The 144,179-nt window shown below is 41.6% G+C and overlaps 3 protein-coding genes across 12 annotated transcripts; 2 read left to right on the top strand and 1 right to left on the bottom strand.

Annotated features, from left to right (window-relative positions):
* Window positions 1-2,425: 2,425 nt before the first annotated feature.
* Window positions 2,426-87,465, top strand: TMEM150C (transmembrane protein 150C). 6 transcript variants are annotated; one of them, XM_001493769.7, is made up of 9 exons: window positions 2,426-2,595; window positions 5,327-5,494; window positions 71,358-71,447; window positions 72,308-72,361; window positions 72,487-72,519; window positions 72,967-73,034; window positions 78,635-78,762; window positions 81,405-81,582; window positions 85,229-87,465. In XM_001493769.7, the coding sequence occupies exons 3-9, from the start codon at window positions 71,368-71,370 to the stop codon at window positions 85,435-85,437; spliced, it is 750 nt and encodes a 249-aa protein (XP_001493819.1). In that variant the 5' UTR covers window positions 2,426-2,595; window positions 5,327-5,494; window positions 71,358-71,367; the 3' UTR covers window positions 85,438-87,465. The 6 variants fall into 6 exon arrangements, with proteins under 6 accessions (XP_001493819.1, XP_070119713.1, XP_023493610.1 ...); XM_070263613.1 differs by lacking the exons at window positions 2,426-2,595; window positions 5,327-5,494 and adding exons at window positions 5,646-5,757; window positions 58,367-58,451; XM_070263612.1 differs by lacking the exon at window positions 5,327-5,494 and having other exon boundaries at window positions 2,469-2,595.
* A 13,817-nt stretch (window positions 87,466-101,282) lies between these two features.
* On the bottom strand, window positions 101,283-133,664 carry ENOPH1 (enolase-phosphatase 1). The gene is made up of 6 exons (XM_001493012.7): window positions 133,296-133,664; window positions 114,216-114,317; window positions 112,581-112,783; window positions 110,181-110,313; window positions 108,101-108,224; window positions 101,283-102,408 (listed from the first exon to the last, which is right to left on the bottom strand). Exons 1-6 carry the CDS (start codon window positions 133,377-133,379, stop codon window positions 102,269-102,271), a joined length of 786 nt encoding a protein of 261 aa, XP_001493062.1. The 5' UTR covers window positions 133,380-133,664; the 3' UTR covers window positions 101,283-102,268.
* Window positions 133,665-134,144: 480 nt separating this feature from the next.
* Window positions 134,145-141,211, top strand: HNRNPDL (heterogeneous nuclear ribonucleoprotein D like). Of its 5 annotated transcripts, XR_002806969.2 has the most exons (9): window positions 134,145-134,979; window positions 135,771-135,939; window positions 136,042-136,203; window positions 136,684-136,815; window positions 136,970-137,084; window positions 137,623-137,793; window positions 138,144-138,236; window positions 138,610-138,714; window positions 139,402-141,211. XR_002806969.2 is itself a non-coding variant. In XM_070263610.1 (8 exons), exons 1-7 carry the CDS (start codon window positions 134,537-134,539, stop codon window positions 138,212-138,214), a joined length of 1,263 nt encoding a protein of 420 aa, XP_070119711.1. In that variant the 5' UTR covers window positions 134,145-134,536; the 3' UTR covers window positions 138,215-138,236; window positions 138,610-141,211. The 5 variants fall into 5 exon arrangements, 3 of the variants coding, with proteins under 3 accessions (XP_070119711.1, XP_023493612.1, XP_070119710.1); XR_011437511.1 differs by having other exon boundaries at window positions 138,144-138,714; XM_070263610.1 differs by having other exon boundaries at window positions 138,610-141,211.
* Window positions 141,212-144,179: the final 2,968 nt, after the last annotated feature.

Consider the following 144,179-nt stretch of genomic DNA (forward strand, 5'->3'; position numbering starts at 1 on the left):
GTGCCTGGAGGGTCATTCCTTGTGGACCTACCAGGGAGCATTTCTAACAGAGTGAGTGTGGAATCCAGATTGCTGGGGGCTGAGGGTAAATCAAAGGCTGGACAAAAGAGGAGGTAGTGAGTGAAAACTATGCTTTTGGGAAATTTCTCATCAAAGGGAAAGGAAGTAATGCAACAGGAGCTTGACTGAGAAGGCAGGATCTATGGAAGGCGTTCTTTTAGGATGGAGGCTATATGCCCAGTTTACAGGCTAAGGGGAAGAGCCACATGAGATGGACGGATTAGAAACCCTTCAGAGAGTCTTGGGAGATGACAGAACGAAGAATAACAACTGGTAGAGTTAGGCTTGGAAGTCAGATGAGGACCTTCATCTTCTAAGAGGGCAGACAGACAGAGAATGATAGAAGTGAAAAGGTATTTTTGGCAGACAGAAGTTGAGCCTCTATGCACGGGTGATATTTAAAATATTTAACAACCAGTGCAGAGTGGGCCCCAGCTATCAGACACTGGTTGCACCCCAGGATTCCAGAGGCCCACTACTCTCTTCTGTGTTAACTCTTTTGTTGCTGGTCACGGCAAGGTCTCAGGGTAGAGGCTGGGGTAGCCGAGTGGCAGGCAGCAGAGCAGGGCAACAAAACTATAAGGCTGAAGCAACATCTCGTAGCTGGAACTTTAAAAGACTGAATAAAAATTAACTAAATTCCTCAAAAACAATCATTTGTGACAAAAAGAATATCATACTATAAAACGATTAACCTTTAGCTCTCTGATTTAGGGTTTTTTTTTTTTAATCAAATAAATAATGAATGCCTTTCATAAACTTAGTGCATGTTGGTAAAAGGTCCAAAGAGAGGGGATTGATTGAAATCAAAACTGTTCACACTCTTTTAGCTTATCCGGCTGCAGAAAAAACAACAGTCTGAGAGTCCAAATGGGGAAAATGGGAATACAGTGAATTTCAGAACACGGAATCTGGAGTTAGTTGAAGCTCCCCCTCTGAGCACCAGTCACAGACCCCTTTGCAACTCTGCTCTCCCTCTGGAAGAGGAGAGTGAGAGGACAAAGAGGAGAGTGATATGACAATACCTAGCACTCAAGAGAATACAGGAAAGTGCTTGGGGATTCCCAGATCACAGTTGCCAAGCACGTAATATGGAAACTGTCACCAAGGTAATTGTATCAACCTCAGCCACGTGTCAGCCTCCAAAAGAAGGCACCCCTGTACTTGTCAGTCCGCAGCATGGAAGCATTTCTCCCATGCCCCTCCAAAGCACTGCAGGACACTCAAAGGGTCTGCTGGGCCGAGGGCTGCTGGCCCGGTGGAGCCGACTCTCAAGAATTACTAAGGTCCTTGATCTAAGACATGCTGTATGTGGCTGTAGCCTTTTCAAAACAGAATATTCTGACTGAAAGAGACCTTTTATTTAATCCCAGCCCTTTAGAGATGAGGAAACCACGTTAGCCAGCTATTTAGCAGAAGTTTAAACCAACATTTAGATCCACCTGGATCTTTAATCCAGTATCCTTACTTCTAACTCTCTTGTTGGAAAGTTTAAGCTATAATTTATACACACATGAAGGCGGTTTCTTGATACACATCATTTATTTGTAAATCAGGTAAGATGCCAGAATGACACATCTTCAGAGGTTTTAAGGTATAATATGGAATGCATTATATTTTGAATGTATAGCTGATACATTGACCCAGTGGGACTCATGGTATAATCAGAAAACAACTTTATTCTCTTTTATCATGCCTGTTCCAACCTGCTTTAGGGGGCTAGTTGTTTTCTTGCATAGGAATTAATGCACAAGCCCTATGACTTTTTGGGTCACTTTCAAATAATAAAAAGGCCTCTGGTTACTTTTAGTCAAAAATACAGTCTTTATCGGTCATTAATATGTCTGGTACAGTGAAACAACAAAAACCTCCATACTTCCCTGGCAAAGAGGAGTGATGGCAGACTCCCTCTGTATTTCTCCCAGCCTGGGGCTTCTCCCCTCCCACACTCACTAGGCTGCCCAGCTCCTCCAGGATTAAAGGGAGGAAGAGAGAGAGAAGGAGGCAGAACGGCCTTGGGGGACTCTAGCCGGCGCGTGGCTTACTCTGGCCATGGAGATGACACTTTCTCTCATGGGCACTTTCATGGGTTTGTCAGAACCATCCTCACCACCACCACCCTGGGGAGTCTCTCACCACCCATTTCCTTGTCTCAGGCAAGTTCATTTTGTCTCTGATTGGTTGCTTAGATCCCCTCCTCCCCGCGGTCCCCTCCCCCTTCCCTGGCCCCTGGGCATCTGGAGGCAAATTTCCAGCTTCTTTCTGCTGAGTTCTCTGCCTTTCCAAGCAGCGCTGTTGGGCAAGATCAAAGCCAAGCCCACACTGTCTGTCTCACTCTTAGACTCGTCTTCCGTGGGAGTAAATTACTTCCCCCACCATAGTCCCTACCCTGTGTTCGAGCCGCTTTGGCAACCCTGGCCCTTTAGATTTCTCAGGCATGAGCCAGACACCAGTCCATGGTGTTCACCAAACAGCAGGGGACACATCCTGAGCTCTCTGAGAGGCCTGCCTGAAGTCCCTTTCATCAGACTTCAGGTGAGAGAAAGCCCCCTTGGCCCATCCCCGGGCGGGGGGGTGGGGGGGGTGCATAGGAGGGGCCTCTTAGAACACTTACAACATCTTTTACAGAAACCCTTCTTAGTCCACAGCAGTCTCCATTTCAACCCTGTTATACTTCAAGATAAGTGACAGGTTGAGGGAACACTCCTTTGCGAGTCCTACCTGGTAGTCCTGCGCCCTGTTCAGAATGTGAGAATGGTGGGCAACAATTACCTGGGGCCTCTGTCAAAATGAAAATAAAATAATAGCTCTCATTTAACATCCTGTTTCCAAATGTATTCTCCTCTTTGCAATGATCTCTATAAGGTTTTCTTTAATAGGTAGATGTTGGTAAAGGTCAAGTGCCGTTTCGATGAACTTTGTATGGTTTTGTTGTTTATTGGAGATTATTTGAATTATCGGTGGTTGGATAAGGATTGGCAATAGCTTTGTTATACAGCGATCTTTTTTGTTATAATGAGATTCATTGCAATCTGACCAGCAGCTGGATGCCCAGAATCCCTGGGATCGTTAGTTATGAGTTGCGCTTCTCAAATCTGTTTTTTCAACTGAATCAGGGAAGTGATTTGAATCATAAACAACAACAAATTGGCTGCCCGAATGAAAGGAAATGAGCCAGAATATAAAATTTCTTTGTAATTCTAATTGTTCTGTAGTGGTTTCAGTTAGATAACAAGTTGACTTGTATCAGAAAAACCACCATCCCTACTCAGGTGGATGCACGCCTGTGCTGCCCCCCAGCAGGGTCAGCAGACTCGCTAGGGCAACATGGTGTCAAAATCACTTTGTTTCCTCGTGGTCCTGTGGACCCTGCATATTGGTCTCCATCCTACCCTGCAGTTTGTGGCCGGCATCTACCTCCAGGCCTTAAACGCTGTTTGTTCTGTACTTGGCCCTTTCCTCAAAGCCTGAAGCATTTTGGAACCCTGTCGACAGATCATTTAAGAACACAGGATGAATCTTTATATACATTTTTAAAAAAGACAACCAGCTCTGGGATAGTATCTCGATTTTACACCCATACATGATTTAAAATATCTAAGGTCATATTGAGCACATAGTGGACAAATTCTGACGGGTGGGATATCAAGTCCAATAGAAGAAAGACAAATGCACGGAAAAACTTGTCTTGCTGGTCTTCAGTTCTCTTGAAGCATCACTAGAACCCTCAAGACATTAACAGAATCTGCTTATAGCAGCCAACTCTTCTCCGTGGCCAGCATTTTAACATAATATTTGAGCTGTCAATGTCACTGTCAGGAATGTAATTTATTTCACTCTTTATGTTTATTTGGATGGGCATTTTGGAGATGAAGGTAGCAGTGATTTAGTGCTGCTGACAAATGGCACTCAGCCTGATGTCCTCACCAATCCAGGTTGGTTTCTTAAGCAGAATTGGGCTTGGCTCTAGGTGAAAATTAAAATGTTCAAATAAATTAAACATAGCATAAGGGTTCTCATTCCTCCCATACAGAAAAGCAAAAGTAAGGGCATTTTACAAATTGGGATCCTATTTCCAGGAAAGCCAGTGACTCAGTCAACGGCGAGTCAGAATCACCTGTGACTCTCTGTAAAAATATCATGTCCAGGCCCCATTTCTCCCCTCAGCCCTCACCCTAGGTTCTGACTCAGGGGGTCTGAGGTGGACCCAGGTATTTGCATTTTTTGAAGCCCCCACTGGTGATTCTGATGTACAGAGTTGAGAGGGATCACCAACAGCTTGGGTGGACCCAGAAGTTTTAAAAGAATGGATTGGAAGAAGGTCTAGCTAGAGGGCTCCTTCAGTGACCACGCAGAGCAATGAATGGCATAGAGGGGATGGAGGGGGGTGGGAGTGTCACATCAGAGCGGGGGTTCATGAACCTCCTCAAGCAATTCTTAACTTTGAGGGAGTCACAGATCACTTTGAGAGTCTCGTGAAAGGCACAGCTACGCTCCTCAGAAAAATACACAAGGCTAACCCCCACAAAATTTAGCACATACTTTGAGGGGATTCTAGATTAGAATTAAGTTTTTGGTTTTGTTCTTTTAACCAGCTGGATGACAGTCCCATTCATTCAGGTAAGGAAAATGAGAGAGGCCAGCTTCCTGGCCTCAGAAAGCTCACAGTCTAGTAGCCAGGAGAAAGCAGTAGCAACAAATCAATATGCACAAACGTAGACAATGATCACAAGAGTTGTGGGGGAAGGGAGAGTTCTGGAATGTTGATTTGGAGAATTTGAACCTTGTGCTTTGAGAGGCAACAGATCATAGGAGACAGGTGTGGTATGAGGCCCCCCCAAAAGAATGGAGGTCAGTCTGACTAAGGGAGGTTGATAAAGGAGGACCTACTGTGGGAGTCCCAGGAGGCTACGTTTGGAATAGAAGTTCACAGACAGCGTGTGATAAAAATGGCATTGATCCACGCTGCTGCTGGAGGTCACCGACCTGGTGCCACCGGTGGGTTGGGGTCTAGGGTGGGGTAAGTTGTTAACATGCCGATGAATACGGTTTTATAACAGACTCGGAGGAGACACTGGGAGGAAGAGAGCAAGCTGGTGCTGGGACGGCGGCCTCGGAGCCGCTGTTCATCGCCAGGGTCAGAAGTTGGCCCTGTGTTTGTTCTTGAGGATGAAAGAAAACCGCGGGAGAACGCTGAGCGGCGGAGAACCACATTCAGCCAGTGGGCATGGAAATGAATTTTAGCTGCTATGTGCAAAACCCCTAGGTGTGTGGACCGAAGGAAGCCAGCCAGAAGGTTGCAACGGGTCAGGAATAAATAACCAGCAGGCGGAGGATCCCAGATTCCGTGCTGCCTTTTGTTGGGTGAGGAGCGCCAGGCAAAGCGTCCACAAAGGCTCTGGAAAGCAGCGGTCCACGCTCGGCTCCACCGCGGGTAACTCTTGGGGGCCCCGCGGGGTGGGAGCAGCTGGAGGCCCGGGGCGGTCGGCTCTCCCCCGAGGCCTCGCAGCCGGGACCCCAGAATAAGTCGGGGGCGGGCGCGGCGCGGCGGGAGGGGGCCGGGCGCGCAGATCCCACCCCTTCCTGAAGGAAGCGCCCTCCTCGCCGCCACCACCGCCGCCGCCGCTGCCGCCGCCGCCGCCGCAGCCGCAGGTCACGGCCCCGCGAGGCTGCCGCGGCCCCGCCGCACCGGAGCAGGTAGGCGCGGCGCCCCTCCCCCGCCCGGGCCCGCCGGGCAACCAGGGGGCGTCGGCCCCGCTCCGCGCCCAGCCGGGAGGCGGAGATCCGGGCGGCGGGGTCCTCCCGGCCGCGGGGCCCCGCTCGGCTTCGGCGCCCTCCCGCAGCGCCCCGGGCGAGGCGCGGTGCCCGGCGGCGTCCCGGGCTCCCGGCGGCGCTCCCCGCGCCCGGAGTGGGGAGCCGGCACGACCCGGCTCCGCCGCCGCCGCAGTGCCGTCCCCGAGCCTCCGCGCCGCCCGCCGCCTGGGCTCAGCTCCAGTCCTTTGACAGGTGTCCCCGATCGCCGCCCCGTGCAGATCCCCGGGCCTGTTGTGGTCGGGTGGTCTCTGGTCAAGTTTGGCCTCCCACTCTCACTGCCGTTCGCCGTTCACTTTACCGTGAGCCAAGTCAGGCTGGGTTGAGAAGCGGGGGACCCGGGAAGGAGGCACGAACTTGCCTTGCCCTGTGCACCGCCCCCCGCCCTAAATGCACAGTCTTGCTTTCCTGTCCTGGGTGCACACTTGGGAAGAAATGGGATTTTCGGTTTCTCCGGGAGACGGCGGTGGGTGGGTTACCGAGGCTGTTTGGTCGTCCGTTGCAATAAAAAAGTGATTAGCTTTGGGTTATGGAGAGAGCCCTTGCCTGGTGATTTTTCTCCTCCTGAAATGAATCAAATCGAGAATGAGAGTGGTTTTCCCATTTTAAATCCACAATCCTTTTCTCTCTACTCATCCCTCCCCTGCGTCCACCCCTACCTCCATAGCACTTTCTTATATCCGGAACACTGCACTGGTTTTTTGGTCGGGCTTATTGCAGCCAGACTGTCTTTCATGGCTGAGCCAGGACTGTGACCACGAATGTGAGAACGTAGCCTGGTTGGGGTGGAAGCTCCTCTTCTCCAGGAAACCCGCTCCGACTTCCTGCTTGCCAAGTGCTGTGAGGGAACCAAGGATACCAATAATATGTTTTTTAAAAAAGTTCTTGGATCTATTACAACAGCACAGCCTAAACGGTAATATGAGTTTCTGCTTCATTTCTCTGCTTGAATCAAAGGCAAATTTTTAATAATGCAGGGCTGTAACTCCATCCTGGACTGCACTTCATCAAAGGATAGGCAAATGTGGATGTATAGAGTCTATAATAACAGTTAATAAATTGACCTACTTAAAGTTGTCAAGGAAGAATTGTTAGGTTCACATATGTGATATTTGCAGATCAAAGAATTTTAGTCTCAACTCTCATGTATTAAATTCCAAACTTTTTCTTCTCTTGTGTCCTAGAGACACCATGTTTCCAAGATTAGCTGTAGCTGCCATCTCTTAATGAACTAGAAATGTGAGTTTAATCTTCAAGGCAAAGCATAGGAATTTTAATGGTGTGTCTTTATTTATACATTATTTAATAAATGTTTTGCAAACTCCCTAAATTGGAAGCTCAAAAACCGGACATGGTAAATGAGAGGATAAAGAAGTTTTGCTAACAATAATGACTAGTTGGTAGATGTTATGACTTTGAACAAACATATTAAAGTATTTAGAAAATGCGTGTTTATTATATTCTGCCATTAGCTGAAGGCAATGTGTTTGAATTATTTAAAGCGTCTTTATAGCAGTTGCTTAATTCGTATATTTCTTATCAAATGCCTTTCACAGGTTGCCTTGTGAGGGGAGATAGTTTGCTCTATGGAGTAATTTTTTTTGCATGCACATAATAATGCCTAATGTTTAGGCTTTGTTGTAGAACGGCCACAGACCGCAGTCACGCTCACAACGACCTTGCAGGGTTTTTGTGCTCACGTTACCTGCTTTGTGATCCTCAAGAGGGAGGATACTTTGCTTTGCAGTCTTGTCTGTACCTCTTGTTTCCCCTGTGACCTAGGCACACCTCTGCAGCACAGTGGCCAGATTAGCAAGGCAGCCTGGAGCCACCAAAGAGGAAAAGCTGGCTGGCCCCTGCAATCCTAGCCATTGGGTTTCATTATAATCTGGCCATTTGGGATCAGTTCAGAAACCAATTAAGCAAGACAGACACTGACAAGATAATGTATTACCTCTCACTCTCCCCTTCCCGAGAAGAATCTACAGCACTCAGAATCCACACTCCCGTGGTGATTAGAGTTCCGTGAGGCTCAAATGAGCTATGTGCTAAAGTTCTCAAAATGTGATACAAAGACCAAATGTTACTGAATCCGAGTTTAAGTTCATGAAAAGGCTAGGAACAGTCCCAGGGGTGTAATAAATATTTTCCTTATCTTAAGGCAACAACAGAAGTGCATCCCTACTTGTTTAACTGTGAACTTTTATTCCTGGAGCTGACGAGCCATGCATCTTTGTGTTTTTTCATAAGTTGCTCTAAGGACTTGCAAACTAGCTCGTAAATTAGTAGAAATTTAACAAGCTATTGTTATCGCCAAATTATCATTTCCTGGCATGTTTGGATCTTGAAAGATAACTTGTGTCGATGGAAAGTCTTAATGCAAAGAGATTTTAGACAGGCTGATTGGAATGATACTTTGAGATAATAATGGAATCTTTGGCAATCGCCTTGAGATTCAGCCCCACAAGCCAGCTCTGCTAGATAGTGCTTGGAACTCTTTACCAAATGAGAAATGAACAATTTTCTTTTTAGCATGTGTAAATGGCCTTTTTCTAGATCAGTGCTGTCCAATAAAACTTTCTGCAGTGGTGGAAATGTTCTATAATCTGCACCAAATGGTAGCCGTGAGCCACAGGTGGCAATTGAGCACTTGCAATGTGTCTAGTGTAATTGAGGGAACTGAATTTTAAATTTTATTTAATTTTAATTAATTTAAATAGCCACATGGGGCTAGTGGCTACCATATTGGACAATGCAGTTCTAAATTCTCTCCACTCGTTTCCTGCAGAGATACCACTTGATAGCAATTATCCCTTAATTAGAAGAAAGTGGAACTTGGCATTGATAGAACCAGGAGTTAAGATTTGACTCCGTGATCCTGTTGTTATGAAAAAACACTTGCAACTACTCTGAAGAAGGTGTTTTACGTTGAAGTTCAACTCTACTCTAAAAATAAAGTTTCTTGTTTTAATTTCCAAGTGTTGGCTAGCCACAAAAGTAAGCATCCCCCAGAGTTGTTTAGATGCTTGGCCTCAGGTGTCTGTGTTCTTGAACTTATTTTATTATTTGCTGTTTTGCACAATATAGAATCGTTTCTTCTTAGAGTCAGTTTCTGCACTTTTCAGTTTTTCAAGGGGAGGGGGATTTGGAGGGAGGTAGGAAGCTGATGGTGATGCAGAACTCTTCCCCACGTCCTCTCCTGCAATCACAGAAGCCCTGTGAGAAGTCTGACGAAGGAGTACCAGTGCCTCAAGGAGTGGCTGAACTCTCTGCCTTGGCTGGGCCCTTCTTGTTTGGTCTCTTTCCCTTGGGCTTCAAACCCAGATCCTCTCACTCAGCCCAGCCCCTATGGATAAACAAATCCACTTAAAAAATAACCTACCATTATTTTTAGTAAAACCATTGAAATGGGATTTTATTTAGCATCTACCATGTTGGCTCAGTTTTTAAACTAATTTGCTTTCATTAAAGCCGTTATTTTGACCATTTAGAGGGACACACTTTTAATTAGACTTTTTCACAGGACACTGTCTCTCATATTCCTTGGGTGAGTGACGCTCTGTCCCCCAGCCGTGCGCCTGGGAAATCTCTCCCCAGGCCAGAGCTCAGGGTCCTGGGGCTTCTCCTTCTCTGGGAGACACTCTCCCTCAATCAGGTATTTAGAAATTTCTCAAATGTGTTTGTGCATACTAACTAAAATATAAGTTAACCCCTAAGTTGTCTCTGTCCTTAAGGTGTTAACCCTCTAGGATGACATTTCCCAAATTAGTGTCCACCCCACAAGGGGATGGGCATGCTCGAATAACTTTAGGAAACGTCCCACATGATCTTTTTTTGGAGATTTACAATGCACAATAGCATAGTAAAGCCTCTAAAATGAGATCTATATACTTATTTAACTTTTTTATTGTTAATGTTTGCCAAAAATATTGTCATACAACACTTAGCATAGTATTTTTCAAATCACACATCCTGGTCATGAGATCAATTTAACAAGTTAGGGTCAGCATTTCTTTTAATGAAATGGAACATAGGCTGGGAATTATCATTGCATCCCTCCGAGAGAGGGTTACTAGTGTTTGATGAAACTTTTGGGTCCCAGTGTAGAGCAAGTGCAAGGCCACGAGGCAGTGGAGAGTGGTGGTTAAGAGCGCTACAGAAACAGGCCCCCTGGGTTCCAATCCTGACTCTGCTCTGCCCAGTCCATGTGTAGTAAGCACTATATAAGCATGGTCATTATTTGTATTATTATATAAATGTATGTATGTATGCCGGATCACGATGTAAAATATAAAATACTGCCTTGGAAAGTAGGCTTGGGACCCACTTTGGGAAACATTGATCTAAGACATATGTAATAGCTAACAATAATGAGCAACGTTACTGAGTACTTACCAAGGGCTCCAGGCTGCCTGCTGAACCTGGGCAGCCTGGTGACAGAGCCCACGAGTTCAGCCACCTCGCCTCCCATACTGCAATGCAATGGTGGTAGATAGATGGACGTCTGCAGACCTGTGAAACGCCAGCATTGTCCAGCATTGCACAAGTGCGGAAATGAGCTGATGACAGCTATTTTCTGTGTCAGATGAGGCCAGATGGGTGAGAGGGAAGTCATTGCACATTTAGGCCGGAAGAGACCTCACTGCTCCCAGCCTGTGGCCTCTGAAGGCTAATGCCTTTGGACAGAGAGCCTGGTGCCCAAAGAAACCCGAATGACCCAGAGACTAACTACAAATTGTGTCTCCAGACTTCAGTCTTCCTTCTCACTTCCTAACTTACGCATGCTGGTTTGTAGCAAATAGTCACAAATATTCTGAATAGATATTTCCGTCCCATAAATCACTCACTTTCTTCTACATTCTGAATTATTTGTTTTTCAAAATTACTTCCTGCCCGTAAATGCTTCACGATATATTCTTAATAAATGGAAAACAATGTTGTTTTAATAATTTCATATAAAAGGAGATATCTTTTTGTCATCGTTGTTGTTGTTCTTGTTTTGAGGACGATTAGCCCTGAGCTAACTGCTGCCAATCCTCCTCTTTTTGCTGAGGAAGACTGGCCCTGAGCTAACATGCCCATATTCCTCTACTTTATATGTGGGATGCCTACCACAGCATGGCGTTTGCCAAGCAGTGCCATGTCCGCACCCAGGATCTGAACCTGCGAACCCCGGGCTGCCAAGAAGAGGAACATATGCACTTAACCGCTGCGCCACCGGGCTGGCCCCTCCAGCTTCAATTTTAAGATATCTCCTGTGGCCGGCCCGGTGGCACAGCGGTTAAATTTGCATGTTCCTTTTCTCGGTGGCCCGGGGTTCGCAGGCTCGGATCCCAGCTGCGGACATGCCACCGCTTGGCAAAAGCCATGCTGTAGTAGGCGTCCCACATATAAAGTGGAGGAATATGGGCATGGATGTTAGCTCAGGGCCAGTCTTCCTCAGCAAAAAGAGGAGGATTGGCAGTAGCTAGCTCAGGGCTAATCTCCCTCAAAAAAAAAAAATAATTGAGGCTGGAAATCTTTTTTTTTTCCCAGTGCAATCTAGAAAGTAAAACTCATTTCATTTTAGAAGTAGATTTCAGTTTTCCTCAAAGGTCAAACTACATTGAAGTGATCGCCTCTCTGTAGACTGTGCCAGGTAGGAGAGAAGAGTCAACAGGCTGTCATTGTGGTTACTTTTCTTCTTGAAAAGGTACGGGGAGGCCAGCCCGGTGGCATAGCGGTTAAGTTCTCACCCTCAGCTTTGGCAGCCTGGGGTTTGCTGGTTCCCATCCTGGGCACGGACCTACACACGCTTATCAAGCCATGCTGTGGCAGGCGTCCCACATATAAAATAGAGGAAGATGGGCACAGATGTTAGCTCAGGGCCAATCTTCCTCAGCACAAAGATTTAGGATTGGTGGCAGATGTTAGCTCAGGGCTAATCTTCCTCAAAAAAAAAAAAAAAAAAGTACAGGGCTCTGTCTAACATACTAAAAATCCTTAAGATATTCAGACTTTGTTCAAGGCTGTGGAATCGTCCATCTCCGAGAACAGTGTGCAGACTCTATCTGTAGAATACAAAGGAGTGAGATGAAGTGTCTTTGAAAAAACATAAAAAGTCATGTAACACTTTTAGGCAAGTATAGACAAAGCTTAAGAAATAGTTGTGGTTAACTTCGGCAGTAGAGGAAATTAGCCTGTACTTTACATGGTGTTATTTAAGTCTGAAGCAATTATAGTGAATTATAATGGTTTTCAACTAAATGTAAACATGAATGTCTCCAAAAATAGCATAGCCTTACTATCATCAGACATTTCATTTATTAGCAAAGTAGACTTCTTGTGTTTTTTTACACTTATGATGACTTAGCTGCCAAAGAAATATTTTAGATGGTAATCACTGGAAGTTTGAAAGCATAAATTAAAACTGTACATAACTAAAATGGGTATTATATTTTTTTAACTGGGCTGGTCAATAAAATAGTCTTTCAAATTATTTTTCATTCTGTTGATTCATAAGTGAAAAGGTGTCAATTAACAAATGTTGATACCATTGTAAAGCAATCCAAATAGAAATATTATTTTTCCCTGAACTTGGAGTGTTTGTGAATTATAATTCTGTGGTGGAATTGTCCTGTGATTTCTAATGGAAATACAGCTCCTGGAATTTCAAAATTCTACTTTTCACTAAGACTTAAAGTGTATTTACATAGAAATGTTGGTAACTAAACTGTGCCTACATGCTGTAGCAGGAATATTAACTTGTGGGTGGCAGTTTTTCTTCCTTGTGGTATTATGTTCCCACGTAGCCTAGACTTCAAAAGTATGTCATTTTGAAAAATTATCCAGTGTTGTCAGTGACAGCACAGTGTTCACAAGAACCATATTTATCTCCCTGTAATTTTAGCAGCTAATAGACTTGTTCTTGAGAAAGCTGATTACCTTTTCCATGACATTTTGATTGGTGTTTTTCCATTTTAATTTGAGCTTATATGTGGCATAAAAATTGATTTAAATGAAAAGGAATGGGTTGCCATTTGTATACCAAAATTTTTGTTGTATGTGTATGTGTGTAAAAATAAAGACAAAAATTTTCCATTAACTAATCTAGGGAAAGGATATTATTGTGATCAAATAGTGACACATCGTGGTCTTGTGAGATCAGGCCTCTGAACCAAGTGAATGTTCACTTACGAGCCATAAATCTGGCAATTCAGAAATGGTGTCCTTTATTAGCTATTGGGCAATATTTGTGAAATCGAAAATTTGTGAAATTGGGAAATATTTGTGGTCTCTGGCTCAGAGTAACTTTTGTTTTGCACTGTTACTTCCTCCTTATTCATAACACAGATTTTAACTCATTTTATCACATGGGAAATTAAAGAGGATTGTTCTGGATGATAACTGCTCCCCTACTGAGCATCTAAGAGCTAGAAAAAGCCTTTGAAAGTCACGTAATTTATTTCTTACAGTCTTGGCATGACCACGGTCATCACAGAGAGGTGATGTGTAGACTCCATTCTACTTTTAGACTATGAATATTTTACATTAGTTCTTGACATGCTGTTTATCCAGGCTGACTTACCTGAACTTTGATGTTGAACCAAGGCTCACTTCAGTTTCATGTATCTCCTGGTTTGCTTGCTTGTTGAGTATTTACCTTGTCTTTTCAATTAAATCATTGTTTCTTTGTGTATGAATTGTATTATGTAATTTTTTGGTATCCCGCTGGGTTATCTGAGGACAGAGGTTGGCAGACTATTTTGTAAATAAAGTTTTTTGGAACACAGTCATCCGCATTGGTTACATATTACCTGTGCCTGCTCTGCATCACCACCGCAGAGTTGAGTAACTGAAGCAGAGCCCATCTGACCCATAAAGCTGAACATCTCTACTATCTGGCCCTTTATAGGAAAAGTTAGTCAACCCCTGTTCATCTGATACTCTTCCTATGGGGTCCTTGAAGAAAATGTGAAAAAAATGGCCTATTACAAATTATATATGGCCAATTGCTCGCTTTAGGGACAGATTACACATCTGAATGACCAAATGAATGTTGAATATTTTCTCTCTTCCTGTTCCACTGGCCATTGACTGTGAAAGAAAGTGTCATCAGCTAGTCTTAGGTGTTATATAGACCTGGGTCACTAGCTGTGTAACCTTGAATAAGTTACTTATATCTTTTAAGCCACTGTTTCCTTGTGTACAAAATGAAGATAAGAATGATACCTCCTGGGGCTGGCCCCCTGGCCGAGTGGTTAAGTTTGCGTGCTCCACTGCAGGCGGCCCAGTGTTTCGTCAGTTCGAATCCTGGGCGTGGACATGGCACCACTCATTGAGCCATGCTGAGGCGGCGTCCCACATGCCACAACTAGAAGGACCCACAACTAAGAATATGCGACTATGTGCCAGGGGGCTTTGGGGAGAAAAAGGAAAAAAATTAAATCTTTAAAAAGAAAAAAAAGAATGATACCTCCTGTTGGGAGATAATTCTCCATGCATCCCATGCATTTCGACAGGTCTTACAAAGAGAGGCACTGACTGCCTTCTTCTCAAGGATGTTCGTGTAGTGAACAAACAGTCTTGGATGATAGGGATAGTGTTGCCCTCAGAAGTAAAGTGCAGGCATGCTTTTATCCAGTATAATAGATTTGAGTTCCCCCAGCTCAGAGTTCCTGTCCAGTGATGCTACTCACTGCGAGTGCAGGTGTCATGTGGCCCTCTTTGTGACAACCTGCAGGAGTTGGAGCTGGGGAACTGGTGCAAGAAAATGCTGATTACTCCAGCTACTGCTATTGCTGTGAGTAATAAAGTCTTTTGTCTCTGACCCCGAAGTCTTGTGTCTTCTCCCAGCATCCATGAAACTGGGGCAGGCTAGCTCGTGCAAACAGCATAAACTCTCAGACTTTCACAGTTCTTGGACAACTATTCTATGGATTTTTTATGAGAATTGAATAAGGTAATGAATATAAAACATTTAACACAGTACCTGGCATATAGTAAGTGCCCAATGAATGTTAGCCATTAATTACTATCTAGCTGGCTATTAACCTCCAGTGTGAAGTCGAGTCCCAGTTTTGTGTGGACAACTAATATCTTAAGATGATGTTTTTTCAAACTGTAGGTCACCGAGGCTATGCAGTTAAGTAGGTTTATTTTTTTAATGAAACAGGAAATAGAATATAATTGAGTAATAAAATATCCAAATGTAATATGTAGTAAGGATAACTATTGATTTTTAGGACTTTCAGTTTCAGTTATATATATATATATACATATATATATATATATATATATATCTGTATACAGGATTATGATAAAAAATGTATTTTTTTATTGTTGGTCAGGGTCAAAAAAAGTTGGAAAGCCACTGCTGCCCTAATACATGTATGGAACTGTTCAGGAAAACTTTTGTTCATGAGAGCATCAGATTACTTTCTTAGTTCTCCTTCCTGAAAAGGGCTCTAAAGGGCCATCCTGACACATCTAGATGTCACTGCCGAGAAGAAAAGACCAGAGATTCAGTTTGTTCACCCTCTGCATACTACATGGCTCAGTTTTCCCATGATTGGCAGGAAATGAATATAACCACCCAGGTTGTTTTCTGAAGAAAAGGATTTTTGTATATTAGCACTGTTCAATAGAACTTTCTGTGGTGATGGAAATGTTCTGTTTCTTCACTGTCCAATACAGTAGCCACTAGCTATTGAGCACTATTGAGTGCTTGAATATGCAACTGAGGAACTGAATTTTAATTTAAAAAATTTAAAATTTGGATTAATTTAAATTTAAATAGCCATTTGTGGCTATTGGAACACACAATTTTAGGTTGAACGCAAAAGTGTGGTTTCCTCCAGTACAATTAACAGTATGAGTTGGCTTCTGGTACTATCCTAAGGTGTAGTGACCTTCCACTGAGTTGTTCAAACAGCCATTGACCCTTGCCCATGGCTAGCTTGAGCAGACACTGGGGGAAAGAAGTGCTTGACAAGCTGCTACCTTGGACAGCGCCACAAGCCCGGAAAATGTCGCAAGGACATAGGGGGCAGAGGTTCTCAACCCTGGCTGTGCAATGGAATCATCTGAAGAGCTGAAAAATCAGGCTGCACCCCAGGCCAATTAAGTCAGAGACTTTTTCTTTTTTTTAAGATTGGCCCCTGAGCTAACAACTGTTGCCAATCTTTTTTTTTTTTTTTTGTCTCTGCTTTTTCTCCCCAAATCCCCCCAGTACATAGTTGTATATTTTAGTTGTGGGTCCTCCTAGTTGTGGCATGTGGGATGCCACCTCAACATGGGCTGATGAGCAGTGCCATGTCCGCGCCAGGATCCGAACTCGCAAAGCCCTGCACCGCCGAAGCGGAGAGCGTGAACTTAACCACTCAGCCACAGGGCCAGCCCCTAAATCAGACATTTTTAAAAAACTTCCCCGGGTGTGCTATTGTGCTCTCTCAGCTGGGCAGCATCACAGGTGGGCAAGGCAGCCTGTGTGCTTTGATGCTCCGTCATAGTACCAGAGGCATGCCTGTGGTCAGAGGGTAGGGGAATGGGCACATGAAAGACAGTGGACCCCTATCTTATCTTAAGCAGAAAGACTCCAGCTTATCTTTGGTGTTGGGAGCTGAGTTGTTTTCCTACCCAGTTGCCCTGGCAACAGAGGCTCCCTTGCTCAGTGAGGCCAAAGTGCGAATTTGTGTATGACAGAGTTGAGTTTCAAAGATGGAAAAAGATGGGCTCTTACTGACTGACTCACATGTTCAGTGCCTTCCATTTATATATTCAGTAAATATTTATGGAGTCCCTACTGTGTGTTTGAGATATGCTGTTCTTGCTCCATCTAGTCGGGGAGACCAACATGTAAACAGTTATCATACAGTAGGGTAAGCATTATTATAGAGAGAAGAATCATAGGGGCCTTGAGAGCACCCAAGAGGGGGCACTTATGGGGGGAGAGACATCAGGGGGCTTTCCCAGAGGTGGTGACACCCAGGTTGAGTCTTATAGTATCAGAAAAAGTAGTCACATGAAGAAGGGAAAATGAAAAAAAGAGCATATACAGCCTGGGAGGAGGCCGTGGCCGACATTTTCTGTCCCTCTCAGACTGAACACTGTAAGACAGCTCCCTCCTAGGGGAGACCCTCCCTGCTGTTTTAGTAAACCTCATGGGATATCCTTCTCCTAACCAGCCTTCATTATTTATTCACTCACTCACCTATTCGTTCAACAAGTGTAATTTATTGAGACATTACTATGTGTAGACATGATCTGGGTGCTGGTGATGGAGCAGTGAACAAGCAGACAGTGTTCCTACCTTCAGGGAGTTTTATATTCTGGTGGGGAAGACTGACCAGAAATAAATGAGGAAATAGTATAGTGTATGGCTATGTGCTATGGAGAAAAATAAATTATGGTCAAGAATTTGGAGGTACTGGCCATCCACCTATGTCCACAACCACATCGTCCTACCGCCTGCAGGACCGTAACTTGTGCCAACACGACCTCTCATACCCACCTCCCCTACCCCCATATATCACATCTTGTACTTTCACTACCTCTTAACTTTTTCACTTCTAGTCCTCTGTTGATTTCCCCCTATTTTTTCCTCTTCACCCTGGGAAATCCATGATTAATAAAGTTCTCGACGTTTTTGGCCGATTACTCTCTCACCCTCCTAAATGGGTCACTGCATAAAAAGGCTTGTCATCCCCAACTTTGAGGCTAACTGTGGTAAACCACCTCTCACCCTTCCTCATCCCTACGCTCCATCCAGCTCCTAGTCACTTCTGTTCATTTCTTGAAGAACTGAAGATCTGGCTCTGTGTCTTCCCTTACCTCCCTGACTTTTGTCATAGTCCTTGGTGACGGCACCATCCTGGCTCATCTGACTATGAATGTGTCTCAGAATCCATTGGACCTTAGTGAGTTCACCTCCACTAAACCATCACTACTCTCTTCCAACCCTCCATCCAAATTCTTGTCCAGCAGGTACTTTTTCACCTCACAAATCTTAACCCTGGTATCCCATTCTCTGAACAAAGCTATATCTCCTTCCAATTCTTTCATACCCTACTTCCTCTGCCTCGTTAACTTGAGATGTCCAGTCTCTTGACTTCCTTCGACTGTCAAACTCTTCCTTACACATGCAAATATATTCATATGCATCTTTATCTCCTTTCCTCAGAAGATGTGGTATCCATTTTTCCCCATGTTTAAGGCTGGCCATTACTTGAACCTTGAATGCCATCTCCTCGTGCCTCCTTCGGAACCTTTTCTCTGTTAACATTCCCTTCTCTTCTGTGGTCTTGTATCTCTCTCTACTCTTTACTGACTTCTTCCCGTCAGCCAAGCATTTGCAAGTTTCTTCCATCCTAAAAAATAGTCCTCCTAGGTTAAGTAAATTAAGGTGGATCTCTATAAGAGAATACTATACAGTCATCTGAACTATTGGTGGAAGTGTATATATCTCACGTGGAAAGATGATCACAAAAATAAGTGAAAAAGTATTAAAACAGCTTTATTAGTGATACTCTTTTCCAAATTTTATTTATTTATATTTTTATTTTTAATTATGATAAAATACACGTAATATAAAATTACCATCTTTAGCCATTTTTAAGCATACAGTTCAGTGGTGTTAAGTATATTTACATTGTTGCGTAGCCAATCTCTGAAGCTCTCATCTTGCAAAACTGAAACTCTGTGCCCATTAAACCACAGCTCCCCATTTCCCCTCCTCCCCCAGCCCCTGGCAACCACCATTCCACTTTCTCTATGAATTTGACTACTCTACGTACCGCATGTAAGTGGAATCATACAGTATCTGTCTTTTTCTGAGTGGCTGTTTCACTTAGCATAATATCCTGAAGGTTTATCCATCTTGTTATAGCATGTGTCAGAATTCCTTTCCTTTTTAAGGCTGAATAATATTCTATTGTATGTATAGGGCACATTTTAAGTGATTTCATTTTTGAAGAAAAATAAATTTGTTAGTATATGTAATTATATATAAAATATATACACGCACACGTAAAAGATTGTACATCAAAATGTTAAAAGTGATTTTCTCTAAATTGTGGAATTTTGGATACTTTTCATCTTCTTGTTCCTGATCTGTACCACCTAAAGTATTTACAATGAACGCAGTTCCCTGTTGTAAAGGCCAAAAGAGACAGACCTTCAGTGGCTCCCCGTCAGCTCCAGTCTAGTCAGCCCCATGATCGGCCCCTGCTCTCCTCTCCAGCTCACCTTTCACCACTCCTTGCCTTACCCATGTGCTCAGAGCACCACAGAACTCTGGTTCCTGCACACACGGAGGTGGATGCCTTGGGGCCCCTGCCCAGGCCACCGCAGCTGCATGGGAAGCCTCCACATCCCCGAAGGCTCAGCCGGGGTCACTTCTTCCTTACCTGCCCGCCCCCACTCTCCGTGCTGGGTCGGCTGCCTCCCTTTGGAGCTTCCTACTTCCCGGTACCAGTCTCTGGTGCTGCGCTTGTTTCCTAATTATCTGTGAGCTGCTTGGGGGCGGGGACTGTGCGTTCGTCTTTGTATTCACAGCACTTAGCACAGAGCCTGGCAAATAAAGCTGGGCAGCTTGGGGAGCCGCTGCTTGTTCAGAGGGGCTGGATCGCTGGATGCTCAGAAATGAGGCTGGAAAAGTAGGAGGAAGACTTGCCCCAAGGCCCTTCATTCAACCACATCCTGCTGCCCCTTGCATGAACCCTGTAAAGATTTGGAAATACTTCACATTCCGCTAAAAATAAATTAGATATTAAAATTGTTGAGGAACACTACATTTCTATCTTAATGATACCGGTGAACTCTGGCCCCCGTCCTTGGTCATGTGGCTATGCTGGGCCTCCCATTGTGTTGGGCTCATAACATGCGTTCGGTAAACAGCCGTCAACCTCTTTAATGACCCCATAGTTCCCTGCCATCAACTCTCTCTTCTCTAAATTCAGTGACTTTCACAGGCTGAGACAGGAGTTATTTGGGAGCCCAGAACACCTTTATTGTCACCCTCCAAGTCATAGGATAGTGACTGGCTGCTTACATTACGTGTATGATTGATCCCGGTCAGGACCCTTTTGAGAAATAAAAAAGTCGAAAGACCTACTGCTGGCATAGCTTTGGGTGCTGTGTTTAAGCACCCTGGTGAGTTAAGACTTGACTAGTGAATCCTTGTTGCACTTGATGTTGGACTGAGAGGGGCTTACGCTCGTATTGTGAGTAATAGTGGTTTACACTGGAAAGCTGTAATGGGCCTCTCAAATTTGTAAAACAAATTCCACAGGCTGGTACAGTTTAGTAGTTTGAGATAATTCTCTTACATGTAAAAGGTGGCTTCTAGGCCTTCTTTACAGGGGGATTAAAAGGGCAGAAGGAAAAATGGAAAATAGTTTTAATTTCCGTGGAACTGAATCAGTTGGGGCCATCTTCAGCTTCTCAGCCCACTAGGATTTATCTTGTTTTTCCTTGAGCAAAGTGGCCCACTGTAAGGGATTCACCCAAAGCATCTGAAATAATTTTAGCAAAAATTATTGATGACAGGACATTTAATGTTTGAAATGATCTACTTTTCAACTGTTGCACCAATACGTGGTATATTGGCCTGTGCTGTTCGCATCAGAATCACAGTGGCTTCATTTAGTGTTTCCTTCTTACCAAGATCGGACTCTTTTTGTAGAAGTTTGGCTAGACTACATAGTCCTGGTTATGATGTTGTCTTTTTTCTGTTGTTTTTGCCCAGTAGGCCAGAAAAGGAAGTAGCAACCTCACTTGGAACAAGCATTAGACTTGGAGATAGGATGTCAGCATTTAAGTCCCGGCCTAACCACCCTCTATACTGGCTACGTGCTTGGATAAGTTATTTAATTTATGTGTTAGAGTTTCTGTTGTTCATCAGTGACATGTGGATTTGTTCGTCAGTCTTGCTCACTAAACTGTAAGCTTCTTCAGGGTAGGGGTTGTGGCTCGCCCATCATTGGAAACTCAGTAGGTGGGATGGGGCCTGGCAAGTCAGAACTCGAGAAATACTTGTCGAATAAATCAGATTCATCTTACTTCTTTCATGGATTGTTTGGAAGAGTGGGTCGGATGAGCAGCAGTACAGTGTAGTATCAAGAGCACAGACCTGTGGGGCTGGCCCGCTGGCACAGCGGTTCAGTTCGCACGTTCCACTTCGGTGGCCCAGGGTTCGCTGGTTCGGATCCCGGGTGCGGACAGGGCACCGCTTGGCAAGCCTTGCTGTGGTAGGCATCCCATGTAGAAAGTAGAGGAAGATGGGCACAGATGTTAGCTCAGGGCCAGGCTTCCTCTGCAAAAAAGGAGGATTGGCAGCAGATGTTAGCTCAGAGCTAATCTTCCTCAAAAAAAAAGAAAACAAAAAAGAGCACAGACCCAGAGTTGGGCCCCTGGCTCCCAGTCTTAGGGACATGACATCAGGCAGGTTACTACCCTCTCTGCATCTGGGAAAGTGAATGATTGTACCTGCCTCCTAGGATTCTGAGCATTAGATGTGCCTGCCACAGAGGAAGTGCTGTATACATACCAGTTATTGATATAACATGTGAAAGGCCTTTGCAGATTGCTAGTCACATAAAGGTAATATTTATTCGATGAGGTCTTGCCAAGTATTGGACACAGCGTGAAATACTTACAGCACTGTGTCTTTCTCTAGCTTAACGAATGGTAATTCCCTTCTGTTTCACATTTTCCCAAGGCCAGCTAGGGTGCCTTTCACTTGGACCCTTCTAATGACACCCTTGATGTGAATGTAAGGTTCAAAGAAGGGCTGACCTTGGGCTGCCCAGCCCGGAACTGCTGCTTGCTCTCTTTTTCCACTGTTTGCTGTGTAGAAATAACTCTGGTCAATTCCCAGGCATTACAGATTTTTAAGATTGTGTTAAATAATAATGATTTCATATGGGAAATCAGTGTAGTAGTTTCTACGCTGGTGTCCCTGCCTCCGGCCTCTTGGTCACTTGAGTCTGTCGTGCACAGTGCTGTCTGCCTCATCTTCCCAGCATTTCTCTTTATAAGGTTTCCTTGGCCCAGGAACGCTGGTTCCTGGACCAAACCCAAGCTACTGGTGTTGGCGTTCAAGGCCATGCATAATGTGAACCCATTTTATCTATCCATATTTTTCTTCCATTTCCTAATTGTAGACTTTTACTGCCCTCTCACCTGGATCCAATCTTCTTACTTTCGTTTTCATGGTTCCCACACTGAAATGCCCTTGCTGGCCCATTTTAGTTATTTACATTTGCCCACAGCTTTTCTTTCTTTCTTTTTTTTTTGTGAGGAAGATTAGCCCTGAGCTAACATCTGCTGCCAATCCTCCTCTTTTTGCTGAAGAAGACTGGCCCTGAGCTAACATCCGTGCCCTTCTTCCTCTCCTTTATATGTGGGACGCCTACCACAGCATGGCTTGCCAAGCGGTGCCATGTCTGCACCCAGGATCCGAACCGGTGGACCCTGGGCCGCTGAAGGGGAGCCTGCACACTTAACCGCTGCGCCACGGGGCCAGCCCCTGCCCACAGCTTTAAGGCCCACCTTTTTTTGTAGACCTTACCTCTTCCTAAATACTGATTGGCTTCTTCCTATATTGTTGCATTTGATTATATTTAATTTAGAGCATTATGAGGTGCCCTTTTAAAAATCAGTATCTTCTCATTAAAGATTCAGACCAGTGCAGGGGAAAAAATTGTTTTTAAGAAAGGACTCAGCGGCTGGCCCAGTTGCACAGCGGTTAAGTTCGCACCTTCCTCTTGTTGGCGGCCCGGGGTTCCCCGGTTCAGATCCCGGGTGTGGATGTGGCACTGCTTGGCAAAAAGTCATGCTGTGGTAGGCGTCCCACATATAAAGCAGAGGAAGATGGGCATGGATGTTAGCTCAGGGCCAGTCTTCCTCAGCAAAAAGAGGAGGATTGGCAGTAGTTAGCTCAGGGCTAAACTTCCTCAAAAAAAAAAAAGAAAGGACTCAGACTGTTAACTTGATAATATTCAAATTATTATAAGTTTACCAGCTAGGCATTCAGGAAAACTATACTTGTTTTATAGGCGTAAATAAAAACAAATTAACATTTCCTCTTGGCAGCAGTAATTCCACCCTACTGCACATAAAAAAAGCCCTGGAGTCCAGACCATATGCGGTAAAACAAAATAATATTGTAGAGCAAGACAGGGTTACTGTTGCTGTGAGGGGACTCATAAGTCTCTATATCTGGACTTTTATAATGCATGAGGCTTCAGCTGCTTCAGTATATCAACGTTGCTTCACTATTAGACTATGGATAGCCTATGGAATTAAGAGTCAGAACCCTGAAATCACTCAAGTATGTAGTAGGATTCCATAAATGTTGTCAACAGACTCATCTGTGGTCTGTTTTTTGCTCCTCCCTGATTTAGTCTGATTTGTACATGTCAATTCACCTCTCTGTACGCATTTAGTACATCTTCTAAAATACCAAGATCTTGTTAAACTTAAGCTATAAGGAAGTAAAATCCTATTGTTAGAGTATGAACATATTACCCATATCATGAGAATCAGCATCATCTTCCTTTTCTTTCCCCCTCTTTCTTCTTTTCTTTCACATTATGTGACATAATTATATCCTCATCACAAATATTTGAGGGGCTGGCCCCGTGGCTGAGTGGTTAAGTTCGTGCGCTCTGCTTCGGTGGCCCAGGGTTTCACCGGTTCGGATCCTGGGCACAGACATGGCATCGCTCATCAGGCCATGCTGAGGTGGCGTCCCACATGCCACAACTAGAAGGATCCACAACTAAAAAAAATACACAACTATGTACCGGGGAACTTTGGGGAGAAAAAGGAAAAATAAAATCTTAAAAAAAACACAAACAAATATTTGAGGTAGGTACTTTAATCTACTTTTCAAAAATAAATAAATTCGAATACACTGCAGAAGAGGCATTCAAATCTAGACCACTCTTTTTTTTTTTTTTAACCCAACTTTTTAAAATTTTTTTTATTTTTTCCTTTTTCTCCCCAAAGCCCCCCGGTACATAGTTGTACATAGTTGTATATTCTTCGCTGTGGGTCCTTCTAGTTGTGGCATGTGGGACGCTGCCTCAGCGTGGTTTGATGAACAGTACCATGTCCGCGCCCAGGATTCGAACCAAGGAAACACTGGGCCGCCTGCAGCAGAGCGTGCGAACTTAACCACTCGGCCACGGGGCCAGCCCCTAGACCACTCTTTTATTATACCAACTGGTATTTATTACAGTATAAAAATAAAGTTTAATATGTGAATGAAAAAGATTTCAGTGAGTACTTTTAAATAACCACAGAGCTTTGCAGGGGTTCACGTTTCCCTAGAGGAAATTAGCCAGGATAAAAAGGAATAAAGTACAAAAGAAATAATGCACAGGAAAAAAAAAAACTTTTTAAGAAAACGCCCTTCGATTTTGAAGGCTGCCAAGTAATGAACACTAATCTCTTCTTTATTAATTTAACTACTGAAAGAACAGGTAGAGACATCGATGACTTATTTCATGAATCTCCAAATAAAACTAACGTTCTTCAAGATGATTAAGTAGATTGTAAAGAGGGACTTAGACACAAATTTCTTTATGTAGTTGTGTGTTGTGTGTTTCAACTGTTATTCCAGATGAACGTTAGAAACACTGTCAAATTCCAAATTAATCCCCTTGAGTTTTTTTATTGAGTTCTTTGATCTCTGTAAATTAATTTGGTAACAGCGGCTTTCTTCACAATATTTTAATTAACTTTCCAGGAACATTGATTCCAGTTTTTGTGTCTCTCAAAGTTTTGTGGGGTTTCTTCATGTACATTTCTTATTACAGATAATCCTAGATATTTTATGGTTTTTCTTGCTGTTGTAATTCTATTATGTTTCCACTTTTTTCTGTATATAAAAGCTGTTTGAATTTTCCTCTTTTATCCAGCCCTTTATATGAACTCTCATTAATTCCAATAGTATTTTAATCAATTCTCTGGTCTCATTGTTGCAGATAATAATTCTATTTCTGTATTTCTTATAACTAGACCCCTTATTTCTGTCTCTTGTCTTATTGAATTGGTAAAAAACTGTCAGAACAGTGTTAATAATCATAGTAATAGTATTCATTCATCCTAGTTTTGTTTCATAGGAAAGCTCTTTTTTCACACCAAAAAATGATGTTGGCTGATTGTTTTCAAGAAATACTCATCATAGAATCCTTCTGTTCCTAGTTTTCCTAGATATTTTGTAAGGGATGAGCACTGAACTTTATCAGTCTTTTCAGCATCCTCTTAAGGATTCTCTTATTTGACTTATTAATATATTGCATTATATTCATAATATAATGCTGTATTTCCTAGGATAAACTCTCCTAAGTCATGGTTTATTTTTCTTTTAGCATACTGTTGACTTCAAATGCAGTTTTCTATTTGGGGCTTTTTACTCATATTATTCATCAGGGCAATATGTATGTGTATTATATATAGTTGCGTTTGGGGATCACCTTGTATATACACTTTTTTTTAGGTATAATTGATATACAACATTACATTAGTTTCAGGTTCAACATAATGATTTGATGTTTGCGCATATTATGAAATGATCACCACAATCAGTCCAGTTAACATCTGTCACCATACATAGTTACAGAATTGTGTTTTATGATGAGACCTTTTAAAATTTATTCTCTTAGCAACTTTCAAATGTGCAATACAGTATTATTAACTATGGCTCCCATGCTGTGCATTACATCCCCAGGACTTATTTATTTTATCACTGGAAGTTTGTACCTTTTGACTCCCTTTACCCATTTCGCCCACTCCCCTGCCTCTGGCAACCATGCATCTGTTCTCTGTATCTGTGAGCTTGGTTTTTTTTAGATTCCACATATAATTGAGATCATACGGTATTTTCTTTTCTCTGTCTGACTTATTTCCCTTAGCATAATGCCTTCAAGGTCCATCCATGTTGTTGCAAATGGCAAGATTTCATTCTTTTTTTATAGCTGAATAATATTCATTGTGTGTGTCTGTGTGTATATCTATCTATCTATCTATCACATTTTCTTTATCCAGTTATCCATCAATGGACACTTAGGTTGTTTCCATGTCTTGGCTATTGTAAATAATTGGCTATTGCAATGAACATGGGGGTAATTGTACATACACTTTTATATCCTGAATTTTCTTCTTTCTATAATGTAAACATTTTCCTCTGGCATTAGAAATTCTTCAGAACATATTTTAATGGCTGCACAATATATTATGGATGTATTATAACTTCCTTAACACCTTAAAAATATTTTTCATTGCTTTAAGTTTTTCCTAATTTTTTGCTGTTATAAATAATGCAAAGATGAACATCTTTATATATAAACCTTTGTTCATATCGCTGATTGTTTCCATGGTATATTGGTTTCCAAAGGCCACCAGAACAAATTACCACAAACGAATGGCTTAAAACAGCAGAAATTTATTTTCTCACAGTTCTGGAGGCCAGAAATCCAAAACCAAGGTGTTGACAAGGCCATGCTCTGTTTGAAGGCTCTAGGGGGAGAATCTTTTCTTGCTTTTTCCAGCTTCTTGGGACTCCTGGCCTTCCTTGGCTTGTGGCAGCATAACTCCAATCTCTCCCTCTGTGTTCACATGGCCTTCTTATCTATGTGTGTCTCTCTGTGTCCTCTCCTTTTCTTACAAGGGCGCCAGTCACTGGATTTAGGGCCTACCCTATATCCATGATGATTTCTTCTTAGGATCCTACAGTCATGCTCTGAATGATGATGTTTTGGTCAGTGATGAACCACATGTACAACAGTGGTCCCATAAGATTAGTACCGTGTAGTCTAGGTGTGTAGTAGGCTATACTATCTAGGTTTGTGTAAGTGCACTCGAAGATGTTCACACAATGATGGAATTGCCTAATGACGCATTTCTGAGAACATATCTCCATTGTTAAGTGACTTGTGACTGTAATAGCATCTGCAAAGGTCCTATTTCTAAAAAAGGTCACATTCACAGGTAACGAGAGTGAGGACTTGGATATATCTTTTTTGAGGAGGACACAATTCAACCCACTGTGCTTTCTGTGAGTAGAAATACAAAGCCAAAGGATAAGCCTTCTAAAAATAAGCCTTTTGATACTTACTACCAAATTGTCTTCTAGAATGTGAGAGGGCCCAACTTGTTTATCGTTGATGATATAAAGAGTACCCATTTATCTACATCTTCACCTGCATTAAGTATTACCATTAAAAAAAAATCTCTGACTCTTGGAAAAGATAAAAAGGGAAACTCATTATTTTAAAAATTCTATTTCATTAATTGTTGGTGAAGTTGACAAAATTTTTATGTGTTTATATGGACATTTGAATTCTTCTATTGTAAAATGTTTGTTCACGTCTTTTGCCCATTTTTCTTTCAGTGCATTAGCCATTTTCTTATTGATAGTGTCATTACTTATGAAGAATATTAGCCCTTTGTCATGATGCTTGTAAATATTTTCCGAATTTCTCATTTACCTTTCCATTTTACAAATGTTTAACTTTATGTGGTCAAATATATCAGAATTTCCTTTGTGACTTCTTCCTTTGTTTCCAAACTTCAGAAAATACTTCCTTATTCAGATGTTAGCTAGTTTCCTAACCATGTTATAGTTTCAAGTTTTATATTTTACTCTTTATTTCACCTGAAATTTATTTATGTGTATTATATGAGATAAGGATCTAAGTAGATGAGGTTTTTCCCCTCTTTTTAAAATTTATTTTCCAAGCACATTTGTAAATAATTCCTGTATTCTTCATTGGTTCCTTTAAGGCAGTGTTCTCAACCAGAGGTGATTTTTGTCTCCCAGGGACATTTGACAATGTCGGGAGACCTTTTTGGTTGTCATAACAGGAATGTCAGTGCTCTGGGCATCTAATGGGGAGAGGCAGGAGGATGCTAAATGTCCTGCAATGCATAAGTCAGCCCTCCAGACAAAGAGTTGTCCTGCTGCAAATGTCAAGCATGCCACTGTTGAGAAACCCTATTTTAAAGTTTATCTTAAACTAGTGAGCCTTCCGCATATTAGATATTAGATGTTATTAAATATATAAGCCACTGCTGCTACTCGCTCCAGAACCTATGCCATAGGTGCTCTTGTGAGAAACAGCTTAGTCCCAGGTCAGTGCCTACATTTCCTTGGGCCTCAACCCTCCCCACCCCAAATTGGAGGCCTTTTTACTTATGGAACACACCTCCTGACGGAATTGCATGCCCTCTCCTTGTTCTGGTTTTCGTGGTACCTCTCAGGTGTACTGTATTGTAAATTGGTAAATCTTCATATTTTCCTGATGCCTCAACATCCCCACAGACTGGCTGGGAGCACAACGCCGCGGCCCGGCCCCCCCACCCCCCCCTTATACTACAGGTTAGTGTAATAAGGCTGGTCCCTGCCGTGAGTTCCCCTCTTGCCCTACCCTCACTGTGACCTAGTGACGTTCAAATGCGCCAAGGAAGTCCCCTGGCGCCTTTTGCTTGGGTCCTCCACTCCGTCCTCATTCTGCTCCCCACCTGCTGGGCTGAGCTGCTCCTCCCACGTGTCCCCCCTCTGCTCCCCTTACCCGCTTGCTGGGGCCTGTGTGTATCCTCAGCTCTTTCACTTTCATATGCCTCTCCGCGGGGTTATTCCCTGTCCGCACCAGACTGATCATCAAAAAAGAAAATAACCCCAAACAACATTTTAAGTAACATAATTCTTACAACACGATTGGCGAGGAGGACAGGATGATCTAAGGCACCGACAGAAAACCCCACGGAGATGCCCTTGGACCGCTCCTGGCTGACTGCTGTCTCCGTTCTTTGGGAAGGCTCTTCGTCTTGGCCGCTGTGCGCTGCCGTGTGCTGCCCCAGGCTCCCTGAAAGTATTGATCGTGCCTCAGTGGAGCGCCCCAGGATCCTGTCTGCCAGCCGTGGCTCGGCAAGAGAGGGAAAGTCATCTTGTCGCTCCCCGGGACACAGAGCCACTGGACAGGTGGGCTGTCATTTCGCCTGCAGCCCCCAAGGTTGGACTAATTAGGGAAGAACCCCTGCCGGTGCGGTGGTGCAGGCGCTACGGAGTGGCACCGAGCGCTGTTAGCCGGGAAAACAGGGTCGCTGTGTCCTAGAGTACGGGCTGGTGACCCCGTCCACACCGCTCAGTGGGTCTTTGAGTGACACTGGTGAAAGGAGAGTACTGCCTCCTCGGAGAGTCCGCATGGGGCCCTGGAAGGGTCCTTCCTGCCGGGGTTGGCGACCCCTTCTCTGCTGCACCCCTTGCTGCTGTCCCTCTTCCGTCCCCCAACCCCGTGGGATATCATGGATCCTATCCATGCCGACTGGTGGCTCAGTGTTAAAACGAACAAACAAACAAAAAACAGAGGAAGAGAGGCAGGAGCGTTTTGATCCGGCTCCCCTAAGACGCCTGAGGGGTCTCTCAGCTCTCGGAGATTCCGCAGCGCCTGGTCAGTGTTTCTGGGCACTTGGAAGAGCTGCTAGCTATTGACATGCTAAGAATTTCCTTAAAATTAAATTGTCACAAAGCACAGCATTTAAAAGACAAAGTTGAGGGCACTATTGCCAGCCCCTCTGAGGAAGCACTGGAAAAGATTTTGTTTACCAAAACAGAAAAAAAGAGACGAGGGGGGGCAAAAAAGGACAGATGATCCCGTGGTGGCTAGGGGACAGTCCCAGGGAGAGGCCACTGCCTAGAGACACCAGGTGCCATCCTTCTCCCCCCTTTCCTCTTACCAACGAGAGACAGAAACCAAAGCCCAGGGCTTCAGGTGCCTAAAGCCTAAAACAGAAAAAAAAGGGAGGCGGAGAGGGGAAGGGAACTGCCACGTTTGGTGGCTACAAACCCAAGGGAAAAAATGAAAGAAAAAAAGGAATTTTAAACTTTACATACTGAGCAAACCCCAGATCTAGCAAATATAGTGGTAATCCTGAATTACTTATTAGTTTAAAAAAAACAAGATAACAACCCTAAATACAGGAAAAAATAAAGATGATTAAGTGAATTATGTATACGCATATATGTGTGTGTGTATATATATATAACTAAGTTAAAAGAAGTTTCCATAATTTGATCCAATTGGAGATCCAACGTTTATATTCAATTTGTATATGCTGAGGAATTTCTGTAACAAAAAGATAAAAAGGATGCTGATTGGCTTTTGCGCCCCTGTAACCTAGATTCTACGTTACCTTGAACATTTGCTAAAATGCACCAATTGACAAAACTTCCAGGACTTAGTACTGGGGCTCAAATTATAGTTATACCTGGGCAGCCTGCTATCTTGAAAAGGTAAGTAAATATGAAATAGAGGAAAAATAGGTATGCCTCACTTTAACTGTAACCTTCCTAAATTTCCCATAGTCATAGTATACCCATTGCCCTGAAATATTCCATAGTAGACATAGATGCCCTAATATAATGAATAATAAATTTAATGTAAGTTTTTGGTGCTTACAAATTGGCTTGATAAATGCAGCCCCATGAACCCCAGTTAAAATAGCTAATATATTGGGGCCGGCCCCGTGGCCGAATGGTTAAGTTTGCACGCTCCGCTTGGGTGGCCTGGGGTTTCGCTGGTTCAGATCCTGGGCGCAGACATGGCACCGCTCATCAGGCCATGCTGAGGTGGCGTCCCACATAGCAGAACCAGAGGCACTCACAGCTACGACTATATACCAGCGGGGCTTTGGGGAGAAGAAAAAGAAAAAAAAAAAAGATTGACAACAGATGTTAGCTCAGGTGCCAACCTTTAAAAAAAAAAAAGTTGGGGCTGGCCCGGTGGCGCAGCGGTTAAGTTCGCACATTCTGCTTCAGCAGCCTGGTGTCCGCTGGTCCGGATCCCGAGTACAGACCTACACACTGCTTGGCACGCCATGCTGTGGTAGGTGTCCCACATGTAAAGCAGAGGAAGATGAGCACTGATGTTAGCTCAGGGCCAGTCTTCCTCAGCAAAAAGAGGAGGATTGGCAGCAGATGGTAGCTCAGGGCTAATCTTCCTAAAAAAAAAAAACCTTAATAAGGCCCAAAATAAATTAAGATAGGACCTTCAAAGATTAAAACTTGTGATATAAAACCTAATAAAGAAAGGAATGATTATCCCCACTACTTCTCCATTTAACAGTCCAATTTTGCCTGTTCTTAAATCTGAAAAGTAAATAAATGGCACCTCATGATGGTTTACTACGACCTCGTTGCTATGGTCCCGTCCACCAAGGCTCCCATACCCAATACCCAATATTGTTGAAATTACTGTTTCTATTCAATCAATGACCAGTAACTTTTTTTTTTTTTTTTGAGGAAGATCAGCCCTGAGCTAACTGCTGCCAATCCTCCTCTTTTTGGTGAGGAAGACTGGCCTTGAGCTAACATCCACGCCCGTCTTCCTCTACTTCATATGTGGGATGCCTACCACAGCGTGGCTTGCCAAGCAGTGCCATGTCCGCACCCGGGATCCGAACAGGCGAACCCCGGGCCGCCAAAGCTGAACGTGCAAACTTAACCGCTGCACCACTGGGCCGACCCAACCAGTAAACTTTTGCTCTTACAGAGTTTTGCTCTTATCGATTGGCTAATGTGTTCTATTCAGTCCTATTTCAGCAGTCTCTGAGCTGCAGTTTGCCTCCACCTCCGAAGGGACACAACATACCTTTCCCAGCTCCCCGTTTGGGTACCTTAACAGCTTTGCTATCACACACAATCTCTGCAGACAAGACCTTGGCTACATCCACCTGTCCTCCAAGAGCACAAGTATGACACTACGTTGATAACATCCTCCTCCAAGGAGAGTCATTTGACACACGTGTTAATGACACGTAAGTCCAACATCATTTAGTTTTTGGGGGTTCTAGTGACAGCATACTCCTTGGTTACAAATTTTATTTACAAATTAAAATCAACAGGCCCCCCTCTTAGTTCTTTCAAAAACTCCTTCACCGTTGAGGCTTTGTGGTCTCTTCTCCTGCCTCGTGGAGACTCTGAACCACTTATGATGGCCACTGGTTGCCCCCGGGCTTCTGATACAGGAAACCGTCCCTCTCGGTTCCATGCTGTACATCATTAAAACAACAGATGACTGGCTGCCTCCAGGGTTCTCCTGGAAATAGAGGCTCTCACAAACCGCGAGCCTGTGACCCTCATATCCACTTGCGCTTATTCTTTAAATCATAAAAACAGCACCCACAAGCTCGGCATGGCTACTAGGGCCTCCTTAAGACAGGTTGGAGCTGAACCTTGGCCTTTTGACATATTCTGCCTGCAGGAGGGGGTGGCTTCCCTTGTCCTCAGTCCCTTGCTAGATGCCAGGGTGCTGGAGGAAGTCACCCCTCCCCTGGATGACTGGCCTACCTGGGGAGCCTCTTGGGATTAACTGAGTGCACAGCAATGAGAGTGGCATTGCTAACCCCATATGTGATGGAGCTCAGTGGGATGCTGCTGTGTTCCTTCCTTTAGCCAGAATGTCCCTGATAAAGGATGGGACCCAAGAAACAACATACTTGGCCAAACTTAGGCAGTCATCTTAGCACCTGGATGCCATAGCCAACAAATGGCCCATCTTCACATTGATTGTAAACTGTTGGGTTGCTGCCTAAAAATTATCCCCTTCAGGGTAAAATATTTTATAAATCTCTTGCCAAAATATAAGTCAAAATCATGCAGACCTCTACCTATACTAAGGTCACAGCACAAAGCTTCTCCAGGACACTCCTTATTCCTTCAGAGTTACAGACGTTACTTCTAGTAACCAAGACACACATTTGCACTTTCAAAATACGCAATACTGGATCTTGGAAGAGGCAGTTAATAGAACTGTCGTGTGCCTGATAGGTGCCAGATAGCTAGATTAACTGAGACATATGGTCTTCTCAAACCACTCCTTTTCAAATTCCAGTACAACAAATAAACTCTAATAGTTCTCTATCTTGCCCCAGGCCATAACTTATTTTTATAAATTTTAATTCTCACCACCATCCCATAGGGCTGGAGGTCAGATCAAGGGCATATATTCTCCTAGGACTCATTAGTCAAAGATTGTCCCACAGGCCAGACAGCTGCTCATCTGATATAGGACCCATTTGAACCTAAACTTCCACCAAAAATAAACAAAAAGCCTATCAGATGTGGCTGCACACTGTTCTGTTGACTGTTGGTCTTGTTACTACTGGTTTGGTTGCTTTCATTGGTTTATGATCTGGAAGCCAACAGCACCTCAAGTGGGTACCCTCTTGGAAAGGATACCCCAATCCCACATCCCATACAACATCGCCGTGGCCCAAAATCTCACTGCTGGAGATGACATAGCCCCAGATGACGTTACTCCAACCCAAGACCTTGCCATTGGAGGTGACTTTACCTCTTACACTAACATCTCCACCACAGGGATACCCCATGGATCACCTCTCCTGTGGCACAAAGTGGACACATATTTTCTTTTCTTCTTAAGTTTTCTGTCTGCTTAGCCCATGATTCTGGTATACTCCTTGCTCTCTGCTAAAACATATACCCTACACTTCTGTGCTTAAAGGGAAATCTGCTGGAGGTTACTCAAATTAATGGAACTTATCTTTCCCTGGGAGGCACCTGCCTTGAATCAGTCAACCCCTTGCCTCCCTAGGGAGAGGACCACCCATCCCTGGATGCCTTTTCCTATACACCTCCCCCTCAGCTTTTCTACCACAATCTCTTGCCTCATGTCTCCAACCATGACCACTACAATCACTGTTTCCCCTTGGTTAAACACAATACCACATTCTCAAGGGTACATTGCCCTCTAAATAACGGCACCTCCAGGTACCAATGGGCCCAGACTCATAGGCACAGCACCTTATATATTTTTCTTTGTTGACTCCCCAAAATAGTTTCCCTAATAAAACCATGCCCCAGTGTGCAGTGGGTACACTGGGGATTCCCGTAGTTCTTTATCCACCAGGCCCTTCCTCGTTTCCATCAACCCAAGGATGCCAGGCAAAACAGACAGTATTTCTTCCTTTCATAATAGGACTTGCCATAGCCACAGGAGCAGTCAGTGTTGGCACCAGAATAGTGGCCTCTCAAACAAAATCAAATCATAACTGGCAACCAGCACCTTTCAGCGGCCCTTTCAGATCATTCAAAGGCTGCACAAAACATTGTCCCTTATGCAACAAAGCCCAAATGGTAATGAATAACAGGCTGGCTCTTGATGACTTACTAGCCAGTAACCGCATTGTTAACTCTGGACCAGTATAGGCCAGACTCCTATAGGTATTGGAGGTATAGGAGGAATGGGCCATGAGGGAAAGATCTCTCATAACATAACCAACATCTTCCAACAGATTCCCTCAAAACCAGAGATGCCTGGCCTGTTCTCTTGGCTGTTGCCCACAAAGTGGGGTGCCTCGTTGCACATTTTCTTGTCATATGCCTAGTAGGACTCTTCCTAGCTGTCACCTTTATGAAGGTTGCCTTCCAGTGGCTAAGTCAAGCCTTTAACAGCTTCACAATCCAGGTGGCAAGTGTTATCTGTCCCAATTAGTATTGGTAATGATACTGAGGCATCACAGTGTTGAATGCATTATCAGTTTGAAACACTTCATATTTTCCTGCTGCCTCAACATGCCAGCGAACAGGCTGCGAGTACCCCGCTCAGGCAAACACCAGTGTGATAAGGCTGGTCCCTACCACAAGTTCCCCTTCTCCTCCCCTGACTGTGACCTAGTGACATTCAGATGTACCAATGAAATCCCCTCTTGTCTTTTGCCTGTGTGTTCCCCCTGACCCCCAATAAAGGCACTTGCCCTCCAGTTCTCTCTCTCTCTCTTTGCTCCCCGCCTGCTTGATTGACCCAGCTCCCTGCCCCTCCCATGTGGTCCCTGCCATGCCTCCCTCTGTGAGTATCATCAATCTCTCTCACTTTCCTATGTCTCTCTGTGGCATTATTCCAGGTCTGCACCAGACTGATCATCAAAAAAAACCCATTTTAAGTCACATGATTATTCCTTACAACACATGTACCTGTGACCCCCATCCCTGCCAACCAAACTGCTTCTATTGTACGAAACATCAGATCGTTCCAAACAAACCCTCCAAATTGGGTGGAAAAAGATGCAGCATTTTTCTGGTGATGCAATAGTTGACACACAGAAACAATTTTACCTCTGTAACAGTATAGGAATTTGTCTTGGGACTACTCTGTTAGTTACTTTGTTTGTTGGTTTTTGCAAAAGACCACATTATTTTTATTAGTGAAGTGTATGACATACCTTATGTATATACTTTAAGTTTATGGTAATACTTTAACATATGTTAGAGCAGCCCCCTTCTTGGATCTTATTCCAGATGAAGTTGGAATCTTACTGAAATTTTATGAAAGCTGCATAAAGCTGTGGCCAACCTTGGTGGTTTAGTGATTAAAATTCAGCACATTCACCCCTGTGGCCCTGGTTCCTTTCCCGGCCAGGGAACCACACCACCTATCTGTCGTCTGTCGGTTGTCATACTGTGGTGGCCGCATGTTGCTGTGATGCTGAAAGTTACGCCACTGGGATTTCAAATAGCAGCAGAGTCGCCCATGGTGGACAGGTTTCAGTGGAGCTTCCAGACTAAGACAGACCAGGAAGAAGGACCTCGCCACCCATTTCCCAAAAAATTGACCATGAACACCCCATGAATAGCAGCGGAGCATTGTCTGATAGAGTGCTGGAAGGTGAGAGGATGGAGCAAAAAGACCGGGCAGGGTTCCGCTCTGCTGTGCACAGGGTCGCTGGGAGTTGGAATCGACTCCACAGCACTAACAGCAACAAACGTAAAGCTACGGTCGTTAAACTTTAAAGTGTATTAGCATCACTTGGGGAGCTTGGTGAGAAAGCAATTTTCTTGAAAATCTACCTTCGCCCTCTTGTGATTCTGTTAAGTCTGGGCTCAGCCCCGGAATCTGCATTTTAATAAGCATCCGAGGGATTTTAAGGCAGTAAGCCCTAGACCCCATCTAGAGATACACTGCTGTCAGTAATTGACACAGTACTGACAACTTTTTACTGCCTCTGCATTTATCTGGGTTGTCTTTTTATCTTTTAGCACAGTCTTCCCACAATATGTTACATCTTGCACCTTGTGAATGTTTTTTTTTCTATTATGTTGTGTAGTTATTATTGCTAGTACACAGGAAAGCTATTGATTTTTAGGTGTTGGTTTTGTATCCAGCCACTTTCCTGTTCTCTCGTTAAATCTAATAGTTTTTCAGTTAAACCTTTCGCAATGGTGAGGTGAGGGCGAGAGTGGGAAACCAGCCCAGCACCCGGGAACCCTTGATTTTTGCCTCCTCCTTTACGACATTATACCTATCTAGTTTATGTGTCACTGCATTGTCCGAAGCTTCCAAGACATTGCTAAATAAACACTCAGAGGGCCCACCCTTAATTTGTTCCTGATTTTACAGAGAACACCTCTATTATGGTTTCATCGTTAAGAGTGATTCTGGCTATTGATTTTACAGGGACCTTCTTTTTTTTTTTTTTTTGAGGGAGATCAGCCCTGAGCTAACTACTACCAATCCTCCTCTTTTTGCTGAGGAAAACTGGCCCTGAGCTAACATCCATGCCCATCTTCCTCTACTTTGTACATGGGATGCCTACCACAGCATGGCGTTTTGCCAGGCGGTGCCATGTCCACACCCAGCGTCCAGACCGGCGAACCCCGGGCCGCCGAGAAGAGGAGCGTGAGAACTTAACCGCTGCGCACCGGGCCGGTCCTCACATGGACCTGCTAAAAATTATGTTAAGGAAATAGCCTTCTGTTCCTAGTCGTCTTAAAGATGCTTTTTTTTCTTTTTTAAAATAAGGAATGGATGTAGTATCTGTAGGGAGGAAAAATTCTTTTTCCTTCTACCCCTCTATGTTCTCTGGCTGGGGCCCTGCAAATTGACTGGCAAAAGACAAATGAACAAGAGAAAACAAGGTTATGAGCATGTGCGTCCTGATTACACGTGCAAGCACCCAGAGATGAGGAACTCAAAGGGGTAGTTAGAAATTGCGGTCTAATATAATGTTGTATGTCAATTATGCCTCAATAAAAAAGGAGTTTGGGGTCTATATACCTAACTTGCCATGGGAGGGGGAGAAGGGGCACTTATGGAAAAGCAGATGACGTCCTGAAAAGATGAAAGGGCCCTTGGGAGAATGCTGAGAGACACGCTAGGGTGTGATAATGTCTTCCTGGGTGCGGTGCTGACGTTCTGTCTCTGAGAAGAGGTTAGAGTTGGTTCTGGGAGGGGATTTATGACAATTGAGTTCCTTTAGGAGGCTCTTTTTTTGGCAGATAAGGGATTTCAGGAACTCCAATGCCTTCAACTCAAGATAATTCTTATGTCAAAGAGACATATTCTGGGGTGGCATGTCCTGACCCCCTGCAAATCTTACTCGATGCCTTCTCCGTGTTTATTTAAGTGATAATATTATCTTCCTTTTCTTAAAAAAAAATGTATATTAATAAAATTCCTAACCCATCCTCACCCTTCTGAAATAACTCATACTTAGTTATGGCTTATTCTTTTCACATGTTCTGAATTTTAGTCCCTGCAAAAGCAATCTCTCACCAACTGTGAGAGTTTTAATTCTAAAAGGTAGCTTGCCACAGTTGTCAAAACCAAGGTTTTAGAGTTCAGTTTTGAGTACATAGCTAAATTCAATAAAGGGAAAGTTCTAGGTGGTAACCTCTTCCAAAGCAAATCAGATTTATTGATATTAAAACTTGTGCAGATAGGTAACTTTTTTTCTGATTCAATTTCTTTAATCAGAAAAATTCCTGTGGTTTTCTAATTCATTGAGGGACTGAATGTGCTTTGGTCTTGAAGTCTCCTTGTATGTTTTTTCAAATCTGGCTAAATACTCCTTAAACTACAGTCATTTAAGAAAATTATCAAAGTACTTGATATCCATCAAGTGATGCCGGCTCGGTGAGCTGAGGAATCAAAAGAAAGACTTCTTGGACTCTCAAGGTCTGGTAGTAGCACTCCTTTATTCAGAGAATAGCAGGGGGACAGGACCCACGGGCAGTGAAGAGCTGCAATGGGTTGAGGGCAGGGCTAAATTTATAAGGCATAGGTATGTGAGTTCTTTCTTTTTTGTTTTTTTTGAGGAAGATTAGCCCTGAGCTAACTGCTGCCAATCCTCCTCTTTTTGCTGAGGAAGACTGGCCTAAGCTAACATCCATGCTCATCTTCCTCTGCTTTATACGTGGGACACCTACCACAGCATGGCTTGCAAAGTGGTGCCGTGTCCACACCTGGGATCCGAACTGGCGAACCCAGGGCCGCTGAGAAGCGGAACATTCGAACTTAACCGCTGCGCCAAGGGGCCGCCCCGTGAATTATTTCTTTACAAGACAAAGGAAAGGTCATGTAAAAAAGTCGTTAAAATGGTATCAGTGCAGGTGGGGTCTGGTTACTGAGTGATCCTGTAACTTTGGATGTGAATCAGGTGTGATCAGGTCAGGACGTCCTGAGGATGATAGAGATCAATATGTAGGACAGGGCGCCTTGGGCTTCTCTCCCCAGGGCACTCTTGATCCTCATCACAAGTACTGCCTGATGATCAATCCATGTATTGAGAAGATGGAGCCAAAAGAGATCTTTCTGAACTACTCAATAGACTTACTCACAAGATCTAAGGACAACAATAATTGTCCTTTTTTTGTTGTTTAAGGGCATATAGTGTGGATATGTAAAAAAAATCAATAATTCGTAATTTTTGGTAAAGAATCATAAAACTTCATTGATTCAAAACTGTGAGTTATCTTTTATTTTTATTCAGAAATAAACTTGGCCTATAGTTTTCTTTTTTTGGAGGTATGCTTATCACTTTTGGTATCAGAAATATTCTGTTTCCAAAAAAAATTTCTTTGAAAATTTTTTCCATGTTCTAGTATGATATCTTTAACTTTAATATTAGCTTTTCCTTAAAAGTTTGAAACTGTTAAAGGATAAAATTCAGAAAAAGGTAAATTTATGGCTTTCATACAGATATAAAAATAAACACATGTTGTAGACTTTATTGTACTCATTAATCAGTGAGGGACCCAGGTCAATGTTATAACCAGTTAGGAGAGATCTTTAGAAATGGACACATTTATAGACCCACAATGCTGAATTGTAGATAAGCGATATTGAATGAATGAATAAATGGACAAATAGAAGCAAAAGTGATTTTTTCATGGGGAAGGGGGAATCAAAGTTCTACCAGACAGAACAGAATTTGCATGTCTATAGACAAGCATCATTTTGCATTGCTCTCAGTTACCTGTAACTTACTGTTGTGAAATAGCTCCCATAGAATCGGATAACCTGGAGGGCTGGCCTCTAGATGATGCATAGTTTTCCATTGAACACAACTTTTTTCCTACAAAAATGACACATTAGTAAAACTAAAGAAATCATTCATTCAACAAAAGTTTGAATTTCTATCCAGTGCCAAGAAGCTTTTTCAATTTCTTCCTGAATTTGATCCATTTGGACTGTCTACATTTAGAGTCAATTTCAGAAATTCATATTTCCTAGAATATAATCTGTTTCATTGAGATTTTAAAATGTATTAGTGTTCAATTGCTTATACTATTCTCTTATGATTTTTTAATAATCTGTATTTTCTAGAACTTTCTCTTTAGTACTTTTTGAATTCCTGTGATTCAAATATCAAAAACTATTGAAAGTTAGACAGTGAAAGTCTCTCTCCTGTTTTTTCCTCCATTTGCCTTAATTCTCACTCCACCCAACCAGTAACTCCTATTTGTTTTATGTTTATGTGTGTGCGTGTATATATATAACTAAATACATATAGTTTTATATATATTGTTCTCTGTGTGTGTATCTGTATGTGGATACACACCCTGATCAATGTAAATACATATTATAGATACTTTCTAACCGTATTTTTGCATATTTTTATTTTTATTTTTTAAGACTTTTAAAAAAAATTTTCAATTTTTTTTTTTTAAGATTTTTTATTTTTCCTTTTTCTCCCAAAGCACCCCGGTACATAGTGTGTGTTTTTAGTTGTGGGTCCTTCTAGTTGTGGCATGTGGGATGCCACCTCAGCATGGCTTGATGAGCGGTGCCATGTCCACGCCCAGGACTCGAAATGGTGAAACCCTGGGCTGCCGAAGCGGAGCATGCAAACTTAACCACTCGGCCACGGGGCCAGCCCCTATTTTTAAGACACTTGATTTGTCAAATTTTCTGTGGTGGAGGTGGTGGTAGTTTAAGAACAAGCTCTTGGATTTCTTTATGTTAATTTGCTCTTTTTTTTTCATTGATTGTTGCTTTTAACTTTATTATTTCCTCCCTCTTTGTTTCCTTATATTTGTCTCTTTTTCTAAATTCATGATGAGAATGCTTCTTTTTTTCTTCCTTCCTTCCTTTCTTTATCATAATGAAAATATTTAACACCACCAGTTTATCCCAGAGTATAGCTTGGGCTGCATCTTCCTACATATTTGACAAATCCAGAAATGCATTATGCATTATCTCTAGCACTGAGTATTGTCATTTTTATAAAAATTTTTACTGACTTGGTAGGCAAACATGTTATCTCATTGTCTTATTCATACTCTTGTATAGGCTCTCCACTGGCTTCTTGTCAGCCTGTACAAACCATTGTGCTCAGTTTTGTCATAGTTCCCACCCAAAAAGACCTTTCTTTGATTCTGCTCTTGTTCAAACTATTGCTCCATCTGTCTGTTTACCAACAAAGCTCTTGAAAGAGTACCTCCCATTCCCTTCTCAACCCAATTGTAATCTGGCTTCTGACCTAGGACTCTATGAAAATGGTTCGTGCCAGTGTCACCAGTGACCTCTGAATTGCCAGATCCAATGATCTCATCTTGTTTCTGGTCTTTGTTGAGCTCTCAGAACATTTGATCTTGTTGACCATCTCTTTCATTTGAAACTCTGTTTCCCTGGCTTTCATGGCAATATTCTTTCCTCCTTTTCCTCAGCATCCATGACTACTTTTTCACCCTCTCTCCATTGCCCCCTAAACATGAGTGTTCTCCCTGGCTGCATCCTTTCTTCTCATCCCGCACAGTTTATCTGGGTTATTGCCATGGCAACCTTGGCTTGCATCTTGAATCTTGCCTGGAACCTCTATGCAGTAGCTCTCAAATTTCTGTCTTTAACTTCACCCTGTCTTTAACTTCACCCTCTTTTTTGAGCTACCAGTTATTATTTCTAACTGTCTCATTCTCTTCTGAATGTTCCAGAGGCATCTCAAGTGCAACTTGTCCAGGCTATCAAACTTGTCCGTTTCCTTAGGCGTCTTGATTTTCTTTTTGTTATTCCTATCTTAGTTAGTAAAGCCTTACGTGTTACTAAGTCTTTATCTCTGCTCCCTTGTATTATGCTGCGTCTGCCTTGCCTTGGATGCGTGACCCATCCATCTTTTATGCTCTTGTATATTGACTGTTGATCACTGCTAGAGAAAACTCTATGGAGACAAATTCAGGATCTCCCATCTAATTTAGGCCTTCAGTGTGGAACAGGATGGTTTTTATAAGTCTGCTCACTCTCCCCAAACTTCAAAGTGATTACCCTCTTCAGACCCCTATATCCCACTGCCTTCTCTCTCTCTCTCTCAAGAGATGTCTTCACCCTAGCTTTTTACTTTCACAGAGGAAATGGAGATTACCAGGATGAGTTTACTGAGATTTCCACTCTCCTGTGTTTCACCTCTTCCCTCCTGTGGTGGATAATCCTCAAGTACCCTTGAGCCAGTTCCCATACCTCCTGCAGGATCTGGAGCCGTTGGGTGCTCATTCCCTCTCTCCATGTTTTCAACCTCTCCCAGCTTTCCCATTGGCCGTAAAATATGCTTGAATCTCTCTTTTTGGAAAAAGAAGCTTCTCTCTTGACCTCTACGTAGATCTCCCTTTACTTAGGACTGCATATCTTTCCTTCCTTTCTTAGCCAAGCTTCTCTTGAAAGTGGTCCACGTTCACTTCATCTACTCCCCGCTCCCTGTCATCCTGCATCGTCACAGTGAGACTTCTACCCTACAATTTTGCTGAAACTGCTCTGATAAAAGCCATCACTGATCTATTAACTGGCAAATCCCTCGGCTTCTCTTCAGCCCTCAACTTGACCTCCCTGAAGTCTTTGAGACAGCTGACGCTCCTCCTTCTTGAAACCCTTCTGTGGCTTCCATAGCAAAACTGTGTCTTGTTCTTCTCCTGTCCGGCTGATTATTCCTACTCATTCTCCTTTGCAGCATTCCCTTTGTCCTCCCATTCCAGGTGTCCCCCTTCCTCTGTCCTTGGCCCTGCTGAGCTCTGCTCTCTCCCTTTCCCTTCCCACTTGCTCATCTCCTCCCTGTGTGTGCTCTCCTGAAGTGGTGTATCCCCTGCACTTTCATGGCTCCCACTGTCACCAGTATGCTTAGACTTCCAAATCAGTATGTCCAGCCTGACTGTCTTCCTGAACTCCAGCCCTGGATTGTCACCTGCCTTCTGAACATCTCCACTTTCATGCCTCAAAGACACCATGAAACTTGATTAACCAAGATGATGGGCAAAGAGGGCCAAGGAAGTCGAAACAGTAAGAGAGAAGGGAGAACAAGAGAGGGTCATGGGAAGGGGAAAAAAATTGTAAACAAATTTTCATGCTTCTCTTGCTTTGCCCCTGCTGTGTCTAGGGCACTGGCCACCCCCATCCCCACTTTTCTCCACTAGAGCTGTGGTTCTGAATGTGGTCCCCAGGCCAGTAGCATCAGCATCACCTGGGAACTTGTTAGACATACAGATTTTCAGCCTCTGCCCCAGTCCCCGTGAATGAGAAACTCAGGAGTGAGGCCCAGCGATCTGTGTTTTAATAAGCCCTCCAGGTGATTCTGACGCCTGCTGATGGTTGAGAGTCCCTGCAGCAGTGGGTTTCCTGTTCATTCTCCACGGCCCGGCGTCAGTGTTACCTCATCTGCAGAGCCCTCCCCGATGATCTCAGACAAAATTAATGACTTCCTCCTCTGTTCTCCCACAGTACTTTATTCATGCCAATTATACAGCACTTATTCTATTATACTTAGCTCTTTAAGAGTCCTTCCTCCCCCATAGATTATAAGGTCTAGGGTTATTATTGATCTTTATATTTCCAACACAGGGCACCGCGCCTGGCATGAAGCAGACGTGTGTTACATTATCACAAATTACATCCGTTTTTTCTCCCATGACCCCTTTCACTCCCTCCTGACCATTTCTTTTTCTTCCTTGAACCTGGCTTCTGTGTATGAGTAAATCATCAGGATGAGATCTTACCATCCAAAAGCAATGTTTTCATTGGGTCCAACTTTCAACCCCTTCATTTCTCTGAGTCAGGGTTCAAAGAGAGAAGCAGAACGACAGGTGGAGATAGATAGATTACCTGTGATGGCCTACAGGGTTTTGGACTTACGCGATTGTAGAGCTGGTTAAACTGGGCCAAGCTGTTGTCTTCACGTCTGTGCTGGAGCTTGAAGTTCACAGGGCAGACATTTGGGAAGAGAAAGATAGATGAAAAGGGGATGTGTCAGGGGGAGGAATACTGGATCCAACAAGCACACAATGGAACTCATGAGCATGAACTGGAACCCATGAGGACAGACTGGAACCACGTCAGTTCTCCTGCCTCCAACCTGGAGGAAGTGGATGTCCTGCCACAGAAGTGGGTGCCTCCTGCTGTCCCAGCGGCTGCCACACACGGAGGAGGGAGGTAGCAGATAAACAACCACGTGCGGGAGTTACAAAAGCGTCTGCCCCAACCTTCCGAATGTAAAAGCAAAAGAGCTCTGTGCATCTAAAATTATTCCAAAATAAATGTGGTTTGTTTTTAATGGCTGTTGCTTCACTTTCACCTCCAAATCTCATGTGAAAAATGTCTCTTGTAGCCCACTCTCACCAGAAATATCCCAGCAAGGAAATTCTGGAAAACTTTGTTCAGGCTAGCCAAGTTGACACATTACAAAGCCACCACAAAATGCATGTATCTGATTCTCACATGCCTGGTATTTACTCTCTGAACTAAAAGATCTGAGATAGGAGCAATAGTTTGCAAAAAGAACCCACTGTGGGCTGGGTGGTGAGGCAAAACCCTTCCTAGATTGGCTGGCAATGGAATTGGTTCCAGAGAGATGGATAAGAATTACATGAGGACATCCCAGGGGAGAGAAAATCATGACTCAACGGAAGACCCTGAGTCGCCAGTGAAAGGCATAATTATGCTGAGTATACCGTCTGTACTGAGGTAAGATAGATTTTAGAAAGATTATCAGTAAGAATTAAAAGCAAAACCATCTGAATTTACTTAGAACATCATCCACACATTGTAGTTAACGGAGGGTTTTTTGTAAGTAGCAAGTGTAATAAAGGATAATAGAGTGTAGTGGAATGTAGTGGGCAAGAGCTTGGACTCAACCCTTTACTAGCTGTGTGACCTTGAGCAAGATATTAAACCTCTGTAAGCCCTTGTATTCTCATTTGTAAATTGGCAATAATAGTCTCTACCTCATAGAGTTGGTGCGATGACTTAGAGAATTCCTGCTGCCAGTATCTCGTCATCACCGCTGTTGTTGTTACTGTTGTTGTTATTATTTCCCTACCAATACTTTGCAGGCCGGTTGATTCCAAAGGCTCAGTAATACCTTTGACCTCTCTAAGTAGCAGGTCAGTTTAGCAGATACGATCCAGCATTGATTGCCAGAAATTTGCTCTGCTTATTTTTATGCTTCCTTTAGATTCAAATATAGTTGCCCTTGTCTCCTCAGCCCCAACCCGAAAATGCATTCCTGCGCTTTCCTGTAAAAGCTCTCTTTTCTTTGTTTAAGAAAAGGGCTTTGCAGCTTTTCTCTACTCCCTGCTCTCCTAGCCCTTCAGCAAGGATGGTTTTAGAGCCCAGGGTACAATGGCTGGAGCTCCAGCTACCCTGCCCATTCAGGAGGTAGTGGCCTGACCCACTCTCATGTCCTAGAGGGAGGAATGGGGTGATGTTAAGGTGATGGTGTGGCCTCCCTGTAGCAGAGTCTAGGGACTTGTTTTGTGGGGCCGTGGAAAAATTGACCAATGTTTGCCCACAGCCGTGGGTATCATTTTATAACCATAGCCAGAAGCTGTTAAGTGTTTTTCTGCCTGAGAGAAAAGACTGGCTATCTCTTTATCTTTGTTAAACAATAAAAAAACAAAGAATGGAATGTTATCCTTTAATTAAAGAGCTATGCTAAGCTCTTTCTTTATCCTGATTGTCACTGAGTTTTCATAGATCTTTATCTCCTGTGTATCTTCACTCTCATTCCTCTCTCCTCCCATCTTTAATTGGGTTTTCTGGTTTGTGCCCACTTTAACGGGAGACAAATCACTGAAGTAGAATTTGGAAATAATATAGTCCCTTCTGGTTTTATTACTCAATTTCAGTATTGATTGGATCCACAAAAGGTACTTTCACTTACATACCTTTCTTTTAGAACAAAATCTACTGATCCTATCAACGCAATAATTATTTTTTCCTTCACTAAACCCAAGCTGACTTTACTACAAGTACAAAATTTCCCTCGGTGGAATAAACTAAAGGGTTTCTATTCATTGAAAGTTGTGTACTGCAGGCCCTACCTCAGCTATGTTTTCAAGAATGAAATCTATCAACCATTTTTTCTGCTTATACCTCCCACCTCCAAAATATTTTTTTATTATTATTTTATTAAGATCATAATAGTTTATAGCATTGTGAAATTCAGGTGTACATTACTGTTTATCAGTCACCATATATATGTGTCCCTTTACCCCCTGTGCCCACCCCCCAACCCGCTTCCCCTCTGGTAACCACTAATCTGTTCTCTTTGTCCATGTGTTCGTTTATCCTCCACATATGAGTGAAATCGTGCAGTGTTTGCCTTTCTCTGAGCGCCTTATTTCATTTAACATAATACCTTCAAGGTCCATCCATGTTGTTGCAAATGGCACAATTTTGTATTTTTTTATGTCTGGGTAGTATTCCATTGGATATATATACCACATCTTCTTTATCCATTTGTCAGTCGATGGACACTTGGGTTGCTTCCACATCTTGGCTATTGTGAATAATGCTGCAATGAACATAGGGTGCATAAGTCTCTTTTAATTGTCAATTTCAAGTTCTTTGGATAAATACCCAGTAGTGGGATAGCTGGATCATACGGTATTTCTATTTTTAATTTTTTGAGAAATATCCATACTGTTTTCAATAGTGGCTGCACCAGTTTTTATTCCCACTAGCAGTGTATGAGGGTCCCCTTTTCTACACATCCTCTCCAACATTTATTATTTTTTGTCTTGGTAATTATACCCATTCTAACAGGTGTAAGGTAGTATCTCATTGTCGTTTTGATTTGCTTTTCCCTAGTAATTGTGATGTTGAACATCTTTTGATGTGCCTATTGGCCATCTGTTTATCTTCTTTGGAAAAATGTCTGTTCAGATCCTCTGCTCTTGTGATTGGTTCTTTGGTTTTTTGTGGTTCAGTTGTGTGAGTTCTTTATATATTTTGGAGATTAACCCCTTGTTGGATATATGATTTGCAAATATTTTATCCCAGTTGGTGGGTTGTCTTTTAGTTTTGTTCCTGGTTTCCTTTGCCTTGCAGAAGCTCTTAAGTTGGGTGTAGTCCCATTTGTTTACTTTTTTCTTTTGTTTCCTTTACCTGAGTAGACATGGTATTTGAAAGATACTACTAAGACAGATGTCAAAGAGTGTACAGCCTATATTTTCTTCTAGGAGTTTTATGTTTCACATCTTACCTTCAAGACTTTAATCTATTTTGAGTTAATTTTGAGGAAGGCGAAAGATAATGGTCTACTTTCATTCTTTTGCATGTGGCTGTCCAGTTTTCCCAACACTATTTATTGAAGAGACTTTCCTTTCTCCATTGTGTGTTCTGGGCTCCTTTGTTGAAGATTAGCTGTCCATAGATATGTGGTTTTATTCTGGGCTTTCCATTCTGGGCTTTCCATTCTGTTCCACTGATCTGTGTGTCTGTTTTTTTGTGTTTTTTTAAAGATTGGCATCTAAGCCAACAACCGTTCCCAATCTTCTTTTTCTTTCTTTCTTTTTTTTTTTCATCTTTCTCCCCAAAGCCCCTCAGTACATAGTTGCATATTCTAGTTGTAAGTGGCCCTGGTCATGCCATGTAGGATGCCACCCTAGCATGGCCTGATGAGCGGTGCCATGTCTGTGCCCAGGATCCAAACCGGCGAAACCCTGGGCCTCCAAAGCAGAGTGCACAAACCCAACCACTCGGCCACAGACCCTGTGTGTGTTTTTGTACCAGTACCATGCTGTTTTGATTACTATAAGCTTTGTAGTATAATTTGAATTCAGGGATTGTGATGTCTCCAGCTTTCTTCTTCTTTCTCAGGATTGGTTTAGTTATTTGGGGTCTTTTGTTGTTCCATGTGAATTTTAGGATTCTTTGTTCTATGTCTGCGAGCATGTCATTGGGATTCTGATTGGGATTGCATTGAATCTGTAGATTGCTTTAGGTAATATGGACATTTTAACTATGTCTATTCTTCCAATCCATGATCATGGAATGTCTTTCCATTTCTCTATGTCATTATCAATTTCTTTCAGTAATGTCTTATAGTTTTCAGTGTATAGATCTTTCACATCTTTGGTTAAATTTATTCCTAGATATTTTATTCTTTTTTGTTGCAGTTGTAAATGGGATTGTGTTCTTGAGTTCTCTTTCTGCTGGTTCATTATTACTGTACAGAAATGCAACTGATTTTTTGTAAGTTGATTTTGTACCTTTAACTTTGCTGTAGTTGTTGATTATTTCTAATAGTTTTCTGATGGATTTTTAAAGTTTTTCTATGTATAGCATCATGTCCACAGCAAAGAATGAGTTTCCTTCTTCCTTACCAATTTGGATACCTCTTATTTCTTTTTCTTGCCTAATCACTCTGGGAAAAACCTCCAGTACTATTTGAATAGGAGTGGTGAGAGTGGGTCCCCTGGTCTTTTTCCTGTTCTCACAGAGATGGCTTTTAGCTTTTCACCACTGAGTATGATGTTGGCTGTAGGTTTGTGATATATGGCCTTTATTTTTTTTTTTTAATTTTATTTTATTTCCTTTTTCTCCCCAAAGCCCCCCCGTACATGGTTGTATATTCTTCATTGTGGGTCCTTCTAGTTGTGGCATGTGGGTCGCTGCCTCAGCGTGGTCTGACGAGCAGTGCCATGTCCGCGCCCAGGATTCGAACCAACGAAACACTGGGCCACCTGCAGCGGAGCGCGCGAACTTAACCACTTGGCCACGGGGCCAGCCCCGATATATGGCCTTTATTATGTTGAGGTACTTTCCTTCTGTACCCATTTTATTCAGAGTTTTTATTATAAATAGCTGTTGGATCTTGTCAAATGCTCTCTCTGCATCTATTGAGATGATCATGTGGTTTCTATTCCTCATTTTGTTAATATGGTGTATCACATTGATTGATTTGCAGATGTTGAACCATCCCTGCATCCCTGGTATAAATCCCACTTGATCATGGTGTATGATCCTTTTAACGTATTGCTGTATTTGGTTTGCAAATATTTTGTTGAGGATTTTTGCATCTATGTTCATCAGCAATATTGGCCTGTGATTTTCCTTCTTTGTGTTGTCCTTGTCTGGCTTCGGGATCAAGGTGATGTTGGCCTTGTAGAATGAGTTAGGAAGTGTTCCCATCTGTTTCAATTTTTTGGAATAGTTTGAGAAGGATGGGTATTAAATCTTCTTTGAATTTTTGGTAGAATTCTCCAGGGAAGCCATCTGGTTCTGGACTTTTATTTTTGGGGAGGTTTTTGATTACTGTTTCAATCTCTTTACTTGTGATTGGTCTATTCAGATTCTCTATTTCTTCTTGATTCAGTTTTGGGAGGTTGTATGAGCCTTAAGAATTACCCATTTCTTCTAGATTGTCCAATTTGTTGGCATATAGTTTTTCATAGTAATCTCTTGTAATCCTTTGTATTTCTGTGGTATCCATTGTAATTTCTCCCCTTTCATTTCCAATTTTATTTATTTGAGTCTTCTCTCTTTTTTCTTAGTGAGTCTGGCTAAGAGTTTGTCAATTTTGTTTATCTTCTCAGAGAACCAGCTCTTTGTTTCATTGATCCTTTCCACTGTTTTTGTTTGTTTCAGTTTCATTTATTTCTGCTCTAATTTTTATTATTTCCCTCCTTCTGCTGTCGTTGGGCTTTGTTTGTCCTTCTTTTTCTAGTTCTGTTAGGTGTAGTTTAAGATTGCTTATTTGAGATTTTTCTTGGTTGTTAAGGTGGGCCTATGTTGCTATGAATTTCCCTCTTAGTGCCGCTTTTGCTGCATCCCATATGAATTGGTATGGTGTATACTCATTTTCATTTGTCTCCACATATTTCTTCATTTCTCTTTTAATTTCTTCATTGATCCTGTGGTTGTTCAGTAGTATGTTGTTTAGTCTCCAGTTATTTGTCACTTTCCCAGATTTTTTCTTGCAGTTGATTTCTAGTTTCACAGCATTATGATTGGGAAAGATGCTTGATATTATTTCAATCTTCTTAAATTTATTGAGGCTTGCTTTGTTTTCCAACATATGGTCTATCTTTGAGAATGTTCCATGTGTACTTAAGAAGAATGTGTATTCTGCTGTTTTTGGATGGAGTGTTCTAAATATATCTAGTAAGTCCATCTGGTCTAATTTTTCACTTAATTCTACTATTTCCTTCTTGACTTTCTGTCTCGATGATGTATCCATTGATGTAAGTTGGGTGTTGAGGCCCCCTGCTATTATTATGTTGCTGTTAATTTCTCCCTTTAGGTCTGTTAATAGTTGCTTTATGTACTTTGGTGCTCCTGTGTTAGGTGCATATGTATTCATAAGTGTTATGTCCTCTTGGTGGAATATCCTTTTTGTCATTATATAATGCCCGTCTTTGTCTCTCATTGCCTTTTTTATCTTGAGGTCTACTTTGTCTGATATAAGTATGGCAATACCTGCTTTCTTTTGTTTGCCATTTGCTTGGAGTATTGTCTTGCATCCCTTCATTCTGAACCTGTGTTTTTCTTTACAGCTGAGATGTATTTTCTGGAGGCAGCATATTATTGGGTCTTGTTTTTTAATCCATCCAGCCACTGTGTATCTTTTGATTGGAGAATTCAATCCATTTATATTTAGAGTGATAATTGTTATATTATGGCTTAATACTGACATTTTATCTCTTGTTTTCTGGTTGTTTTGTATTTCCCTTGTTTTTCATCCCATGTATTTCTGACTGCCATTTCAGTTTGGTAATTTTCTATGATGGTTTTCTCTTTATTTAGCATTTGTGTCTCTATTTAGTGGTTACTGTGAGGTTCATATAAAAGATATTGTAGATGAGATAGTCCATTTTCTGATAGCCTCTTATCTCCTTAGCCTAAGCAATTTCTGTCCCTTTTCTCTTCCCCATCTAAGTTATTGTTGTCACAATTTATTCGCTTTGGTGTTATGAGATTGTGATTGAAATGAAGTGATTATAGTCATTTTTTCTGCTTTCCTTCACTTTATATTTAATGTTATAATTGTTTGCTAACCTGTTCTGATGGAGAACTGCAATTTTCTGATTTTGTCTGTCTGTTTATCTCCTTGCTCAAGGCTTTGTAAACCCTCTTCTTTTTTTCTTTTTTCTTTTTTTTTCCATGTATGAGGGCCTTCTCGATCATTTCTTGTGTGTGGAGGGGGGTCTTGTGGCAATGAACTCTTTTGTTTATCTAGGAAAGCTTTTATTTTGCTATGATATCTGAAGGATATTCTCACTGGATAGAGTATTCTTGGCTGAAAGTTTTTGGTCTTTCAGAATTTTTAATATATCATTCCACTCTCTCCTAGCCTGTAAGGTTTCTGCTGAGAAATCCACTGAAAACCTGATAGGGGTTCCTTTGTAAGTTATTTTCTTCTGCCTTGCTGCCCTTAATATTTTTCCTTTGTCATTTACTTTTGCCAGTTTTACTGCTATATACCTTGGTGAAAGTCTTTTAGCACTGATATAATTAGGAGTTCTTTTGGCTTCATTTACATGTAATTCCAGCTCCTTACCAATGTTTGGGAAGTTCTCAGCTATTCTTTCTTTGTACAAGCTCTCTGCCCCTTTCTTTCTCTCTTCTCCTTCTGGAATACCTGTGATCCTTATGTTGCATTTCCTAGTTGAGTCAGATATTTCTCAGAGATTTTCTTCATTTCTTTTTTTTTTTTTTTGAGGAAGATTAGCCCTGAGCTAACATCTGCTGCCAATCCTCCTCTTTTTGCTGAGGAAGACTGGCCCTGAGCTAACATCTGTGCCCATCTTCCTCTACTTTATATGTGGGACGCCTACCACAGCATGGCTTGCCAAGTGGTGCCATGTCCACATCTGGGATCTGAACCAGCGAACCCTGGGCTGCCAAAGTAGAACGTGCAGACTTAACCGCTGTGCCACCAGGCTGGCCCCTCTTCATTTCTTTTTAATCTTAGTTCTTGCTATTCCTCCATCTGAAGCATTTCTATATTTCTGTCCTCTAAATTACTAATTCTGTCCTCCATATTGTCAGCTCTGTTTTTTAAGGATTTTTGGATTGATTTTTATCTCATTCATCATGTTTTTCACCTCCAGCATTTCTGTTTTTTTTTCTTTTGAGAGTTTCAATCTCTTTTGTGAAGAATTCCCTCTGCTCATTAATTTTATTCCTAAGTTCATTGAACTGTCTTTCTGAGTTTTCTTGTCACTCATTGAGTTTCTGTGTGATAACTATTTTGAGTTCTCTGTCATTTAGATTGTAAATTTCTGTGACTGCAGGATTGGTTTCTTGAGACTTGTTATTTTCCTTCTGATCTGGAGTGTGAATGTATTTTTTCATGCTGTTTGATGGAGTGGACCTTTGCCTGAGCATAGCAGTAGTATCTGGTCGCAGATTCCACCTGCCACCACTGGTGGGGGCAGGAGCTGTGTTTTCTGAGCCCATTGTGTCACTGGCAGTTGTGCCCAACCGTTGGAAGCTGTTCTGACAGAGCCCATCTGCATTTGCTCACTAGCTGCCACTGCTTCACACATGTTGGTGCAGGTGCTCTGGTGCAGTCCCCTGCGCTGAGCAACTGGCCAAGCTGGTGCACCAGGTGGGATGGGGAGGGAGGAGGTCCTTTCTTTCCCACCCGTGCTCCTGCTCTGCCCTCATCAGCAGCCTGCCTGGGTTGCTTGGCTTGGTGGGGTGGCCCCCATGGTAACTAAGCCACCTGGGTGTGGAGCATTCCCATGGGCTGAGAGGCAACTCTGAGAGCGAGAGCATTCCTAGGAGGATTGCCTTTTCCCTGTCTCCTCTCAGAGTCGCACGCTGGCCCCTGCGTGAGGTCCCATGCCCTAGAATCCTGCTGTTGGAGATGGGGAGGAGAACTACTTCCCTCCTTCCACTTCCTGGGGGACCCAATATCCCTGCCTTCAGATGTACAGCTGTGTGGATCTCTCAGATGTCTGTTGTGCTGTGTGGATATCCTCTGTTGGTTAATGAATGTCCTTTTTGTTGTATCTTAGTAGGGGAGAGCCTAAGGGAACAGCTCACTCCACCATGATGCTGACATCACCCCAAAATATTTTTTGAATTCATCGTTTCATGATGTCCCAACTGCTGCTCCTTTGGTTCAGGATACCAGTGTCTCTCTCCAGGAACATTGCAATAGCTTCCTGCTCCCCTAATACTATAGCCTTACTGAAACCCTCTTCACTGATAAAATAAGTTCGTGATCGAATTGCGTTTCTGTGGCTTTGTCTGTACTCTGCCCAGAATGCCCTGTATTTTCATCTGTCTGGTGAATTCCTTCAAGACCATCTTAAATGTCACCTCCTGTGTTAATCTCTTCCCTCTTTCCTCACTGGGATTATGTATGCCTTATTTTGGGTTTGGTGGGGCTTGTTTGTATTATGAAAGTTACTACATTTGCACTTATAATTATTCAGTTGTGTCTGCCTCCTCCTCTAGACCCCTTGAGGACAGAATCCTTGCCCTCTTTGTACCTGTGCCTTTCCTACTACCCATACAGTACCTGACCCAGATATGTCACTTGGTAAATACTTGTTGTATGACTGAAAATACAGTCGTTTTTTCAGGTGGTTATGTAAATAAGAAGGAAAAACATAATAAATAAGTCAATTACTTGGATATTTTTCTGAAGAATCTAGAGAAAGCTGCAAGCAGCTTGTTTGCATTTTAAAAGAAATGGGCTTTTCATTTACAGCTAGAGGATGAAATGCAGGGCTCCCAAGACACACTTCTCTCTTTTTAGAAGTGTGTTGTGTCTCCATAAATGTATAGTGAATGTCTTTGGAAAGAGAAGAACACAGATTTTTCTGCTGCAAAAAAAAAAAAAAAAAAAAAAAAATCAAAGAATAAAATGATACTTCTGAGAAACTTTAGTTTCTGCACCCAATTTTGAATTATAGTCTTGTTTTTAGTTGCTGTGTTTTAATAAAGTAGGTTATTTTGACCCTACCCACTCTTTCCTCTCATTCTTTTATCATCATATAGAATGCTTCCAGACCATACAGTTGGCTATCTGATGCCTCTCAGGGTAGTACACCTTTTGATTTCATGCATTAAGATGCCAACCTTTCTTTGTACCCCAAATAAACAGAATCATCTCTTTATCTCTGTAAATCTATCATTTACCCCAACTGGAAGTAAAATTTCCAGTGCTACTGACCCCTAACTTATTTCCAGAATATATTCTGTGATGTTCTGTTGGAGCTTACTCTCATCATATCAAAAACCATTTCAAGGATTTTCAATGTTGTGCTCTCTCTGCACTGTTTCATCTTAGTCAGTTGTGGATTTGGGTGAGATAACAAGACAGGGCACACCCAGGCTAGGTCACCAATCCCAACCAAAGAACTCGTGAGGAAAAGAAGTGTGGTTAGAACATGGGGATGGCCATCCTTCCTGTGGCCTTCTAGCCTGTTTCTCTACCTCCCATGTCTTTGTATTTCAAGATAATACTGTAACAAAGAGCAAACTTAATCCTCCTAAAGTGCCGTCTTCACCTCATCACTAATAAAGAAACACTCAGTGCCCCCCCATAACTCAAGAATGTAGTCCCCCTTCAGTCCTTCTCCTGATGCTGTCCAGGCCCCACACAGCCTGGCTGCAGACACCTCCCAAACCTTGCCTCCCACCTCACATCTCTTCAACCAAATGCCCCATGCATCAGCCCCACTGCCTCACGTCCTTCTCTCCACAAATATTTTCTATTTCCTTTTTAGGCAGTGTCTCTTTGGTAGCCTTCCTTTCCTGTTTAGTATTTTACAATTTTATTTATCATCCAAGGCCCAGCTCAAATGCCACCCTCTCCTTGGACCCTGCATGGTCAGAATTAGTTACTCGTACTGTAGTGTAGACACAGATCTTTGTTTTCAACTTATGTATAGCAACTATCAAGTTACTCCTTAAGTGTAGTTATTTGCATCGACATTTCTGTTCCTTGAGCCAAAATTCATGCTTTTGTTTTGCTTTTTCAATTCTTATGTTTCCCATTTCCTAGCACAGTGCCTTTCATTCATTCTTCACCAAATATTCATCAAACACCCTACTATGGGCCAGGACTTGTTCTAGACTCCAGGGATAAGAAAAGAAACAAAAGATAAAAATCTCTACCCTCTTGGAGTTTACATTTAGTGTAAGAACAAAGTCTGTTAATAAAATAAATAGGTAAAATTTAGTAATAGGGGCCATGGAGAAAAATATGGCAGGGCAGTGTAGAAAATTCTGAAAGTGAGGGATGAGATTGATTTAAAATGGATGTTCAGGGGCCGGGCCCATAGCCAAGTGGTTAAGTTCGCATGCTCCACTTTGGCGGCCCAGGGTTTGGCCAGTTCGGATCCTGGGTGTGGACATGGCACCGCTCATCAAGCCATGCTGAGGTGGCGTCCCACATGCCACAACTAGAAGGACCCACAACTAAAAATATACAATTATGTACCGGGGGGCTTTGGGGAGAAAAAGAAAAAATAAAATCTTTAAACAAAAAAAAAAAAGATGTTCGGAAGACAAGACACACAGATGACCCTAACAGATAAATGGAAGGTGCTCAGCATCACTAATCATCAGGGAAATGCAAATCAAAACCACAATGAGATATCATCCCACACCTGCCAGAATGATTATTATCAAAAAGACAAGAAATAACAAGTGTTGGCAAGGATGTGGAACAAAGGGAATGCCTGTGTACTGTTGATGGAACTATAAATTGGTGCAGCTGCTATGGAAAACAGTATGGAGGTTCCTCAGTAAATTAAGAATAGAACTACCATATCATCTAGCAATTCTACTTCTAGATATTTATCTGAAGAAAACAAAAGTACTGGCTTGAAAACATATCTGTGCCCCAATGTTCATTGCAGCATTATTTACAATAGCCAAGATATGGAAAAAACCTAAATGTCCATAGATGGATGAATGGATAAAGAAGATGTGGTGTATATATACAATGGAATATTATTCAGCCATGAAAAAGAAGGAAATCTTGCCATTTACCACAACATGGATGGATCTTGAGGGCATTATGCTAAGTGAAATAAGTCAGATAGAGAAAGTCAAATACCATATGATCTTACTTATATGTGAAATCTAAAAAACCCAATCAAACCAAGCTCATAGATACAGAGAACAGATTGGTGCTTTGTCAGAGGCAGGAAGTAGGGGTGGGCAAAATGAGTGATGGTGGTCAAAAGGTACCAACTTCTGGTTATAAAATAAAGTCCTGGGAATGTAATGTACAGCATGGTGACTATAGTCAATAATACTGTATTCTATATTTGAAAGTTGCTAAAAGAGTAAATCTTAAAAATTCTCATCACAAGAAAAAAAAACTTGTAACTATGTATGGTGACAGATGTCAGCTCATTTTGTGGTGATCATTTCACAATATATACAAATATTGAATCATTATGTTGTACACCTGAAACTAATATAATGTTATATGTCTATTATACCTCAATAAAACAAAAATGGATGTTCAAGAAAGGTCTCTTCAGGAAGGTACCACTTTGGTGAAGATTTGCGGGGGTGAGGGAGCAGTCATATGCATTTCTGGGGGACAGTGCAGGGAGGTGCCGGGGGCATCCAAGGTCTGCATGGAGGCCAGGGTGCCTGGAGGCAGGGAAAAGTAGTGGGCAAAGTCAGAGGAGTGGGCGCTGGGAGGTAGGGGCCTGGGCATAATGCCATGTGTTTTGAAAGGATCTCCCTGGCTCCTGTGGTGAGGTTTAGGACCTCTTTGGGATCAGGATTTCCTGGCACATTGCATACGGGGTGTGTGAGAAATTGAGGTGTTTAAGGTGACCCTGAGGCTTTGGGCCTGAGAAACGGGAAGGATGGAACTGCTGTTAATGGAGAAGTGGAGACTGCCGGTTTGTTAAGATCAAGATGATATCTGTGACTTCTGACGTATAAAGGTGCCCACAAAATGTTAAGTAAAAATCTCACACATCTACATATGAGGGAAAATGTTTACCTATCCCGGAAGGATATGTGTTTAACTGTTAACAGTTTAGGGCGTGGCATTCCTGAGGGCTTTCACTTTCCATTTTCCAATCTTTAATTCCGTGTGTATACAATCCACAAGTCCAGTGATATGAGGGGAACAAAAATGCACAAGGCTTGGCCCAGCCCTCAGTGTGTGTAGAAAGAGGGCAAAGAGCAGAGCTGGTTAAGCGAGAGCCGTCGTACCCGGGGAGTCTACCCAGGTCCAAGGTCTCCGCTCTCAGCTTCACAGCTTTCTTTCATCATTTACGAGCTGCTCAAACACTGGAGGCCAATTCACAATGAGAAGTTCATGAGACGTTTCTGAATGGAGTAGAAATGTATTCACTGTGAGGCAAAAGTAGCATTAATTGTTGGCTTAGGAAAATCCTTTCTTAGGAGTAACTCCATTCAGAAAACCATATTATAGGCCAAAAGGGGATTTGGTAAATATAGATCTAGAACAATAAAAGTGAGGATATTTATATCAAGCAAGACTGGTTTGGCAAATTGCTATTCTTTACTGTCGGGTTGTTTCTTTCCAGAAAACAAACACATCCTAGAAGAAAAGCAGCTTTTCCCGTGTCTCGCACTGTTCACACACACTCAGAATTCTGAGGGTTTGGCTCAAGCAGTCAGCACATGTGCCCTTAATTCACACCAGTCAAGGAACAATTCAAGATATTAGGGGGAGCATAGCTGATTTGAGAATCTGAATAACATGCTATAAATTAGTTATCTGCAGAAAGAGAACAGGTTATCTGTTTACTCACGAATACTGTCTTTCTACAAGAAAACTATTTTCTCAGTCTGTTCTTTGTGAGGGGACCGAGTCCTGCAGAGCTGTTAAGGGTGAGTTATGCAGGTACCATGGCTGGGAGGGAGAAGCAGCACAGGCAGGTGGCAAGTCCTGAAAGGCAGAACGGTGCTCATCATGCAGAAGCTGGGCAGCCACACCACAGTGGGGAGGAAACTGTTGGTCTAGGGGTGGTACAGGAACAAAAGGCAGGAATTTGGGAGAGATGGCCTGTGTGTCATAGAAGCTGCTTCCCCGACCTTCCCCCTTTCTTTCCCCTCCTGCCCGAAGGTACTGGGCATCAGCATGTGATCCCTCTTCACAGGGATGTAGAGATGGGCCACAGAAGGGAGCTCCACCTGAGCTGTGAAAGGGACAATTGGGAGAGCACTGTCCTACAGAGGTACCCAGAACCAAAGCCAAAGCATCCTTGGTCTGCTTGGAGGGCCACCAAGGGGCACGATGCTGGGCCAGCGTATTGAGCAGCTTGGAATTCCAGCTTCACGCCAGTCACCGCTTTCAGAGGGTTGGGGAACGCGCCAGTCTCTTAACAGCGCTTGTAGGTTGTTGTTCAGTTTGCACACCTCTACGTGCTTCATTCCTTGGTTAACTGTGGAACCACATTTGTTGCTGATTTTCCTAATTTTGCCCCTAATTCTGCAGGCATACCGTTATACCCTATAGCCTCCTACATGCTTGAACTTAGCATGAACTGACGTCCTCTGTGGGGATGAGGGGTTGAGGAGCATAGAGAAGGTTGATAATTTATAGGGTCTGATCCGGGTGGTTTTCTGTACCGGGTGCTGTATGAAACGAGAAACTGCTTTAGGTCAACCTTCCACAACGTGCGTGCAAGGCCCACTGGCTGTGGAGGAACAGGCATCCGGCAGCTGACTACATTTTACGCGTCCCTGGTCTCACTGGTTTTCATTCTGGTGATGTAGTGGTTCTGGGTGTTTGGGGGAGTTTGGGTTCTGAGTTGTTGATTAGTTCTGGCCGTGGGAAGGATGCAGGGTGATGTATGACCGTCTTCAGTTCCAGTCTGAACTCCACAGAGCAACCTCTGGTCTGGTATATTTCATGTGGTTTTTTTTTTGTCCTTCCAAAGAAGTCATCAGCATAATTTCTAAGAGACTGTTGGAGGGGTTTTTGTACAAGGTCACGCCTTGCTTCACCGAGAGAACATTAAAACCTATCCTCCGTTCTCTTTCAGGTTCCTCACTGAATTCCTAAGCAGTCACCATTAAGCTGGAATAAATCTGCAGTTCTACTTTTTTTTTTCCTGGATCACAAGTGGGGTGGGCATCAGTGATATTAAGACAATTATTGATGACAATAGATTACCGATTATAGAGTGCTTGCCATATGCTTATCAAAGAGCCTTATATGTGTTAACTCCCTTAATCCTCATGGCAGCCCTAGGAAGTAGGTAGTATTATGATCCCATTCTGCAGATGAAAAAATTGAGGCATAGAGACATTAAACAATTTGTACAGCGTCACCCAGCAACTAAGTGGCAGAGCCTAGATTTGAAACTGGAGAATCTGGGTCCAGGACATGTACTCATGGTTCTAGCTCTGTTCTGTGTTCCCACTATAATGGAGTGGAAGAATTATCATTTTGACCATCACCTTTGGTATAACACGTCCACCAAGCAGCTGCCAGTTTGTTGGGTGAGGACATCCAAGTTCAGTGTTTGGGGTTTGACATCACACGCATTAGCCCTGCATTTCTCAGCCTTAGCGGTCCGCCACTAGCCATGGTAAGAGACCCCCTAAATTTCCTTCTCAGATCCCCTTCTCTTGAACTTACTGGACTTATCTGTCCTTTGGGGATTTTTCGTTTGCTCTGGTTAGTTTCATGTTTGGTTGTTTCTCTTCCTTGAACCAGGCCTGAGGTGGTGGTGTCAGAGCCTAGCAAGGGGGTGCCAGCACTGTGAGGAGTCACTGTCTCTTTGGCACTTGGCGCTGTGACTGTGGGCCAGAGAGGGTGTTGTGATGCTCTTTCCAAGTTGTGGACCAGAAACTTCTGGGCACAAGGATTTCATTTTCAGTTAGCTTGTGGTCAGACTGCTTCACAGGGTTTTGTGTGTTTGTTTTTTGCCTTAGGGATAGAAAGCCACATGAAATCATTGCATATGGCAAAGAGCCTAGAAAAGATTCTTTACACCTGCTGAATCAGGCATGTCGAGAGTAATCACCTCCTTGTCATCTATAAAATAAAATTAGTAACGTTGCCCAGCCTTTTTTATACCTCCCAGGATACTGTGAGTATTCCTTTGTTCCAGATCTATAAAATACAACTAGCTCTTTAGGGAAAAGGTATGTTTGTGTATTTATAAAACTTTTGTAAAAACTGTATATAAAAGATTGGTCACTGCTAAGTGAGGAAGCCATTCCCTGGCCTTCATTCTTCCACGTTCTTAGGAAACCACCTAGTCACTTGGAACATCTGATTCACCAGGGCAGGAATCTGTTAAATTATTCTTGCCTAAGAGTCCACGCACCTCTCAAGTAGCTCATGCACAGAGTGACTTTGTCATTTCTATATGGAATAATGTGAGGTGTCAGATAAGATATTTGGGTTGCAGTTAACAGAATATCTGAATGTTTTAGCTAAAGTCAAAGGTTCAGCTGCTATAACAAGAAACCCAACAATAATGTGGCTTAAAAATGGAGTGGTATTTTTTTTTCTCATGTAACAGTCCAGAGTCAGTGTCCCATATCAGTGGGGGAGGTTCTTGATAGCCAGGGTTCATGACAGCCAGGCCATGCTCAACGTGGCTTCTTTGTTCTGGTCATCACCATCTCAGCCCATTGGAAGGGAGTGTTTGAGAGATGTGTGTGCCAAGCCAGGAAGTGGCACACATCTCTTCTGTTCCCATTCCATTGGCAGGAATTTAGTCACATGGTTACTTCACCGTGCGGAGGAGGCTGGGCAGCTAAATGCCTAGCCATTCTTCTAACACAATGGAAGAAGGAAAGAATGGATTTTCATAGACAGCCAACAGTGTTGCTACAGTCAGTTCCTCTGGGCCTTAACTATCAGTGAACGCCCTACTTCCAATACATAGAACACACTCGCTTCATCCCAAGGGAGACGAACAAAAGCCCATCCAGTAAATGTATGACCTGAAAGTCCATGGTCCCTGGGTAATGCACAGTCCTTTCCGTCAGGTTCGGATGTGGTTCCTAATGGTCCGGCAACCTGTGAACTAAAAGGCAAATTATCTCCCCTTCTCCACTCGTACTCGATATACAATGGCAGAACAGGGGTAGAAAACCACAATTAAAATTCCCATTCAAAAAGGAGGAGAATGAAATGCACACAGCAGCCCCGGGCCCATAGCAATCCTGGAATCCTGGGGCAGGTAATGGGAGGGTCCTCTCCCTGGCGCAGGAGGAAGGTCCCTGATTAGACCCTGGCTCTGCTCTTCGGGAGGCCCCCTGTGTCCATGGTTCTGTATGTCCCTAGGCCTTGCCCTTGGGGGAGGGGTGCTCTTCCTTTTCAGTTTCATCTTTCACCAAATCTGAAGAAGGGTGTTGGGGATATGCCCTCCTTGGTGGCTGTCCAGCTTTTGCAGCCCACTGCCTGCTGATGTAAATTTGGAGAGAATAGCGGTCACCAGGTTTCATGGCTTGACTATGGTATCCTTGCAAATACAGTTCCCTCAGAAACTCAGCTGGCGTCTGATCTATTAACTTCCAGACAGTTCGCATGCTGCAGTGTCTTCCAAAGTTTCTTCCAAGACCTGGGTCTTGAGCCTGCTTTATTTCTTTGCTTCCTTGCCCTCCACACCTCCCTCTCTTAGTTTAGTGGCAGCTGTTTTGAGGCCTCTGGAACTAGACTTTGGAGGAAGGCAACACACTTTTTCTCATCTCAGATCTCGTGCTGTTCTGGGTATGGAAGCCATTGGCTTTTCCAGCCCTTCAAGGCACCAAATTTGTACTCTTCTGTACAGACTCTTTTCAATCATCTCTCCTAAATTTATAGGCTCAAAAGGAATGTGGTCTGCCTTCCAAGTCAGACCTATCAGGTGACAGTTTTGTCTTTTTTTTTTTTTTTTTAATAATCCAGAGACTTTCTTGGCACAGACCAGATTTTTGTAAGACATTTCCCCGTGTCTCTTCTTTTTTTTCAATTGTGGTAAAATATCGTAACATAAAATTTACCATTTTAAGTGTATAATTCAGTGGCATTAAGTACATTCACATTGCTTTGCAACCCTCACCACCATCCATCTTTAGAACTCTTTTTATCTTGCAAAACCAAAACTCTGTACCCATTAAGCAATAACTCCCCACTCCCCCTCTCCCCAGCCCCTGGCAACCGCCATTCTATGTTCTGTCCCTGTGAATTTGACTACTCCACGTAGCTCATATAAGTGGAACCATACAGTGTTTATCCTTTGGTGACTGGCTTATTTCATTTAGCGTAATGCCCTCAAGGGTCATCCATGTTGTATCATGAATCAGAAGTTCCTTCCTCCATAAGGCTGAATAATATTCCAGTGTACATATACCATATTTTATCTATTCCGCCATCAATGGATGTTTAGGTTGCTTCCAACTTTTGGCTGTTGTGAAAAATCCTGCTGTGAACATGGGTGTCAAACACCTCTTCAAGTGTCTGCTTTCAGAGGTATGTATCCAGATGTACATATCCTGGGTATATATATTTTGGGTATATATCCAGAAGTGGAATTACTGGATCACATGGTAATTCTGTGTTTAATTTTTTGAGGAACCACCACGCTGTTTTCCACATCAGCTGCACCATTTTACATTCCCAGCAACAGTGCACCTGGGTTCCAATTTCTCTACATCGTTGCCAACGCTTGTTATTTTCTGGGTTTCTTGTTTTTGATAATAGACATCCCAATGGGTGTGACGTAGGACTTCATCTTTTTTTGATGATGTGTTGGGTTTTTTCTTACTTTTTTTATTATGGTGCAATATCTATAACATAAAATTTACCATTTTAATCATTTTTAAGTGTACAGTTTAGTGGCATTAATTACATTCACAATGTTGTACAGCCATCACCACTCTAAAACTTTTTCATCACCCGTTGATGAAGTTTTTAAAAGTAAATTTTAGACATTATGACAGTTGATCCCTAAATACTTAAGTGCATCTCTAGAAAATAGAGACCTTTTCCTATGTAATACAATACTATTATCATATGAGCCTTCACTCACATTCCATTGGAGAGAACTTACAGTGCCACAATTACTTGAAGGGGAGGCTGCTAATTATAATATAGTTGAGCACCCACTCATTCAATTATAACAGAAGAAGGAAGAATGGATTTTGGTGCTTTCCTAAACTACAGTAAAGTAACAAATATGTAACTGATTCACATTACAAGAATTTTGGGGTCTGGCAATATTGGGAGTTTGGTATAGTGTCTCAATGATGCTACCAAGGAGTCAGTTCTTTCCACATTTTACTCTGCCATCCTCAGTATGTTGTCTTTGGATCTTCATGTTTGTTACCTCCTGGTTACATGATGGCTGCCATAGCACTAGCAATTATATTTTCACAACAGCATCCCAAATGGGAAAGGAGGAGAGTGGGCAGAAAAGATACTTTCCATTATCAGGGATGCAACCCCTCTGATTTGCTACTCGGTAGACTTCCCCTTGCATCTCACTGGACAGCTGCAAGGGAGTCTGGAAAGATTCTTGTCAAAGGGGAATGCGATATCTATGATTGGCTTGGCCAGTCATGACTTATACCCTTGGGCTGAACACATTGCAGTCCTGAATAAAACTAGTCTCTCTTAGCTAAGAAAAAGAGGAGAAATGACCTTTGGGTTGGCAATTATATCTGCCACATGTGGGCAATATTTTTTAATATTATTAAAGGTATAAATGGACTCTGAGGAGGATCTTGGCATAGAAACTCTAAGAAGATATCATCAAATTGAAGTACTGGTAGCAGGGACTTCCTTCTGAGCTTATTCCGTGAATGGTGTAGGGACAGTGTGTTCCATCTGTTTCTGAGGAAAAGAATCCTTGGGGCCACCAGCGTGAAAGGATCCCTGTAAGTCATCTGTCAACTGAATGAAGGTGATTGGTTTTAGGAATCAAGAGACTATTGGGGAAAAACTAGTCACCATTGGTTCAACTTAGGAGTCATCATATTCTTTTGGAGATGGTAATATTTTACAGAAATCCTTTACTAATTAATATACTGTCTCTCCCAGTGCTCATGAAAATTATTTGGGGGCAAAATTGACCTCATATGTTGAAAAATATTCTTTATATCTGATTAAAGGAAGTCATGTATTCTTAGGGTGACACCAGGTCACTCAAATTATCATACTTTCCCAAACTTAGGACTCAGTGAAAACAACGTTTTAACTGTCAGCATAATGAGTTGGTTGTATTGGAGATCTCCCCATGCTCATTTATATCTGAGAGCCTACAAACATTTTAGGGACAAAACCAAACCAAACAAATAGTCTTTGTCATTACCACTTATAAATGAATTACGAAATAACACAAGCTCTTCATGTTTGCTTGTGACACAAATGGAAAATAACTTAAGATTCCCAGAAGGTTCAAAAAAAAAAAAAAATCAAGGCTGCTCTTGGTTCATAGACACTGTGACAATCCTGGGTGTTAGTGGTGATTCACCCATCTTTCCTGCTCCATTCCAGCTGGCCCTGAGAGCAGAATGAAAAATTGCTTTGGCATGGAGCTCATTTCTTAATAAATTAAAAATGAAAAGAAGACAACTGAAGACCCCAAAGATCACTTGCAGTGGAATATAGTTAACATTTATTGAAAAGCCAGCAGAGGCTAGGCACCGTTATCAGTGCTTTAAATGTATTTTCAACCCTCATAAAAACCCTATGAGGTCAGTACCGTTATTATTCCCATCTCACTGATGAAGAAACTGAGGCAGAGAGGACTTAACAACCAAGGTCATACAACTAGTACGTGGCAGGGCCGGGATTCTGAGCCCTGGTGAGCTGCCTCTCACCATTACCCCGGGTTGTACTAAATCCTTCCAAGTCATAACAGGCAAATCTTTTCCAGCCCCACAAAATATTACTTTAACTTCTGGGATATTTCACTGTCATTATTATAAGTATTTTCTTCCTAATAAAGTTTTAAAATCTGTAAATGAAGATGACCCAGTGGGCTTTACTTTCCCATTTGTAGATTGGAGGAGTTTTACTGTCACCTGATAGAATAGGAAGTTTGTGTTCAAGGATTATCGTGGAAACAGGGTGCTATATTCTTTGACTCCAGCAGCTTCACCAGATTAAACTAAGAATCATCTGTTTGGAATTTGGTAAGACAGGTGTGATTATATGACCTCAACCCTATCAAGACCCTGTTTTTGAATCAGTTAAAGTAGTTGGAGTCTCAGGTGCGGAGCTAATGTGGGCTTAAAGTGACACTGTTTGCTTCCATGAGATTGTCAGTTTTCAAATGGCCAAGTATTCACAGCTAGATTTACAGCTAGAGCCTTTGCAGCCAGAAGACTTACAGAGGAACAAAAATGACAACTGCAAATGTTTGATGCAATTCATTTTCTCTCTGAGGAAGAATGAGAGCTTTAGGGGGGCAGGGAGCAGATTGGGATTTTCAGCTTCTGACTCAAAGGGTTGAAGAGACCCCATTATGCAGTCTCACTCCTGCCACAGATGGGATGACAGAGAGTGAAGAGCACTCAAACTTTGAGAATGGTATTTATTGGAAGAACAGAACACATGATAGAAGTGTACAGAAAGTTAGCAGTGCTGGCTCTCTAAGAGGATTTGACCATCTGGATAACAGCTTTGCAAATCTTGTAGATAAATTATACCATTTGGAGGAGAGTCTTCCAAACTGAATCTAAATGCCAGAATCCTTCCAAGAAGGTTTATGCAATTCTGGCTTTTTTCTCCTTTTGTCCAAAACTCATTAGGTGACATTTTTAGTCCAGATAGAGTTTACAATTTGGGACATGGGAACAACTATCCTAAGTTTTTCACCACTGGAAGATTAATATCAATGGAGTAAATATTACACAGAATAAAAAAGAAGTATAATTCGGGGCCAGCCCAGTGGCACAGTGGTTAAGTTCGCACGTTCCACCTGGTGGCCCCGGGTTCACTGGTTCGGATCCCAGGTGTGGACCTATGCACCGCTTGTCAAGCCATGCTGTGGCAGGCATCCCACATATAAAGTAGAGGAAGATGGGCACAGATCTTATCTCAGGATCTCAGGAGCAGTCTTCCTCAGCAAAAAGAGGAGGATTGGTGGCAGATGTTAGCTCAGGGCTAATCTTCCTCAAAAAAAAAAAAAAAGAATAATTCATAATGCAAAGATAAAACTATCTCAGGAGGGTGGAGTATTCCTTCCTTCTCCCCATCTTTCCGTAAAAAGCTAAGGAAAAATGTACTCCCCTAGCTGGTAGGTGCTATGTTGATATAGCTCAGAGAAAGAGTGGAACTTGTCTGTCCTAAGAAATGTAAGTAAGGTTTGGGTGACACCTTCTAATGTAATTGGAAGCAATGGACCAGTTTATTTTAATGATGTCTGGAAGAATGGAAGAAAGAACCATCTCTGTTTTAACTTTTCTCAGATAACATTGAGGCAGTGAAGAGAGTTAATTTAATAGATCTATTCATTTATTCTTTGCAGAGGTACTTCCAGTGAAATATCTGAACTTGTCAAGCCAGAATAGCTCAGAGAGTCTTATGAAACCAACCAAATCAAACCTTCATCTCCTGGCATCTCCTGGAATCCTCCTCCAGCACAAAGAGCAGGGAGCACATCAGTGTTGTTTCTCTACTGCAGCTTCTTGGTCACATTATAAGCTGGTGTGGGCTGCTTTAGAAGGACAAATGGACTATTTTGGACAAGAAAAGAAAAGTATGTGTAACAGAGTCCCCTTCTTTGGTTAACACAGTCCCACCAGGGAGGGAGAAAGAAGTGAAAGGACCGAGATATGTCAGATGGGGCACTGGTAGGTTAACAAAACCGGAAACTGGTCCTGAAACAGCTTTTTACTCTGATCTTCTGGTCTCCGTGATAACTCAAAGGTGGGTAGGGAGGTGAAGTAGGTAAGGGAGCTTTCCCCATACACACACACACACACACACCCCACTCATTGTTCTGTTCTTAAGCTCATGCTTGTCAGTTGCCAAAAGAACCTGGCATGGTAGGGTATATTATGGCTCAAGTGTGTGTTCTTCATTATAAGAATCTCCCTTTACTACTTCAGAGAACTGACTTAGATCATCACATATTTCCTGATCCTTGTCAAAGTGATTTATAAACTGTCTAGGGTCTCACCCAATTCAGTAAGACAAGAGAGACCTATAGTTTAAAAATACATAACCAGATCACAGATTTAAATGTAAAACTATAAATCTTGTAGAAAAAATACAGGAGAAAATCTTTGAGATAAAAGGCTAGGCAAAGAGTTCTTAGGTTTGAAATCAAAAGCATGATCCATAAGAGAAAAACTTGGTAAGTTGGATCTTATCAAAATTAAACTTTTGCTCTGCAAAAGACCCATGCAAACAAGTGAAGTTACCTGCACCATATACAAAAATTAACTCAAGTGGATCAAAGACCTAAAGGAAAAGAGCTAAAACTATAAAACAGAGTAAAACATAGGGGGAAGGATTCATGATATTGGATTTGACAGTGATTTCTTGGATAGAACACCAAAAGCATAGGCAACAAAAGAAAAAAATAGATAAATTGGGCTTCATCAAAATTCAAAATTGTAGTGCATCAAAGGACACTGTTAACGGAATGAAAAGGCAACTCATGTAATGGAAGAAAATTTTGCAAATCACATATCCGAGAAGGGATTATCCAAAATGTATAAAGAACTCCGACAACTCAACAACAAAAAAACCAAACAACCTAATTTAAAAATGTGCAAAAGGCGTGAATAGACATTTCTACAAAGAAGATATATAAATGGCCAATAAGCACATGAAAAGATATTCAATATCACTCATCATTAGGGAGATACAAATTAAACCCACAGTGAGATACTACTTCACACCCATTAGGATGGCTATACCATCAAAAAAACAGAAAATAACAAGTGTTAGCGAGGATGTGGAGAAATCGGAACCCTTGTGCATTGCTAGTGGGAATGTAAAATGGTACAGCTACTCTGGAAAACAGCTTGATGGATTCTTTAAAACTAAACATGTAATTATCATATGACTCAGCAATCACAATCTTGGGCATTTAGTCCAGAGATATAAAAACTTACGTTCACACAAACACCAGTACACTAATGTTCATAGCTTCTTTAGTTGCAGTAGTCCAAAACTTGAAACAACCTAGACATCTTGTAATGGGTGAATAAACGAACTTGGTGAATCTATACCATGGAATACTACCCAACAATGAAAGGTACAAAACTACTGATGAACACAAACCTTAGATGGATCTCCAGGGAGTTATGTTCCCTGGAGTCAAAAAAAGTCAATCCCAAAGGTTACATACTCTATGATTCCATTTGTATAACATTCCTGAAAGGATAAAACTGTAGAAATGGAGAAAGGATTAGTGGTTGCCAGAGATTATAAAGGAGGATACAGGGGAGGGAAGTGAGTGTAGTTATAAAAGGGCAACACAAGGGATTTTGGAGGTGATGGAACTCACCTCACATTGGCTCCCCTTTTAGGAAGGTCTGTCTGTCCTGTACCTTGACTGTAGTGGTGGTCACACAAATCTACACGTGATAAAACTGCATAAAACTAAAAACACAGGGGTGCATGTAAAGCTGGTGCAATCAGATGGAGTCAAGGATTATCTCAATGTCAATATCTTGATTGTTGATATTGTCCTGTGGTTATACAGGATGTTACCACTGTGGGGACAGACTGAAGGATATACAGGATCTCTCTGTATTATTTCTTACAGCAGCATGTGAATTTGTGATTGTCTCAAAAAATAAAAAAATAAAAAGGCATAACCCATGAAAAAATCCTGAAGAAACACCAACTTGGTTCCACTGGAAGCTAAGAATACAACTAGCTATAGACTTATTCTTTCTCCTCCCAACGCATCCTTTTGAGTTAAGAAAGGGCAATTTCATCTATCATTAGGCATGAGTACAGTATGGTTTTCTCAGAGTTTCGATATAAGGTTGCCCTATGAAAATTAAATAGTAAAAATAAAATAATTTAGGAGAGTAGCCATTAGCCATCTTAGATGCTTCCAAAACAAAATAAGAAAAGCAGTGCATGTGGAAAGATAACCAATGAGTAGAATCTCAGGAAGACAGGCCCTCCTTCAATATGTGTATAAGGTTAAGGTATTCATTCATGTTTTTGGAGAGCCATCTGAAGAAAGAAACTATTACTATCAGGAAGGATGTCTGCGTCCTTCTAGAAAAGCAGGAGTCACGAGATGAAGAAAGTGTTGAGCCATCCTGAGCCCTGCTTTAGAGGGAGGGTACCTTGTCTGAACACAAGTATCGATCTGCTTGGCAGTTATAGTTGGCAGAGCTGCCACTTATGGAACATGTGGTATGTGTGAGGGGCTTTGCCTGCATCGTCATTAATCCTCAGCATCATCCTACAAAATAGAAGTTATCTCCATAATTCAACTAAGGCTTAAGAGATGAAATAATTTGTCAGCGATCACACAGCTAGTGAGTGGCAGAGCTGGGTTTCAGTCCTATGCCTTGCCATACCATTTCCATTCCACTATACTGCCTCTCTTTAAAGTTAATTGGCATATAAAAGTATTGTAACTCGATGCTATGGTCTTAGAATTATCTCATTAACTCTGTTCATTCTACTTTCCTGCTTCCGAGTTTTGATTTCCCATATAGACGTTCCTAAAAGGTGAGCCAATGTGAGTATTTGTCCATGTGGCAGCTGTGTTTCTCACTGTACATTAATAAGGTGGCAATCTGATCTATTCACCAGTCTGTTGTAAAAATGGTTAATAAGCATCAGTTCTTCTGGGGCTGATAATTCTGGGTACATTGGAGCATTCTGTTCCTGCAAAAAAATAAGATACTGGACTTAGCTTAACCTCCAAGGTACTACCACCTTGTGAGGCCTCAATCTTTGACGTTCTTCTCCCTCCTAGAATTCAACAATCTTCATTTAGCGAGATGGGGAAATGGTGTTACAGATTTAAGTAACTCGCCCAGGCCCATAGAGTTGATTATTGGCAAAGCTAAGCTTGAGAACTAGGTCTCCTAAGTCTTATTGCAGTGTAACCATTTTGGCTGTACTCATCCTGTTGGACCACCCTATTTCAGGGGCAGATCTAGAATAATTGGTTTACACGCTCAATCAACATTCCTGTTTTCTGTACTTCCTCTACATCTTGGCCACTAGTGGAATTGTTTTTTGTTAGCATAATTGATAGCTATATTATGAGCCCACAATTTTCTGTACATAAATAAATGAATAGACACTAACTAGCCATGTTGTATATGCTTAAAATGTTCATCATTCTTTCACATGATATAAACTGGGTAGCCATGCACCACCGGTTCATACAATAGCTTTTAGGTATTTTATAGAGTGTTACATATAAATAGTTGTATTCGTTAGACCTCACCTCAATTATTTCCACCACCCAGTATAGTACCTGGCACAAGTAGGGTGTCAATACTTGTGAACTGGATTGGATAGGATTAGATTGGACTAAATTGATTGAAAAGTGGCTTTAATGTCTTTCAGCTCTTAGACTCTGTCATTTATTTAACACTCTTGCCCAGATAAGTGTTCAGACGACAGCATGACTGTTCAAAGACACATTATGAGGCCCAGGTGTCTGTCCCCTGGCCTGAGAGGTCTACTTAATCAGGTAGGTCAGTTCTGGGAACTAACGCCTTTTTGACACCTTGCAGGTTGCCATCCTCAAGGGAGGGCCGTGTTCTCTCTCTGGTCTCAATACTTGGAAGGTCCAGGGAGTCTCAGCACGTGAAAGCAGATAATCATGGAGGTGCTCAGAGATGTGGCAGTGCTGGTTCAAACGCATAAATGATTTGTTGCAGTTCATTGTAAAACCCAAAACAATGAGCATAGGTATCTCCTTAGAGGTACCTATGAATCACATTCTGTTTCTCAGGTCACCTGTGGAGGTCACTAGGGCAATTTATTTTCTTGAAACAAGTGTTTTTTGCCTTAAGGATTGTTGATATCCAGTGTCTCAAATAAATTTTGTCTGATGGTTTTGGGCAAAGAAGTAAAGTAATAATTAGTTATTACTTTCTGTTCTATACCAATAATTTTTCATAGACACTTCTGAAGCTTCTGTTTTTCACTTCATTTTTGTGGAGAAATTTTTATTCATATATTTTTGCTTTCATATAGAACATCCAAAATTCCTGACATCTGTTTTTTCTTTTCATTGTGTTTGTTGGCACTAATTTAAAGTTATACACAACGCATTCTTTTCTAGAGCATTCATCTTTAGTGTTCTGAGATAGTTGCTCAATAACATGTCATGAGAAGAGTTCAGATTTGGAAAGCATCTGTCATTTCCTCTTGCGTTGCTAATTTATTTAGTAACCATTTGTTTCTAAAACTCTCATCTGCCAGGCTGTAAACCTATGTACGTGTTGGATCCATAGACCTAGAAATCCATAAATGTTAATGATAACACTAGAAGTAGGTTGGAGTATGCCTTTGGTACCTAGCTCTTCTCCTAAAAATCTTTACCCAAACCCTTTGTTCTTTCTTTTTTTTTTTTTTTAAAGATTTTATTTTTTATTTTTCTCCCCAAAGCCCCCCCTGGTACATAGTTGTGTATTTTTGTTTGACTTGTGGGTCCTTCTAGTTGTGGCATGTGGGATGCCACCTCAGCGTGGCCTGATGAGCAGTGCCACGTCTGCGCCCAGGATTCGAACCGGCAAAACCCTAGGCCGCTGAAGCGGAGCGCGCGAACTTAACCACTTGGCCACAGGACCAGCCGCTGTTCTTTCTTAAACACATTGATACTTATATTAGGATAAGTGTCTTTATGAGACTATTTCCATCAGTTCTCAACTAAGACTCTGGAATATTTAAGATGGCAGACAAGAATCATCCAATGTTAACTGCTCAAGGAATTTACCACATGCATAGGTGGCAGTAATGATACTGATTTGAATAATAGTTTCATAAAATACACTTTTTTTCAATTAAAGTAAACTTCCTTTCCATCTTGAAAGAGTGAAGTACATTTTTGCCTTAGCTATTAATACCTGTTCATTTTATTTCAGTGGTACAGGCATGGATGGGAAGAAATGCAGTGTATGGATGTTTTTACCTCTTGTATTTACTTTGTTTACTTCAGCTGGATTGTGGATAGTGTGAGTATTTTCTTATTTTATTATTTAAGGACTCCAGTGCAATGTAGATAAAAATGTAAAGTTTTGATAGTATATGGTGTACCTATATGAATGTATTTATAAATACTTTAAAATAATGTTTACTAAATCAACCTTGCAAAAGTCCCCATTTCTCTTCCCTTCTTCTGTGACCCAAAGTAAATAACAAGAGTGAGTAATAAATTTGCAAAGCAGGTAGTGAAGAATACTGGTTTTATTTTGTGTTCCCATGTTCTTCCAGGATTGAACATTCTGTAAACTGGTGATATGGATTCATTATTTGCAAGATTTGCTAATTTGACACAAACGTGCTAAGTATTCCATTCACAGTACAGTTCATAGTCCAGGTTTTTTGTGTGTGACTGGGTCTAGTATGTTTATAAATTGTTATCATTACATTGGAAGTCTTGGCTTATCACAAAACATTCCCACACTTGCTTATGTCAAGTACCATTCACTTTCAGAAAGTTGTTTTAGTCCCTTGCAGTTCATTAAGAAAGGTGGACACATATTCCTGAGAAATTAGAAAATTTGAATTCTAATTTTAGTTTGCCCAAAGTTATAAAGTCTTATTTCTTTGTTTTCCAGTTTTCAGATTATAATGATGGCCATTAATTTGGGAGGGGTTTCGAAAATTACAGAAATATTATTAATAATGACATTTGAACTTCAAAGAAGTAAGTGATCTATAGGTAAAGCATTGTAGTAACAGAGCATTTTCCCAGTTAGAAAAAAAATGAGTATGATTTAATGTGGTTGGCCTAATAAATCTGGGAAACAAATGTCTTGTTTTTTGAAAAAATTTCTTTTTCATATAAGCTTTTATTGTTCTTTCTTCATAGATACTTTATAGCTGTGGAAGATGACAAAATTTTCCCATTAAATTCAGCTGAAAGGTAAAGTTCATCTCTGAATAATGCATCGTTCATCAGTAGACTTAACAAAAACTTTGCCTTGGGGAGGTTAAATTGTGCACAAATGACTGTGCTTTGACCTGAGTTCTCTATTTTTTGTTATCCAGGAAACCTGGTGTGAAGCATGCACCATATATAAGGTAACTTGATAACTCTCTTCCCATCTGTTAGATCTTGGAAAAGTTGGGAGGGTCTCAGTTCCAGCTATTCTAATGAAGTAGCATGGACTGAGTGGCTTATAAAGAACAGAAATTTATTTCTTACAGCTCTGGAGGTTGGAAGTCCAAGATCAGGGTGCCAGCATGGTCAGGGTCTGATGAGAGCCCTCTTCTGGGCTGCAGACTACCACTGTATCCTCACATGGCAGAAAAAGGACAAGAGAGGTCCCTTTTATAAGAGCACTAATCCGTTCACCAGGGCTCCATCCTCATGACCTCATCACCTCCCAAATGCCCCACCTCCTAATACTATCACACTGAGGGTTAGGATTTCAACATAGGAATTTTGCAGGGACACAAACATTCAGTGCATTGCAGAGGGTTATAGATTTTAATTCAGTAATAACAAAACATTTCATATTTTTCAAGTATTGCAGGCGATGAACCTCCTGCGAGCTGTGTGTTTAGTCAAGTTATGAACATGGCAGCATTTCTAGGTAAGAAGTGCATAAAGAATGTTCTGTGTCCTTTGGTACATTTCTTTTTTATTTTCAATTCTCCTAAACCCATATCAGAAACATGGTGGGCCTAGTCGATAATTTGGTGTCTATCATGTCAATATGCTGAAGCTAGCTTTTTGTTTTGACGGTCTTTTTTCTCATAAATCCTTTATGTTCACCCCGCTTACCTTACATTTTCTCTTCCCTTTACCATCTTTATCGTTTCAGTGTATTCTTGACTTTATTTCTTTTGCTGCATGAAATAATATATTTCACGTACCATAAAATCCTGCATGAAAATGTAATATTGTGCAATATGTTTGCTTTAAGAAGAATGCCTTAATTTATTCCTTCGCTGGCAAAGATGAAAAATGCATAGGCTCTATGATAAATATTGATGTGTGTAGATATTGTCTTTAAATCTAAAGGTCAGCATTAGCATTAAGGTGACACTCTCGCTTGTGTCTGTACCCATTGGAAGCTGGCAAATGGAGACGTAGGTTAAAAAAGAAGAAAAAGAAACCTCTGTACTCATGTCTGGCCCCAAATCCCCACTTTTTCTTCAGGGCCCAAGACCCTCATTTAAAACCCCGCCCCTGTGTTCTGTGAGTGCTTCCGTGACTTGGTGGTCCTCCAGGGATCACGGGAACCAGCCGTGCTCTCTGTCCTTTTCCATATCAACCTTGTATACCATCTCATCAAGGCCAGGCCTCCCCAGTGTCTTTCAAAGGGTCAACTAACCATCATCGTTGGCAAACTGTGGGGGATGGTCCAGTGACAGCTAAATTTTTCAACAGTGGTTTTCTGGAAATGGTACTTTTGATAGTGAGATTTTCACTCCAAGTAAAAGATAAAGATGATGTTATTACTGAGGGAGTATTTGGCTTTCATGACACTTGTCCCCCAAAGAGGGGACTTGTTATTTCATTTATGTATAACTCCTCCCGACCCAAAAAAGTTCCTACTCACTCTTAACATGTTCTTTTTTAATGTTTGCTATAGGAAGAGGGAAGACCTATAGAACTCACTGGAAAATCAAGGGAGAGGGTTGGCCCAACATGCACCGTGGGCCAAATCTTAGTTCAGAAGGCTCAGAACAGGAGAAACATGGAGAACGTTCCCTATGAGGCTCAAGAGGCCTCCCATGAACCTGTGAGGTTCAAAGAGAAGAAAACTGGGGAGCTTCTCTGCAGGTGCTAAGACTGCTCGCTGAAGCTAACCTTTCCCTACACAGGCTCTCCTAAAGCGTATCCCCTTTGCCTGAGCAGGAAGTGTCTGGCAGGCATGGGATGCCATGCCAGCAGAAAGGAAAAGGTTAGCCGTACCCTGATGCTGGGGTTGCTGAATCTTTAGAGAAGCTCTTCTCTTCATGCCCTCGGCAGGCAGGATTTTCATGTCCCAGATATTCCCAAGCTCTGAGAAAGGTGGTACTGACAGCAGCCAGTGCACCATGGCCGGTCCTCATTAGTCAAGTCTTGTCTTCACTGCCTTCAGCCTCAGAGCTGCTGGGAGCTTTATACTCACTTTTTTCCTCTACTCTGGACACCACTCTTCTGAAAAGATCTAATAAACTTACTCATACCAAGGCATAAGTGACTGCTAGGGAGATATTTGCATTTAACAGAGCCCAAAGCCCCAAGAGTGAATCTTGAACTGAGGGGTCAGGGACCTTCCTAGCCCCTCTGCAATCACACCACGTCGGCCTGCAGGTTGGAACCTACTCATGATTATCCCCATGGGAGCAATAATAACAGTAATTAATAGCAGTCATTTATATTCCACAATGCGAAGTGCTTTGCAAGTACTACTTCATCTAATCACAATATATAAAGCTTATAAAAAAGCTGCTACAAACTGGCTGTCCTTCACTGGACTTTAAAGAAACCAATGAACATGTTGGAGGCCACATATTGTTTCCTTCATATTTTTAAGAAAAATTGATGTTTCCCAATAGTCTTTAGTATAGAATCTATAAAATACCAGTTTGCACAGCTCACAAATTTATCCAGTTATAAAGCTTATGATTAACTAATTATAAAAGCATTCCCAAAAACAAAGTAATGAAAACAAGTTCCCCTCTTCCAGATGACATTTGTCATCATCTTATTCTCCAGTCCGCTGCTCCACCAAGAAGCAATTAAGCTCTTCCTAGCTCTTGCTCTAAGATATTGCAGCATCCAGTGTTTATTCTTTATTATCTTTCATCATTTTAGTGCCATCTGGTAGACACAAAATGGATTAAGATTAGTGTTCAGTGGGAATAAACCAAAAATAATTTATTTATCAACTCTGGGAGTGAAAAAGAGTCAGTTTACTAATGATTCTTGCTTTAAACGGTGGATGCTTTCGTCTCCCCAGGCCTCTCGCTGTTAGACCTCAGACTATTACTTTAGACACATTCCTGACTTTAAGAAACAACCTGGACTGCCTGTAAGATGTTTTTTTGGTAGCCCTGTAGGTTATAATTTACAATCTACAAATGAGTCGGTGTAGCATTTATTAAAATTAGTTAGCAAAGATCTTTTATCTTTCTGATGGACCAATCAAAGCACGAATGCTCAATTATTTTCTTTAGAGAATTAGTTATGCTCTTTGTTCAGAATCCACACTTTTATTTCTCCTCAGGGGAAAAAAAAGACCTAAGACAAATTTGTTGAAAAGAATATTATTTTCTGCCCTGGAGAGGTTGTGAGGAAAGGCTAACAGCTGAATGATTTTGGTCACCTAATAGCAGCCACTCTCCCTCAGCCAAAACGTATTGATTGCCGTGTTCTGCTGCAGTCATAAATAGGAATTACCGATGCATAAACAGTAAAACTAAACAAAACAAAAAAGAATTTGGCCAGGCACCAGTTTAGAACTGCAATGAAGAGCTACTCGTTCAAATTTAAAATGCCAATCAGCTCAAAATAAAAAATTTAATAAAGAAAATAAGCAATTATTCTAGTATTTGTGTTCTTTTAAAATAGGCAGATAAATTAAATAGGGGACTCTTGTATAGCAAAGGACTGTTCTAAATACCGAAAAACAACAGAAGGGTGGGTTTTAAAAATCTTTTCTAAAACTGTTAGCGAAAGCCAAAATTTTTAATGAAAGTAAAAACTATTGATCAGAATGTTAATGTGGTAAAAATTGGCTGGCATATTTAAAGATGGCTTTGACAGTGCCCTACTGCCCAGAAGTCTTGTTCAAGAATGTATAATTAAATCACTACTTCGTTGAAAATGAACTTCATAACAGACAGCCTCAATCGGCCTCCATTTAAACCTAACTGCTAATATAACTGTTAAAGCACCAACATCTTTATTATTTCCACCACCCTAAAAATTCAACTAGAATCTATTTTAAAAGAAAAGTATGCCTAGTCTGAGCTGATTAATAATGGAGTTAATAGGTAAAAAGGAGAAAGTGTGGTGTTTGGAACGCAATTCTGGAAGTTAGGAGCGTTGGGTTGAGTTCCTGTCTTCAAGTAGGTTTCCTTTTCCTACTTAATTTCGTCATCTGTTCATGATAAAATGATTTATCATCCATATTACAAATGGGAAGCCCAGCAATGCTTGGGCCAGGAGATGAGACATGTCCCATGTTTACTGGAGAGAAATGAGTAACATGGAGAATGGCCAATGACTCTTTCCTCTAGCCACAGTGGAACAAACGGACTGGCTAGGCCCACATGAGGAGCCATTTTAGTGTCTGCTTCAGCAGGGATTTAGGGCTTAGGCCAAAGTTCCAGCACGATCCTATTCCTCTAAACTAAATGACAGCCACCAGAGAGTTCCCAGGGTAACGCTTTTCACTAGTTATTTTTAAAAGAAACGAAATGTACCGTCTTGGTATTTTGTCATTATGTCCTGACTAATATCCATACACGCTTCATTAGCAGATGTCTCCCATGATGCCCTGTGTTGAGGTTTCTGGTGTTATCTAATAGCTTCTCTATCTGATGATCACTGTGCATCAGAGTGCTTACGTTCAGCTTCTCCTCTCCCACTTCCTCCTCCTAGTCCCATCCTAAAAAGTAATAAGAAATAGTGCTGATTTTGTCACCCTCTAGGATAGTGATTGCCATTATTAATAGACTTCTGATATAATTCCATTAGGTTGGAAAACTATTGTCAACTCAAGTATTATTTATTAATTTTATGATCAATAGTGGACATTAACTAAAACAAAACATATTAAAAGCTAAATTAGAGCTGAACAATTTGAGATTTCATATATTATGGTTTATTTCCATTTTGTTTCCCAAATCCAAACATTAGCCAAGGTATATCCCATTCTTTGATCAGAGGCGCTTGAAAGTGAAAGTCAACTTATTGAGCTTAACTTCATAGCTTGAAACTATGAGATTCAGCATTCTTGGGAAATGCCAATTTATGGATAGGTTTTCTTTTTTCATGGCTACTAATAATGGCCTTAATCAAGGTAGAACATTTAGCAAATAATTACCTATTTAATTGCTGTATAAATAGGGTAATTCTTGAATTTCTAATTTTCTTGCCTGCTAAACCTTAATGTCAGAATAAATTGTTTTAGGAAGTAGTAAGTGCATTTCCTTATATGTAGACATAATTTATATTAACTACAAGTGCTTTTTTTTTAATCATGTGTAGACTAACCTCTCCCAGCTTTCTGTATAAATATGAAAATAGCCCGGCACTAAGCAATTAATAAAAGGAGATTCTTATATTAGTGTCTTGAGTATGGACCATCCTCAAGGTTACTCTTAGAAGTTGGGTTTGAAATCTAGGTAACTTCCTTCATTCTCTGTTCAGATTCTTTAAGAAAAATTTGCTTCAAAAGATAGAGTGGTCTTTTAAAATGAGTAATTAATATCCTTTGGAAGAACTGAGCTCTCTCATTATAACCAGTATGATTTTTAGTACATACCAACCTGCACAATCTGCTATCCAGATTTCATAATTTGATTACTATAACTGTTCTAATTTGGATTAACTGTCTTTGTCCTTTCACCATGAACCCCCCCCGCCCCCACCCCCCAGGTAGACTCAGAGGGAAGGGGGAGTAAGGCAGTAATGAAGGGCTCTGTCTACCAGTCTTTGTCTTCCTTTCTATCCCAGGAGGGATTTCTCTCTCGCACAGGGACCAGCAGGTTTATCGAGACGTGGAACTTTGTCTTCCTCCCCACGTTTCCTGCCCTGTGTGTTCTGACACTGTTCTAAACTAAAGGATGACTGAATCAGGGAATTCTCCTGCCATGGGCTGTCTTTATCCCCGTCTTATTTGTTGTGTGTCCAGCCTCTGCAGTGTTCTCCTAAGCCAGTCTGCCTATGCTGACCTCGTTTTCGGAAACTCTGAGAACAACACTATTAACAGTTCTGTCATCCTTGCATCACCCAGATAACATGTAGCACAGCTGCTTCAACTCCTCTCCTCTTCCCCCAGGTTAGGGATAATAAAACCTCTAAATAATCATAGGCATCTATGGAAAATTTCTTTAAAAAATTGTCATTTCAGAGATTTAAAAATGTACTGTAGCGATGTTTAATTTTGCACATTGTGGCTTTAGAATTGTGCCTCATAGTCTAGGTTTATGATTTAAATTTTGTAATTTTAACATTTTGTTATATTCCCAGCTCTTGTGGTAGCTGTTCTGCGCTTCATCCAGCTGAAACCAAAGGTTTTAAATCCGTGGCTGAATATTAGTGGATTGGTGGCGCTGTGTCTGGCTTCCTTTGGCATGACCTTACTTGGTAATTTTCAGGTACTTCACTTGGCCTTTTTCACTTCCATCTCACACTTCACCTATCTGATTATCATAGCCTCTGAGTTAAAGTCACTATCTGCCCATATACTTCTGCACAAATCTGTAAAAAAATGCTAATAGTGGTTCCTAATCTGCACAGATTCTCCAGCAGTCAGCCCTTATGGTCTTTCAGCCTGGTCTCCCTAAATTCACATTACACATGTGAGGTTGCTCGCTATGCATTGGAAACACAGCATGGCTATTCAGGAAAGTAGCTACTGAAATAGCTGTATATTTTCTACAAAGGATTTCAAAGTGCTTTATACTTTTTTCCACAATAAATTGTATCCTAATGTACCTTTCTAGAAAACTAATAGGATCATTACCTTTCCATAATTAAACACGGAACATCCTTTTTGGATGAAAGCTTGCATTTCAGATTAGCAAGTTCACACACCAGTCAAGTTTGGAAATTCAGAATTTCCCTAGAACACCTATGACTTGTACAGATATACTAACACTAACTCTTCTTCCCAGAAATTTAGAAGCCCAAGGTCACAACATTTAAGAATAATGTCCCTTGCCAACACGATCATACCCCGCTCTTGACCCGAATGACGTCATTTGTAAAATAGGCAAGGAGACCCCTGAACTTTGACAGTAGGTGTCTGATTTCCCTGCCTTCTCTCCCTCCCCAGCATCCTCCAACCGATGCTATGTGTTGTTGCTGGAAACTTCCTCCTTGCAGTCAAACACTGATCATCACACCTCTCTGTGTCTATTGAGTGAAATCCAAATGGCACAGACATCCAAGAAAATATGGTAGTGGGTTTTCTAAGACTGTCTCTTGTTCTAATCCTCAGTCCTGATAATTCAGGATGACTTGTTCCCCAAGACTTCCTCTGGCTTATAGTAGCAGCTCAATAAGTATTTTTGACTTGATGGGTCATTTGCAAGATAGGCAATCCCACCAATTTCCTTAACTAGGTCTAGATCTCATCCCATGTCAAGCTAGACAACAAGAAAGCTAATTCTTAGAACATGTTGGCTAGGACAGTGAATTTTCAGGGGAATATTTGAGAGGTTATCCTGTTAAGCTCCATAATGTTAGGGCATGGAGCATTTGTTAGTGAGATTTGGGTGGGAGTCCCTCCTCCACTTACCTGTCCATGCTGCGGGTGCTGGCATGTTGTAAAGTGCTCAACAATTATCATTTCTCTCAGCCAGGCCTGGAATGGAAGTTCCTGAGTAGATGTTTTGTTCTTTACTAAAGTCCTAGAAGAATCCTAGAGATTGGGTTGTGTTGGTGAAGCACAAATATTCAAAACCATGAATGATGATGCTACATATGAAGAACACTTTCTGGAGTATCTACAGAGAATACACAGGAAACAAATAAGAAGTTAATTGCTTGTGGGGAAACCAGGTGGCTAGTATATGAGATGGGAGACAGACTTTTCGATCATACTCTTAAAATTTGTAAAAGTTTGAGCCATGTAACTATATTATCTATTTTTAAAATTAAGTTAAAAATAATAAGTGAATAGACTATATGCAGTATGGAAAACCAATTTCCTAGAAGTAAAATTTGATTTGAGGAATTATTATTTAAAATAAGTATCAAAAATACATTTTTTGAACTATGAGGGAAAAAAGTGGCTTCTTCCAAAAAACAAGACAAATCCTACAGCCAAAAACAATAGAAAAAACTGTAAGGGGAAAGTAATATTGATTTGATACAACCATTTTTCACAGATGAATGTCAAACAATAAAACATCTGAAGGCAAGAGCAATTCAAAAAAAATATTTTCACCATGTTTTAAAAGCCATCTTTTCAACAATAGATTTTATTTTCCTATATGTGCAGTTTAAAATATACGTAATTAATAAAGGTTTTTTAAGTGACATATATTTTTAAATACAACTGGGTAATGATTGAGGAGTTTACATTTCTAACCCCCAACTAAAATAACTTGAATGGGTCTCCTTTAACCTATTAAAAGGCTTGACAAGGACTCTTCAAACCCTATTGTCCTTTAATGGGTCTCCAGATATGGAAAAAGCTCATAGGTAGCAGTTTTCTTATAAAAGGAAAACAAAACAGAACAAAGTCCCATTAACAATGAATTGGTCACATTACATAAGCCAGTTTTGTAGGAGTGAAGAACAGCCCAAGTATTATTAGTTGTCTGTGCCAATGAAATCTTGACCTACCTAGAACTGGTCCTCTTCAGTCAGTCAATACAAAGCCAGATCCTGGGTCTCACTTCTTAGTATGGAAAACAAAGTTTTGGGTGCACGTTTGTAGAAATTTTGACATTTCCCTTTTCTGTGTAACTCTCCTGCCTTTTCTTTTACTTTTCCACAAAGCTTTTCTGGAAAATAAATTCGAGGAATAGATTATCACTGCCAGTATGGCTGTTCTAAAGAAATCTTTTGAGTTTTGGCGGTAATATTAATATCTCTTCTCCTCAGAGTTCAAGTCAATTGAGAACAGGCATAAAGAGCCAGTGGAGATGAAGCACTTTCATCTTTCTAAAGTCTATCATCCCATTATGGGGATATCAACTTACCTATTCTTCTCTCCCTCATGTATTCCATTGGCTTGTATGTCTTTTCCAAATGGACCTCCACACGTCATTATCTGTTCATCCCATAGCTCACGAATGATGAGGAAATCCATAATGTTGGAACTTCCTTGACCTTTGGATTTGGCACATTGACCTGCTGGATCCAGGCTGCACTGACACTCAAAGTCAACATCAAGAACGAAGGACGGAAAGTTGGAATTCCACGAGTTATTCTCTCAGCATGTATCACTCTCTGTGTGGTCCTCTGTATCCTTTAAATGTGAAAAGGTTCTTTGCCAGTGAGAGTAAAACATAGAGGGGCCGACCCGGTGGCGCAGTGGTTAAGTGAGCACTTTCCGCTTTGGCGGCCCAGGGTTTGCCTGTTCGGATCCCGGGTGTAGACATGGCACCACTTGGCAAGCCATGCTGTGGCAGGCGTCCCACATATAAAGTAGCAGAAGATGGGCACAGATGTTAGCTCAGGCCCAGTCTTCCTCAGCAAAAAGAGGAGGATTGGCGGTAGATGTTAGCTCAGGCCTAATCTTCCTCAAAAACAACAACAACAAAAATAGATAACTTGTCTATGTGGAAAATTGCCACTCCCACTTGGTTAGGATATACTATCAGATCATCTCAGAATCTTAGACAAAACAGAAAAGTAAATGGGTATAAAAACTAAAACTCTCAGACCTATTTTTTGTGCCAAAGAGGAGATGGAGAACTAAAAAGAAAACAACTCTGCCTTCTCGAGATTGTTTTAATCCATAGGAATGGTGTCATAGATCCTCCTTACCATTAATGATATAAAAGCTTCCCTTTGTGAAAAGCATAGAGTGCATAACCAAAAGAGAATTGTGATTTTTTCCCCCTCCATCTCAAAAAAAATTTTACTTTATTAATGGCCTTGTTATTTCATTTACTTTATTAACTCTAAAATGAATTTCGAGGAACAAATACATTTGTATCTTTCAGGAAAATAAGTAAGCTTTCCTGGAAAACAAAGTCAAGAACTAGATTACCACTGCATGTATAGTTGTCCTAAACAAATATTTTTGAGGTGCTGTTCATTTTCCTTCCTCCCCTCAGAGTTTGAACCAATGGAGAACAGACAGAAGGAGCCAGATGGGGATGAGGAAGTCAGCCTTTATTCCTGGGAAACTTGGAAAGGAGAATGCCATAGGTCTCCTATCTCACACCCTGGAATTCAACTTATCCACCCAGTAGCTACCAGAGAAACCAGGGAGAGGCAGAGGAAAGCGAGCGCTTCACTCAGCTTAACCCCAAACAGATCCCAGGGAAAGAGACTAGTCTAGGACGGAGCACAGGGACCCCCACTTACTGGTAGTGTGGCCCAATGGAAGCTGGCCAGTTCCAGTCCCATCAATCAGATCAGTCACTCATTCTGTGGTGATCCTAAGTGTTCACTCCAGTAGGTCCTCAGGACACCAGAGAGGAAGGGAAAGGTTCCTAGATGGTAGGCTGTATAGTCATGCGCTGCATAACGACATTTTGGTCAATGATGGACTGCATATATGACAATGGTCCCATCAGATTAGTACCATATAGTCTAGGTGTGTAGTAGGCTCTACCATCGAGGTTTGTATAAGCACTGTAGGGGAGGAAGAAATTTTCCTCTACCCTCTAGGTTCTTCTGGCTGATCTAAGAATTAAATAGACATGAGACAGATTAACAGGAGAAAAACAAACGTAAGTTTAATAACATGTATACATGGCAGAAACCAGGAAAACCAAGTAACTCACCAAAATGGCCAAAGCCCTCACCTTAAATACCATCTTCAGCTAAAGACAAAAGAAGATCTGGGTGGGCAGAGTCAGGGATTTCAAAGGGAAGGAAGGCGATTCACAGATAGGTGAAAAGGAGCAAACATTTGGAAAACAAGTGTTAGTTTGGCCACACAGAAGCACACAGAAGGGAGCCCAACAAACAGGCTTTTCTGGGTTCCTCCTTGTCTGCCACCTAGTTCATGTCATGCTAAAGTGATAGCTGGCTTCCCAAGACAGGTTTTTTTAATCTGAATTCTTTTAGGCAGTTCAGGGAGAGGTAACAAGAAAAACTTTCTGAGTCCTTTGTTTCTTAAAAATAATCAGCCTAAAATAATCCTCATCTTAAAGAAACACATTTTGGGGTGGCAGATTTTGTCCACTTCAGTACACTCTCTGATGTTTGCATAAAGACGAAATCGCCTAATAATGCATGTCTCAGAGTGTATCCCGTCCTTAAGCCATGCATGACTGTGTAGCTAACACAATTACACATCTTCAACCATGTAATAGCCAATATTTATTGGGCACTTATAATGTGCTAGGGGTTATTCTAAGCACTTTAAATGTATCAACTCCTTTAATTCTTACTTAACGACTAAGAATAGGGAAACGCAGAGGTTAATTTACCGAAGATCACACGCAGTAGGTGGTGATCTTAGTTTAAACTCAGGCTCAGGTTTTGCACGCTTAACCACTGTGCCATCCCTCCTTTGAGAAGGTGGCTTTAAAATATGAAAACAGTTAGCTTTCAGAGACATTCTCTGGTAAGCGGAGTATTTGAAGTCTTTTATTTCTTCTTCCCTTGCAAACTGCCATTCAATCATTTTACTGGTTTTCTGAAGTTCTACAGTCACATTAGATAGAAAACATTTAAGGACTTGAAATTTAAGCTGAAAAACTTGCTATTGCTAGCAACCTGATAGAATATTTGATGAGTAAAAAGATCAGAACTCTGCCAGTATGAGATTTGGACATTTATCCCTTCTCCATTAAGTGATAAGTTAATATTGCTTTGGCAATATTTTGAACCCTCCGTCAGAAGAGTATTGTAGACTCTAAATTATTCTGAGTTATGAGCTTATACCAAACAGTTCTGATCCATGTGGTTTCTGAAAACTTGGAACCATCTCTTGGTTCCCGGGTGAATGGATCCAACCCTAGTCAGGGGAGCAGAATTTGGCTGAAGTAGTTTCACATACTCTTTTGCTCTCTGAAAGTTTCCCAAGATTTTAGGCTTAAGTTTAGAATTAATTTTAAGGAAGCATTTCTGATTTTTCTAAATAAATGTATTTAGTTCTCTTGGCCTTTCACTGAAGCATGCTATGAGCCCTCTCCTTCCCCATCTGCATATATACTAATGTGCGTATGTGTATGTATGTATGGGGGGGTGTGTGTACCCCATATACATTCAGGCATAGGAGTCTCATCTGTTTATTGTTTCTTTAATTGCATATTTTCATTGGGGCACAAGTTTAAGTGTTACACCAGGAATGAAACTAGCCTATACAGTGTTGTCTGAAAGACAATAGTAAAAATTGGACAGAAGAGGAAGAGGGGCCTCTTAGACATTATCAGTAGCGTGGAGACAGATGCAGCTTAGACGGAGGTAGTTAGTGATTTCGTCTGTTCAAAATTATTTCTGCAGATATAATGATGACTGAATGCATGGTCCTTTGCAGTGATTTTTTAAAAGATTATTTTTCTGGCCAACTAATTACTTCGGAATTGTAATCCTTTAGCTAATCTCACAGTTTATTAAGAAGCCATGGAGTGTGGTGGTTGAATGCGTAGCCTGGGAGTCAGAGGGCTTGTGTTTGAATCTCAGCTCCACCAGTTTATACCTGTGTTACCCGTTTGGCCTCAGTTTCCCTATTTTTAAATGAACTGATGATGATAATAGGATGTTCTGAGGAATAAGTTAGATATTCCGTGAAAGCACCTAAAAGCATGCTTGGCACAAAGAGCTCAGTAATGTTATCTCACATTATTCAGGTCGATGTTTGTGTTCAGCAGCTCCGTCAAGCTAAAGGGGGACAGCCAGACTTTTCCTGTAAGCTGTCTCTGCCCTGAAAAGAGCCCAGTTCTGATGTGGCTGATGGGAGTACTTTCCTTGACTGCTTCCTCCCAGACTTCATCCTCATGTCCCAAGGCATCCACATGTATGCAGCCAGGGTCCAGTGGGGCCTGGTCATGTGCTTCCTGTCTTACTTTGGCACCTTTGCTGTGGAATTCCGGCATTACCGTTACGAGATTGTCTGTTCTGAGTACCAAGAGAATTTCCTAAGCTTCTCAGAAAGCCTGTCTGAAGCTTCTGAATATCAAACCGACCAGGTGTAACTCGTCAGTTTTTCCTTGCTGGTGAGGCAGGTGTGACAGTGTGGGAGGGACCAGGAGGACACACTCATAGGACTTGACACATAACCTCATGACACATTTTACACACACACACAGACACACACGTTCATGGCCACATTTGCCAAACGAGCTTTTCAGGGTGAGTTATTTCTTTAATGAAAAAGCACAAGCCCTTATGTGTCAAAATACATGCTGTTACACGGAAAATATATGCACGACAGAGCAAGAAGCTTGTGCATGAACACCTCTCTTCCCCTCTCTCTCCAAGTCCCCCCTGCTCTTCTCATTCTCTCCACACATTTCAGACATCGTGATCGCCCTACCATGGAGTGGGGCAGGCTAAATGCAACATGGGAATAATGCCAACTCCCGAAGTTGCCTTCAGATCCAAAGGGCTTGGAACCAGCTCATGAGGAAGTTCTGAATCTGGCACTACAACTCTTGAATGGAAACTGTGTAGAGAAGTGATCCTGTGTAACCTGTGGAAAGGCATGGGATCGAGGATAGGACTTTCCCACAAAAACTCCCTTCATCATTGTTCAGTGGTTGGCTGCACGCATTCAATGAAAAGATTACGCTACAAACTGTGAGCGTGAAGCCCACCACCGTGATTTGGATTTTACTGTGACTGAGAAATATTTCCAAATGTGAATATTTGTAGGGACATTGTCTGCCGGGAATGGAACAAGATGGCGGCAGCAAGGATGCGGTTTCGTTTTTGCTTCCATAGTATGCTATGTACAGTTTTTGTTTTATATTTCAGAGTTTGCCTTCTTTTTTTTCTTTAAGTAGCTACTATGAGCCTCTCAAAAAGGCCTCCTGGACAAAGAAGATGTGGGCCAAATGCAAGAGCTGAGCTTGTTTTGAGTTCGACCATGATAAAGGGAAAGAAAAGGTCACTTGCAGGCTTAATTTGCTGCTTTTATGTTTGAAGCTAAGAAAATGTTCACAGAAAAGCACAAAGAAATATGTGTGGAGGTAATAAAAAGAGCTCCTGCTGGACATTTATAAAAGATAGGATTTTTAGAGCATCTTGTTGGAAGTCCAAATCAGAGGAGAGTTTCTTAATATGTATCTATAGCTCAAATTTGGTATTTGGGGGGTGGGGCGGGTTAAGGGCTTTTCCTACTTGGAATTTGTAGAAGCCAATTAAAATATTACCCTCCCTCCCAAAAAAAGTGGCGCAGCTGGTCCCCTGCTGCCCAACACGTGGTTCCCACCTGCTGAGAGTTCAGAACTCAAACTGTAGGCCTGGGCTTTTGAGGCTGTGCTTCACAAAGAAGAGCAGACTTCTGAATTCGAAATGTGCTAGAGTGGGCCAAGTTGACGGACTCTCCATGAGTGCACTTTGTTTCAAGAAACCCCCAGATTTACTTCCTAGGGGCCTGGGATTTCATGGAATATAATGTGAAAAACACTTTTTTAATTCAAACGCTGAGTTTCTTGAGGAGGGAGTCAATGACTTTTCATCTCTATACTGATCCCCACCCCCTAGCGCAGTGCCTGGCACAACATTAGGTGCTCAACAGCTGTCAATGGAATAAAATTACCGGTCATTTAGGGTAGGAAAAAGGAGTGTCGGAGACTCAAAGATGAGTCAGGGAGAATAGAAGACGGCTGTTTCGTGGACAGGAGTGGAAGAAATCATGACTAGGGGTCAGATGGCGAGTGAGAATGCCTATAAACGTGAGTAAAATGCGAGGAAAAGAATCAAGCAGAAGACATTCTCCTATTAAAAAGGCATCTTACTGTAAATAGTCCAAGGTGACATTTATTATTTTTGAATACTGCTTTTGTGTTTTTTTTCATTTTTACATTTTAAAAATTTTATCAGAGAACAAAGATTTATGAAGCTTCCTTTTACTCTACACAATCCAAATTAAACAGCTTTTGGTGATGCGCTGTACACTTTCTTAAGAGAATATCTAACAGCACATTTTAGCAGAATCAAGCAATGACTGGCATTATTCATTGGGATCTGACCACTAAATAAAATTCTTTTATGGAGAATTCTGGTTCCTTTGTTTTTTACCCTAACATTTCTTCCCTAATACTGAAGAATGTATAAAACTCAATCAGACATTAGGTTGTAAAGGAACACCTCAGTGTCACACTGGCAGCATATTTCCAGGGTGTTTTCCAACATGAACAACCAATTTTCTGATTCTCTGGACACCAACTGGGTGCCTGTAGTTCAGTTCTGACACTAACTACCCAGAGTTATCATCAGACCCCGCAGGTTTAAGGGCTCAGTCCCACAAGACTGCCCTCACTCATTTCAGATGCCATGCCAGGTCACCCACACCTGTGACCAACTTAGCTATAAAACTGGGGGTTCCCATTACTCCCTTCCCTTTTAGGTTTGATAATTTGGTAGAATGGCTCACAGAACTCAAGAAAACACTTTACCTCCATTCACCTGCTTATCATAAACGATATAATTCGAGATCAGCCAAATGGAAGAGGTGCTTAGGGCAAGGAAGGGGAGGGATGCAGAGGCATGCCATCTTCCCAGGGTTCAATGTGTCCACCAAGCCAGAAGCTCTCTGAATCTCACTGTTCAAGAGGTTATAGAGCTCCATCTCCAGCACCCTCTTGACCCCATTCCTGGAGGTCAGTGGGTCAGGAGGTCTCATCACTTCATCTTTTTTGTGACCAGCTCCATCCTGAGGCTGTCTAGGGGGCCCACCCTAAGTGATCTCATTAGCATAAACTCAGGGGCTCATTATGAATAACAAGACACTCCTATCACTCAGGAAATTCCAAGAGTTTTAGCAGCTCTGTGGCTGGAACCCAGCACAAAGACCAAATATATTTTTGTATTATACTACACATATAAAGATCAAGATTACAGAACCTGCTGGGAGTTTTCTAGGAGGCCAAGACCTGGGAATCTGCATTTGGAATGTGCATCCTGGGAGGATTCAATGCCGATGGCTCAGAGAACAAAATCTGAAATACACTAAACGACATCTTTTGGTAGTCCAGCTAAATCTCTTGAAAACAAAGTTGCCCTCCTGGTTAAGAGAGACATATTTTAGAAGCAATGTTAACATTTTAAAGGATCAATAGTTTTGATTAAGTGAACTGACAGTGTTTTATTACCTGTGTTATTTATTGGGTTTTCTTTGCCCCTGCTATGGGAATGTCAATGAAAATAACCCATAACCAATCTATAAATGAAAATTTGGGTGAGATTATTCTGAACCAAAATGTGAGGACCACGGCCTGGGGCCTTTCTTCCGGAAGGAAGAAAGGGCAGCAAAGAAGTGGGGTGTACAGAGTGGTTATATACCCCCAAAGAGGGTGTTTCACATAGGATTGAAATGTCCCTTTTACAATAGTCACAAGACTGCTCTGTCGGCACAGCGATTGATGGATACAGCAGGTAGGTCTGCTCTTGGTGGACACAGCAGGGTGGCAAGTCTGTTGTCTTGTCTCGAGCTGGGTGGTCAAAGGTGAGCTGGGTGATCAAAAGTGAGCACAGCAATCCGTTCCTAGCCTAAGGAAAGATGCTTATCCTTAAGGAAATGCCAATGTGGGGGGAAGTTGCACCTTTATCTTAAGGGCATTTGTTCTTGCTATAGTAAATGTTTAAAGCAGATATACAATGCATGCTCAATGGCCATGTCAGGCCCTTTTGGAAAAACAAAGGCCCAATTAGGTTCACACTAAATGGCTTCCTCATATACTCCAATATATCCTATTGCTTGCTATTTCTGTTTGTCATGAAAGTCAAACTTTCGTATCTTGAAATTTATAATCTACTGGTTACAATGGAGACTGGACCACCACTGTTTATTTTGTTTTTGTCCTTAGGCATTGTGTCAGTCAGGAGAGGTTGGGTTTTACTATCCCAAAGTAAAACTAATAAAACAAAAGTTCATTTCTCATATTAGACGTCTATCCAGGTTGAGGAAGGGGGCTCTGCTCATTGCTATGAGTCAGACTCTGGCTGAGAGAGGCTTCACCTCAACACGTTGTAGGGAAGGAAGACATTTTCCTCTACCCTTCTAGGTTGTTCTGGCTCGTCTAAGAAATTGACATGAGACAGAATAACAGGAGAAAAATCAAACAAAGTTCATTAACATGCACACATGGGAGAAACCCAAGAAAACTGAGTAACGCATCAAAATGGCTGAAATCACCACCTTAAATACCATCTTCAGGTAAAGACAAGAGAGGATACTAGGGGTAGTGGTTTGGGACTGCAAAAAGGAGGAAGGCAATTCACGTGGAGATGGAAGAGCAAATGTTTGGTAAACAAATGTTTGCCACGTTATGCAGGGACAATGGGACATGGGGAGGACTTTGATCAAATGGGCTAGGTTCCTCCCTGTCTACCACACCTAGTTCATATTATACTGTAGTTATCTACAGTGATAGCTCCTTCCTGAACAGGGCTTCTATCTTAAATTCTTTTAGGCAGTTAGGGGGAAGGTCAAAATTTCTTCCCGAGTCTTTTGTTCTTAAAAATAACCAGCCCAGGGCCGGCCTGGTGGTGCAGTGGTTAAGTTCACACATTCTGCTTCTCGGTGGCCCAGGGTTCGCCAGTTCAGATCCCGGGTGCAGACATGGCACTGCTCAGCAAAAGCCATGTTGTGGTAGGCAACATATATGTGGTAGTCCCACATATAAAGTAGAGGAAGATGGACATGGATGTGAGCTCAGGGCCAGTCTTCCTCAGCAAAAAGAGGCAGGTTGGCAGTAGTTAGCTCAGGGCTAATCTTCGTCAATAAATAAATAAATAAATAATAAATTTAAAAAATAACCAGCCCCAAATAATCCTTTAGCCAAAGAGACACATTTTGGTATGGCAAGTTCTGCTCCCCTACACATGCTTCCACAATTGCTGACAGCCAAAAAAATGTGGCAGACTGCTCACTGGTTCCTAAAACTCCTGCTAGGAAGTGACAAATATCACTTAGCTTACATTTCATTGGCCAGAGCAAATCACAAGGCCCTATCTGAGTGTGGCACTCCTATCATGTGCCCAGAATGGGAGAAACATTTGTGAACCGCCTAGTGACTACCACAGGATTCACAGTAAGTTTTTAAGACTTCATTAGTCATTGTCATTCCTTTGAAATGGGAATTCCAAAGAACTGGTAAAGAACCCATCACCATACAAAAATAAGAGAAAAGGGGCCATCTATGGGATGGGGATAGAGCACCAAATTACAAGTGCAAAGAACCATCTAAATAATAGTTGAATGAGACATATGCAATTCCACTGAGCCTAAAGACTCTCGGCCACATCTAAAATGTGCTATGTCCCCCAAAGCAGTGGGAAGCAACAGTTTGGTGGAAGAGGAGGAGTCCACGTATGAAATAAGTTGATTTTCCCAATCCTCAGCTCCATATCAGTTCGGATTCCCCATTAACACTCCTCAAAGTGAGGGTTCTCAGAAACAGCAAATATCCAAACCTGAAGTCCAGAGAAGGGAGGATGGGTGAGGAGGCTAGGTTCCTCAATGGAAAAGCAAAGATCTTTCCATCAGCATAAAATATGCTTTCGTTTCCCCTATCTTTAAAAAAAACAAAGTCCATATTTGCTGTCTCCAGTCCTTCTCGAATCCACTCTAATCACACACTTGCTCCTACCACTTCCCTAGATCCTTTACTCAAGTTCTCCGAAGACCTTGTAACGTTATATACAGTGCTTAGTTCTTTTAATACCTTATCTAGACCCATACGCAACACTGCACAAATTGATCAGCACCTCTCCACCTCCTTGCTGAAAACACTTTCTTCACTTGGCTTCCAGAACCTCATGCCCTCTTTCTTTGCCTCCTGCCTCACTGTCCAGTCCTCAGTCTCCTTTGCTGGGCCCTCTTCCTGACATCCTAACATCGGAGTGTCCCATGGCTCAGCCCTTGGAACTCTTCCTTCCTATCTGCACTCTCGGTGGCCTCATCCAGTCTTCTAGTTTTACATATCGCCATATGCCGACATCTCTCAACGTCTCCAGCTCAGACCTCCATCCTAAATGCCACACCTGCAGATTGAACTATCTCTGTGACATCTCACTTGAAGGGCAGCTCAAGTTTAACATGTCCTGATCTTATCCCTTTAAATTCATTCCTACTGGAGTCTTCCCATTTAAGGACAACTCATCATTCAGTTGCTCAAACTGAAACTTTGAAGTAATCCTGTCTCTTCTTTCTCTCACACCCCAAATCTGTCAGCAAATCCAGTCTGCTCTACCTTCATATTACACTAAAATTCATCCACTGCTGCCATCTGGTCCAAGCCACTTCCATCTCTCCTTAACTTTTATAATAGCCTACAAGAAGTGGTCTCTCTGCTTCCATCATTTGCTCCCTTCAGATTGTCTTCAACACAGCAGTCAAAATGATCTTGTTAAAAGCTAAATTAGGGACCAGCCTGGTGGTGCAGTGGTTAAGTTTGCATGTTCTGCTTCTCGGCAGCCTGGGGTTCGCTGGTTCGGATCCCAGGTGCGGACATGTCACCACTTGGTAAAAGCCATGCTGTGGTAGGTGTCCCACGTATAAAGTAGAGGAAGATGGGCATGGATGTTAGCTCAGGGCCCGTCTTCCTCAGCAAAAAAAAAAAAAAAAAAAAAGAGGAGGATTGGCAGTAGTTTGCTCAGGGCTAATCTTCCTCAAAAAAATAAAAGCTAAATTAGGGGCTGGCCCCGTGGGTGAGTGGTAAGTTCATGCACTCTGCTTCAGCAGCCCGGGGTTTCACCAGTTCGGATCCTGGATGCAGACATGGCACCGCTCATTAGGCCATGTTGAGGTGGTGTCCCCCATGCCACAACTAGAAGGATCCACAACTAGAATATACAACTATGTACTGGGGGGATTTGGGAAGAAAAAAAAAGATTGGCAACAGTTGTTAGCTCAGGTGCCAATCTTTAAAAAAAAAAAAAGCTAAATTAGATCATTCACATTCCTCTGCTTAAAACCCTCCAATGGTTTCTCTTATACTCCAATTAAAAACTCCAATCACTGAAATGCCCTACAAGGCCCAACAAGACCTGCCTCTCCATCTTTCATTCTCTTTTCCAGTCCCTCCAACAGTCAGGTGTGCTCTAACCTCAGGGCCTTTGCACTTGCTGAGACCGATGCCCTGGACAATCTTCCTCCAGATGTTTAAATCTCTCACCTTCCTCATCTACTCAGATATTACCTTTTTGCTGAGGCCTCCCTGAACCTCTCAAATCCAGTGCCCCACCCTCCAGTCCACCCCAGCACTATTGCTCTTTCCAGCTGTATTTTGCTTTATAGCATTTTTAAAACATGATCCTTTGAGTAAAATTCTACCGTGCATAATGCTAACACATTTTACTTTACTTATTTTGTATCTCTCCACCCCTAAAATGCAAGCTCCATGAAGACAGGGGTTTTTGTCTGCCATGTACCCAGCACTGAGAACAGTGCCTGGCACGGAGTTAAGTGATTGATAAATATTTTAAAAATAAATGAATGACTGGTGGCCCCCAACCCCTGACTTTTTAAAGATTTAGTCTCTTAACCACGAGCTGTTCAGTGTTCAAGGCTTTTAGGAAACAATGGCAATGTGGTGGGATTTCAGAGGATGCCACTGTCCTCCTGCTTCTCATAGCAAACAGCTTTGTTTCTTATGGAGGACGTTCTAGATTATAAAAAGGGTTATTTCTTATGATGTCCGCAGCAACTAGTACACATTAAATACCCAAGTTCTGGGTAGGACCTGAAATAATCCTTCTGCAAACTCTGTGTCAGGACCTGATTCCCTCTCATGCAGCTTCAAAAATAAAATGGGGGCTAACTGGGTCCTTACCTGACAAAAATTGCATGAATGTCATGTTTTTAAGACAAGAAGCTGAACTGACCCTGTAGGTCATACTGAGATTTTTTACTTTAACTCATCAAAAACTCGGCCTACAACTGCTGTTGGGGTCAGGATAAAGAACAGGATGTAAGCTGAATGAATATTTCTGTAGCAAGCAGAACTAAGGGATTTATTTAACAGGCAATATTAGAATAACATCTAATACCACTAGATTTTTGTAAACCAAATTTAGATTTGTAGCCAGGGAGAGTTAAGAGAAATGAGAGGAAAGGGCTTTGACTAAACACAGGAACAAAGTCGATTCAGGGATTAGCGGTACTCCAGAGATGAGTCCGTGACACGCTTTTTGCTTTGCCTGGCAGGAGACAGCTTCCTCCAAACACAGTGGACTTCCAGAGCATCTCTATAAACACAACCAGGACTTGCCCTTGAAGCTTTAAGGACTACCTTTTTCTAGTACAAAACCTGAAAGCTCTATGCCTCTTATTTGTAGTCTTTTTCTACTCCATTGCATTTTATTCTGTAGGTAATAAGGGACTCTGGGAGTTTCAAGCACAGGCTGTTAAGAATGGGAAGAAAAGAACCAATTTGTGAGGCATTATGAAAAAGACAAAGGGTGTCATCTGTTGCCTATGTAAGGAGGGTGAACGGGAAAGAAAAATCAAAGACATTTTGAGGTTTCAAGCCTGCATGACTGGGAAGATGGGGACACTTGCAAAATCTAGGAAGATAAGAACTGCCACTGGGTGGAGGGAGGGAGAGGGAATCATGAGACAATCTGGATGCTCCTGACTGCACACTCCAGCTCAGGCCCTTTAAAAGGCTAGCTGTGCTGAGAGGGATGAAAAAGTCTGTCCCCTGCTTGGTAGCATTTGATTCACTTGGTGACTGTTCAATTTACCGTGGCTGCCCAACAAATTACCACAAAATGTAGTGGCATAAAACAACTATTTATTATGCTTACAGATTCTGTGGGTCAGGAATTCAGACAGGGCACAGCAGCCACAGCTTCTTTCTGCTCCATGGTGTCTGACGTCTCAGCTGGAAGACTTGCGGGCTGGAGGCTGGAAGCACCCGAAGGCTACTTTATTCCTATCCTGGAGATTGAGGCTGGCCATCAGCTTGGGGCCTGAGTTCCTCTTCACAAGGGCCCCTCCACCTGGGCTAAGTTGAGCTCCCTCACAGCACGGTAGCTGGCTTCCTCAGAGCAAGCGTTCAACCCCCAGCCCCTGAAACAGGGATACAGAAGCTTATCCTTTCCATAAGCTAGCCTGGGAAGTCACAAAGCATCACCTCAGTTGTCCTCCCGGTTGTAGCAGTCATAAGCTCCCACCCAGATTCAAGAGGAAAGATCACAGGCCCCCACTCTCGGTGGGAGGAGGGTCAAAGTCACAGTGTAAAGAGAGCACATGAGGTGACATCAGTGAAAACAGAGGAATAAGCAACACCAAAAGTCCGTCCCTCCAAAAAACAACAAATAGACTGGCAAAAGCTGTCAGAATCAACTTTTCAGAATTCTGGAAACTAAGTAAAAGCTTGCAGCAACCAGGGGGATGCTAAACCAAGAAAAACAGCTGAATCTCAGTGAAAACAGAATTTTGTGGTGTTTTAACTTACCTTGGTCCATCCCTGCTCCCCAGCTTGGTGGTGGCCTTGAAAATAACAGGTAAGAACACCACAGGGAGCAGAACAACGGACCGCATTCGTGAAGGACTGTGGTTGGGTGAGTCGTGTATCAGTTGGCTCAGGCTGCTGTAACAAAATACCACAGACTGGGGGGTTTAAACAACAGAAGTTTATTTTCCCACAGTTCTGGAAGCTGGGAAGTCCAGGTTCAAGGTTCCGACCCATTTGCTTTCTGGTGAGGGCTCTCTGATGTCTCTTTCTTCTAAGGACATTAATCCCGTCGGATTAGAGCCCCACCGTCATGACTTCATTTAACCTTAGGTACCTCCTGAGGCCCTGTCTCCAAACGTAGTCACACTGGAGGTTGGGGCTTCAACATATGAACTTGAGAGGGAGAGGCTGGGGGTGGGGGAAACAGTTCAGTCCCTAAGAACCTGTCTGGTAGCTCTCTGGAGGACTGGTTCAAAGGGTTTACCTTTACGTTACCTAACTAAGAATCCTGCCACTGCTGAGGCAGCCAGCCAGAGGCATCTGTCAAAAACATTTAAAGACGAATGTATTAGTCACAGCTAACTGAAGCAATAAATAACAGTTGGGGCAAACAATAGACTAACCGAAAAGCCTGAGAGGAAAGAATGGAGAATGAGATGCTTTGGTAAACAACGGCTTTGAAATGCTCTGACATATTCCTGGAGTTATGGGTTCAACTGTGTCTCTTCAAAAGGACATGCTGAAGTCCTAACCCTTAGTACCTCAGAAGGAGACCTTATTCGGAAACAGAACCATTGCAGATACAATCAATTAAGATGAGGTCATGCTGGAGCAGGACAGGCCCTTAATCCAATACTACTGGTGTGCTTATGAGAAGACAGCCATTTGAAGACACAAATACACAGGGAGAATGCCATGTGCAGGTGGGCACAGAGATTGGAATAATGCCTCTACAAGCCAAGGAATGCTACGGATTGTCAGCTGTCACCAGGATTGAAGCTACGAAGCATGGAACAGATTCCCTTTCAGCGATTCCAGAGAAATCAACTCTGCCAACACCTTGATTTCAGACTTCTGGCATTCAGAACTGTGAGAGAATCAATTTCTGTTGCTTTAAGTCACCCAATTTGTGGTACCTCGCAGCCCTAAGAAACTAATACAATATGTAAATATTTTTACAAACTATAAATGTATTTGTTGTCTGTAATTCCTTGTTTTCCTATCTGATGTAAAAGACAACTGCATAAAGCAATAATTATAAATCCATGTTGATGGGCACACATGTATAAAGATGTAATTTGTGACAACAACATAAAGCCGGGGGAGAACAGAGTTATATCGAAGCAAAGTTTGTACCCTATTAAAACTAAGGTAGTATTAATTAGAACTAGACTGTTATAAATTAAGATGTTAATTAAAATCCCCAGAGAAACCACTAGGAAAATGACTCAAGAATATATCGTAAAAGAAGCGACCAAAGAATTAAAATGGTATACTAGAAAATATCTATTTAACACAAAAGAAGGCAGTAATGTAAGAGTGAGGATCAAAAGCGATATAAGAAATATAGAAGTCAGTTTTGAAGTACATAATACAGTATTGTTCACTATATTCACTATGCTGTGCATGAGATCTCCAGAACTTACTCATCTTCTAGTTGCATGTTAGTACCCAATAGCAAAATGACAGAAGTAAGTCCTGATCAGTAACTACATTTAATGTAATGGATTAAAATCTTCAGTTAAAAGGCAGAGACTGGCAGGACAGATTTAAAAACATAATCCACTATATACTGTCTATACAAGACAGATTTTAGGTTCAAAGACAAAAAAAAGTTGAAAATAAAAGGATGGAAATGATATGCCATCTAAGTAATAACCAGAAGAGGGCTGGAGTGGATACACTGGTATCAGACAAAACAGACTTTCAGACAAAAAAGGACATTCACTGTAATGTCAACGGTGAATCCATCAAGAAGACACAACAATTATAAACACATACAGATCTACAACAGGGCACCCAAATAAATGAAGGAAAAGTTCAACAATAATAGATGGAGAATTCAATACTCCACATTCAATAATGGATAAAACAACTAGACAGAAGATCAACAAGGAAATCGAAGACAACACTACAAACCAACTGGACCTAGAAACATCTATAGAACACTCCATCCAACAACAGAACACACATTCTTCTCCAGCGCACAAAGAACGTTCTCCAGGATTTAGGCCATAAAGCAAGTCTTGATAAATTTTAAAAGATGAAAATCATACAAAATATGTTCTCCAAGTACAACGGAATGAAATTATAAATCAATAACAGAAGGAAATTTTAAAAATCCACAAATATGTGGAAACTAAACAACACGCTCTTAAACAACTAATGGGTGAAAAAAACAATCACAAGGCAAATTAGAAGATACTTTGAGATGAATGAAAACACAAACACAAGATACCAAAACCTATGGGATGCAGTCAAAGCAGTGCTCAGATGGAAACTCAGAGCTATAACTGACTACATTAAAAAAAACGAAAGGGGCTGGCCCCATGGCCAAGCAGTTAAGTTTGCATGCTCCGCTTCAGCAGCCCAGGGTTTCATCATTTCAGATCCTGAGCACGGACCTAGAACCACTCATCAAGCCATGCTGAGGTGGCGTCCCATGTAGCAGAACTAGAAGGACCTACAACGAGGATATACAACTATGTACCGGGGGGCTTTGGGGAGAAAAGGAGAAAAAAAAGGGGAAGGAAACAATGAAGATCAGAGTGGAGATAAATAAAATAGAGAATTAAAAAAAAACAAAAAGTCAGTTATTTGAAAAATCAAGAAAATTGACAAACTTTTAGTTAGACCTCATATTCTCTGCTCAGTTCAAACTAAACTTACTTTTGTTCCCACCACTCCACTGGGCTGCGCTTGTCCAATCCAAGGGTCTCTGCTATTCTCAACTTACTTGAATTCTTATCACCACTTGACACATTTGAGCTTCCTCCTTCATTTGGTTCTCATGCCACTCTCCAGGTTTTCCTCCCTTGAGGCCCATCCTTTTCCATCTTTTTCGCTGGCTTCTCTTCTTACATTGATCTCTAATGTTGGAGCCTAAGGGGTCTGTCTAGGCTCTCTATCAACACTCTTCTTATGTGACCATATTCCAGACCTTTTAATAGCATCTCTAGGCCAATGAACTCCCAAATCTGATCTCCAGCCAGGAGATCAGAACTGAACTTTAGACTTAAATCCAACTGCTTTTTGGTCATGTCTACACTGGCATTTCACACTCTACATGCTACGTCAGTGGCACCACTGTTTTCCCAGTGGCACCATCTATCCAATTGCTCAAGCTAAAAATCTAGGAGTTACCTTTCCAAATTCAATCAATACATAAGTGCTATTGTTGTCACTCCTAAAACATATTTTGAATGCATCTACTTCTATATATTTCCATTATTGCCACCTAAGCCAAGCCACCACCATCCTTTATCTTCATTATTCCAATAGCTTTCTATCTTAGATCTAATAGATTGGCTCTCTCAAGCACCATTTTATCCACTAATTAGAGAAGCTGGAAACCTAAAAAGACGTCCCAAACACCCTTATATGTAGAGTTCTGGGTTGGAATTAGACATTGCCAAATAAATGCACTAGCACAAAGTTTGTAAAGAGACGCAAGACAGAGGCAATCTTCCCACTGGTGTGGCTGTTGGTAAGCAAGGTCACAGAGTGCAAGTGTTTGGAGGAAGTTGTAATGGTTGGACTCCTTATTCCATCCATGAAGTCTGGCCAGCTTCATGGATGTGAGTAGCAGTGTCAGTGGTGGCAGGCTCCCTGAACTCTAGATTACAACTACTGTGGGTGATCTTCCACTCCATGGTCCAGAGGTAGTTCCCCTGACTGCTCCTCCTCCAGTCTTTCCCATTGATTTCTTCACGGAATGCTCTTCCTTCTACTTTCTTACCTAATTAGTCTTTCATGTTGTTCAGATTAGGTGTCACCTTCTTAGCACCTCCCTGTGAAAAGCCACTCTATCCTATTCTCTCTGCATAGCACTTACTGGTATCTAACTTTTTGTTGTTGTTTATTTATTGGCTGCCTCCTCCAAAAAATGTATCCACCATGAGAGCAGGGAGGGACTCTGTCCTCCTATAATAGATCCAGAGCAGACTGTAGATGCTTAATAAATATTTGAATGAATAACTTGGGTTAAACCTGCAAGCAGAGTGAATTCTACTTCTGTTAGATACAGTTACTCCAATGTGTTAGCAAAAATTGCAAATAATTCTTCAATATTAGATTGAAGATAATAGCATTTTGCCATCTGGGCATGGGTAGTAGGAATAACAAATTCTTTTCATTTACCTATTTCATCACATGTTACATTCATCTTTGTACTCTGATGGGAATTTTAAAAACCTGAAAACAAGTCCTTTTTAACAATGTGGCTGGAAAAACTGGCCATCCAAAAATCGCTGATTTTTTTTTAATGTGACTTAGGGGACAAGGCGGGGAGACAATTAGCGGGCGGATTTCATTCAGAATTATTGCCACTTTTTCCAAATTACTCTGACTCTTGCAATATCACGCTATTGGCTCTTAAGTATAAATGAACTATACTCATTTCTCTTAATGCTACCTCTTAGCTCCATCTGCTGTCATCTGTTGGCCTCACACTTGATAAGGTCTCTGGAGAAACAGCACCATCTGCTGGCAAAGGCTGCTGTGCACCTGTCTTGGCAATAGGCCAGTGGCCAATTCTAAACTGGGAGATCAGTTAGACTTCGCAACTAAGGCCAGCCTTCCAGAGTGCCAAGCAGGAAGCCCTGGTACTCCAGGAGTGCTGATAAGATGAGAGAACCCCCTTTGCCTGAGGCTCCTCTTCTAAGAAACTAACTTGAGTTGTGACCCAAGATTAGACATCAGTGCCACTGTGGGAAGGAGCAGAACTGATAAGAGGGCTTTGTCCCCTGTATTCTCTACAAATAAGATGCTGAGAAAATTTAGTGCCCTTATTGTCTTTTTGGAAATTTCAGAGGTGAGCTCCTTCCTCCTTCCCTTGCTAAGGACCATGAATTTATCTAGATTCACCTCGTCGCTCCCTACTCACTTTCTAGGCAGTTTTCCTCCCTCATGACCAGTCTGCTTTGTATCTGAAGTTTCTAAGATCTAAGATCTAAGCTGAAGAATCAAAGATCCTTCTCTGTCACATTAATTATGAATGAGTTTCTTAGGATCTAAGAAATAGTCCACTCACTCACCTTTTTCTCTTCCTTTCACACCCTACTTTCACAAAATGAATCTGATACTGCAACTTTCTCTTAATTTTTGTATCTATCTCCATCCTCAACTACTCAATTAACTATAGTTTTTCTGGTACCCTTTTTACCAAATTCATATGTCAAATCTAACCCCGAAGGTGATGTACTTGGAGGTGGGGCCTTTGGGAGGCCTTTGACAGAGTCCTCATGAATGGGCTTAGTGTCCTTATAAAAGAGGCCCAAGAAAGCTCCTCTGCCCCTTCTGCTATGTGAGGTTAGAGAGAAAACTGTGGTCTGTGGGGGAACAGGCCCTCACCAGACACTGAATTTGCCAGCACCTTGATCTTGGACTTCCCAGCCTCCAGAACTGTGAGAAATAAAATTTTGTTGTTTAGAAGCCCCCCAGTCTCTTAGTATTTTGTTACAGCGGCCTGAACGGACTGAGACGCTTCTCCACCTCACATCTCTGCTGACTAGATACTGAGCACCCTCTTTTCCTTAAATTCTTTTCTAAACTAGACCCTGGTGCATAACTTTCTCTCATTGCTTCCCTACTTTTCCAATTATTCCTTTACTATCTTAAGTGACATCTTTTTCTGTCGTCTTCTCATGAGCTTTTTCAGAAATTGTATGAAGTTCAGCCTTTTATTACCATTTGCAGCTTTGCTATTATTTACAAATTACTCCTATTTCTAAGATTCACTTAAATTCATTTCCCTTTTACTACTCTTCTATATTTTCATAATCCTTAGATTTCTTAATTAGCTATTAGAAGATAAAAATTATCAACATAAAATCTTTTATATTCCTTGTCCTCTCATACTTGCAAGGCTAATTCCTTTTCCTTATTCAAAACATTTCCAAAATTATTCCTCCAAGATTTATTGCAGTTTTTCTTGATTAATTATGAGAATAATTGCCTCCTTCAATAAATATCCTATCTTCTATAACTCAAATATAAGATTCTCAAAAATCTAAGAAACCCCATTTATTTCCTGAATGCTTACCATCCAAATGAAATAATGACCAATGAGGTTAGCTATATATGCACACATAACTCAAATAACAGTCAATGAGTTTCTAGTGGTATTCCATTAAAACACATGCATACCCATACCCCACACATACACAATTAAGGCAAAAACTAAAATAAAATTCTCATTTTTCAATCTCTCTTTACTTTCTCTTTTGCTTATGGCACTATGTGGTATAGTTTAGGGGCCTACATAAAACTGAGTGAAGAAGAAAATGTTTTTATTAATCACAACATGAAATTGACATGACATCCCATCAGAACTGAACCAGGATAAATAATGCTATTATAAAATTTACATTTCTCACATCTATTTCAGAGGAAAATATTACACATTAGGGCTCTTCTAGGTCTTATGGAGTGATTTCAGTAAACCTTTCTTTAATAGTAAATAGCAATTAACATATATTCTCAAACTGTGCTAAGTAGTTAGAAAGGTGACTATAAAATCTATAACGACAACAACTGGCAGGATTAGGACGGTTTTGTTAAACATTAAGAACCACATTTCTATTTTAGCTGTTGCATCAATGCACCATTTTCATTGGTAAGGCAACTGCTTGCTGTGAGTGCCACGATGATTAGCAAGTTTCTTAAGTGACACTTTATTAATCAAGACTCAAATGAGTTTCCTTTCCCAATTTTGCTCTCTTTTGGAGCAGAAACAAACAGCTTTGTCTTTTGTATATAGGGAGGATGATTATTAAGAATAAGTCTTTAGAATACTTCCAGTTTTTAAAACAACAAGGCTTCTGAATAACTTCTCAAACCTACCTTTCCATTTTTGTGCACAACTTGATAAACATAACACATTCGATCTGTATTGTAGCAATTTCTTCTATCCAGTATATTTTGCCCTCAATAAAGGTTAAAGTTGTGGTTTCAAACAATGTCTACATATAAAGCATCTTTAAATAAGGAACAGATTTTTTTTCCACTTAATCGCCTGTGAAAGGTAATTCGAACATACACATATATATGCTTGCATACATACGTGTGTCTATCTATGTATTCCTTTAAGTAAGTTACTTTCACCATTAGAACAGAACTAGACTACAGGGACAATCCGTGGAGACAGTGTCGTGTCCTCCGAGGTCCTCTGAAGCGCCTAGGGTGAGGCAGGCAGGTCCAGTTCGCCGAAGGAGGTGATGAGGCTGTAGTGGGTCTTCTCATCATCCGTTAAGCCCGCGTTACCAGGTCTCACCACCACGGCTACATGCACATCCGCTTCCTCCGCAGCACTGGCCTCTGTGAAAATCAAAATATGGGTCAGAAATGTCAAAACATCATGTCTGAGATTTGCTTCAAAGTAATCAGGGGGCTGTGGGAATATAAGAAAGAAGCCTGGCCCTGATTTGATAATTGTTGAAGCTGGAAGATGGGTACATGGGGGTCTGACTGCATCATTCTTTCTTTCACACAATTTTTAACCTAAAAATAAAAATTTTAAAAGTATATAACTGTACCTGACAGACTAGAATGGCAGTGTGTCCGAGATTTTTGAGCTTTTATCAGGTGCTTATGAGTGCAGAAATCAGAGCCACGTTCTGTGCATAATCTCCCTCCGCACCCTCCCATCAGTCCTACAGAAACCTGAGCTGTCCCCAGACAGCAGGCTGTCAGTAGGAACACCACTTAAGCAGATGTGGGACAAACAGTATTCTATGATCTAATCAGACCAAAATACCTGCTCCCACATCTGGAGCTCAAATTGGTCATACCCGCTGGCTGGGCTGCCCATCTTCTTTGCCTGGCAAATTCCTACTCTTTGATTTTCAGCTCAAATATCTTATCTTCCAGAACCACCACCATCTGTACTGGAGCAGCCTGTGTGCTCCTTTAACACCTTGTATCTAGCTGTATCATGACAATATGAATTGGCACATTATTACCTGTTGCCTCTCTCCTCATCACACCGAGTGCCTCAAGATAGATGACTGCATGGTGGGTAGAAGTAAAAACAGGACTAGTAAAATGAAACTAGGTAACCCAGGTATTGCAGGGGATATCTCTAATACACCTTGGGTTACATTCCTCTCTCCATTTTGTTTCCATGTGAAAGATAACAGCTAACATCTTATATTAACTTAGCATCTACTATGTGCCAGGTACTATTCTAGGAACAGGGATATGTGAAGAAAACAAGGCTCCTGCCTTCATGGAGCTCCCATTCTTACCTAAACCTTCACAACAACCCTGACATGGTTAGTACTACTATCCCTGTTCTATGGATATGGAAACTGAGAGCTAGCAAGTGGTTTGAAGCTAGCTAAAGTCTGACATTGTGAATCTGACTCTAAGGTCTGTGCTCTGGAACAACGGTCAGCAAATTATGTCAACAACAACAGCCTGCCACCTGCTTTTGTAAATAAAGTTTCAGAGGAACACAGTCATGCCCATTCATTTGTGCACTATCTATACAGCTGCTTGTCCACTACCAGGACAGGGCTGAATGGTTGTGACAGACTGTAGGACCTGCAAAGCCTAAAATATTTACTATCTGACCCTTTACAGAACATGTTTGCCAACCCCTGCTCTACAGCACTCCTACCCCAAATGTGGTCTGTGGCTCAGCACTGTGGGAATCACACTGCACTGTTGTTAAAAATGCAGCATCTCAGGTCCCCAGTGTGGAACTACTGAATTAGTATCTGCAATGTAACAAATCACTCCTCTGCACAGAGGGTGAGTTTTGATCAGAAGTTTCAAGGAAAGAAAATTGCTAAGAGAGGAGGCATTCTAGGCAGACATAAAATATACACGTAAATATTGGAAGAAAGGAGCAAGTCTGTGTGGGAGATAGGACACAGGTCAGAGAGACGGAGCACACTTGGACAGAGAAAGCAGAACATGAAGATGGGGCCGGCCTCGTGGCCGAGTGGCTAAGTTCACGTGCTCCTCTTCGGTGGCCCAGGGTTTCGCCAGTTCAGATCCTAGGCACAGACATGGCACTGCTCATCAGGCCACGCTGAAGTGGTGCCCCACATGCCACAACTAGAAGGACCCACAACTAAAATGTACAACTATGTACTGGGGGGATTTGGGGGAAAAAAAAGATTGGCAACAGTTGTTAGCTCAGGTGCCAATCTTTAAAAAAAACAAAAACTGGTGAAGAATCTGAAATATGTTCTATGGAATTTAGATTTGGTGTAATAAAAAACCTCAGCAGTTTCTCAACCTTTCGGAAAACAGTCGCAGCATCTGAATGGATTAATTAAAGGGCAGCGGTACGCAGGGAGGTAAGAAAGTCCAGAGAGAGCCAATGTCTCTGCCTCTATCCACCTCCACCAGTGTCTGTCTTCTGCTCTTCCTGTGAGAAGGCTGTCACCTTCCTAGAGCAGAGTGCTGACCACTGCCCCCTGTGTGTGGAATCCCTCCTGAGGCCAGCTCTGCAGATGACGTTCTACTCACCCCCAGTTCCTAGCCTGACTGCCACAAGCAAAGCTTTCCTCCTGACTAGCAGCCCAGCATCTCCACCACGCTGAGCCATCATGATCCACGTGGGACTCAACACTAGCCAGTGGCTGTTTCACATTCAGCCTCTTACCTAGATCTCCAGGGGGCAAAGTGTGGTCCCTAAGCATCTACTTGTTCTTTGGTATAATATTGAGACACTTAACTCATACTTGACTTAAAACCCGGGACCTCTTTCCTGTCCTCCAGGGGGAAAAAGGCTTTCAGTTCTCTCTTTCATACTTGGGTATTATTTGGAATATGAACTTAGTCTTCCATTCTGCCTTGGTGATGGAAGTCTGGACACGTGGTACCAACACACAGGATCAGAGATAACAGAAAAGAGCAAGGCAAGCAGCCAGCTGCCTAGCCCCATCCCAGTTACAGATGAGCCCAGTTCTGGCCCTGCTGCCTAACCACGCATTGGGTTGGCAGAAGACAAGGGGCAGGAATAAAACCTCCTTGTGGAGGACTCAAACAGCAAATTTCATTTTAGGGCCAACTCGGAGATTATCTCTATTCTCTAAAATTAAGAATAGTTTCTGGTATACGGCCTAAGGAAATGGCTTAAGTGAAAAGAGAAAGACTTGAAATTATAGATGTACTATGATGGCAGCTAGAAAAAAAATGTGGCTAGAGACAAGAATAAGAAGCTCTAAGTGGTCTTAGGGCAGGGGTTATAATGTAACCAAAAAGTAGGGGATAGAGTGAAGGTCTGGGGATCATAATACACTCAATCCCAGAATGCTCAGGGCAGGCAGACCTTGTGGGGAGCTCCAGCCACAAAGCAGATCTCTAATTCTAAGCCTGAAGAAACTTACCATCCAAAGTGCTAGGGAAATTAAATAGAGGGCTAACCAAGGATTTTCATCTCCAAGTGCCCCTTTTGATGATTAAATGGAAAAGCAAAGAATGATTGAAGAAAAGCAATTCACAGATTAAACCAGTTAGACTCAACTCAGCTGAGCAAGGCCTATCTCCTTTCCATAGGAGCAAAACAAAGCAAAAGATCTTCAAATTATCATTCCTCACAGAAACTGCTGGCACTGCCCCCAACCTATGCTGTCAGTAAAGCAACCTCCCGAGCCCAGCACTCGAAGCCCCCCAAAGCCATTCAAGGAAGAGGGGATATCGTAGCTTTGAATCAGTCAAAGGTTTCTATACAGAAATATGACAGACAAATATCTACAGTACATTTAGTTCAAAGTAGAAGCCAGGCGAAATGGCGGTTGTTGAGGCTAATGCTCGTTGATGGTACATTCATGTGGCCTGGCTACCTAGTTACACAATGAACCTTGAAGCAGCGTGTCCGTGCGTCTGACTCTCTACTTCAGTGCAATAAGACACATAAACATACAGTTTCCAGGATATACAAAAATGAGACAACAGTTTGTAGAAACCCTTGGCCTATGAAGCTGACAGGAGATGCAGGACAGAGGGTCATCTCCCCTAAATCTGCTGAGTTTTCAAAACTCAAGGCAAGAAATGGCAGCATTCTGGTACCATCTACCTACATCAAAAATTCCAATCTAGATCCACCAAGGCCTGAAATGTAACAGAGACAGAAACAATTACTGGATGTCCATTGCACGTCAGGTAAAATGAAGCCTGTTCTACCTCTCTTTCTCTGGAAAACATTATAACTTCCTAAAGGCATTAGATGATCTGTGCCGGTTAAGATTTTCTTAAAAAACTGCTAAACTGCTTAGCAAATTAGTGCTTGCTTATATACCTATAACTTATGCCTGACACAACAGACCAAAAGCTCAAGGGTCAGCAGCCAAGAAAGAATATAGCTCACACACACCACCTCCAATAGGATGCTTTTGTCAGCAGCCTAGACTTGCCGTGGGCCCTACCTCTGAAAGTCCTTGTGAGTAGGGGTGGCTCCAGTTCTGGGACAATAGACATAAGGTCTAGAGAGAGGAATATTGCCCAGGGGCCCAGGAGTCAGGTGGAGTCTACCAGGCAAGAGAGCACTCCTCTGCCCCCTCTTTTCCCTAAGGCCCTTCCCTTCCCCAGCCTGCCAGCACAGACACGGTATGTCAGAGCGGCTACACAGTACACAAAGGCCTGTTCTGGAGGTAATCAGAGCGGCTACGCAGTACACAAAGGCCTGTTCTGGAGGTAAACAGAAACTTACAATCCAAGATGAGGGGAAGAAACACAAATATGTAAAACTGCCCTCAAATACAAGTGCAATTATAACACACCAAAAGTAGACTCCCTGGGAGATGCATAAACTAAGGAGAATGACCACGCAATCAAAAGCTGGAGCCGGGAGGGGGGGCGGGGGAGGAGTCTGGGAAAGCCTCATCAACCAGGGGCTTTCAGGTAAGAACCACAGAGACCACCTCCCCCCAACACCCTCTACCTCCTCGCTTGTTGCTCCTTGCTTCCTCACCCACTACCACTTCTTCCTGTAAATCTCTAGAGCACTCACATTCTTACACAGACGCTGGAGTGCGAGTTTTACATTTGGTCAAAACTACTATTGAAATCACCTAAATTGCCAATAGAGTATAGTATATACTGTTTTGTGCATTCAGTCCTTAAATAATAACGCATATGCAAACGTATCGTATATAATAAAGAGGGCCATGCTGGGCAAAAAAGATGTCTATCTCAGGGGCTGGCCCCGTGGCTGAGTGGTTAAGTTCGCGCACTCCGCTGCAGGCGGCCCAGTGTTTCGTTGGTTCAAATCCTGGGCACGGACATGGCACTGCTCATCAAACCACGCTGAGGCAGCGTCCCACATACCACAACTAGAAAGACCCACAACGAAGAATATACAACTATGTACTGGGGGGCTTGGGGGAGAAAAAGGAAAAAAAAATAAAAAATAAAATCTTTAAAAAAAAAAAAAGATGTCTATCTTTATAAACAGGTGAATCACATGCAGTGAGGCCTAAAGACCACAATGTGAGGGGAGGCTGGGGGACTGAGACCACCTGAGGGAAGGTGGAGATGAGGTTCCACTCACCACGGGCAGTGCTCATCAACTGGAATGACAGTAAGACAAAATCACTCCAACTACAGCCCTCTTTCTCTCTCTCTTTTTTCTGAGGGTGTATAGCAGACCTTACTGCTGTTAAACACATTTGATGCAGGTCCTCTGTGACCTTACTGTCCTTAACTAGCCATGCACCTACCCTCACACTCTTGCCCGCATGCTCCTTCCCACCCTTAAGTCTTCTTATTTTCCCGTCTCATCAGAGAGAGTGTGTGTGTATGCAGAGGGATGGATGGGGAACCAAGGATGAGTTAAAACGAGAAGAATTAGTCTTTCCAACGCTACTTCCCCACACACAATGCCCAAAGATGGGTCAATGGAGAGGGAGGCAGGTAGGTTGGCTCTTTCTTTTTATAAAACTGTTTTATTTTTCAAGGGTCCGCACATAGACTTTCTTTAAAGAGGCAATGTGCTCGCAGTGTTAGGCTCAGCTCCTATCCTAGAGTATACAATACAGGAAGTCAGATTACTCACCTAGAGTTACATCTGTCAGAAACAAGATGTTGTTGGTCGAGCACCCAATGCTGTCTGCAATCTTTCGATAACTCTCACTCTCCACTTTGTGTCCAATCTTGGTATCAAAGTGACCATCAAAAAGCTGAACAGAGAGAAGGAAGAGGAAGACTGATGCTCCAGATCCACTTGCCACCCGAACCCGTGTCTCTCATCCCCATCTCTGAAACATGGGACAATCATGGTGACTTCATCCACTCAATAAACACTCACTGAAAGTCTACTTAATAGAGAACTTTATGGAGGCTATAAAAAGTAAATATAAAGTAAGACTTTATAGAAATAAACATTTGGAAAAAGAACACTACCAATTAAATGTATATAAGATCACTTTATAATCTACTCGGTTTTCTTAGATGAGCACTAATTTTACATCCAAAATCTTTTAAAATATACATGCCCTACTTTCCATCCTTAAAATACTATTTGCACTCACACTGCTTATTGGACTGAGTTTCATTCCTGACGAAATCTGAACACTGTCCTTTTGAGCCCAGAACAAAGATTTCTTTAACCTGCCTCATTAATAAGCTGTTACTTTACTTTCAAGAAACTTTCATTTTCTAATTAAAACATTTTGAAATTCTACCCAAGAGCTAAAATATACCCTTGCCATCTTAGAAATAACTGGGGTGAAATGTATGACTTGCTAATTTAACTGACAGTAATTAAAATAAGTCCACATTTAGGATCAGGTATTATAAAGTGATCTTTTAAATGTTTTCAGAACTTCTCAGACTAAAAACAAGCCTAACGATCATTCAAAGACAAATTAAGGTACTAGTAATATTATGATTTTTTTAACTTTTAACAGTTAAGATTGCTTTTGCATATTTCCTCTCTCAAGCTGGCCTCACTTAGTAACTGGAGAATAAACCTGTATTATTGAATTAGGCAGGTAAGGACTGTGTCCTGCCTACCATCATCGTATTATCTGATTCATCAGAGAGAGCAGAAAAGGAGTTTACATCTGTATTCAGAGAACAGTTACCAATAATTAAGGAGCTGTATTACTGATTTGATGTTTGATTTAAAACTAAGATTAAAAAAAAAAAACTAAGATGAAAAGCAGAGAAGTACTAAAATGAGAATTTAACCATCTCCAAAGCCAAAGTGTTCTCTGTATAGGGTAGAGGCTCAACAAATATTTATTTAAAAAAACAGTTGATTGAGTGACCTACTGCATATCTCTAAGTTCAGCCTTATTCAGTCAGCATTTCTTTGTAAAATCCTAAATGTATTCCCTTTTCCCAATGACCAACCTGTCCTCCAGGGGGTGTAGGGATGGTGGGACAGAGGGATGGCAGGAATTTTCTCATGCACAAGAAATGTAATAGGTGGCCTTGATTTATCAGTTTAATAATATGCTCAATTCTCTTACATGAGAGTGTTGTTTTGGCTGAAATAAAATCTCTCTCTCTCTCCAAAGTGCCAAAACAAATGAATCCACCTTGTAGTCTGCCGCATTCAAGAAGTTCGTGTGTTTTTTTTGGATAGTGGCATGTGCCACTATTTTACATCTTACCTGCTACTTTAAACAATCAAAAGAAGCAGGCCATTTAGTTTCCTTTGGGTTGACAATTTTCTAATATTGGCAACATAGTTGATTTACAAGCTAGCTCAAGTCTTATTTAGCTGTATTTTTTATCCGCACACACATAAAGTTGGTCCTAGTACTACTGACATCAGAATCACTTACGCTGGATATTTAAAAATGCAGATTCCTGATTCCCACCCCAGATGTGCTGAGTCAGATTTGCTAGGAAGCAGGGCCCAGGGACCTACAGTTTTAATAAACTCCCCAGGTGATCTTTATGCCAACTAAGTTTAAGAACATTTGATGCAAAGACTGGTACCACAGAAACATTAGCCTTCCCTATAACGTATTCCCCAATTTTTCCACTTCTCTGTACAACTTGCTTGGCAAATATAAATACAAGTATCTGAATGGAGATTTAGCTTATAACTGTAGCACATTCCTTTAACATTCATTATTTCATGCTTTGATAGTGTCAAAAAACAAAGTAATCAGGTAACCTACCTCAAGAATATCTCCCTCTGTAGAATGCCCAAATAAGAGTTTCTGTGCCTCCACACTCCCTGAAGAATAGATATACACCTTCATTCCGGCCTCTCTCCATTTCCTGACTGCTGGAACTACATCTTCAAAGAACCTAGAGGGAAGACCATGAGTTAAAATGCAGGAACGTGTTATCCAGCCAGATAAAAACCAGCCAAACTAGTTGCCACGAGTTTCTCTATTTGTGCCCAAATAGTCACCACAAGAAACAACTCCATGAGACTGTGAACTCCTGCAGATCTAACAAGTGTGTCACTGGAGATCCAGGATCACAGCAGATTAGAAGCAACAATTTAGGTGGACAGAACAGTTCCTGACAGCCCAACTAATGACAGTAAAAAGTGATTGCATGGGGCTGGCCCAGTGGCATAGCGGTTAAGTTTGCCCGCTCTGCTTTGGTGGCCCAGGGTTTGCCCGTTCAGATCCCGGGTTCGGACCTACACACCAGTGACTCAAGCTATGCAGTGGTGGCGTCCCACATACAAAATAGAGGAAGACTGGCACGGATGTTACCTCAGAGCCAATCTTCCTCACCCCCCCACCCCCAAAAAAAGAGATTACAGATAAAGGGATGAAATAAGAGTGATTTTTTAAATTCCCAAGGAACTCAAAAAAGCAAACAAAAATATTGTACTATTATGTAATCTTTGATGTAATTCATAACAAGAAAAGGTTAAATTATGTCCAGTGTGCCTCAAGAAAGCATGGAAATGCAGCCAAACAATTAAAGAAAAAGCACTTGGGGGCTCAAAGCTATTAATCTTTGATTGGCTGGAAAATGGAACCACATTTCTTGAGAACTAAGAAAACCTAAAGTTTTACTATATAGAAAAAAAATTATGTAAGAAATCACTTAGCAGCCTTGTACCATCTCACATTAGCTCATCAGCAAACAGTGTCTGGTTTCCTGATTCCTGACACTCAGCCTTGTTTACTGGTCCTACAGCACCTTCCACTTAGTGGTGGAAATAACCTCACAGGAGATGGGTGAAACGAGAAGCACAAGGAACTTGAGAGGTGGAACCAGTCATCTTTAAAAGATTAACTGGAAAACGTCAGAGAAATCTTCTACTGGAGAAAACAGCTTAACACACTGCACTAATTGAAGGAAAGAGATCAAGCCATTCCAAACCAGCACACATAATTGTGGGTTACTTTGAGTGTTACTCCGCATTCAGGGAGACAAGATTTTTCCACGTTGAATTTACAGGCTGTTATTGCTCCAAAGCAGGGCTTAGAAGTCTAAGATAACTTATTTCAAGTGCCTGGTTTTACAATTAAGGAACCAAAATGAAGAGAAGGAATGGCTTACTCCTGTGAGCATAGTTTCCTGGCTCCACTCTCTTGTTTTACAAAGTGAGCTAGCTGATATTTCCAGATCATTGGCCTATCCTGAAATTCCAATGCAACCTTTAAAAGGTGGAAGCCCCTTGGGGCTGGCCCCGTGGCCGAGTGGTTGAGTTTGCTCGCTCCGCTGCAGGCGGCCCAGTGTTTCGTTGGTTCGGGTCCTGGGCACGGACATGGCGCTGCTCATCAGACCACGCTGGGGCGGCGTCCCACATGCCACAGCTAGAAGAACCCACAACGAAGAATATACAACTATGTACCGGGGGGCTTTGGGGAGAAAAAGGAAATAATAAAATCTTTAAAAAAAAAAAAAAAAAAGGTGGAAGCCCCTTGTAAAGTACCTAAGTAAAGGAATGGCATCTCACTTGACAGAAAAACAAAAAACTAGACGCAGCTGGAAACGGTCTTGGATCTTAGGGTTTACATCAGGCAAAGGCCTAAAATCCTTAATGGCAGTGTCTTATTAAGAATTTCTTGACAACACCGGACTCATGAATCTCCTTTGGCAGAAGTGCTCCCAGGAACTCCACAACCAGGACTCAAAGGGTCTGTGGAAGTTGCTGGAAGAGCTTAGAACAGAGCGGTACTGCTGACACGCTAAGTAACCCCAAAATGACAGGGTACCTAATTTCATAGCATTCTTACTTCTTAACAGAGCAGAAAGCAGATAATCTAAGGCTCCTGGGAAGCAGTCCAACAGTGCTGTCGCTCATATGCTAAGAATCAAACATGATTTAGTCCAAGTTCCTACTTTCTAGGAGGCTGTTTCAAACTGGCATTAAAAGTCCTTCAATCATACCACAAAACCAGACATGCAGGTCTGCGGAATTCAGCCGGGTGAAATGCTTTAATCCCAGATTTGAAAAAACAACACATTCACTTGTTAGAATAAAAAGACTGTTGATTTTATCTACTTTAATAACCACACAACTAACGCTGGAGAGAGAACACCAGTGAAAACTGTATTTGGTTTTGGGAATGGCGAAATGTTTAGTCACTGGAGCGGCTACATACTCTGCCTTCATGCGCCCCGCTGTGAACGCTGCCCTCCACATGTGGCCCTGCAGCTGCTTCAGCGCCGTGGTCTTTCGGTCCAGAGACATCTGCCAGCACACATTATCCACCACGGCCTGGATCACCTGTTGCAGGTCAGCCGCCCCATTGTCAGACACAGCAGGGATTGGGACAGCCCCTTCCAGGTGGGAGTCCTCTTCAGCCTTTAAGTCATAAACAACGTGAAGTTTGTTTCTTACTTACGCATAAAAGATCACTTAAAATGAGACTGGAAAATGATGCAGACCAACTTTCTCCAACTATTCTCAGCACTGAGCACCCTTGAAAATTAAAGTATCCTATACTTTGAGGCTGATATGAATGATTGCTAAAAGAAGCTAGATTATAATTAATAAATTCACATTACCTTCCTATATTGCTAAAGGCTAAATTTAAACCAGAAGGCATGTTGTATGTGAGGAGAGAGAGAGCACGTAATGATAAAATGATATAGCAAGACCTGGTTTGTTGATTCACTTACTAGGATCAACAAGCCAGGACTTTAATTAAATCTGATCATTTCCTCTGCACCATAACTAACTGAGGAAGAAACTAAGAAAATCTTAATAAAATTAGCTTATGCCTAGAAGTCAATGAAAAGAAGCTGGTGAAGCAATGACTAAGGTTGGTTAACATTCAATCTCCTGTAAACTCCCATATCTTGTAAAAATTCTAACAGCTATTTACAACAATGACCCTGTAACAATGCATACGTCCAGTCTCTAAAGACTCAATGATTTACACACTACAATGAGGGAATATGGATGTATGTTTCAACAAGAGTTGAGACATTGAAAAAGGTAAGGGAGGGGAGTGTTTCAGACTAACTCTGAGATATCTAGAATATTCAACAAACCCAAATACTCCATGCCCCAAAGGATATGACTATATTTCCAATCCTACCCTCTAACAATAAAAAACTTACAGAGAACATTCCACATGGTCCAATGTAGAAAACTAACTAGAAAGTAAATGCCAGAGAGTTCGCGCTGCACAGCATGTAAAATCTTTGCCACTGAAGCAATTTTAATAAGAAATACAACAGAACAGGAGTTTCACAGCATACAATACAGAAGGAGAAAACAGACTAAAAACCAGGGGGAGAACAGAGCAGAACAGAGCACGTGATACTAAGGCGGGTATAAAGGCTAGGCCAAGTGTGAGCTGGGGGAGAGGTGTGGAAGGGACGTGTGGGCGTGAGGGCCCAGGAGCACTGTGGAGGGGTCAGCAGGGGCTCATGCCACGAGGCAGGTGAGTGGAGAATAAGATGGTGAGGTGCTGTCACTTGGCGACATTAACGAAAAATGCAATGAGATGGCACAAAACCTTTTGCATTCCACCCAAAAAGGGTTTAGTTTCATAAATACATATTTTTGTGCAATTGAAATACTCCATAAAGAGGCAATTGTAGAGACCATGATCTGGCCATTTAATTATGCCCTGTGCATTCCTACGCAGGCAAGTCACTGCAACTTCCATCCCTGTGATCCAGAACACTTAACCTGAAGCACACTCAGAGCATACTCTAAGTCTCTAGGTATCCTCAATTCTAAGACACTTGGGAATGTGGAAGCAACAGAGCAGAAATGTCCCAACCTGTCTCCTCAAAAGACCGACATCCTCCTGGCACTCCTCTTCTTCCCAATGTGTCTGCAGATACTCTTTAACATTTTCTTTGATGTAAGGAAATAAAATGTCCTGGATAAAAGAGGAAAAGAAAAGTCAAGAATTAGCTTTAGTCATTTGCATCAGATCAAGTTCAACAATCTCACCTTAGCTAATTGCAGCAAAGAAGCCACTGAAAATGTCATTGAAAATTGCTGCTGTGGATAAATGAGTGAGACAGAGACAGATACCAAGAAACAAATGAACTAGATCAAGAGTCAGCAAACTACAGCCCACGGGCCAAATCTGGTCTACTTCCTGTTTTTGTAAATGAAGTTTTACTGGAACACAGCCACACTCATTTGTTTACACAGCGTCTATGGCTACTTTGGGGCCACAATGGCAGAGTTGAGTATTTGTAACTAAGACCATATGGCCTGAGAAGTCTAAACATTTACTATTCAGCCCTTTACAGAAAAAGTCTGCTGACTCCTAGACTAGATTGATAGACTGCGTCCTCGAGGGCAGGGATCAGGCGCGTCTGGCTCACCGCTGTACCCCCAGTGCACACCCCAGTACTTGGCACACGTACGTGAGATAACTCACATATCTGCTGAAAGAATGGTGTCCATTCATGACAAACGTTTAAAAAAAAACCCTGATCACCACGATTCTTTCTTGGTAATCAGACTACCTATAGAATACTCTATAAGAAACTGACATGCAAAACAATTCAGAAATAAATAACCTGTCAGTAATCCACGCATTGGGAACATGATTTCTCTTAAATCAAATTTTTTACATTTACTTGAAATTATAACATAGGTATCTTTTCAAATCAAATGTGGCACATTCAGTAATTTTTTAGTGTCTACTACATGCCAAGATATGCTAGTCCCTGAGTGGGGCATGGAGAAGGGGATTGAAAAGCTACATAAGTCACAGTCCCTTTTCTCAATAAGCTTCAAAATCTAGTGGGAGAGATGGAGGAGTAGCAGGCAAACAAAGAATTGTAATGTGGTGTGATGGGTGAGACGAGCAGACTACGGGCAGGATGCTGCTGCAAATCCAGGGTAGAATGGCTCTGCAACAGTCTTAGCAAGAACCAGAGTCTGAAAAAACAGAAAACGAGTCTATGCTGTGAGTCTAGGCCCCAAGAATAAAATTCAGAAAAGCTCTTATACCATTAAAGGAAATCCTATAACCAAGTTGAATTCAAGAGGTCTGTTTATTTAAATTCATTACTCATTTAATTATTCATTTACTGAATGCTCAGTACAGGGCAGGCCCTTGTGGGAAAAACTGGAGATATAATTGTGAGCAAAAACCATACATGATCCCTAATCTCAAGGAGCCTAGTAGTAGAAACACACATTATACTTAAAAAGGTACTTTAATTAATGCTACAAATAAGAGGTACATAGTACTATTAGGGCACAAAATAGGAAAATGTGCCCTAGTGAGGGAGGTCAGAGAAGCCTCACTGGAAAAGTGACAAGAGAACTGAGATGTAAGGCAGCGATGCTCAAAGTGTGACTGAGGACCCCCAAGAGTCCTGAGACCCTTTTAGGGGGCCCACGAGGCCACACTATTTTCATAAGAGCACTAAGATATTATTTGCCTTTTTCACTTTCATTCTTGCAGGAGTGTATAACAGAGTCTTCCAGCAGCTACAGGATGTGTGGTATCACAAGAGACCCAAAGCAGCTAAGAGAATCTAGCTGTTCAATAGCCAGACATCGAAGAGGCCTGCAAAAATGTAAAACAACGCCACTCTTTCAACCAAGTTTTCCAAAACAAACAAACAAAAGTTTTTTGTAAAAACATATTTATTTATTTATTTTAACAAAGTAATGGGGTTTATTCTTATTGAAAATGAATTAATATTTTTAAATTTCTCAGTTTTTATTTCTAGTATGGTAAATGTTGATTGATATAACCCACACAAACAAAACTTCTTTGGGCCCTCAGAAATTTTTAAGAGTATAAAGGAATCCTGAGAACAAAAAGTCTGAGAACCACCAAAGGTGAACAGGATTGAGCCGGAGAAGAGTAGAGGAGAGCACATTCCACACCGAGAACACGGAGCAGACGGCAAAGGCTCTCCACAGGGTCACCTCATCCAGCGACTGCACAGGCCAGAGGTTTCCACATGTTTCCATGCCACCTCAGGTGGGCAAAGGGCCCTTAAGGTAAGCAATCCTATTCCCTGCAAAGAGGGCTCACTAAATGTAATAATAAGAGTAGACTCCAACTCATGACACACCAGCACCCGCCATCACAGGGTCATTTGTGCCAAAAAGCACACCTGTCTCTTCTGATGAGCACTAACCAGACCCTGCCCCGCCCAGCTTCGTGGGATGCAGGGAACATCTGAAATCACCGATCTGCGCTTTCCCCCTCTGCCCTTTCTGCCCTTTCCGCAGGCTCCTCGTTACAAGCTTCTGGATCTCCACACTTTCTTAAACACTGTCACAAGAGTGTGAACGAGGGCAAAAAGAGAAGAAAGAAGCTGGCAGAAAACTTTTTATTTTCCACTAACAGCCCTGAGGGATGATATGGTTAGGACGTAGTCAATACATCAATATGAACAAAACCATGTTTTTTCAGTGTGCACAGTGTTTCCCTGACTGAAGCAAACAAAAGTTTGGCTACATAATTAGAATTTTTTAATATTTCCAAAGACCCAAGTCTAAGTTCAACTTAAACTGCACTCCCCAAATGAAAATGCACAACACGAGAAAGTTATTATGGCTTTTTTTAAATGCTAAGAGTGAAGCATTTACCTCTCTTCATAATATGTTATTCAAATTTCACCTGCCCTAGTAAAAATAAAGAAGTCATTCAATTTTGCCTGTTCTCATGTGGCATTCCAGTAAGTAATGGATCATTCAGCAGACTCAGAAGCATGTAAACAGTGATCAGGCAAATTTTTTTTAGCATACTTGACAGAAAAGCCTTGTTTAAGCTCAATAAAAACTCATTCTTGATCTAAAAGAAGGAAAATGAAGAGCTAAGATTGACAACTTTTTCTGCAAGTGATTCCTTTTACCATATGATATAGTTCTGATTTTCTTTAAATACTTAGTTTTTCCCTCATGCCCCTCCTTATTCCTTCCTTTCTCTTTCTTAACATCTCTCCCCTTCTCGTGCACTGGGGTAGGACTGCAAACCGGCCCCCCACCTGAGAATGCTATCCGAGAAGATGTAGTAAAACTGAAAGCAGAGACACACAGCTATTCCTCTCCTGGGCACAACCACAGAGAAATTCATATGCACATGTGCACAGAGGCGAGTAAGATGTTTATTGCAGCACTGGGAATAACAGCAAAATAACTGGAACCAACCTAAATCCTTATCAGCCTGAGAACAGATAACTGGGGTATATTTATACTCTAAAACATGACACAGCAGTTAAAAAAGAATATACTAAAATCATATTTACTAATATGAATATAAACTCTAACGTATGAATAAAACTAATACAAAATGGGCTGTACTCAGGGCCTCAGTTACATCTGTAATGTTTTATTTCTTTAAGATCTGAAACAAACATAAATTCAAAATTTAATCAGCTTTGTGGTGGGTACATGGTCATCACATTAATCTTCATTATTGCTTACTTAAAATGTTTTACAAGTAAAAAACAAACAAGTAATTTTGATCCCTTATCCCACACCTGCTTCTTTCTCACTTGGTCATCCTCCCCAAGTGTCATACCTCCAATATTCACCAACTCCCAAACAACTGGAAACATTCCTGGGGGGAAGCCTGATTAGACTCAGGGCCTCCCAGAGACTAAGGAGGTAAGTACTCAAGAGTTATAAAAATGCATGTAGCGCTACACTACTTCCGTGCTTCACGAAGTCCAATTTCCTGTATCTACTGCTTTACTGGTATCAAGAACAATTCACGAAGAGTCTGAATCCTGAGAGTCCCGGTCCCTAAACTCTGTGGGAGAGGAGATGAAGAGGACAGACTCCCGGTAGCACGCCAGGCCGGAGTCCCACCGCTGCCTGTTACCAGTTGTGTTCAACTAACTCATCCTCTCTGAGCCTCAGTTTCCTCATCTGCTAAGTGAGAATAATAATACCAAGCAAACCCACTGCAGTAATTAGAGATAACTACACAGATGGAGAGCACCCAGCATCCTACCACTTATTATATTCTCCAGCACAAACATTTAAACTGGGCAAGGATCACCTTTGACCCAAATGCTAGTGATAAATAATAGTAGAGAAGTTCCCAGAGGATAAATCACAAACACAACCAACTCATTCATTCAACATTCACTGAGGAGCTACTGAGTGCCAGATAATGGAGTTTGAACCACAGCCCCTCTCCTCAGAGGACTCAGAGAAACAAACAGTGCAAGATTTCAAACAATTCTAAACTTTTAGGAAAAGCTTTAAAAGTTAGAGATTACTTTAGAATTCCTGATCATCCAATTTGCCCCTTTCCTCCAGACATAAAACTCCCCTGTGCACTGAGTAAGCACAAAGCTAGGCAAAGAAGTTAGAACTTAGTATAATACCTGCAATATCAATATTACCTGGGGTTGGCATGTTAGTAGAGTGTTTTCTATTTTAGTGCAAAAGTGTTACTGCATACCATAAAAATGCATGGGGCAAAGAACTAAACCGTGAAAATTTCATCCATTCTTTCAACACACTATTGAGCACTGAGCATGTATTACGTGAGAAAAATGAATTGCCTTCAAGTTGCTTATTTTAAAAAGCCAGTAATTATATCATAGCCTGACATGTGCTATACCATGTAAGAATGCTCTAAAAATACTTTTTAAAGCTAGTGTTTCTTACCCAAACCTGCTCACTGAACATTTTCAGGCTTTAGAAGTAATTCCAGAAGTAACTGTGATGAAAAATGTTTCAACTTCAGTTATAATCCATTTATGGATAATTTCAGAATGTTATAGTATGAAAAAAACGCTGCAGTAAATGCAGGATTCTACAAACCCGAGTATTTTTAGTCCACCAGGCACCAAAAGGGTTGTTACAGTTTAATAGTACACACAGAACTAAATGAGAGCATTTGTCTTTCAGGGGGCTATGATTAAATTCCACTAAATGCTGGAGGGGATGCTATGCAAGCAGCAATTTATATTACGCTCCAGAGCTCAATGGTAGTTTTCTGAAAGAGCTCCATTAAGGGCCACAAAATTTCTGAAGATCTAATTAAAGAAGTTGCCTCATAAATGTTTAGAAGTCCAAATATGGATTTGCTTTAAGGTCAAGTGGTTGTTTAATGAAAAGGTCATAGAATCAATAAAAATAAAACTGTTACTATAATATTTACTCAAGTCTTCTTTGAAGAAAATGGGTAATAAAAAGGTAATGGGTGATACTTAGAGTACAGCTGTTTAAAGAGACTACTTTAAAAACCTTCCAAAGGAACTACATAGTGCAAATGATTTATAGTATTTGAGATGTTAATTTTTTTTTGAGTTCATAATAGTTTACATCAATGTGAGATTCCTGTTGTGCATTATTTCTTGACTATCACTACATAAGTGCTCCCCTTCACCCCGTGCCCACCCCTCACCCCGCTTCCCCTGGTAACCACTAAACTGTTTTCTTTGTCCATGTGTTTGTTCAGTCTTTCTCAGTCTGGCTTCCTTCGCTTAACATAATTCCCTCCAGGTCTTTCCACATTGCTGCAAATGGGATGAATTTGTCTTTTTTTATGGCTGAGTAGTATTTCATTGTACATATATACACCACATCTTCTTTGTACAATCATCAGTCAATAGGCACTTAGGATAGTTTCCATGTCTTAGCTATTGTGAATAGTACTGCAAGGAACACAGGGGTGCATATGCTACTTCAGCTTGTTGATTTCAAGTTGTTTGAGTAGATACCCAGTAGCGGGATAGCTGGTCACAAAGTAGTTCTGTTTTTAGTTTTTTGAGCTATCTCCATACTGTTTTCCATAGTGGCTGCACCAATTTGCATTCCCACCAGCAGTAGATGAGGGTTCCCCTCTCTCCACACCCTCTCCAACATTTGCTATTTTTAGTCTTAGTGATTATAGCCATTTTAACAAGCAGAAGGTGGTATCTCAGTGTAGTTTTGATTTGCATTTCCCTGATGATTAGTGATACTGAACATCTTTTCATGTGTTTATTGGCCATCTGTATATCTTCTTTGGAAAAATGTCTGTTCATATCCTCTGCCCATCTTTTGATCGGGCTGTTTTTTTTGATTGTTCACTTGTGTGAGTTCCTTATATATTAGAGATTAACCCCTTGTCAGATATATGATTTGCAAATAATTTCTCCCAATTGGTGGGTTGTCTCTTTGTTTTGATCCTAGTTTCTTTTACCTTGCATAAGCTCTTCAGGCTGATGAACTCCCATTTATTTTTTCTTTTGTTTTGTCTGAGGAGACATGGTAAATCGGAAAAGATCCTTTTAAGTTCAACATCAAAGAGTGTATTACCTATGTTATTTTCCAGGAGTTTTAGGGATTCAGGACTTATCCTCAAGTCTTTGATCCATTTTGAGTTTATTTTTGTGTATGGCGTGAGATAATGGTCTACATTAATTCTTTTGCATGTGGCTGTCCAGTTTTCCCAACACCATTTATTGAAGAGTCTGTCTTTCCTCCATTGTATATTCTTGGCACCTCTGTCGAACGTTAGCTGTCCGTAGATGTGTGGTTTTATTTCTAGGCTTTCAGTTCTGTTCCATTGATCTGTCTGCCTGTTTTTGTACCAGTACGATGCCATTCTCACCACTATGACTTTGCAGTACATTTTGAAGTCAGGGATTGCGATGCCTCCAGCTTTGTTCTTTTTTCTCAGGATTGCTTTAGCAATTTGGGGTCTGTGGTCACCCCATATGAATTATAGGATTCTTTGTTCTATTTCTGTGAAGAATGTCATTGGGCTTCTGATTAGGACTGCATTGAATCTGTAGATTACTTTCGGTAGTATGGACATTTTAACTATGTTTATTCTTCCAATCCACGTGCATGGAATCTCTTTCCATCTCTTTATGTCATTATCTATTTCTTTCAGTAATGTCTTATAGTTTTCACTGTATAAGTCCTTCACCTCCTTGGTTAAATTTATTCCTAGGTACTTTATTCTTTTAGTTGCGATTGTAAATGGAATTGTACTCTTGAGTTCTCTTTCTGTAAGTTCATTATTAAAGTATAGAAAAGCAACTGGTTTTTGTAAGTTGATTTTGTACCCTGCAACTTTACTGTAGTTGTTAATTATTTCTAATAGCTTTCCAATGGATTCTTTAGGATTTTCTATATGAGATCATGTCGTCTGCAAACAGCGAGAGTTTCACTTCTTCACTCCCTATTTGGATTTCTTTTATTCCTTTCTCTTGTCTAATTGTTCTGGCCAAAACCTCCAGTACTATGTTGAATAAGAGTGGTGCTAGTGGGCATCCTTGTCTTGTTCCTGTTCTCAGAGTGATGGTGCTCAGTTTCTGCCCACTGAGTATGATGTTGCCTGTGGGTTTGCAATATATGGCCTTTATTATGTTGACGTAATTTCCTTCTATCCCCATTTTGTTAAATTTTTATCATAAATGGCTGTTGGATATTGTCAAATGCTTTCTCTGCGTCTACTGAGATGATCATGTGGTTATGAGAAGTTAAACTTTTTTGAGCCAGAAAATTAAACAACACAAAGGAAACACTGGTGGGCTAGTATTTCTCTATTAATCTCAAAGGACAAAAAGAAAAGGAAAATTAAGTGGCTTGATGGGTCTTAAAAACAAATCAGACTCTCTACGCAAGAAATAACACAGGTTACAAATAGACTATAGAGTGAAATTCTATTCTGAGGAATATCTAATGCACAGAGCAAAATCTAGGGGAAAACAGACATAAATGTTTACAAAAGTTCTCTCTGAGTCATGCGATTACAAGGAAAAAACTTTTTTGCATATCTATTTTCTACAATGAAAATGTATAATCTTTGTTTAAGTTGAAATATAAGTGACATATAACATTATATTAGTTTCAGGCATACAACGTAATGATTTGACATATGTATATATTTCAAAATGATCACCACAATAAGTCCAGTTAACATCCATCACCACAGTTAACAAATTTTTTCTTATGATGAGAACTTCTAAGATCCACTCTTTCAGCAACTTTCAAACATACAACACAGTATTATTAACTATAGTCACCATGCTCACATTACATTCCCAGAACTTACTTATTTTATAACTGGAAGTTTGTACCTGCTGGAGCACTTCTAATGATGGGAATTCACTACTTCTTGGAGTGCTCCATGACATCCATCAGCTTCAGCAGTTGTAGTATCAGCACTGCTCCTTAAATATCCCCCTTGAAGACCACAGTGGGAACCACCAAGAGAAGTTTTGGTGCTCTGGCTGCTACGCAGAGCGGCAGGGGCTTAGAAATTAGAACTCGCAGTCCCTATCTTCATAAGGTAAGCCGGGACATAACCATTCCCCTTTGAAGGCTGCAGCCTTTAGGAATGAACGGTGGATTTCATTACCTGCATTCAAAATGAATTAATACATGTGTTGCTGATGGCACAAAAGTGTCTTCTAAATCCCATTAAAGAGATTAAACTGTAATTAAAGAAAGTTAAACTGTAATTTAATTAACTGCAATGAATCACAATGCACAAGGGAAGGTTATCATCACAAGGGGCTAACAGTTGGGATAAGGTTTAAAAAAGAAGCAAAGAGGGGCTAGGCTGGTGGTGTAGTGGTTAAGTTCACATGCTCTGCTTTGACAGCCCGGGCACCATGGGTCCAGATCCAGGGCACAGACCTACACACTGCTCATCAAGCCATGCTGTGGCAGGCGTCCCATAAATAAAATAGAGGAAGATTGTCAAGATGTTAACTCAGGGCCAATCTTCCTCACGAAAAAAAAAAAGTTTTATACAAAAATAAGTTTTTACTATAAAAAGAATACCTATCTTTCTTTAGTGAAGGGGTGACATGAGGTGAGCTATAAGTATGGAATATTTTAAGAACCATCATACAAGACAGGACTTTTCAGAGATAAACACAAGATAGCCTTAAAAAGTTTATCTGAGGGGCTGGCCCCACGGCTGAGTGGTTAAGCTCACGCGCTCTGCTTCGGTGGCCCAGGGTTTCGCCAGTTTGGATCCTGGATGCAGACATGGCACTGCTCATCTGGCCATGCTGAGGTGTGTCCCACATAGCACAACCGGAAGGACCCAGAACTAGAATATACAACTATGTACTGGGAGGCTTTGGGGAGAAGAAGAAAAAATTGAAAAAAAAAATTTTTTTTTAATTTAAAACAAGGTTTATCTGAGCAAGATAAAGGCCTACCCACATATTTAAAAAGGTGTGTGTGGAAGATATGTATTAAAATTGGTGACTTTTGGGGGGTAAATCTGACGACATTTCTTTCAAGAAGGGTCCAAATGACTTCACTGTATGCATAGGAAAAAAATCAGAAGGAATAGTCACCAAACTTTTTTTTTTCGTTTGAGGAAGATTAGCCCTGAGCTAACTACTGCCAATCCTCCTCTTTTTGCTGAGGAAGACTGGCCCTCAGCTAACATCCATGCCCATCTTCCTCTTCACCAAAATTTTAATGGCCATCTCTGGGTGTGAGAAGCAAAAGAGGGCACTCTCTACACTACGCTTTTCTGTAATGTTTGCAATTTATAACAAGCATGAATTAATTTGGGGGGAAAAATACTTCCCTCTATCCTCATTAACAGTTTCCATAAAATAATGTATTTGGCATTTTAATTTAATTGTTAATAAAAATGTCAGTCTTTTATGGTTTTTAATTTCCATTGTTAGCTGACTTCTTCCTCTAAAACTTGTGGTTTTAGAAATGCTGGGTCAATGAAAATTCTAATGACACTCTAGAAATGCTTCGGTTAAATTGCATGCTGTTCAAATAAGATAAAGTACCACCTTGAGGAAAACTGAAATGGCAAGGATAGCAGAGACTGGGAGAAACTTAATCCCAGCCCCTCTCAGGCCCCTTCTGGAATGCACCATATCCCCATCACCAAGCATTTACTGAAGGCTTCTGTGCAAGCACTGTGCGAGGCTCTGGCCTCTGTCCTTGAGGAGCTCTCCGCATTGCTGGAAGACAGGACACAGAGACAATCTCACAAGGCAGCATCTGCTACAGTGGCAAATACATGGCCCTGCAGAGGAGGGAGAAAGAGGACTGAAATTCCTGCTCAAACAAAAGTCCTTTGAGAGCAGAAGCAGGTCTTACCTCTGTATTCCCACAGCCTAGCACAATAAATATTTTTTAAGTCAATGAGCACATGGAACCAACCTGTAGTTGGAGAGGAAAAAGTATGACATTCCAAGCGAGAGGAATGGTGGTGGCGTGAAAGGGCATGACCTGAATGGGCATGTTCAGCTATAAACGGTGTAAAGGAATAGAGAGATAGAAAGTTGGAAAACCCACATTCGTTGAAGTTCAGGAGTTGAAATTTTATCTCTTAGCCAAGAGGAAACCACAAGGGATTTTGATGGTGCAAAGAAAATCTGTTTATGTAGCTGTCTTCCTTCCTAGGTTGCATGAGGGTGGCAGGTAGGTCTGGAGGATTTTGGATCCCTAGCAGAGCGTGGCACATGATAGGTATTCAAATAAATGTGAGACAAAGGAAGGATTGATTATAGAAAGATTATGGAAGGTTCTGGAAGAATAAGAGGTCAGAAATTAAAGACAGAGGAGCTTTCTATACATCTCTTGATATACTCAGACCCAAGTAAGTGATTCTCCGAAGGCTCCTCCCTTTGTTTCAAGTTGAATCAACAAAAATCCTCTCACATACCACCACGGGTATGTCTCCCTTTGGGAAACATTACTCTAAGCAATAGGGAAAGTTGGGGGAATGTTAATCAAACCATCAACAACTACTTATTGAGGCAGTCCTGCCATCCCAGTGCTTCCACAAGTTCTTTGAGATTAGCAGTGTTCTGGGTCTCATTCTTAACGTATTTCTGGCTAGGGCCATAAGGAACAGAGGTGGAGATAATCACAGTGGGGAAAAAATCGAAAGCACGCAGCTTCCAATAAATGTTAGTTCCCCCTTTTCCTTACTGATCCTTCACGAGAACTTTCTACTCCACCAGTCTGATACTTCCTGCATCGTAATCAATGTTTCTATGGGGCTTGATAATTTTCAAAGGCTTTTGCATTCCATCTCATTTGATCTTCATCACCACTTTACAAGCATGGCAGATCCTACTACCCCATCCTTGCAGATGAGAAGCCTAAATTCATAGACTCAATGAAGACAGGGAACGTGCCTCAACTGCAGTTACTGGTGTCAATAATAAATAGCACAGGTAGAAGGCAGTGTCTGGCTTTTTGTCCCTGTGGGTGGTCACCTAGCGGTTTCACACTGAGGGCAGAGTGGGCATCACATACGTATTCTCAGAGCTGAGAACATTAGAAGTGACAATACTTATCAAATGGATGTTTAACCAAAGTTGAGAGATACTATCAGACAACGCAAGCTCTCTTCCTAGAAAGACCATAAAATTAACATAGCAGTTTTCATGAGAAAAAATGTCAACTTTAACATTTCCCAATTATTTTCTTCTAAAATATATTGTTGAAATAGAACATAAAAGAGTAAATTACCAGCATCGTTAAACAATCAAGAATACATTATTTCTAAAAGTGTTCTAACATAAAATATATTCCAAAGAAATTTATTAAACAAACACCAGGAAAAACATACAACCAGGATTCTCTTTTTAAAGGGAATCAAAATCTTTATCATTTTGATTTTCAATTAAATGGGTATCTGCTACTTCAAATAAGGATTACTTAGAGGATCAAGGATTTGTCTGCGTAATTCCTATTTTCTAACAGAAAGTTTATTTTGAGATCTTTTCTTTTCCCTCAGTCTAATTCAAAACTTTGCCAAGTTATTTCACTGTCTAAGGTAAAACTCCAGCCCTAAAAAGTCTTTACCAACCCCCACACCAACATAATCCTTAAACACCAACACAATCTTTAAAAAAAAAAAACCTGTCAAATCTTAAAAAAAAAATTATAGATCGTATCCAACACCATAAATGCTAAATTTCAAAACAAAAGCAGAGCCATTATAAAGTCTAACTCCACTGTAGCCTAGAACCTGTAAAAGCATGCTAGTCAGAAATGTTTGTGTTAACTAAGTGTGGTAGGGAGAAAAATGCTCCCCACCCTCCTATGTCCACGTCCTAAATCCCAAAATCTGTGAATGTTACTTTACATGTAAAGTAAATGATGTGATTAAAATAGGAATCTCAAGATGGGGAGATTATCTTTGGATTATCTGGTTGGGTCTGATACAATTACAAGGGTTCTTATGAGTGAAAGAGGGAAGTGAGAAGGTCAGAGTCCAAGTCAGAGAGGGAGAAATCAATCTGAAGATGCTACACTACTGGCTTTGACGACAGAGGAAGGGCCCACAAGCCAGAGAATGTGGACAGCCTCCAGAAGCTGCAACAGGCAGAGAAAGAATTTTCTCCTGGAATCTCCAGAAGGGACACAGCGCTGCCAACACCTTGATTTTAACTCAGTGAGACCCATTTCAGAGTTCTGACCCACCAGAACTGTAAGATAATAAATCTGTATTGTCTTAAACCACTAAGTTTGTGGTAATTTGTTACAGCAACCATAGGAAACTAACACAACAGGTTTAGCAAGGCACTATTTACCTGCCTATCTGCCAGGATACCCAAAGGCTTACTATGCAGGTCCCTATTGTACATACACACACAATTACATAAACATTTAACTGTACTATCTAGGTAGTCCGTCAGGTACATATAACTACTTTCTTTTTCTAATATTCTATTTGTCCTTTAAGAAAGACATTTTTGTTTTACAGTTCAGTTCTGGAAGACGATTTGCAAAAGCTGAGGAAGTGGCCATGTGCTTAATGCTTTGGTGTCTACCAGGCTTATTTCGTTATCTTGCTCTCTCCTGTATACAGGCTTACTCATCCACAATCAATTTACTTGACCTCTGAGAGGTTTCAGTTCTTGTTAATGACGACAGACCTCCTTTAATTCATCTGTACCCTCTTGCTTGGTCTGCTTTATCACCCCAAATGAGCCACTAGAAAAGAGCAGCGCTAACAGGCCTATGAACAGGTAGAACTTTCAAATGTGTATAGAGCCTAAATACTCAAAGTGTGGCCTGTGCACCAGCAGCCTCAGCACCATCTGGGAACCTGTTAGAAAACCAGCTTCGAGTCCCATTCCAGGTCTTCTGAATCAGAAACTACATTTTAGCAAGATCCCTCAATGATCTGTATACACATTAAAGTTTGAGAAGCACAGCTATAAAGAGCCATTGGCAAGGGTACCCGCATGCCCCACTTAATGGATTTTAGGGACAAATATCCTAATCAGGTTCATACTTTTGGTTAATGGAAGCTTCTTAATTATTACAAAGATTTTATTTTCAAACATGAAAAGTTTTCCTAAGGCGTAAATGAAAAACATGCCCCCCGCCCACTACTCCCACAAAATTTGTTGGGATGATGGATGAAATATTGATGTAAGTATATTCATTTATTTAATAGTTTTTTCAAGGGCTAAGCATTCATTAAACATTCACAGTAGCCTTATGAAGTAGATATCCCCACAGTACAGCTGAGGAAGTATGTACCTAGACTCAGAGACATTAACTAGCTTGCCGTAAATCATAGACGGAGGCAGCCAGAATGCTAATCCAGACCTGCGCGGTCTCCAAGCCTATCCTTGTAAATACTACTCTATGCAATCAATCCTCATTATTTGCAGATTACATATCTGCAAATTCTCCTACTCGCTAAAATTTACTTGTAACCCCAAAATCAATACTCGCTGTGCTTTCCCGATCATGAGAACAGGTACATGTAGCAAAAATTTTGAAACACCGTATGTACACATTCCCAGTGCAACATGACGCTTTTCCTTCTCATTTCACCTCTCGTATTTTAAACAAGTGTCCTTTCCAGAGTCTATTTAGTGCCACATTTTTCACATTTTGTGCTTTTTTTATTGGTGGTTTTGCAGTTTAAAATGGCTCCCAAGCAAAGCACTGAAGTGCTGTCTAGTGTTCCTAAGCAAAAGAAAGCTATAACGTGCCTTATGGACAAAATACAGGTGTTAGACAAACTTCGTTAAAGCCTGAATTACAGTGCCATTGACCATGAGTTCAATGTTAATAACTCAACAATATATATTAAATAAAGCAAACAGAAACACATATAAATCAAGGTTATGTATTGATCAGTTTATGAAAATTTTGTGCCCAGAGGCTCACAGGAACCTAAGCAAGTGTTTTCTATAGGGGCAACGATTCAGTATTTGCTAGTACAGGGTTCGCAGTGACTTTATAAAACATAACTACTGCAACTGTTGTTTCACGTACAGACTCGACAAGTAACAAGAGGAAAGCCACCAAATTAAAGAGCATTTTCAGGAAGAAGAGATCATTTTCCCCAAACTCAGAAACAATAGCTGAAGGTTCCTGACAGAATAACTACAGGGACTGGCGATGGTGTTATTTCATAGGCTTACACACTAAAAACATCAGAATGATACAGCGCCCAAGGTCAGAAAACAAATATTACCTCACCCTGGACAAAAATCAAGTGGTGGCTCTATGGGTGCATACAGCCCAGGGGCAGACAAGATTCCATAGGGTAGGGGGAAAGAATAAAACAATATTCATGTGTACATACTAGTTTAATCTCATCTTTAAGTTGCAATTTATAATTTACTAATAGTACAATAGTTTGTATACACAATTTATAAATTTTATTGGTAGTGCCTGCTCCAATTCTGCTGATGGTGTACACAACCAAAAAATGTTAGGCGATCACCACTGTAGACGATCAGAGCCAGTACCTGAAAAACTCCAGAGGCATGTGTCCCGCACTGAGGGGCAGGGCTGATGGCTTGGAGGACTCAGATTGACCGGGGACATCTAAGGAAACTGGACTCTACCGCTGCTCTGGCCCCAACAAGTTGTGATGATGCTCACACAGGACATCCCTCCAGGCATCAAGTGACTCATATGAGAAATTAATTAGCCAGCTGCAGCATTCACTAGATGATCCTAGCTAGCAGCCCTTCCTGCTCTAGAAAGTTGACAACTCTATGACTCAGAGAAAATAAGAAATAATAGCTGGTAAGTGAAACCACTGTTTTGTTGTTGTCTGGAGCCTAAGGGCTGAGGCATGATAGAGCAGTAGGCTGTCCAGAGAACATCATTTTCCAGACTAGGAAGACTCTACGGAATCCTATAAGATATCCTGGACCCTTACTGTTATCTTATATAGTTAAGCTGCATCATAGACACATTCAACTATAAGTGCTCAGACAGAAAAAAAAAGGAAGGGGAAAAATAACCAGAACCAGTGCTGGCAACCTGTCTGCCATTCCACTCAATGAAGACGTTCTGTTCCCTGGGACAGTCTCAGTTTCCCAGTGTCTCTTACAGTATGAGCTCAGTGTAAGGCTCATGTTTGACACACATTTTCCCTTTTTTTTTTTTTTGAGGAAGATTAGCCCTGAGCTAATATCCATGCCCATCTTCCTCTACTTTACATGGGGGATGCCTGCCACAAGCATGGCTTGACAAGCGGCGCGTAGGATCGCGCTTGGGACACGAACCGGTGAACCTCGGGACGCAGAAGTGGAACGTGAGAACTTGGCTGTGCCACAGGGCTGGCCCTTGACACACATACTTTTCTTTTACATCACCTAATCCCAAACCAACTACTTCCTCTGGTGCTCAAGGGAAAAAGCAGGGATACGTTTCAACCCTAAAGGAAAAAATGACCGCATACACTTACTGAAAGATGGAAATTAGCCTTCAAAGAGGACTGACTTCCTCAGGGTATTTCAAGGGTAATTTCTTTTTTTTTTTCTTTTTTAAAGTTTTTGTTCTTAACCACTATGCTAAACTACTTCTTTTTTTTTTTTTTAAAGATTGGCACCTGGGCTAACAACTGTTGCCAATCTTTTTTTTTCCTGCTTTATCTCCCCAAACCCCTGCTGTACACAGTTGTATATCTTAGTTGCACGTCCCTCTAGTTGTGGGATGTGGGACGCCGCCTCATCATGGCCTGACGAGCGGTGCCATGTCCGCGCCCAGGATCCGAACCCTGGGCTGCCACAGCGGAGTGCGCGACCTTAACCACTCGGCCATGGAGCCGGCCCCTCAAATTTCTGACGATACTCAATTTTCACAGTATACAGTGACTGCAGAACCAAATCCCCAAAAAAGTAAGACTCAATTTACTTATTAGTTATCCTGGTTCCAAAAGATCACTCCTAAACCTATCACCAAGATGAAGTGTAAACTGAAATTTGTTACCATATACTTTCATGGTACTTCGTATGGCTTAAAGTGCTTTCCTATCAACTGTGTCATTTTAACACACACAGCAGCCAAACAAAGATGACGAACAAGCACTGTGCTTCCCATTTCAGAGGTCGAGTGCAATAATGGAAAAAGTAAGAGTTTCTGAGTCAGACAATCTGGGTTCAAATCTCAGGCATACTGTTCAGTTTTTCAGAGCCTTAGTTTCCTATCAGTCAAATGTAGACAGTGCACACATCGCGCAAAGTTTCTCAGGATGAGCCAGTAGACAAGTCACATGTGTACGGTCCCAATGATTGTTTCCTTCCATCATTCCACAGGAAGTAGGGCTACATGTTCCAACACCTAATGCAACGAAAAAGCCCAAAGTAGAATAAACATCTCACACTTCCCAGCTCCATGCTCAGAGGTTCCAGAAGGATGTAATTTAGCATCACTTTAAAAGGTGTTCAAAAGATTAGTCCTTCAGATACTCTGCCTAAAGTTTTTTTGTTCAAGCAAATTTGTGAAATACCTTTCTCTTGAAGACTCACAAAGCACGTGTGTGTGTGTGTATCATATAAAGGCTCTGAGAAGTTGTGCAATAAAGAAACCCAGTTGAACACGTATAGCCTAACACTTCCCAAAAGTGCATTTAATAATTAAATCTTTTTTGCATAGATGCTATAAACATGCACAGACCTAATGTTCTTCTGAACATACTTTCAGAAACATCGGTTTTGACATATTAATGTGTAACAAATTAATAAGAATATTAGATTATCAGTAATATTATTAGCAATAGATTAAAAATCAATATTAATAAAATAATAATAAATTATAGGACAAGGCACAAGAAACTATCATTTTAAACAAGATCCTGAAATCATTGTTTTGCAGCCTGCCTTTAATTTGCCTATAGATCAATGTCAACCTCAAAAAAATCTATTTAGGCCACTAAGGCATTTTTACTCTCAGAAAGATCTCAGAATAAGTCCGCCATAAACAAAGGTTCTAAGAAGTGGCTCATACTATGATCTGGCAGAAGACATAATAGGGGGGAAAGAAGGGAGAGGCACCTCATGTGTTGTAACAAACCTGATTCACATGAGGTATCTTATTCCCTAAATCAACTTTCCAAGAATGGGAGATACCATATACCACAACACTGCCTTCCTGTCATTAGCCCTGGTCTCCTGATGAACATGGAAAGCGAGAGAAAGCCAGAATGGAGATAGTGAGCTGTAAACTATAAACCACAAAGATGAGGAATCCTTTTTTCTCTGAGAACTCCAAGAAAGCAGTTATTCTGTCAAAATCAACAAGCAAAAGAAAGTCAATTCAATTATGAGCATTTGCGTGATCCTGAATATTTCTGCAGAGGCATCTGGTGTGATCAAAAATTTGAAAAAACTGCCAAACTGGATTTCTTAAGAACCTGTGCTAAGTGGTCAAGGTATTGTGATTCTTCTAAAAAAATTTTCAAGTCGTTGTTATATTGGAGTCCTAAAAGTGTACAATGATTTTATATTATAACCCATATCAAGAAAATCATTCTTCACAAGCAATTTTTTATTTTTTTGCTGAGAAAGATTCACCCTAAGCTAACATCTGCTGCCAGTCTTGCTTTTCCTTTTTTTTTTTTTTTTTAACGTGAGCTGCTGCCACAGCATGGCTACTGACAGACACAGACAAGTGGTGTGGGTCCACGCTGGAACCGAACCACGCCAGGGAAGTGCAATGCACAGAACGTAACCACTACACCACCACACCACCGGGGCTGGTCCCACAGATAATTTTTAAAAATAAAACTAAATTTACACAATTTAAAAGCTCAATTTGCTGGAAGATGGGTTTTTCTTTCTTTGTAAACGATATCTCGACTATTCTTGTATGCAGGCCCTTCTGGTCAATGCTTTCATCTTAAACTTCTGGAAGTCATATAAAAAGACCAGGCCCAAAACATTCTTTAAAAATGATACTAATATTTGCTATTTCCTTATTTTGACTGACGAATAGAACATGTGTAAAAAAAGAACCTGATATAACGCAAAGTCGTAAGCTTGTGAATTAGGTGTAGACAAATGTTGGTTAACAGTGACACCCCAGAAGGAGGGCTTTGGGTAAGAGCTTCAAGCTCCCATGGTTTTTTGAGAAAAACGAAGGAAATCTAGACGTTTCTTCCACAGCCTGACCAATCAGCGCCGTGTGCCACAGAGCCTAGTCCAGCAACACACAGGGTGCAGTTCGGCCACGAACGGCAGGAGCGGGAAGGGGCGAAGAGCAGCCGTCAGCGCCCAAGACACCACGGCGCCCTCAAAGTCATCTTGACACTTCAGTCTTTCCATTTGGCGGGACTGGAGCCCCCCAGGACCCCGGAATCGCGGCCGCCGCCTCTCCAGGCCCCACGCGGCACAAAGCGGGCACTCACCAGCCCGGCGGGGGCGCCCACCTCGCCTGGCCCCGCGCGGGCGGACCCACCATCCTCCGCCCCTTCTCGCCACCACCTCCGTCCCTTCCCACTCATCCGTATCTAACCAAGGGCGGGGCAAAGATGGTGCAGCGAGAAGCACCCCCGCAGCCCGCCGCAGCCCTTCGACTTCCTCCCGTACCACTGCGGCAGCAAAGCCACACCGCCCCTCCAACGCCTTGTGTCTCTAGTGCAAGGTCGGCAATATTTAAAAATTTTTTTAATTGTTTTTAAGCACAAGTAAGTTCCCCGCTCCCTTCCGCCCCTCACCTTCACGAAAGCAATCGGGGTTGTGGTACCTTCGATATCTAACAGGATCACAGTGACTTCGGCGGGCACCGAAAGCACGACCATTTCCCCACCGGATGCGACCACCCGAATCGGCCTACTGGTAGGGAGCGCGGAGGGCGGCGCCGGCTGCGCCCCAGCACCGTCCGGGGCCTCCGACAGCCCCGCGGCAATCTCGGAGCGGGAAACCGCGCGTGGCCCGAAGCGCGAAGGGAGACCACCTCCGCGCCCCTGGGAGCCGAGAGGGCGGCGGCGGCGGTGGCACCGGGGCCCGGAACTGGCGAGCCGCCGGGGCAGGAGGCCGAGACCACGTGGGCAGGGAAGGGGGCGGCCCGCGCAGGGATCCGAGGGGGAGGGCGACGGCAGCGGCGCCGACGCCGATTGGCCGCCAGAGGGCCTCGAACCCGATCCGTCAAAATGGGCCTCGCGTGGGCGGGAACAAAGGAGCGAACGCGGGAGCCGGGCGCTCGGGCGCGCGCTCTCCGCGGACTGGTTGAGCGAGCGGGAGAGGCCCGGGGCACGTGCAGACGGGAGCCCCGCGAGTGGCGCGCCGGGGATGTGAGTGCCCCTTGCCCTCTACGGCACCTACCCCCTCCCCGCCCACTGCCTCCGCCTTTGCATATTTACAGTAATCTGACCGGGCCCGCGCCCCCCTCCCGCCCTCTGCCAGCAAAAGAGGTCGCGCCGGGTCCCGGTTCCGGCTCATCGGCAACGCAGGCCCGCCGCGCCCCCTCGGCCTGCGCGCCAGCGGTCGTAGCGGAAGAGGCGCTCGGGCCACGCCGCTGCCCTGAGGGGCCGCCGCGCGCCCGCTTCCTGTTGGGCTGGTTTCAGCCAGCTCGAGGACAAAACACGCGTGCGCGCGGCGGGCGGACGGGCTGACGGGCGCGCTCGCTGCCTCGCCGCCGGCGCCGGGCGCAGTCCGCCTTTTTCCGGAGCGGCCCGGCCGCGGCGCTAATCGGTAGCAGCCCCCGCCGCAGCAGCTCGGCACTCGGGGACCGAGGGCGGAAAAAGGCGGGGTTGACGGCTCTTGGCTAGGAGTGGGCTGGACCGGACGCCAGAGACAAAGGCGCTCAAGGCAAGAGGGACTGTGGCCCTGTGACGGCGCTGCTCGGGATTTTTGACTCCAGGACTTTTCGCCCTTTCGTTTTTCTCTTCTGACGCTTCTCTCCTCCCAAGCCCGCGGCCCCTCACCCGCGACGTCGCTCCTCACCGGGAGGGCCGCGATGGAGGTCCCGCCCCGGCTTTCCCATGTGCCGCCGCCATTGTTCCCCTCCGCGCCCGCTACTTTAGCCTCCCGCAGCCTCTCCCATTGGCGGCCGCGGGCGCCGCGGCAGCTCGCCCCGCTCCTCCCTTCGCTCGCTCCCAGCGCTGCCCGGCAGGGGGCGCGCCGAGCCCAGCGCCACGTCACCGCCCAGCAGCCCTCCCGATTGGCGGGCGGGGCGGCTATAAAGGGAGGGCGCAGGCGGCGCCCGGATCTCTTCCGCCGCCATTTTAAATCCGGCTCCATACAACGCTCCGCCGCCGCTGCCGCCGCGACTCGGACTGCGCGCCAGCACACCCCGACCGACAGCTCCGCCGCCATGGAGGACATGAACGAGTACAGCAACATAGAGGAGTTCGCAGAGGGGTCCAAGATCAACGCGAGCAAGAATCAGCAGGATGACGGGTACCGCACGCTTCTCCCTTCTGCCCAGCGCGCCGCACGCGCCTTTCGTCCCTCGGGAGCCGCGCGCTGCCCCCATTCCTGCCCCGAGTCCGCTCCCCGCGTGCCCCCCGGGCTTCCCTGGCTTGGAGGGAAGAGGAAAGTAGGAGACGGAGGGGGTGACTGAGAGGCCGGCGGAAGGTGGGGGAAGGGCGGAGGGGTTGGAGGAGGAGGGCGGCGGCATCTGTGTCCCGAGTGCGCAGGCGCCGCGTGGGGCCCGAGGGGGAGGGGCCGGGCTGGCTGCGTCGCAGGCTGCAGCTGCCGCCGCCTCTTCATTGTGTGTGTTGGTGCTCCGCGCAGTTTTTCTGGGGACAGTTTAAGGAAGTTTTGGCTTGGGAACCAGTAGACAACTGGGTCCCAGATCCCCAGAACGTGGTCTGATGAGTTGTTTAGTTGGAACGTTGGCTTGACAGCTGAGGAAGAGGGTGGAACTAAGTTGTGAGGGGTTGGTTTAGGAAGTTGGATTTTGTAACCTAAAATCATCGTTAACGTGTCATGTTGGCCTTGTTTAAACTTGGCATTGTGTAGTGTGGAGAGCAAGCTGTCCACTGTTTTCCATAAGTGACCTTGATGGAATTTGGGGATTTTTGTGGTCTGTGGTTATGTATATCTTTAAGCGTGTATTAAATTATCTGTACGTAGGAGTAAATTTCCCCGTACTTAGTTCATAGGTAAACATCATTAATCCCAGAACTGAAGTAATCGTTTTGGGCTACTGCTAACTTTTTAAAAAACAAAAACACTTTTATTTCTAGTAAAATGTTTATTGGAGGCTTGAGCTGGGATACAAGCAAGAAAGATCTGACTGAGTATTTGTCTCGATTTGGGGAAGTTGTAGACTGCACAATTAAAACAGATCCAGTCACGGGAAGATCAAGAGGATTTGGATTTGTGCTTTTCAAAGATGCTGCTAGTGTTGATAAGGTAGGAACGTGTTTTGCGTTGTGCTGCTTTTGTATACTTTTTGTGTGTTGTTCAGGGGCTTGATTGTACATTGCTGTCAGCTTAAATAAATCTGTCTTCTAGGTTTTGGAACTGAAAGAACACAAACTGGATGGCAAATTGATAGACCCCAAAAGGGCCAAAGCTTTAAAAGGGAAGGAGCCCCCTAAAAAGGTTTTTGTGGGTGGATTGAGCCCAGATACTTCTGAAGAACAAATTAAAGAATATTTTGGAGCCTTTGGAGAGGTGCGCTGATTCTATATTTACATGTGTTTTATATTTGATGTGTTTATATAATATTCATCCCTGGCCCACTTCTTACAGAACAAATTCACATGTCAGATGAGGATGGGATTAAAATACCACTCAGATCCCTTCCAATCACCACGTCTTAATCATTGCTTTCTGTGCTGTAATGCAAACCAATATCTAATTTATTTTGGCCAAAACATGGATGCTTTGGTATGGTCAGTGTTTGGACTTAATAACTATTGGTGTCTGTTCAGTATGAAATGATATTAAATAAAGCAAGTTTTGGTTTCGCTTCTAAATGCTTCACAGGTAAATCACTCTAGTTTGATGGTAATGATAAAGCAGCAGTCTCTATACAGAAGTCATCTGATTAGAATAACATGTTGAAGCTTGAAAAGGACTTGTGACATTCTAAGACCTTTTGGTAGCTTTTTACCATTACTGGGTGATCTTGAGTGTGCATCTTGATTTCAGATTGAAAATATTGAACTTCCCATGGATACAAAAACAAATGAAAGAAGAGGATTTTGTTTTATTACATATACAGACGAAGAGCCAGTAAAGAAATTGTTAGAAAGCAGATATCATCAAATTGGTTCTGGGAAGGTAAAGCCATTTTAATTATATTAAATGAAAAATTTAAGGAGTTTGTGTGCGTTGTGTGTGTGAAATTTTCAGTCTGCTTTGAGAAGAACAAAATGGCTTAACATTAGAATTTCTGTAACCATTCTCTTTGCTTGCTTTCAAAACTTGTTTATAGTGTGAAATCAAAGTTGCACAGCCCAAAGAAGTATATAGGCAGCAACAGCAACAACAAAAAGGAGGACGAGGTGCTGCAGCTGGTGGACGAGGTGGTACTAGGGGTCGTGGCCGAGGTGAGACTTAATGCTTGGGAAATGGCTCAATGGTTTAAGCTGTCAGCTGCCAAATATGAATAAACCCATAAGAAAGTAAATCCAAATTTAAACTTTTCCAACGTGGAAAATGCTTAGCTTAGTGGGTGGGGTTTTGTTTTTAATGAGTTGACTGGTTTCACTTCTTCAGAGGATGGCCACTCTGACAGTGTCATCACTGATGGGGAAATTATACTATTAAATGTATTTTAAATTACATGATACCCCATGGAGTGATAGGTTTTCTTGGGCATTAGTCCTTGTTTTAAAGCCAAACAGTCTACCTGTCTTCACCTTTGTCCTGATTTTCCCTTAAATTTAGGAAGCTTGATACTGGCACAATTGGACTTTCTGCCCCCTTTTTTATGACAACTAGAAAAATAGTTTTTTCAAGCAGATAGCATTATGGATGTCTGTCCTGCCTTTTTAAGATTTGCAGGGTGAGAGACGGGAATGCGTCATTTTATGTTAGCATTGGGGTCAGAAGTTGTTTCCTAACGATCATTGTGCATTGTTTCAGGTCAGGGCCAAAACTGGAACCAAGGATTTAATAACTATTATGATCAAGGATATGGAAATTACAATAGTGCCTATGGTGGTGATCAAAACTATAGTGGCTATGGCGGCTATGATTATACTGGGTATAACTATGGGAACTATGGATATGGACAGGGATATGCAGACTACAGTGGTAAGAATATTTAACTTAATTTCATAAACCCAATGGTATTAAAATTCAGTGTTAAAAATACAGTCCCATTCTGAAATTGCTTGTGTGTATGGGTTTTCCATTTATTGAAGTGTTGAGAGTTAACATTTTTGAGGCATCTGATAGTCATAGGATGGTTACACTAATACAGGGGCTTTGATATAAATGTTCTAGAATAAATGATAATGATTAGTTTATAATGGCTATTAAAACATGATTAGTTTAATGTTTGGCATGCACAATTTTACACGTTTAATAGTTTTTAAATATACTTATAATGAAACCATTTCATAGAAACTATCTAAATACAAATTTTTGTCTTTTCAAAATAGGCCAACAGAGCACTTACGGCAAGGCATCTCGAGGGGGTGGCAATCACCAAAACAATTACCAGCCATACTAAAGGAGGACATTGGAGAAAACAGGTGTGTATAAGAGTACGAGAAACCAGTGGAAATGTCTAATTTAATTTAAAGATCAATAGACAAATGAAAAATAAGTAAAAACAAAATATTATGTAGCCTGTTTTTACTAAATTGTTCATTTCTTAATTGCTTTATGAGCCTGTTTTGCCTAAAGTGTCTATAGATCTTTAACTTTAAAGTCTTATCTCACTTTCTTTAGTATTACAGAAAAACTTAAGAGTTTTTCTGTTTGCTTTGTGTACCAGGTGGTCTAGAGGAATAATTAAACTTTTTTAGAACTATTAACAGGTAAAGTACTGAAATGGGTACAACTTAAGGAAAACAAGAATGTTGTCTTCTAACTCTGACATTATACCTTGTTTGTACCCGCCAGCGGGAACTTCATTGCAGGCCGTGTGTCACCCTGACCACGTCTATCTCTGGGGGTCGCACGTTGCGGGCAGAGCGCAAGGCATACACCAGAAAACGCTGTCCTGTGGTATGGTCTCTTCCAACTTCATGTACCAGCGTAAAGATTAAAGTGGAAAACTTCAGACTTTGGCTTCTTTTTTAATCTTTTTGAAGATTAAGTGTCTAAACTTAACTTAAATGGTTTTTTACAGGAGTTAAAGTACATAAATGCCTTTTTACAGCTTAATCATTTTGGTCTTCTGTTTAGTGTTGTATTTCAATTGTGGAGCCTCATTTTAAGTGTTCATTCTTTAAGATTTAATGCTTGCTTTTTCTTTTTATAGCTAATAGTGAAATCTACAAACCAAAACAAGAACTTTAAAATCTGGGATATAAATTAAAGATCATATGCACAAAACATTTCGTTTTCTTGCAGTATAATAAGCTTATTAGAAATGCATGTTTGTGATAGCATTTTACTTGGTTTACTAGAGATGCTTCTAGTAGACCTTAATCTAGCACAGTGCAACCTGTGAATATGGGAAGGTTGCACTCCCAGTTTCTCTTCTAAATAGATTTAAATTAAATACCATTTGGGAATTCCAGGGTGAATTTATTAATTACCCAAGCTGCATTTTGCCAATGAATATGCATGTGATCTTTAATTATTGAAGAAAAGAATAAAGTGAGGACTTAAAACAGTTCATGAAAGTGGACCTTTGAAAGCTTGTCAAGAGTTGCACAAATCTAATAGCTATTTTGTTTTTGTTTTTAGGAGGAGATTGCTAAAGTAACCCATCTTGCAGGACGACATTGAAGATTGGTCTTCTGTTGATCTAAGATGATTATTTTGTAAAAGACTTTCTAGTGTACAAGGCACAACTGTGTCCAACTGTATATAGCTGCCAATTAGTTTTCTTTGTTTTTACTTTGTCCTTTGCTATCTGTGTTATGACTCAATGTGGATTTGTGTTTATACAAATTTTATTTGTATGATTTCATGTTAAACCTCAAATAAATGCTTCCTTATGTGATTGTTTTTCTGTGTCAGGTACTAAATAGCTCTGTAAAAGTGTAATTTTAAATAAGCAATAATTAAGGCACAGTTTATTTTGTAGGGACTGTTGGTCCATAGGGAGAAACTGTGGTCCTTTTTGAATAGCCAGCTACAGTGTCACCCCGTTCCCCATTTTTGTTAGATGTATTCTGTGCTCTAAGGCTCCATTTCCCTGTTAACCGTAACTGAGGCTTCCACCATACCTTTGAATAATGTTGTTTCCTTTCTGTGTATCTGGAAACTTTGTCATGGAAGTCCCTGTGAGAGTCATAGCATTGTGATTAGTGGAAGCTTTTTAGTAGACCATAAGTCTTCTGGGTTATGTTTTGGAGAAGAGTGCCTTTTTAATGGCAGAAAGCATTTTGGTAGCTCTTTATGAATGGAACAGAATTTGCTTTCTTGTCTTTGGAAAGCTGTTTGTCATGATTTGCTAAATACTTCTGACTTCATTAGTGGTCTGCTAAAAAGAGCTTTGACTAATCATGATTGTTCTTGGTAATAATGTCCAGATATACCCAGGGAAAAAGCACTGTCAAAGTGTGGTAGGAGCTACAGTTTAAGAATATCAAAAGTAGTTACATTGTAACAAGGGTTTTGGCCGATAGGTATGAGGTTATTAAACTTTGAGCAAAGGTTAAGATATTGGCAGTAGTAGCTGAGTAAATTAGTTGTGTTCTGTTCGTATTATGTCACAGCAAGCACCAAACTGAACAAGATGTTTTCTATTGGGGCGTTCTTAGGAAGCTGTGTTATTGGGTGTTAACTTATGTAGTATGAGTTCTTAGAAAAAGTCATGGTAGTAGATCTCATCATTTTTAATGCAGTTAGTGCATGAGTTAAATAGTTAAGCAAATCTGTATTGAGACATAGGAAGGAATAGTGGGAAAGGTGTACTTTAAGTCTTCAGCATTTATTAATGCAGGTCTAAGCATGACTGAGTCGTGTCATTGCAGCAGATCTTCCTGGTGCATTAAAAAGAGTTTCCGCTCTAGATTTTTTGAGGATTTCCTGGATAAATCTGAGCTTTGAGTTTTACATGCCGTGGTAGTTACTTGATTTAAGTTAAAAGTTTTGTTTCTGTAGTTCCATGTTAACTACTAGGATTTGGCGTTCGTGTGCACACATGCGGAGTAGCTGACCTCACCCTCAACCAAGTGTAAATTTTTTATGCTGATGAACCTGCCTTTTTTTGTTTTATTCGGTGCCTGCAACTTTCTTTGTTCCAATGATGTTTGTATTTGCTGGGCTATCAAGTTAAAATGCTCTTGGCCTTGTTTTGCTCCTGTTTTGCTATTTGACCTTACACCTAGGCCAAGTACCAGTGTTGGCTATTGCAAGGAATTCTGTTTATTGCAACATGCAACCTTAGGGAACAGAAGGAAGATTTTCATTTTAAGTTGTCAAAGTCAGTAAGTGCAGTGTCTTTAGAGCAGTGAATCCTGTAAGTTCAAATTTATGATTGGGTGACAAGTTGACATTGAGATTGTCCTTTCCCTGATCAAAATGAATAAAGGCTTTTTAAACAAAATCAAACTTCAATCAAGTCTTGATATATATATCGACTTTGAAGAAATATGCTGCATCTAGAGATTATTGTCAGATCTTTTACAAAGATTTGGGGGAGTGAGAATGCGCTTGTTTTTTTCCCCAAGGGGGCTTTAGACTCTAGATTTAACTCAGACTGTTGGCCCCATAAATGCCAACTTGAAATATGCGTTTCCAAGGCTAATTGCTCTAGGCACTTGTGGTCAGATGAAAGGTTGATAAAGTTAAGATAAAGGTGTTATTCTGAAGTACTCATAAGCTAAGTAATTCGACAAGTTAATTAAAGGAGTAGGGGTAGAAATTCTGAAGTACCAGTGACAAGTATTTACTAGTCTGTATATCTTGTTAAATACCCTTCCCGAATGGTTATGACCAAGTTCTGTGTGGTGGTACTCATCCTGACAGAAACTTTCTTAGAGATTTCATTGATTAACAAGTTAATATTCCATAGTTTCATAGCTATGTTTGTAATACTATGAATATTAAGAGTTTGGGATACTAACATGGATAAGCAGAGCTTTTATTCCATTCTCTTTGATGCATCTTAGTTTTCATAATGATGACAGGGACTGAGCCATTAGCTAATCTTCATAAACTTTAATACAAAGACATCTGAAAAAATTGATCATCACTCGTTACCAAGATTTGATAGGATGTCAACCACAAGATACTAAGTTTTAGTGATTAAAAGTGGTTCAAGAATACTGCACGTATGTAGACTGCAATTTTTAGTTCAGAAAATTGTGTGGGGGGATGTGTATACCATTTAAATTGATGTAGTGTTAAAATCAGGAAAAACCTGTAAAAACCTTTCAAATGTTCCAACCTAAAATGCTGTTTACTGTGGTCTCAACTTTTTGAGCAAAAGCAATGCAACTTTATCTTTTGTATAAAATCATTCAAAAATATGTTGCCATAAAAATATAGCCTGTTTGTTTAGGTTTGGTTGGGGTTTTTTACTTTTCTTTGTTTTGAAATAGTTGAATTGAATGTGGAATTTTAGCAAGTTTTGGAGAATAGCAAAAAAACTCACCTTTAACTTCTCAACCACTGGTTTTTGTAAACTAGGAAAGGATACAGTGTTCTTCGGATTACAGGGCTATGTTGAACATTCTGAAGACTTAATTTGTACTACTTTCAAGTGGCAGTTTAATCTCCCATTTTACATTTCTGTCAGTACTTGTTCAAGAGCGTACTCCCATTTGGGGAGGCACATCATAATCTCAGAGGGTGGTGGGTTTGAAGTGTAGTTTGAAGAATATTCAACATAATTCTTTTTTACTTACAATCTGAATTTCAAATAATGCATAAGATTTTGGTTTCTGAAAGATCAGCACAAGTTAGAAATAAGTGAGAAACACTCTCCTGCAGACAAGGTTGCTCATACTGTTAAAAATGGTCATCTTTTGAGAATCTGACCAAAACTGAATTATCTTCAGACCAAAAAAAAAAGCTCATGTTTATACATGAAGAATTATTTTAAATACAGTTTCGAGGAAATTACACAGATTTATTTGAAAGCCATCTAGTTTAAAAGGCTCTTGAAATCGTTGGTTTTTATGGTAACAAGCTGTGTAAAGTTCATAGAGTTTTTGCTCTCATTGGTGAGGTAGCACAAGGAAGTTTCTTCAGATGTTCTCTACTTGGGTGTTTGTGTATTGGCTGGTGAACACTCATATAGGATGATGGTTTTATTGGAAGACTGGGATGGCCAACTCCGCAAAAGGCCCTATGCAAAACTTTAATCTCCTGATTTTTCGGAAGTTAGCTAACTGAAAATACAAACTCATAACGTTTTGGAATCTTAAATTTCTGTCAAGCTACTAAACCACCAAGCTGCTCTGAGGCCTAGATTTTGAACAGAAGCGTTTGTCACTTCTGGGAGTGATCTTTCTTTTGGTAAACGTCCTCCTCGCCCTGATTTTTTTTTTCCTTTTTCTCCTCAAATCTCCCCAGTACATAGTTGTATATTCTAGTTGTGGATCCTTGTAGTTGGCATGTGGGACGCTGCCTCATCATGGCCTGAGGAGCGGTGCCATGTCTGCGCCCAGCATCTGAACCAGCAAAACCCTGGGCCGCTGAAGCAGAGTGCACGAACTTAACCACTCAGCCACCGGGCCGGCCCCTGGAAGTGATCTTTAATCGTTAAGATTGGTTAGCAGTGTTCAACACAGTTATTTTGTGACTGCTGAGATCTTTTGCAGGAAAGAAGGATTTTATTACAATTGATTCATTCTTGTGCCTCTGATGAAACGAGCCTGGGTAATCTGGAGCAACTAAATCGTTCCCATGAGAGATCAGTGTTATGGAATTGACCATGAGTATGTAGGTTGCTCTTGAACCATGAGATATTTGGGACATAGAGGTTTTTCATAGACAATGCAAGCAGACGGATGAAAGGAGGGTGTGATAGTAGGGTCTAAGTGGTATTTTAGGGTAGTTCCAAAATTTTTTATTACCAGGAAACCCTTTAAATATTTCTCCCCAAGGACTTTATGTTTTGAATGGCTTTACTTTTCAAATATGTTGTTCTCGTTATGTAATGACATTTCTATTAATGACAGGCATATAGCTATCAGAACTTCTAGAGTGTGATAATCAACATCATATCACCAAGTTATAATGCCATCTAAATTCAGAGAAACTATTTTTGTTAGCTTGTGCAGATTTTTTAATAGGTGATTTCTATCAGACTTTTAAAATACTGAAAATAAATCCAAGAATTTTCATTACTACTTTCTAGGACTTTAGAACTGCACTTAACCACATCACTGAAGATAAGGAAAAATAAAAGGCATTTTTGAGTATGCATTACTTTCACAATCTGGAAAAAAATACTTTAAAACAAAGTATGGACACAATTACAATTTTTAAAGATGATGCAGTTGAACAACTTCATCAGAAATAAAAAGACCCCCCCAAAATTACACCTTTGATCTCATTTAAAATAC

This window comes from Equus caballus, chromosome 3, assembly GCF_041296265.1.
Source record: "Equus caballus isolate H_3958 breed thoroughbred chromosome 3, TB-T2T, whole genome shotgun sequence".
Taxonomy (NCBI): Eukaryota; Metazoa; Chordata; class Mammalia; order Perissodactyla; family Equidae; genus Equus; species Equus caballus.

Coding starts and splice junctions, on each gene's coding strand:
- TMEM150C (XM_070263611.1), top strand. CDS start 6,738: ATGTTTTTTAAAAAAGTTCTTGGATCTATTACAACAGCACAGCCTAAA. Junction 6,788..71,357: donor ACAACAGCACAGCCTAAACG/GTAATATGAGTT, acceptor ATTTTATTTCAG/TGGTACAGGCATGGATGGGA. Junction 81,583..85,228: donor CACTCTCTGTGTGGTCCTCT/GTATCCTTTAAA, acceptor GCTTCCTCCCAG/ACTTCATCCTCATGTCCCAA.
- ENOPH1 (XM_001493012.7), bottom strand. CDS start 133,379: ATGGTCGTGCTTTCGGTGCCCGCCGAAGTCACTGTGATCCTGTTAGAT. Junction 112,784..114,215: donor TCGGTCTTTTGAGGAGACAG/GTTGGGACATTT, acceptor TATGACTTAAAG/GCTGAAGAGGACTCCCACCT. Junction 108,225..110,180: donor CAGAGGGAGATATTCTTGAG/GTAGGTTACCTG, acceptor CTCTCTGTTCAG/CTTTTTGATGGTCACTTTGA.
- HNRNPDL (XM_070263609.1), top strand. CDS start 134,537: ATGGAGGTCCCGCCCCGGCTTTCCCATGTGCCGCCGCCATTGTTCCCC. Junction 135,940..136,041: donor ATGCTGCTAGTGTTGATAAG/GTAGGAACGTGT, acceptor TCTGTCTTCTAG/GTTTTGGAACTGAAAGAACA. Junction 137,794..138,143: donor GGGATATGCAGACTACAGTG/GTAAGAATATTT, acceptor TTTTCAAAATAG/GCCAACAGAGCACTTACGGC.